The 119,320-nt window shown below is 37.9% G+C and overlaps 1 protein-coding gene across 3 annotated transcripts; it reads left to right on the plus strand.

Moving 5' to 3' along the window:
• The first annotated feature begins 13,176 nt into the window (after window positions 1–13,176).
• On the plus strand, window positions 13,177–113,922 carry Lmx1a (LIM homeobox transcription factor 1 alpha). Of its 3 annotated transcripts, none has more exons than XM_083144299.1 (7): window positions 13,177–13,672; window positions 85,597–85,789; window positions 93,219–93,439; window positions 95,090–95,226; window positions 99,806–100,001; window positions 100,702–100,915; window positions 107,503–107,638. In XM_083144299.1, the coding sequence occupies exons 1-6, from the start codon at window positions 13,603–13,605 to the stop codon at window positions 100,875–100,877; spliced, it is 993 nt and encodes a 330-aa protein (XP_083000425.1). In that variant the 5' UTR covers window positions 13,177–13,602; the 3' UTR covers window positions 100,878–100,915; window positions 107,503–107,638. The 3 variants fall into 3 exon arrangements, with proteins under 3 accessions (XP_083000425.1, XP_083000423.1, XP_083000424.1); XM_083144297.1 differs by having other exon boundaries at window positions 13,178–13,672; window positions 100,702–100,809; window positions 107,503–113,922; XM_083144298.1 differs by lacking the exon at window positions 13,177–13,672 and adding an exon at window positions 43,923–44,041 and having other exon boundaries at window positions 100,702–100,809; window positions 107,503–113,922.
• The last annotated feature ends 5,398 nt before the right edge of the window (window positions 113,923–119,320 follow it).

Genomic DNA, 119,320 nt, shown 5'->3' on the forward strand with positions numbered 1-119,320 from the left:
TCAAAACCAGTTTGGAAAAATTCCACAGAACACTCTCTGCCCCACTGTTCAAAGCTGTTTTAACCCATCGAATCTCATGCAACGAAGCACAGACTTAGCTCAGACTTTATGGTATCCCAAACTCTCAATCATTGCATGTTCTGACCCATAGGACATGTGGGCCTTCCCCGATGGCGCAGTGGTAGCGTCGTCGCCTTGTAATCAAGGGGTCCCGGGTTCGATTCCCGGTGGAGGCACATAGTGATTCGGAACCCTACTTTAAATTGTAGGTCCAGTCCTGATTAGCCTTACTGTGCATAAGATGGACTTAAAACACCAAATCAACCAACCAACCATAGGACATGTGCACTGCATCAGAAATTTCCTGGATGGTGATGCGTCTATCCTCTCGAATGAGCTCATCATGCCTGTGGTGGTTGTCGTCGGTCAACGCCGTTGATGGCCTTCCACTCCTTGTCATGTCCACACTTTCGGTTTCTCCCACTTTGAACTCAACTACTTACGTCTGAGCTAAGTCTGTGCTCCGTGACATGAGATTCGATGACCTACAGGAGGTTAAAACGGCTCTGAACAGTGGGGCAGGGATTGTTCTGTGGAATTTTTCCAAACTGGTTTTGAGGGCTGGTTAAAACGCTGGCACAAATGCATCGAACGTGTTGGCAACTGTGTGGAAGGGTAACTCTGAGTTGAGGACACTACAGGCAAACTATATGTATGTTCATTGTTTCAATCTTTCTATTATTAAACAAATTATACCTCAACAGGCTAAACTTTTTGATACTTCCTCGTATATACCCAATTGATGACAAAGTCTCTCTCATTATATATATATATATAATCTGCACGCGGGTCCCCTAAGGGTTGGATTTCGGAAATTCCTTTCTTAGTGGATGTTTGCTTAGGTCATAAGAGGTGGACACGTCAGAGGTTTGGACTATGCATTGATGAAAAAAGTGATTTTGATCCATTTTATTATATCAGTTAATTTTTTTTTATCAACAACATGAATTAACCTGGTTTGAAGCTGTTTGAAGGATTAAAAAAACTTGGGATAGCAACACTGGAAGTAATGGGCAAGAGGACCCCTTTCTCGACATCGGCAGCGCCTTGTTGACATGCCGGCTCGTCAGCCTGATTTAAAGCATGAAAACACGATCTATCTTTTGTCCTGCGTGACTGGCCATATTCTCTGCAACCCTCTCCCCTTGACTCGCTTTTTAAGTTCCCGATGTTTCATTTTTTGACTTCCTGACACGAACACCTCTTTGTGATATATATGGCTTCATTTTTTAATCATTTTTTAATAATCGTTTTTAGCTCCCTTACGTGTGATACAACTCGGGGGGTTTAAATCCGTGCAAATGCTTGCCTTTATGCCAGTCTGAATGGCTTTGGAATAAATTTCACTTTTAAAAATCATTCGGTGGAAAATTCACAGCGCGTCTTGGATGCACTACGCAAAAAGAAATGGTTGACCAACTCTAACTTTATATATGTCAGAACTTTCCTAGTTTAGTGGTTAATGTTGTCACCTTGTAGTAAAAAAATTACACGTTTGAAGCGGCCGCCGCCACAAAAAAGTGAGCATAATTCATTGCCGACTTCTGTGGCGGTGTGGTTAGCACAGCACGTTACGACGCCAAGCGTCCGGGTTCGAATCCCGATGAGGATTTTCTTTGTCCTTTCCTTCATAAACTTCATCATATCGTCACCCATCATCAAGGGCACCCGGAGGATTTTTCTCAGGGAGGGGGAGTCAAAGAAATTTTTAGTAGTAGTAGTATTAGTACTAGTTTAACTGCTATTATTATTATTATTATTACTTATTTTATATATATTTTTAAAAATTACATAGGCTACATTTATATTTTTTTATTCTGCATATCCATATATTTTTGCATAACTGTGTACTTAACATACCTATTAATTCATTTAGGACAAAAAGCTGATTTTTATAGTTAGATATTAGACTGAAAGTTTAAGTGTAACCCTACTTCAATAATAATAATAATAATAATAATAATAATAATAATTGTTGCTGTAACGTAAGGCTTGTAAGTCACAAAAAACAATATTTTTTGTTGTAAAATATCGCAAAAATTTCACCGTTCGAATTACATTAACTCTCTCCAGAAATCTCATGCTGGAGTGCCCCCCTGGTCCCTTCCTGCGGGCGCCCTTGCCCATCATCGTCGCGAGCCGAAAGTGCCAGAAAAGTGACGTAAAATAACCTAATTCAAATTCAATCAATCAAAGAAACTTTCAGCCGGTTCGGTGGCTGGACAGAGTTTGATCTCGCCACCCAAGTCCCCGGGTTAAAGTCCCCGTCGGGATGTTACATTCATCATCACCTTCATGTAATAGTCACCTCCCCCTTCCTCACCGTCGCGGTTACAGCAAGTGGAAGAAATATGACGAAAAGTAACAAAATCCTCTTCGCTCTTAAACGTTTAGAGTTAACATCAGTAGCGGCGATCATGGGGGTCGTGGGGGGGACGTTGCCCCCACACTATGCTAAACCTTATGTAACAAGGGAAAGTAAACTGTTCTCCCCCCAGTTTTGGCACCTTGATCCCCCCCCCCCAGTATTTGAACATAATCGCCGCCATTGGTTAACATTTACTTTCCTTAACGTTATTCCATTCTCTCTTAATCAGCACGTAAGCGATTCAATTGTCATTGAAGCAGAGCATTTATGAATTGAATTGAATTCAGGTTCTTTTAAGTCCACTTTATGCACAGATAGGCTAATCGGGACTGGATCTACATTTTAAAGTGGGTTCCGAACCACTGTGTAATATTTCTCCACCGGTATCGACGGCAGAGCATTCATGAAGCAATAGTGGTAATATCGTTGGCCTTGTAATCAAGGGTTTCTGGGTTCGATACCCGGTTGACACACATAGTGTCTCGGATCCCAGTATAAACTGTAGGTCCAGTAACGTATCTGTTCATAAAGTTGACCTAAAACAAAAAACTCAAAACTCAATTAGTGTTAATTGAGGAACCGGTTGCGTGCTTGCCTATAAAATCCCGTTTTGGGTGGTTCGTAGCGTTAAAACGAAGCGCCAAAGAAAAAAGTTATTGATAAAATTTGTTTTGCAGTTGTGCGGTGACCAGTTGTACATGTTGTTCTTACTTATTTTCGAGACTTGGTACGTGACCAAGATATGTCCTTGCACCACAAAAATAACACTGTTATGCATGCCTCCGGACGAAAAATTCTTGAAAAACCGCGGGATCAGTATCACCCAAAAGAGGACAATTGTCAATTGATCCAAAGAGGCAACATCCGTCTATACAAATCTGACAGACATTGAGAACGAAGAGGGCGAAATGAAAGTGGGGGAGGGGGGAGAGAAAGTAGCATAAAAGAAAAGCCGAGGAAAATTCCTGGAACTGTGTTTTCCCTTTCTCAAGTCAATATTATTAAATTTCAGTCTCCTTACGTTTCTCCTCCCCTCCCCTCCCCTCGCCTTCAGTCAATCAGCAAGAGATGAGAGAGATTTCTTGGATTACAGAATCGAAATTAAAACCAATGGGCAAAATCAAAATTTCAAATGAAAAATTAGAAAAACAGCAGAAGCTTGATATTAAAAATTCCAATTAAGAAGAGCGGAGATGCATCCCCGAAACATGCTTCTTTAATTTTTCCCCTTCATTTCGATTGGTTTTTGTTTTCTTACGGGGGAGGAATTATTCCAAAGCAATAGATCCTCAAGAAAACGAACGGTAGAGTAAAAAAATATTGCTCCTTTATTGCAGTCTGTGATGCTCACGTCTAAAGATTGTATTTAAAAGTAATGATGATGTGGTCAGAGGCAAAGAGCATACATATAAATAAATATATTTTGTGATTCGTTCACAATGCTCTGCTTGATATGTCAACCTAAAAGAGACAAAACATCATGGTAGTGTGGAAGTTTACATAATACTGAGTCTCATAATCTATTGATACCAGGCACGTAGCCAGGGGGAGGGCTGAGGTGGCTGATGCCCCCTGAAATCCTACAAATATCCAATTTAAATTGTGTATAGTGATAATTAATTTTACTTCCTTAGCAAGATTAAACATTAGATCGAAGAAGGTTTAGTGTATAATAGAGCAACCAGCTTATATTTTTATATTCTTCAATTTAATCGAAAGAATAAATGGATCCACAGCTCATAAAATTTGTAGTTTTCTCTGTGAGAGGTCTCACTATATAAACTTTGCCCCTAACTTTTAAAGCCTTTTTTTGAACGGAATGTGTAAAAGTTAATAAAGAAATACAATAACTATGAATTTTAGTACACTAACTGTACAACAATGTAATAAAAATTGGTTTGGTTTGAGTTGGTGTTTTAAGTCCACTTTATGCACAGTAAGGCTAATCGGGACTGGACCTACAGTTTAAAGTGGGATCCGAACCACTTGTGCCTCCACCGGGTATCGAACACGGGACCCCTTGATTACAAGGCAATGACGCTACCACTGCGCCATGGAGGAGGCCCTGATGTAATAAAAATAATGTCACCTATATATATAATATATAATATATTATATTATCTTATAATAAAGACAAAAATAAATTTGGATTAAAATTGGTTATTGTAAAACGACAATTATAACCGTGCTAATAATTTTTATTGTCATTATTTTTTCTACTAATCAAGTTTTATCAATGGCCTTCCCCCTCTATAAATATTTCTGGCGACGCCTCTGCTGATAAGGATGAGCCAACCCCCCCCCCCCCCCCCCCGAGATAAAATCCTCGCTACGGGCCTGATTGATACCCTGATAGTATTAGAATAATTAAATCAAGACGACACACAGAAAACTAAACGTACCAAGTCTATAGATATATCTGATGCGCCGCAAACACACCGACGTCAGCGCGACGATGCCAGGGGTCCCAAGCTCGAATCCCGCCTTGTGCGCGAGTGTTGTGAATGTTCCTTCATCGATTTCATATCATTACTCATTAACATCTTAGCAAATATCCAGAAGTGACAGAAAAGCAAAGTAAAATAAACTAAACCAATCTGTAATAATCCACAAATAATGAAAAAACTTCAAAATCCCAGCTATCATTTTCCAGACAGGAACTCGACAATAAGGAATGCAGTGTCAGATATTACCTAAGCTTTACGGGGTCACCAACGGTGTAAACATATAAACAGGTGTAACCCAGGAAGAAGCTACAGGTGACTGACTCGGCATTAGGCTACGCAGTAAAATCCATCTCAATAAATATCTGGAACAATGGGAGTCATGAGCTCTCAGTCAGAGGGTGCAGAATTACGATCAAGAAGTCAACCAGAAGGAGAGAGAATTCCAAGGCTCTGTCCGAAAGGTACGAAGTAGCATGGTTTTGGCGGGAGTGACGTCACCTAGTACAGTTCGAAAGCGCCAAGAACAGGAGTATGCAAGTGCATAGCTCGCAGTGCAGATAGAAGCTGACTCGGTCACGTGATTTCCACACACTTTGTTCGTTTGTTTTAAATCGCGGTGATAGAAAGCCAACAAGACAGGTTAAATATACGTTATGGGTCAGCAAGTTGTTGGTTAAAGTGCTTCTAATGTGTGGAAATGTATGTGTACGAACATTTGAAAATGCAAAGTGATTTCTATAGTGAAAACAAGTGTTTAAAACGTGGGGAAAACAACGAGTACTCAGTTTTATCTACTGATCGTATTTGGCGCTGCAGTCGAAGTGCAATTCGAAAGACTTTCACTTCCAGTCCACGACTTCAAGACCGCACTCCGATACCATACTCGGAGGATGCTCGCTTCAAGTACGGTCTTGCACCTTTCGGACACGGCCTGAGCATTCAGACCAGCATCACAAACGGACTCTTCATTTATTAACCAGTCCGTGGTTCGACACCTTGAGGAAGAATTTCCGTACAGTGAAAGACAGGTATTTTCATTTACCATGCTGGTCCAGTCTTTGAGGGTATAAAACTCAAGTGTTGTGTCCTGCCATTCCATGTGTATTTATCATCTATCGCACGGTACCATTAAGCTCTCCATGAATAACGAGTACGCCATTATTTGAAGATGAGTGATGAATGAGCTACACCACCCAGGTTCGATCCCAGTTCATTTAGGAACGTTACAAATCAATCAAAGTACCAGAAACCCTAAAGTGTGTTTTTTTGGCTTTTGCGAAGAATCAGGTTTACATTTATGCATTTTTGTATTTCACGCCCGAATGCATCACAGGATGCAAGGAAGTATTTCTCTCCTTGTCGATGAATACTTTGATAATGCTTTGCTCCGCCCTCTCGCTTTCTCCCTTTCTCTTCCGTTATGTGCGGCGCTGCTCTGCAGATTCCAGAGACAGAGTACAGTATAAAATCATTTTACACTCTCAAATGATTTTTATGACTAATGATTTATCTTTGAAATATCTCACCGGTAATAAAATATGTCAAATAAGTTACAAAAATTTAAGCCAACTTTGTTAATTCGACAATTTCTCATAGCTTTGTTCCGCTGGACTTTCTGGCAACCTCATTTCCACAAGATATGCTGAACCACTTCGTTTCCACATGAAACGTGACCACTTATTTACCACAAGGAATAAAAGCAATTGCTTCCACAAAAATTTGGATAACTTCGTTTCACAAATTCTCGCAAATAATGGTGGTAACTTCGTTTCCGCAAACATTCCTAGCAACTTCGTTCCCACAAGAATTCCTAGTAAATTCTTTCCCACAAGAATTCCTAAGCAACTTAGTTCCTACAAAAATTCCTAAGTAACTTCGTTCCAACAAGAATTCCTAAGTAACTTCGTTCCCACAAGAATTCCTAAGTAACTTCGTTCCTACAAGAATTCCTAAGTAACTTCGTTCCCACAAGAATTCCTAAGCAACTTCTTTCCTACAAGAATTCGTAAGTAACTTCGTTCCCACAAGAATTCCTAAGTAACTTCGTTCCCACAAGAATTCCTAAGTAACTTCGTTCCCAGAAGAATTCCTAAGCAATTTCGTTCCCACAAGAATACCTAGCAACTTCGTTCCCACAAGAATTCCTAAGCAACTTCGTTCCTACAAGAATTCATAAGTAACTTCGTTCTTACAAGAATTCGTAAGTAACTTCGTTCCCACAAGAATTCCTAAGCAACTTCGTTCCTACATAAATTCCTAAGCAACTTCGTTCCTACAAGAATTCCTAGCAACTTCGTTCCCACAAGAATTCCTAAGTAACTTCGTTCCCAGAAGAATTTCTAAGCAATTTCGTTCCCACAAGAATACCTAGCAACTTCGTTCCCACAAGAATTCCTAAGCAACTTCGTTCCTACAAGAATTCATAAGTAACTTCGTTCCTACAAGAATTCGTAAGTAACTTCGTTCCCACAAGAATTCCTAAGCAACTTCGTTCCTACAAGAATTCCTAAGCAACTTCGTTCCCACAAGAATTCCTAAGTAACTTCGTTCCCAGAAGAATTTCTAAGCAATTTCGTTCCCACAAGAATTCCTAAGTAACTTTGTTCCTACAAGAATTCGTAAGTAACTTCGTTCCCACAAGAATTCCTAAGCAACTTCGTTCCTACAAGAATTCCTAAGTAACTTCGTTCCCAGAAGAATTTCTAAGCAACTTCTTTCCTACAAGAATTCGTAAGTAACTTCGTTCCCACAAGAATTCCTAAGTAACTTCGTTCCCACAAGAATTCCTAAGTAACTTCGTTCCCAGAAGAATTCCTAAGCAATTTCGTTCCCACAAGAATACCTAGCAACTTCGTTCCCACAAGAATTCCTAAGCAACTTCGTTCCTACAAGAATTCATAAGTAACTTCGTTCCTACAAGAATTCGTAAGTAACTTCGTTCCCACAAGAATTCCTAAGCAACTTCGTTCCTACATAAATTCCTAAGCAACTTCGTTCCTACAAGAATTCCTAAGCAACTTCGTTCCCACAAGAATTCCTAAGTAACTTCGTTCCCAGAAGAATTCCTAAGCAATTTCGTTCCAACAAGAATTCCTAGCAACTTCGTTCCCACAAGAATTCCTAGTAACTTCTTTCCCACAAGAATTCCTAGGACCCACAAGAATTCCTGGCACCCATAAAAATTCCTGTCAAACTTCTCTTCCACAAGAGTTCCTAGCAACTTCGTTCCTACAAGAATTTCTAGCAACTTTTTTCCCACAAGAATTTCTAGCAACTTCGTTCGCACAAGAACTGCTAGCAACTTCATTCCAAGCCAACAAGTTTCCACAAATTATGATGACAACTTCATTTCCCCAAGTCCCCACCTTCCAGAAGTGTGTGTCCCTGCGCATCACATAGCTGGTTGATGGAGGAACCAGTCAGACCAACATGTTCTTGAAATTTGCTCGCAGTCTCTTCCTATTGCACGTCGGAAATAACTCCAGCTTTGCTTACTTTAAACGTAAGCATGATGGATATGCTCAGTATAAGAGTAAGAACTACTGGGAAACCCCGTCTACCTAAAAATCGTAAATACGTCATTGAGAAATCCTTTGTTCCACTGCCAACAATGACAAAGTTGTTCTTTCTTGGACTAGAACTTGCACTGCTTTCATTTTTTTCCCCCAGTCCGCCCTCCCTCTTATTATAGGGGGTAGCACGAGGCACGCGGCCTCCGTGGCTTAGATAAACGCCTTCTGTCAGCTGCTGCGGCAATAAATTTGTCATTTCTCCTCTCGCCTCCGAAGGGGGAGCCGGAGACCCTTCGGGACTTTTGCGGGCTAAGCAGATCAGGGCAACCACCCCCGCACGCACCACGGCGTCAGCGTTCTTGTGCGTGGAATAAAACTCCGAGGATCAACTTACGGCGGGAGCGGCACAGAGTTAAACCGGACTAAAACATCAGAAATGTTTCCATTTATATCTTATGGGTTGTAAACGCACACATATTAAACCTACCGTGGCATACGTGAAATGAGCAATTTTAAGGGTGTCGTCGCGCTTGAGAAATTTGCACAGTAACACGAGGAGATAAGTGGAGTGCGGTGACATTTAGCCAGAGATATTACCGTACACGGTAAAAAGTTGACTGAAGAAATTACGGTCTATGACCGTCAATTTTCGCTGCCATCTACTACCGTTAAAAAAACGATTGTGACCGTTTCTAATGTAAGTAACGGCCATGATATAGTCGATCTAATTAATATAATTTGAATTATTCAATTTTAAACAATATATTTATGGTGCAAGCAAGTGTAATTTACGAGTATAATCATTGCTTGTCTTTATTCATGATGAAATATTCAAATTCAAATAAAAACAGTTGTTTACCGTTTTTTTTAAATTAACAGGCAGGCTGTTAAATTTTTAACGGTATAATATTGTAATTTCTACGGTAACTTCTAACAATGTATAGGGTTGACAAATGTCCATGCTTTCTTGAATTTCTGGACAAACCCTACAACGGTTGACAGTGGCGGTGATTAGCGGGGGCAGTTGCCCCCAACTTTTTGACACTTTTGCTACTGCACTATGCTAAACCTTATCTGCCAATGCAAAGTAAACTGTCCTTGCCCCCAACAGTTTCTGCACCTTGCCCCCCTAGTTTTGGAACCAAATCGCCACCACTGGCGGTTAATGTCGCATCAGAAATTCTGCGCAGTTTCATTCACAAAGAAAGCTAGCATTTGGCATGGACACTTATGGAAATATTACTGATTTTAAGAGGTACTTAATATGACTGCACAAAGAATATGAACAGAAATAAGAACGGTTATGTGATACTTAATACGAGATGTGGGACCAAAAATTGCCAACACAGTTTTCTGTAGACGACGAGTGAAAATGAATTAGTGAGGAGTTCTCATTCTCCATGAGAGTATCAACACATTTTTTTAGACAATATTTATTAGTCTTCATCTTGCTTATCTCATTAGGGCGTCTGACTACCATGCGAGAGACCCGGGTTCGATCCCCGGCGGTGATCCACCTGTTCAAGCGGCTCCGGCCATAGATCTTAATACTGAAGAGCTGCTTGCGTAAATGCAGCATAAGAAGTAATACACACTGTCAGGCCCGTAGAAAGGATTTTATTTCGGGAGGGGCTCATCCTTCATCAGCAGCCGCCAAAGGAGAAAAGGTTTGGGGGTAGACGTAGAAGACCTGAATATGAATTTCTCAGTGAATTACGACTTATTATACAAAATGTTTCATCCTGATAAGGAAGTAAAATTAATTACCATTATAGCTACATTTAAATTAGAGGATTTCGGGGGAGGGCTTCAGCACCCCTAGCCCTTACCCTGGCTACGTGCCTGCACATTGTAGCATATATTGCAGGCATTTTTTCCATGTAAGAGAGCATTTCGCCACAACTGATAATAAAATCAATATAATTTTAATTGCATTAAATATGTAGTTCCTGTCTGCTATTTAATTCGGAGAGTGCTCCCAGGGGTTTACCCAGAATTCTTTATCGGGGGATGGAAAAGGGGGGGCTAAGGATAAATTTAGGACCAAAATGATCAAGATTTCGGACACTGTGCAAAATCGTTAAGGGATTTTGAGGAAATATCGGAAGGTGTTACGGGGATGCTGGGGTCTATACTTGCTGCACCAGAAACGCATCTATTGATGGACCAGTGTGTTTCTTGGCCTTTGCGAAGTAGGCTATCAGGTTTACAGTTCGATACATTTTTGTACATCATTTGTAAAGGGAACACCATAGTGCATCATATGATGCAAGTGAATATTATTTTCTATCACCGGTGTCGAGATGCATTTTCATGCATCAATTGATTCGTTCTTCGATGTACCTTGCTGCATATTTCTCGATGATGCATTTAAATATTTGGCCTGAGCTGTAGACTTTATGCATTTGATTTTATTTTTGTGATTTAGCATAGCTTTCTATTACTTTTGGCTTATGGTGAACATGAGGATGAGTGATGATATGATGCAACTGATGAAGAGTCATTCACAAAGAACATCCATGCCCAGGTTGGGATTCGAACCCGGGACTCCTGGCGTCGTAGCGCATTGGGATAACCACTCCTCCACGGAGATGGGCTGACTTTACGCATATTAGCTGATGCATTTACTGTGTGTGCTCTCTTCGGACTCCTATGATTATTAATACTTTATTAATGTTATTTAATGGCTTGGAATTGTTTGTATTAAATTATGCAATTGTTGCGTGAGGCTGTTCCTTCATAACAATGCAATTCGCTGCATACTCGCTTGTTTACCGCGTTGGTGATCAAGGGGGCGCAGAAGATGGTGTGTTCGGTCCGCAATCGCAATGCAAGAACTGCGAGACAGGCAAGAGTTACGCAGTAATCAATGCTAGGAGCGAGTCTGGGCGGCCCTTGAGAGGAGGAGAGGGGAGGGACATGCAGGATCGCTGACCGGCCGTCGCTGAAGACAGGGAACGAGGGACGTTCCATTGTCCACGCCGCAAAAACCTCCGAACTCCACGCGGAGATCGATTTGAGCGTCGACGCATCTCTTGGCCGCCGCCCCTTGGATCCAAATATGAATTTCTTCGCCCTTTTTTCTCTACACGGCGCTTTCTCTCCGTCCGTCGAGGACGATTACATGCAACTACACTCTATCCCGGGTATCTCTGGAGCAAGCGAACGAAAACAAGTATCTGCGCAAGTACACACAGAACCCAAAACGTGTCATTGACACGTATATTTTGATTGATTGGTTTGCGTTATTTTACTTCGCTTTTTGTGCCACTTTTGACTAATATACGAAGATTGATTGATTGATTTGCTGTTTTAAGTCCACTTTATGCACAGTAAGGCTAATCGGGACTGGACCTACAGTTTAAAGTGGAATACGAACCACTATGTGCCTCCACCGGGTATCGAACCCGGGACCCCTTGATTACAAGGCAACGACGCTACCACTGCTAAAATGCGAAGATGGGGATGAGTGATGATATGATGAAATTGATGGAATGGACACTCACAAACATTCATGCCCAGGCCAGGATTCGAACCCGGTACCCCTGGCGTTGTAGCGTAAACTGCAAATGATGAACATTTTTGTTTTCCAAAATGCACGCAGAAATGCATAAAAGGACACTTTTACCAGCTGATGTTTTGTGCGATTCACTAAAATGCATCATTTGGGAAGATCAGACAAAATCATTTCAAGGATTACAAAATTACACATTTATTTGTGTCGGTTGATGCATTGGAAGTGAAATTTTGTTATGTTTGAAATGATTTTGTCTGATCTTCCCAATTGATGCATTTTAGTGCATCACACGGAACAGAATCTGACAAAAGTATCCTTTTATGCATTTCTGTATGTATTTTGACACAGGAAAAATTAATGAGGTGCACATAGCACCGTGCCATGAAGACACATTTAGGTGAATGTGGGGATTCTAATCCTCGCCTTCCATTAAGTCCGGCGGCCTCGATTAAATACAACAAATGCTAAACAAGTATATTTTCATTATTTAATTTCAGTAATTGGTAAGTCTTTCTACGGGGGGTCCTGACCTCCTAGACCCCTCTAAATTCGTCGTTAATAGGCACAGCACAAGTTCATGAGCTAACTGCATGCAACTGCGGTTCGTAGATGAATTAACACAGCTTGGTGAACCAAGAAGAGACTATTCTTTTCTAGTTGGATGCTACGAAAGTGAAGTTCAGAAGAAATAATCTCTTTTGGAGAAAATACGAAAATGAAAAGATGTAATATTCTTTTGAGAATGGCCGGAGATGAAGCGTTTTCGGAGACCTGACGTTCTTTCCCCTTATCTTCTTTTGAGTTCTTTTTAAGTTCCCTTCCTTGTGATTATTTTAAAGATATGAAATGGGAGAGATAAAGAAAAACTGCTCTTTTATATCAAAGAGACTCTCAGCCATTTCCACCCTATTGCTCTGCGTGCACGAAGATGCCCGGAAACAGCCGAACCGCATCTCGCACGATCGTCAACTGACTCCGAGCGCTCGTCTCGGCTGAGATGAAGCAGGAGGCGTGGCCAGATCGTGACGTTGACCAATAGGAACGGCCCTGGAGAAAAAACTCCGTGGGACTACTTCGTCCCGAGGACGAATATCAGGTTAGGGTCGGAGTTGCGCGTTGGGCCACAGTCCTGGTTGGCCAAAAAGTGCCTAGCGTAAGATCCAAAGAGGAGGAGGGAGTGCATAGGGGTGGGGGAACCATGGAGCTAAGGTCGACCGAACTTCATGCGTGCATGTGTGAACGTGAGTGTGTGTGCGTGGCGGACGGAGTGGTATCAGAAAAGTAAAAGACAGCCAGCGCCATCCTAAGTTGTGGCGGTGAGGTCTGGAGGTTTTTGAGGGCGTTTAATTTTGCCCAAAGTGTCATGGGTGCAGGTATTGCGTTTGCAAGGGCGCCGGCCACGACAGCTGAGTGATAAGATGAGCCCTGTCGGTCCCGCGAGTAGTCTAACCGTGCAAGTGCACTCCGGAGAGAGGATACCGACATAAACAAAACAAGAAAAGTCGCCGCGGGAACACGTGGACGCTTCTGGTACCGCCAAAGTTGTCAAAACGTATCAGTGTTTTTCCCCCTCCCCTAGTTCTGGCACACTGAGAAGGCAGAAACCCCCGTAAAAGCAAGTTGAAGCACGTTGCTGACAACGGGATTCCCTTCCACAGAGCCTGCCAAACCGCCTCCACTGACAAGACAGCGTTCTCCATGCTAGAGCATCACAACATGGTTCAAGACACGGAGTGCATTCAAACTGGACAGGGGACTGGTCGATCAGGTAAGAACATGAATTTATATCTACATAGTGAACTTCTACATTCCTCTGTGGGTAGATACAGAACTTCAAATGCATGAAAGTAAGGTTGGTGCACTTTTGCTAATTCAATTTGCACCGTTAAAGTAGTTTAGGTTTCCTGAAAATGAAATGATTGATCATTTCAGATGCATTTTAGTGCATCAGCAGCTGATAAAAATTCTCTTAGATGCATTTTGATGCACCATCATTAGCAGTTGATGCACTGGAGGCAACATATTTGTGACAATTGACACATTTTTTGTTCTGTCATTATTCGTTATCTAGGGACCAGTGATATATAGCCAAAGTTAAATGTATTCGTTTCCATGGCAGAGCGGAGTGATTTGTTGACTCGCAATCTCGCCAACAAAGATTCCTAGTTCTAATAATAGCTTGGACATTGGTATTCTTTCACCAGTTTCATCTTATTCTTCATCCTCATCGCCGCAATTAGCCTGAATAGGCAGAAAAGCGACTTAACATGAGATCAATACATCTCTGGAAAAGCGATCATGTGGTTGTCAAAGGCGATACACAATATCTGCACAATAGGAACATATTGCTGCATATTCCTATACATTTCCTTGAACAAAAATCCATTCCTTGTTGTTGTGACTCTTTCAGCTACATTCTCAACATAAGATCTATTCCCTTTTTTATGTTACTTTCTCGATAAAAGTTATTTCAATATAGTGTTACATCACAATTGAGACGTAACATGTATGATATAAATTTCTTCCAGTTTTGCTTTGATAAGAATCCGTAACATATGTTACATGGAAATAATTCGAGGGACAAAATATGTAATCTCAGCACTACCGCCATCGAGAAATTTAGGCCTCATATTGTATGCCCTTGAAATTTACAATGATAGCGATAAGCATTCGAAATTTCTTTCGTATGATCCGTGCGCTTTACCGGACAGAGTAGGCTACTTATTTAAACAACTTTCGAAAAAAATAACCAAAGCAGGAATAACTTACGAGAAGAACCGCTTTTGATAATATTAATCATAATATTCGCAACATAAAACTATTAAAAAGTGCTTTAAAAATTCGTATAAAGTGTTCCGAGAGGATTCTAAATTATTTTCTTTACACTTGTTCATTTTAAGATGAATAAATAAGGAAAGATTCGAATAAGATGGAAAATATTTCTAACATTCCGTCACATTTTAACAACACTAATCCATACATTCGACTGTAATTCGTGTGTTATACAATATTATCCAAAATAATTCCTAATTAGTCTCCAACGTTGGGTGCGTCGAAACCAATCAAACCTATCATTTATATTGCAGGTCTATACACTCTATAAACTGATTCACAGATAATATTGAGATGTTTTCGTGGAAAACGAATCACGAAATCGCTTGAATAAATTAGCTTCTTTTTATCAAACCATTCGTTCAACCATTCGTTGAGATTTTGAACTTTTCTTCAATAGGTAAGAAGTCAATATCTATATTAATTAACTTGAAAACAAGTTTTATTAAAATCAAGATCTTATACATTTCTATTAAATATTATATCATATTAAGAACCTATAATCTTTGGTTTCTAATTTTTCATAATGCATGTATTTTGTTTTTTATTTATTTCATCTATAGGAAATTTATTTCTACATTTACATGGATGAGAGAGGCACGTGGGTTACTTATGTTGACAGTAATAGTATAAAAATAAATCTAATTAAACTAGCTTTGAACGAAAATACTATGAAAATTAAAAAAAACATGTATTTAATATAGAAAGTTTGACATCACTCATATATCGCACGGAACAATGAAACGGTATACAGAATTATTTGTCCACATTAGAGCATATTAGAAATATTCGGAATTATTTAACTCGTCCTTGTATGAGTGCCTGTGTTCAAACATTTCATATATGCTTAATAATCTCCGAAAATAATTGTAGTTACGAATTTGAAAACAGTTTTTATTCTCGGTACAATAACAATTCGAAATTTTAGAAAGACAAGATTAAGCATTTCTCGTGAACGTTCAGTCTCGTATTTGGAGATAAGTAATGGCAAATAAGTCTCGGTTTTCACGTGAATTTCGAAAAATGTGTTTATAAAATTCACAACTTGTGACGAAAAATCTATAATTTATGCATGCATTTGGCAACTTATGACAGCAGACAAAATCTAAAAAATGTCAATTGACACAATATTAACACATTAAAATGCGTAAACTGATAATGATGAACTTTTTGTGCATCAAAATACAAACAGAAATGCATAAAAGGTTACTCTATCGTTTACTGTTCATTGTGATGCATTACAAATGCATCAATTGTGAAGACCATACCCGATCATTTCAAAGAAGCAAAAAATACAGCTTTAACTTTCGCACTTTGGGTGCATTTCGAGTTCTTTGCGAAATAATTGAAATGATACTTCTTTTGTCTTGCAGATACCGTCTCGTTCTCGTATGAATCTCGATACGTTCTCGGCAACATTCAGCTTGACGCACACGTTCTAAAACTTATATACTAAGGTCGGCAATTTGGTAATAGTTACGCGATTGCCTCTTTCCATTACGGAGAGAAAGACGCAGCAGTGTCGCGAAATCGTCCCGCTATAGCGCGGTGGAAACGTGTAGCGTTATCCCGGTAATAGCCCGTTTCCCTTGTCGAACTCCGGTATAAAAGTGTGTCGATTTTGGGAGAGATCTTGTGGAAGTTTAGACAGTAACATTAGTGTATATAAGTATACCAAGTACAATGCTAGAATAGTGATTCTTAACTTTCATTTACTCTTCCTTTTTGTTTTTATATACGTATGTAGGCCTATATTGTTATTACAGACCCCCAGGACGTAATGTAAAGTCCAATAGCAAGGTGTGAAATCCCTGATGGGGGGAAGGAACAGACAGACAAACATCCCCCACAGACACTGAACATATATATTACCATTAAATATATGTCAATTATTAAATAATCAAATTATATTATAAAATGTAGCTACAATATATTATATCGACTGTCCTTCATTCAAAATTTGAATGCACATTGAAGACTAATATACTAGTAATACTACTAATGCTATGAACAATGATTTACGTGATTAAGGAGGAGGGGTAAATATTAAGATACATTAAGATAATACTTTTATATATAAAATTCACATCTAAATGCTACTACATGTTTTAGTAACACATTTATATACTTTGCGGTAGCTGACGAAATGCGATGAGAAATGGAGAAGAAATAACAAGTCGGACTAAGTTCTGTGTTCTGGGGATTGATGGGTTCAGTGTCCTGAGAGAAGACGCTCTTTGTTGTTAGTTCTTTGTGTGTTTTTTCGATATTATTCCAGTAATGTATATTTGACTCTCAAGTTAATTGTTTAGGTTTGTTGTTAGAACAAAAACTCACCCTCCCCGGAAAAGTTTGGTGCGGAGTGGAATTTCAGAAAGGGGGGAATTCCCCCTGTTCCCCCAGGGATTTCGCACCCTGTCAAATGTTTATTTAATTGCTCATCAATCGTCCTTTATTGCAACTATACAATGCAGTTTACACAATTCTTATATTTTTATCATCATAATAACAAGAACAATAGTAAATGATGGCATAATAGATTATAAGAAGTTTATCATTTGCTGAATTCAAAACACACAAACCATGGTTTCATCATGTAAGTGCTACAAGAAATGTAATTGTATTAATTAATAGACTGAGAACGGGGCATTTGTGTACTAGGCAACATTTATCCAAAATTGGAATAACGAACAATAAGAAATGTGAATGTGGCTGAGAAAGTGCAGATGCACAACATATAATACTGGAATGCTCAAAATATTATAGAGAGAAATATCTTGTATAAAACTTTACATAATTTAAAGGTTCAGTTTCGAACAAATTTGTTAAGTTTGGTTGTTAATCCAGATGTGCGGATTGGTTATAGTTTATCATTTTTAAGGAAGATGTAAAGGGGAACGTTTTGTTGTGGTTGTTTTTTAATCTAATATCTATGTAATAGAGAGGATAAGACGGATATTTTAAAATGTAAAGGAGTAATGAAGGTTTTATATGTATATTGTAATGGACAAAAAATAGCATAAAAGATGTAAAGTCCAAAATAAAGGAATAAATTAATATAAGAAGTTTCGTATTATAAATATTCGAACATTATTACTAGGATAAAATATTGTCACGTATTTAATTCTACCAAGCCTTTAAACATATTTAATTTTCAAATCGGTTTCTTTAATCATTCACAACACGTAGTATTTCTTAACAAATTATCAGTAGCGTAAGAATACTATCATTATTAGCTATTATCATTACTATACAGAGTATACAGTTAACTAATAAAATACATCGAATATTATCTTGATGTACGTAATGTTTGGTTTCTTTGAAATGATCGTTTCTTGATTCATGTACCCTTTGAATATTTTTATGCATCGTTAACGGTTTAAGCACGTCATTGCAGTACTGAAGAAAAAATAACACATATTTGTGTAAAATGGTCCATTTTGGGTTGTGGGTTCAATATCATAATACAGTTAAACTTTTATTTATTAATAATACGTATTAGAACTTACTTAAAATATGCCATTTTCGAAATTGTACCGGAACAATATTTCGACACGCAGCTTCATTTTTTGGAAAGTTGTTAGGATCGATACCTTTAAAAGCAGAGACTAATGGTGTAATTGAAATTGATGTCTTGGCGCAATCTGCATGGTTATTTATAACATCCCACTCCACGGATTTTTTAAATTTTATTTTAAAGAAAATGGTCGTTAAATTTTGCAATGCGTGTTACATCTTTGCTTCGTAAAATTTTTAATGCGGGTAGAAATAATGTATTAACAGGTAGATTTGTTCAACCATCTTTTGTAAGTCCGGAATACATATAGCTATCTGGAATACGTGGATTACATCATCCTGTGCGCGGGTGGAAACTACTATTTTTTCTATATTTTGTGAATGATGGAACCAAGAGAGTACTGCAAATGGACGTATTGTCAGTCTGTTTCGTCACTGGCGTAGTCAGGCATGGGCTTATATCGGGCCCGGGCTCCTCCAGAAATTTTGAAAAATTATACTGGTGTACAGTTACCGGCAATGAAAGTGGGGCACCTAGATTCTGAAATACCTACTTCCGTGCAAGGCGTTATGTGTGTTGCCTAACTCTGGGGCGATGAGTGAATTTTAATAGCAAATTTTCAAGGCAACTTCTACCACAGCCGTAGAGTTAGGCAACACACACAACGCCTTGCAGGGAAGCGAGCATTTCAGGATATACCTGTAGGTGTCATTTGTACTGCCGGTGACCGTACAATGCAATTTTTACAGATAAAAAAATTGATTTTGGGGCATTAAAGTTAGTGCTGCTAACTGACTTTTGCTTGTTTTCATGTTATGAAAGGGGGTGTAAGGGTTACTCTTTCTCCTTCCACGTAGCACCCTGGACTACATTTTGAAGACTAGCGAGGCTCTGGTGCCTGGACTCACGGCCAGTATAATCCTCCGTGGGGCTCGTGTAGTGTGTTGTTCATATGTGTTTGTGGTTGTCCCTTCACATAGCTTCATCTTATCATCATTCAGCCTCATCTTCGAGATTAGCCGAAAGTGGCAGAACTGCATAACTCTCGAACGCCTGGAGCAATTTCAACCAAACTTGGTACACATATCACTTGCAACCTGGAAAGAAATACTGTGGGGTAATACACCCTTGGCCCCCCTAGGGATGGGAGGGGGTGACGTGTAAAAATAATCGAAAACGACCGATATTAGTGTTGAATAAATAGTTTTCGGGGTCGCTAAGATGAATAGTGACACTCCCAATGCCGTTCAACTCCAAGACACCGCTGGCACCCTCGGAGAGGGGTGGGAAAGGGGTGACATGTAAAATTAATAAAAAACGACCGATATTAGTGTGGAATAAATAGTTTTCGGGGTCGCTAAACTGAATAGTGACACTACCAATGCCGTTCAACTCCAAGGCACCTCTGGCACCCTTTGGGGCGGGGGTGGGAAGGGCGTGACATGTAAAACGACCAACATTAGTGTAGAATCCATAATTTTCGGGGTCGCTAAGATGAATAGTGACACTACGAATGCCGTTCAAACCCCTGACACCCCTATGGGTGGGGTGGGAAGGGGGTGGCGTGTAAAAATAATCGAAAACGACCGATAATAGTGTGGAATCCATAGTTTTCGTGGTCGCTAAGATGAATAGTGACACTCCCAATGCCGTTCAATTCCAAGTTCATTTTACACTATAGTTAGAATTCATTATTTTAATATCTAATAGAAGATTGGGATAAATAAATACTCGGGCAACGCCAGCAATCAGCTAATCAATAAATAAAACAAAGGGCTGTAATTGAAACATCCTCAAATTGTGTATCGTGCCCAATATTTAAGAACCTTTTCCCATTCGCAATGACACCACAAACGTTGACCGAGATAAAAATGAGTGAAATAATACAATGTAGCATATTACGTGTTCTTTTTTTATAGTGTTTCTCACATTTTGAATTCACTCTGGGAAGAAAACTACGAAAACTTTAAATTTTCTACCATGTGGGTTTAATGTCTGGCAAAGTAGTATTTTTTGAATACAGCAATCATAATTGATGTAGGCTATGTAGTGACAGGCTGTTATTTCAATATAATTTTCACAGCTGTTATTTCAATATAATTTTCCCCTAATCATTTTCCTAACACATGTAGTAGAAGGTTGGGTACCATCAGAAAGAAAATCCTGTTATTATTATGTTATTATTTTAGTTGTTGTTTCAGTCATCTGGCATGACCTGCATTTGAATTTTGATCTTTAATATTTCAACTTTTTCATTTTTATATACATCTTAGATATTACTTGTAATTTGTGATGGTAGACAGTATTGGGCATATTATTGGACTCATTAGTTGAAGAAATGAAACACAGATTAACTCACTTTATGTAGAGAAATATGACAGGTTTAATGTTTTGTGATACACACTGCAAGTACTTCGTGTCACCATCCTTGGCTCTTTTTGAACCCATTTTAATCACTGCTTGTGTACAATTCTTTTTCACTCTTTTTTCTAAACTTCAAACCACGTGGTTTATGAAATTACGCGTTGCTCCGAAGATACAAATAAAGAACACTCTTCAACAACCAGAATTAATATTACTTCCTTTGTTATAACCAAAAAAATAGCATAAAAACATGGTAAACAATGCACGCATTGTTCCAGGCATTTTTGCGAATATGCAAAGAATCGTGCTGCCATCTATACTTGGGAAACAGTAACAGAAAGGATTGTGGGAAACAAGATTATATCGAAGCAGACAAACAGGATAATCCCATAAAAAGTTCTAACAATTTTCTAAGATATTTAGTTAGACCATTTTCAAAACAAGAAAATATGCTTCTTTTTACAATGAGTCCAATAATTTTGGCCAATACTGTAGTGTAATTTCAGACAGTTTTTAAATTTCGAGTTTCATCAGGGGTGATATCGAGACGAGACAAAACGAGATGAGACTTGAAAGTGTCTCGTTCTCGTCTAATCTCAATTTATAAACATCCGTCTCGAAGGGAATTTCTCGGTGCTGTCTTGAATTTCGAAATATGTATAGGTGAAGTATGAACAACACATTACGGCTCTACACAAAACTTCCGCAGCGTATATGTAGATCATTCAGAAAACAAATTCTTACTAACGTTTTGCGCTACCTTTTGGGAATCTTCAAATTTCAATTATGGTTTCTTTTTTAATATTGTATTGAATTTGAGTATTGTTATCTTTTAAGAGATTTATCTACGTTTCGGAGGCTGAATCTGCCTCCGTCTTCAGGGTAGCGTGTAGTCTGTTAGATCATATAAATGGTTGCCTTCGAGGATTATTCTTGGTGGCCTAGGCTCCACCGCGTTTATCTGCCACAAGGACTTCTATATACAAAAAGTTGCCAGGTAGGATCATCAGTGGCCCAGTGGTTAAAAGTGGTTAAAAGTCCAAAAACTAGAATGAATAAATCACCACTGATTAACTACAAAGAAGAATTGAGACAGTTGGTATGTCTCAATGCCGTGCTATGCGCATAAGCTCACACAAGAAATACAATACTGTCCCGTATTTGTAAATTTACAGGCAGATCATTAAATTTTCACGGCAGAACATTGTAAATCTTACATTAACTTCTAACACTCTACAACAAAACTCTCTGTCTTAGTAAAATTCTACTAAGGCGAAATTGTGTTGCGGCAAAAATAAAAGTTCGAAATTAGCATAATTCTTTTCCTCCGTAATTTGGAATAATATACAATGTGTTACAATGAAGTATACTATGCAGTAGAATTATTTAAGTATAAATGAATCCTTACTGCAATAGTATTTCTACATACAGAATCCCAAACGTTTTTAACTCGAGTAACAAATTAAAATGCCAACTGCTATTGGTGTATTGAAATACACAAATAAATTAATCAAATGGTACTTCGGTAGCTACCATTGTGTGCTCGGGTATGTTACAGTTAAATGATCCTGCCCCCCTCCCCCACACGCCCTCCCTTCCCTAATCACCACCACTGCTTCAAGAACAATAAGTCTTTGGGGTCCATGTGCAGTCACTTATGAGCCACTGCGAAGGCCTTTCCACCCATCTGCCTGCGAACTGAGGCCATTGTCGAACTTTTTCCTCCATTAGTAAACTTGCTGGTGTGGAAAGCATGCACAGAGATATTGAATTTTACAGAGGGCAAGAAACCACCCCTCTTCATTGAGACAAGTACTGGCGTACGCAGGATTTTATTTCGGAGGGGGTTGGGATTGTAAGGGCGGATATTACACAGCTGCGTTCTGAGGCGGGGGGGGGGGATGCACAATAAAATGTTTCCTAACTACCATTTTTACCTTCGTTTTAAAACGAAAATGGGATCGGAGCAGTGCCGGATTTACAAGCCGAAAAATGAGAGGGGGGACAACAAGTAAGCCTTGAGCGGGCCCTCAGTAATTGACATAGTATGGTTTGTATATGCGCATGTAAAAATAAACGTATTTACTCAGGGGTACAGAAACGAATACAATATATACAGGTAAAGGCAAACTTAAAGTTCCTGTGTATATAGCACCGTGCCATGAAGGCACATTTAGGGTATATGGGGGTAGGGCCCCACATTGGATGTCAATCATCTTAGAGGTGATGTGATCAGCACCACGCTGCGGCCGACTTAAACCCCCACTCCACCGGGTACAATTTCATTTAAGGCTGGGTGGGTCCTAGAGCTGCTTTATGCGGGGACAAAGCCGGAAAAAATCCGACCTTAAATCGCTTAGCCAGGTTTTCAAACGTGGCAGTCAAACTCGAATCAAATCAGCCTAGAATTTCACGAGAAATGCAGTGGTGAAGGTTTATTCAACCTATCTCTAATCAGAAAAAAGTTATGACTTCATGATTGTAACAAATGTATCATTTTCCAGGTGTGAGAAAACAGTGCCATATATATATATATATATATAATCACATCACCCCCTTCCCATTTTAAAAAAAAATTGAGTTGAATTCAATATGGCGGACGTCCGCTTGGAACACGCTAATGTGGTTCCCCATAAGCCTAACCTGTTTGTATAATGACCAATTGAACCCAGCCTAACCCCTTTACTTTTTATAGGGGGTGGTTAAGGGACTTTTGAATCACTCTCTAGGCCCTTATATGTGACTTTGTCAACATGAGATCAAGAATTACACACACACAGACACTTACATTGTATGTATATATATATGAGTGTGTGTGTGTGTGTAAAGGTAAGTAGGTAGAGGGGGCCTTTTGTAATATCGGAGGGTTATTTTAAGGTTATTTAACACTTTGTTCTTTCCCCGAGTTCTTTGCTGCTTTCATTTGAAAATTTTCATTTTCTCAAAATTTCGGTAAGGCCTGCAGCCCCATCAACCCCCTACTGCATACGCCAGTGCATAGACGTCGATGTTTTATGTCACATAAATTTGTTTCAGGGCGCGGAAACCACAAAAAACAGATATTTGATCCAAAAATATGGCCTGCGTAAGTGAAACACACTCCGACTATTTTGTACATTTCTTTTATTCGTAAAAGCCGATTGAATGCACATGCAAAAGGCGAGAAAATACGTGAAACTATACTAACGCCTCCAAATCTAGCCCCTTAACCTAACAAAACCGTCTAAGATTACTATCAGCATATAACATAAGAATCCTAACATAAACGTCAAAAGTGATATCAGCGCCAAACCCAACTCTCCTAACCTTACCGATCCTGTCTAAAAGAAAACCACCATCACGAAATATACACACACACACACCAGTGGCGGCAATTATATTCCAAAACTGGGGGGCAAGGACAATTTACTTCCCTTTGTAGATAAGGTTCCGCATAGTGCGGGGGCAAAAGTGAAAAGCAAACTGCCGCCCACGCCCGCCCCCCCAAATCGGCACCACTGACACACACCATGAGAGTATGAGTTTTTCGCCATGTGGTTGCAGGGCGCGAAATCTTTTAAGACTGGTGGGGGGAGAAAGATCTTAATCTACAATCCCCCTCCCACAAACATACATATAAATTATACGATATACATACGTATTTACAATGTTATTAAAAGTAAAAATAAATTACTTAATTAAAAATATATTATTATTATTATTCATTAGCCAAATATAAATAAATTTGTTACTTTTAAATATAATGTAGCAAATTATCCTTTACTATCTGGTTAAAGATGTTAATAAATTATGAAATAGTTGAAATTTTTTTAAAAAGAAAATCGAAGTGATTTTATTATTTGTAAGTTTTTATTAAGTTTTTGCTTTATATTAATATAAATTAATTAGATTTCATAGTTACAGTATTATTGTTTTGCATTCTTGTTTTACTTTTATTGTGCGTTTTGATATTTGTTAATGGTCTCTTGAGAGAGAAAAAGCATTGAACACTCATAACTACACTAATTTGTGTATGTATTCGATATTATTCTTAGTACAGTATAGTTGAAATTAAAAGTAATTGTTTATCTTTTGTTTGTTGTAACAAAACCTCCCCCCCCCCGAAAAATTTTGTTGGAGGGATTTTTGAGGCCAAGATTGTTGGTGGGGGAAATCTCCCCTCAGGATTTCGCACCCTGTAGTGGTTGTATTTGAAATGTGTCAAGTGGCACACGAATGATATGCCATTTTCACTGAAAAAGCGAAAGAAAAACACATGCAATATGTTTAATTGATAGATTTCCATGATTTATGTGACACAAAATTAGTTTCAGGTGCAGAAACTACAAATAACCGATATAATTGATCCCCCAGTACCACTTAAAATCACCACAATATAAAGCATCACTGAGAGCTCAAAACAGCAAAAAACGTTCATAACGCTCTTCATAAACCTTGCAAAATTTTCCGCTTCTCAGGGGGGTACAGAATGTACCCCATTCGACGTAGCAAAAAAGTTCGTCGAACTATGTAAATATAAGAGATCTCGCATATATTACGCTACAAATTATAACTCATGGTAGTTAACCAATACGCTGAAACTCCAAATCTCCCCCTGTGTCGAAGCAAGGTCGAGCACGTGGAAAGTTCTATACGCTCTGGTTCCAGTAAGCCAGCTTAGAAAACAAAACAGGTGTGGTATTTGAAAGTTCACAACCAGCACACGCGTAAAAAAAATATATTAATACACAGGAAACAGTACACTGCGATTTCAATCAGTCGCACTAAAGCTCGTACACGCACAATCACCTAATTTGTAACAGCACATCACGAAAAAACAAGCGTCACGAACACTACACTAGCAGCTACTACCAGTTTACCCTTTCCACCAGCAGGGTGAGACACGAGTGTTAGTTTGACTCGAATCCTTGGAATCGAAGCTTCCCTCTGAATATAGGTGGCTAACGAAGGTCACAGTAAGTTTACAATCAGATAGAAGAAAGCAGGGACTGCAGTTGAAACCTACTTTCAGTTTCAGTTTCAGTTCGGCTCGGAATGAAACATTGCGGTTCACTCTCAGTTCTCGAACTGAAACTGGAATGAAACCGGAGTATATATGTCCGAACCAGAACTGGAATGATCTGATGTTTTACATCCAGTTCGGCACAGAATGAAACCATTCGGTTCATTTTCAGTTCTCGAACTGAAACTGGAATGGAACCGGAATATATATGTCCGAACCGTAACTGGAATGATCTGAGGTTATAGTTTCAGTTCGGCCCGGAATGAAACCATTCGGTTCATTTTCAGTTCTCGAACTGAAACTGGAATGGAACCGGAATATATATGTCCGAACCGTAACTGGAATGATCTGAGGTTATAGTTTCAGTTCGGCCCGGAATAAAACCTTTCGGTTCACTTTCAGTTCTCGAACTCAAACTGGAATGAAACCAGAATATATCTATCCGAACCGTAACTGAAATGATCTGGGGTTTTAGTTTCAGTTCGGCCCAGAATGAAACCTTTCGGTTCACTTTCAGTTCTCGAACTCAAACTGGAATGAAACCGGAGTATATATGTCCGAACCACAACTGGAATGATCTGGGGTTTTAGTTTCAGTTCGGCCCGGAATAAAACCTTTCGGTTCACTTTCAGTTCTTGAACTGAAACTGGAATGAAACCAGAATATAACTATCCGAACCGTAACTGAAATGATCTGGGGTTTTAGTTTCAGTTCGGCCCAGAATGAAACCTTTCGGTTCACTTTCAGTTCTCGAACTGAAACTGGAATGAAACCGGAGCATATCTATCCGAACCGTAACTAGAATGATCTGAGGTTGGACTTCTAGTTCGGTCCGGAATGAAACCCTTCTGTTCATTTTTAGTTCTCGAACTAAAATTGGAACGAAACCGGAGTATATCTACCCGAACTGTAAATGGATGTTCTGAACTTTCACTTCCAGTTTGGCCCGGAATGAAAGTTTTCAGTTTTCAACATACTTGTTCACACATAAACACATGTGCAGATGTAACAAACAAGTTCTTATGGGTTGGCAACCATGGCAGGTTCCAGCTTTGTTGTTATTTGTTTTTTTACAATAGAGGATAAGAAAACTCTTGTTCTTTTTTAATTTCTGAAAGTAGTGTATGACATCACAGTACAGTAACCAAATTGTAGTTAAACAAATACATTTATGAAAGTAACGTATGTCATCACAGTACAGCAACCAAATTGTAGTTAATAAAACAGATACAATTCTATGTAGCTAGCTTCATAAGTGTGTCCATTTTCGCGCAAAACTACACCAATAAGATTAATACACATTAGATTTTCCTATGGCAGCAAATTTTCCAATTCATGGAAAATGGCATTTACTCTTTTGTATGTAATTACATAATTTTGTTTGGTTTTCTGAATTCCTGAAAATAGAAAATTAAAATAAAATAGTGTATGAACTGTTAATTTATGAAAAACGCAATAAGCATCTATCCTCGATGGATATTTTCACACCTACAAATAACCATGGATTAAAGAAAAATCACTTAAAAATATGTTTCACAAACTTTGGTCGATTGTAAATGATACATGTCATAATTTTGTAGTACGAGTTCCTCCTCCTCATATTTGCACTTTAACAGCTATTATTTAAATTTTGAATAAAAAAGGAAATTAGGTCATACATAAATCTTACAATGTTAATCTTTTAAATGTCTTTCCAAACGAGAATTATGAAAAACGACAGCAAACATGTGAGCATTAAAAACAATGACTATTGACCTTCCTCCTCGACGAACTCGTAAAGACTACTGTAGCTAATAGAGGATCTGAAAGAATTTTCATCTTGGTTTAAGGCTGGCAAGTGCTGATCAGAACGCTTTTGGAATTAAGCATGCGTCCGCAAGACCATGAGATCATCAAGTGTTGGAGAGGAAAGGTTGTACCTCAAATCTGACATTACAAACTTCACACTTGAGAACAACCGCTCCACGCTTACCTGGGTGGCTGGTGCAGCCAAAACCACCGGTGTCGGGAAAAATGCGTCCGGGAAAAGTGCGCTCTCGCAATAAAAGTTGGAAAAATGTGCCCTCTCAAGAGTAACAACAATGAAAAGTGGGGAAAATGCGCATTGCACTTGCCTTCCCCAGTTACCCATTGAAAGAAAATGTATTGTGGTTTAAGCCGACAGTGTGTCGATCAAACTTCTTTCGTGACCGCAGAACCAATGACCACCACTCTTGGACAATGCCGATATGAGAATTGTTTCTTGAATTGCGCTGCAGCTGTGGTGAAAAACACGATTCCAATGTGGATTTGATTAATATCTTGTATGAACAGGGTTATTTATAGTACCTGGATTTAAACAGTTTGATGGCATGGCAGTCGGGTAGGAGGCCACGTGATTGGTTGGGAACGGGAATGCAATGCGATGTAAGGCACTGTTGGAAAATACATACTTCCTGTTCCCTTCCTACAGGTGGTGACGCAATAGAAACTGGACCGGACGGACGTAGTGACTAGTGAGTCACCTACTGACTATTTGAATCAACAATGTTATTTTTTTATGTTGTAACAATATTACATTTATTTTGTTATAATTGAAATCTGGGCTATAAAATATGAAAAATGACACCAAACACGACCAAGATATACGAATTAGAAACATATTGCCACTCAGAAGTAATAACTACGTATCCATATTATTATGTAGCGTATTGGAAGCAATGAGTTCGTGTTTGGTGTCATTTTTCACACTTATTTCATACAATTTTTAGGTATATAAAATATTGAGAATTCAGGGGTACACAGAAATATTCAATTATGTCAAGGGGGACTCTCAGGCAAATAAATTGAGAAACACTGCCTTAATGGCATTTCAGATCTTATCTATTTCCAAATATTCGGATCTGGCAGCCCCCAAAATACCAAATTGTTCACTACGAAGTTTTATTCCGAAACAAATCTTAAACTGAAAGTACACGGAGGGTTATGGTGCACCAGAATGTAGCGAAACATTTCAGTTCAGGTTCGAGTGCGAACTATAAGTCGAACTGGAGCATGTTTCAGTTCGAGTTCAAATTCGGTTCGCAGTCCCTGGAAGAAAGTAGCAAGGAATACCATGAGCAATGGTGCTCAAGGTTGGAGTGTTAATTCGTGTTTGTATTTCTCTTACATTAAGTTGCTTTACATTTGACTAATTGTGAAGAAGAGGAATGTAACAAAACAAAACAAACGCAATGAAGAAATCGCCTATCAGAAGGACGCGTGAAATGATAACTGTATCTCTGAAAAGGTACCACAGTATGATATTTTCCAATATCGATCGAAGCTTTGAAAAAAAGAACATACTGTGCAAGTATAAATGTTATACAGGAATATTTATATGTTTTTATTACTCAATGATGATGATGTAGACTTACTGGAGGATGATGTGAATACAATTAAGAATAATGCTAAAATATTTTTCAAAACTGCTAAAGAGATAGGTTTGGAAGTTAACAAAGAGAAAACTAAATATATGCTTACAGGCCGAAACCAAGTGTTAGGTAATAATCAAAATCTAATTATTGATAACAACTCGTTTGAACCAGTTTCCAAATTCAAATACTTAGGAATAATATTAACAAATGAAAATTATATTAAAGAGGAAATAAAAAGTAGGCTTAATTCAGGAAATGCATGTTACTTCTCTCTTCATAAACTTTTGTCTTCTCCTTTAATATCTAAGAAACTAAAAGTTAAAATATACAAAACAGTAATTTTGCCTGTAGTATTATATGGATGTGAAACTTGGTCCCTTACATTGAAAGAGGAACATAAACTGAGAGTATTTGAAAATAAGATCCTTAGGAAAATCTTTGGACCTAAAAGGGATGAGGAGACAGGTGAGTGGAGAAGGTTACATAATATAGAACTACATAATTTGTATTCATGTCCAGATATTATTAGAATGATTAAATCAAGAAGACTTAGGTGGGCATGCCATGTGGCACGAATGGGAGAAGAAAGAGGAGTTTACAGGATTCTTGTTGGGAAACCTGATGGTAAGAGACCTGTAGGAAGGCCAAGACGAAGATGGAGGGACAACGTTGAGATGGACCTAAGGGAAATCGGTAGGGATGGAAAAGAGTATATAGATCTTGCTCAAGATAGGGACAGATGGAAGGCCTGTGTTGCTGCAGCCATGAACCTTCGGGTTTAAGAAGGCTAGGGAGTTAGTTAGTTTAGTTAGTTAGTTTTATTACTCTAGCTCAGTGGTATTCAAACTGTGAGGCGCGCCTCCCCGGGGAGGCGCCAAAGTTTCGCAGGGAAGCTGTGAGAACTTACGAAAAACATTCGTTTTTTCTGAAAGTTTAAAATGTGTTAATAAAAAAATATCAACGTCTTCTGTATTTGCTACTCTTCAATGTCATATCCCATGTTTTTGAACGGAGACAAGAAATACACTCGCACTTTGTAGAAGAAGACTATCCAATGCTGAAAATTTCATTGATAGTGCCTTTGTACAGAACTGGACATACCGTTCTGAAATTTTCCACAAACTGAATGTTCAGACAAGGTGTCAACAGTGGCGGCGACGGGGTTCGAAAACCGGGGTGAGGGGCAAGGCGCTAAAACTAAGGGGGGTGGGGCAAAGACAGTATATTTCCCTTTGCAGATAAGGTTTAGCATAGTGCAGGGGCAAAAGTGGCGAAAAGTCGGGGGGTAACTGCCTCCCCTCGCGCCCCTAATCGCCGCCACTGGATGTCAACCTTCAAAATGAAGTGGCTTCTTTGTAAGACAAAGATTAAAGATAAAAGCATTGGTGATTGCTTCCGTACACTCAGCACGTTCTTAGAAGAAACAGAACTATAATTAAATAATAAAATTCAAACATTGTTATATGCCTGTTTATAAGATCTATTATCCAGTTTTCTTACTCTGTAATTATCCTTTTTATATCATGAATATCGTATTGCTGAATGAATTGATACAAGCTTAAAAACATTAAGAAATTGTACACCGCCTGTATGTATTACACACATTATATTTTCATTACTTGTATGTGCGCCAACAGTAAATAAACACAGCAAGATATTTTGTGTTAATCATTCATGGCCACATCACATATATTTATCTACGTGCATTATTGTTGACGGGAGGCGTGTGCAGATTTTGGCTATGAACGCATTGAACATGGATTTCCATTCGCAAAACTTATGCCAATGTAGACAGTGACAGTAGCAGTGAATCAATATTTTGCCTGTTGGCGTCAGTTTTTTTTCATTATACGTAGTTTATCCTACTTCCGTATTTGTTTGACTTTGTTTTCAACTCTTCTTTATGCACAGACAGACTAATAGATACTGGACCTACAGTTTAGAGTGGGATCAGAACCACCGACGGGAATCGAACCTGGGACCCCTTGATTACAAAGTGACGACGTTACCACTATGCACTGGCTTACGCAGGATTTTTTTTTTTTTTGTTGTTGTTGGGGCTGGAATTGTAAAGGTGGATAGTGCATAAATGCTTTCTATCGGGGGGGGGGGGGCATACAAAATAAGACATTTCGTTCATTAAAAACTTCACGCTCTCCAAAATGACAATCGGTGGGGGTCATTTAAAAGGGGATTTGATTTGATTTGATTTGTTGTTTTAAGTCCACTTTATGCACAGTAAGGCTAATTGGGACTGGACCTACAGTTTAAAGTGGGATCCGAACCACTTGTGCCTCCACCGGGTATCGAACTCGGGACCCCTTGATTACAAGGCGGCGACGCTACCACTGCGCCATCGGGGAGGCTCAAAAGGGGATTTGCAATTAGCACTCTGGTCTATCCTGAATTCTTCACCGCCTTATTTAAAAATATTGATTCTTTTCAATTTTTCGGAGGGACTGTAGCCGCTTCAGTCCCTCTCGGTCTCTCGGTGTACGCCAGTGCGTGTACGTGTGTATAGGAGACGCCATCTTTAAAATGACAAAAATGGCGTTTTGAAGCTCACTTGATCAGTGTTGCAGCCATGAGATGGTCTTATAAATAACAGTTGATACCTCGTATAAATGTCAGCTGTATACAGTCTGTCCTGTAATTTTTGTCGGAGGTTTTCATTTGATTCATGTGATACTACGCGTACCTGATTAGAAAAACGAGCAAATGAAAAAGTAAATATAGTGCAACCCGTTCGCACTGAAAGCCTAAACCCTATCTCTCCAGGTTTAATGCAAAGACAAAGAAAAGTCTTCGGAGCGTGAACGTGGAAAATTGTCAAGCTTCTATAGCACCAGAACAAGTTAATAATAATCCCTTTTTTTTTACGCCTTTTTCGCCCGTCTTCTCACTTTCCCTCGCGCTTTCGAGGAAAATGAAAAATTACTATCATACCTTTACAGCTCTCATTTCGGCAAGGGAGGTCGAGCTCGTTCATGAAGCCAAAAACCTCCTCTCGCCCTTTAAGAGTGAGCCGTCCTTTTGTTCGTATAATAAGCAAACGGTGTCAAAATTGCATTCTCCTCTCTCGCGAGGCCGTGAGTAACGTGGTGCAGTTGTGAAGAGATTAAGTGCGTAATAAGCAGGCATTTGAACCGCAATCAAAGAACGGGGCTCGGTAGCAAATTAACCTAAGCTAGGTACAATTTGTCTCTCGCTCTGTTTTCCATTGCTTCGTCCTTTAACAGGTGTGAAATCCTACCCTCCACAGGCCTTTTGCCTAACAGGTGGGTGCACACCAGTGTGTTATATATACGGCTCGGAAGTTGAAGTCCTACAAATTGCCAAAAAAATACCTATAAAAAAAAAAGGCCCTAAAAACGGAGAAAAGGACCTACAAATGTGATCCTAATTAATTATAAACTTCAGTTTTAATTACATATTTAATGAATATGTGCGGCACCTCCTTATCTGACTTGATCTTTGCAGGCGCGTGCTTTCTGTTCGTATACACCGTGCTGAAAGCTTCAAAACAAGAGAAAGTTGCCACTTACAGCGCGATGTTTAAAAGGTGAACTGATGATGATTCGAATTGAGAATGGGCAGTAAAAACGTAGTCGAAAGAAGGTGAAGTTGCAAGAAAAAGCAGTTAAGACCTAAACAAACGCTAAAAAAGGACCAATACGACAAAAAACGCCGAAAAAGGCAGAAAAGGACAAATAAAACCCACCTTTTTCTGGCCTACAACGACCCAAAATTAATATATATTATGTTGGGCCTCGTCTCCGGACACTAGGAAAAAAAAAGGATTTTTCCTCAACTTTTGAGCCCTAAGTATATACAATATAATGAGTGAGTTTCAACTTACTGCAGACTAAAGATTGTATAGTTCAATTGTTAATATTAGGGCTGATACTCTTACTGATTCCCACCGATACCGATAATTGAAAATTGCAATACAGTAAAACCTCGTTAATCCGAACTTCGCATAATCCGGACAGGCAAAAGGAAAAAAAAAGAAGAAAAAGCAGAATGCAAGGTTTTAAATGTGGCTAGAAGTCAAGAAAAGAACTTCCCAAAGAAAAGGCAATCAACCACTGATGATATTCTGTTTCTCGCAGAGTTTGTACTGTACTGTATATTGTATTTAGGCTAGGCCTATGCCCTTTAAATACACCATAATAAACGTGTTTTGTTGCTATAAACGGAGTTTTAATGAACTTTCAGTTAATCTGGACTTTCGTTAAACCGGTCAACTTATAGTCCGGATAAACGAGGCTTTACTGTACTTATAAATTGTTAAAAATATTGATTAGTGCGTGAGTATTCTACTCCAATTATTATATGCATCAATTTACCAAGAATTTTGTTTAAAATATTCGAAAATTACATCAGAATGTTAAAATAGATGCTACGAAATAACGGCATCCAGTTTTTCGCGGAAAATTGGTGCAAAATGTAAAGAAAGTTTGAACTTTTCATAATTTCCAGACTGCGTAAGTGTCGCGCATCATTCTTGCTGACCACGTGATACGTTAAAGACTAAAATGCCGGATAAGTATTGGCTGGTATCCATGGATGTCCGCAGGATTTTTTCCAGGTAGGGGCAAGCAAGGTATTTTTCTCCAGGGGGAGAACGAGGCACATTTCCCCCCATTATACTAATGTCTCCTGAAAACACAATTCTTCAGTTTGAAGTAATCATGTTCCTGCAAACGCCCTTGCAATAATTAACATACATTACTGTGACTGAAATGAAATTTAGTGTGTGAAATATGTACCTTTTCGTTGACTTCCATTTTCCATGGTGAGGGAGGGGGCCCTCTTCTGGACGTCCATGCTGATATCGATAAATAAATTCAAACCGATACTTTCCGATACATCGGCATTTATATAAATACATGTGAGTTTTGTTTTGTGTCCACTTTTATGCACCGATAGGCTAATTGGGACTACCTTACAGTTTAAAGTGGGGTCGGAATCGCTATGTGCCTCCACCGGGTATCCAACCCGGGACCCCTTGATTACAATGCGACGACTTTATCTCTACACCTTCGGGGAGGTCCCTGAAAATGATATTGGTTAATATTTAAACTTGCTTATTTAATAAACCAATCATTAAAATTTTCACTCCAAACGATTTGGATATAGGGCAAATGTAAGCTAATGTAAATGTAATGTATACACCGTCCCGGGAAAGGCTGGAGGAAGCGAAGGAAAGAGTAATGCGCAATAAATAATGTAATGTAGGTCTAATATTAATATATAAGACCTACATTACATCAACCATAACAATATTGTTTTTTTTTTTTTTTTACATTTAATTTAATTAGAGCCAGGCTTTTATCTTTAAAACCTGTTTGTGTGTGATATTATACTGATCGCAGGACCAACTGGTGGATGATCTACTTTTTGCTACATAGCTCTATCAGTACACCAATCGTCTTCGGGTGTGTGTGCCTCGATGAGTGTCAACGACCTCAGTTGCTAGTAAAAGTTGTAGGGGTAACATCGCTTACAGATGGGACCGTCTGAAGATATTCAACCTAGGCAAAAAGTTTAGTTTAAGCCTACTACAATGCTCAAGGCTAACTGAAAAAAAATAATCAAATTTAACTTATGCACTTTAAGTTCATTAATTGGTTTGTGGTGGATCGAAACTTCTGACCCGATGCATTTTTAATAAAAAGTGACACTGTTAAACTTGTAATTTTAGTTTGAAATCATCATGTCTCTTCTCATGGTAAAAATGTCCTTTGATGCATCCCTGCCTATTTTCATGCACCAAAAGTGTATTATTAGCAGTTTATGCATAGAGTCAGTTTATATATTTTTGGATGTATGTGTCGGCCTCGGTTCTCAAATGATTGTTACGCCACTGAGTTAAATTTAATTTGATTATTAAGTCCAGTTTATGCGCAGATTGGGACAGGACCTACAGTTTAAATTGGGGTCCGAATCACTATGAGCCTTCACCGGGAATCGAACCTGGGAGTTCTTGATTTCGGGCTACGACGTTCCACAACTCCATCTGGGTGACACACTGAGTTTAGCTCATTGTTTGCCGCACTCGTAAGCACTGGCACACGCAAGGGGGAGCTGATGGAAGTACAGCCCCTCCCGAAATGTTCAAAAAATCATTTTTTTAAAGATGAAAGCAGCAAAGAACTCGGGTAAAATCAGAGTGGTAAAATGGAGCCCGATAACCATGTTTATCTTCGAACAACTTTTAGAACGAAGGTTAATTTGGTAATTACGAATCCTTTTTAATGTATCCGACCTCCTCCCTCCGCTGTTGCTCGTAAGCATTGGGACACGTGTGTGGCAAATCAATACCTCGTCTCGAAGTTGCTTTCAGCAACCCCTCTCCTTTTCTCAGAAAAGGGTTTCAGTTCCAAACAGTCAATATAGCACCCTTAGCATCTCATATATCTCTCTATGTCTCACTTCTTATCATTCCTCCCTTAGCACCTCTTTTCATTCCACCCCTTCCTCCCCTCCCGGCCACAATACGCCACCTTTTTCAGACCAGCGGCTCCCAATATCGGCAACATTGTAACGGATTTTCAATTGAATTCGAATCGCTCGCCTTTCCCTTGCCGTTCGATTGGCGTTTCTCCACGCTTGGTCTCGCGCTCCTTGGCTATCGCGATGGAGTGTGAAAAAGCAGAATCATCTGCGTATGCCAACCGCTCCGCTGTCAGCCGAGCATTATCAAGCTGGAAGCTCTGCATATTTTCCTTCTCCTCCGAAGAAAGAAATTTACGGGAACGCAGACGAGGGATGTGTATTTCTACGTTTGAGAAGGCACTTTGGCGCAATCATCTGTCAGGTGAGAGACCGAGCAAGAAACGTTGGATGCGACGACTCGGCTTGAAACGAAAGAAATACACCATCGCATTCTCTTCTCACTTATTTATAAAGAAGTAAATTTGAAAACATGTAGTGAACCAAACTAAGGTACCTGAACGCAATATGGCCTACCTAAGGTTGGCGATTGTTTCTAAAGGTGTGCAAAGGTAAAACTAATAGCAAGATTCAAAAGAAAACATTTCTGAACGTTTACTGAAAATTGGAGCCAATTCCAATGGGTGCAGGGAAGATTTTATTAAAAAGTAACGTCTAAGCCATATTGGGTACACATGTACCCAATATGGCCTAGTGATATTGTTGTGATTGAACATAATGTTATGTAGAATCATATAGCTCCGAAGAAGAAGAACAAAATGTTCAACACTCTGTTGCTGATCAGTTAGATTGAGTTTCAGATTCCTCGCGCGCCATGTTGTACACACGTTGAAAGTTTATTAAACCTCATTTGTGTTTTTATGTACAGGATGTATTTTATTTCGTCTATACGTGTTTTCACGTGTACCTAAGCACTCCACAAGCACTGGGGAACGTTTCAGATATATATTTGGTTTTCACATCAAAAATGCAAGAGAATGAGTAAATAAAGTACCACAATGTTGCATTACAGGTAGATAAGTATATTGATGTACTTACATTTTATTTACATAATGACATATGAGATTAACACAAAGAAATAACATTGCTTACAAATCAATAAATCAGGAAGTGACGTGTCACAATTTGTTACCAGAAGACCGTGGATGACAGACACATCATAGTCTGGACAAATAGAAGGTCCTTGTTCATCCTTAGTGACTCCCACACAGTCTACGTGAACATAAGAGTAACAAATGTCACATTTGTGTATATTCTTCACTATATATTCCTATGTAGTCCATATTGAGTCTAGCTTACATAGTGCTCTTTTATCCTTCGTTATAAACAGTATTAAATTAAAGTCTAAACTAAGTACCTATCACTTGGAAGATGCAGTAAGTAATAACTTGACTATGCAATATTTGATCGAGTAGAACACAGTTACGAGGTTCAGTTATTTCGCTAGGTACTGCCAACAAGTTCAATCACGTCAAACTAAATGGCATACTATTGTCGAATTATCCATGTAGCCACTTGGAAACAGCAAATAGGCCATATTGGGTACTAGGCCATATTGGGTACTAGGCCATATTGGGTACTAGGCCATATTGGGTACTAGGCCATATTGGGTACTAGGCCATATTGGGTACTAGGCCATATTGGGTTAAGGTACCTTACATTATGGAAAGCAGTGACTTGCGCAGAACTTTGGAAAGGGTTTATGTGCATTATCGTCTACGTGCCACTACAGAAATTTTGCCGATGCAAAAATTGATCAATGCATTGACAATACTGTGCCACATACTGATCTCGAAACGTTTGCCTTCATTGTTTAGGCTCAAATGTTATTCCTGAAGCAACCAACAAGGGGGGCCTGCTAATATGATGCTTGATTGATTTAGTATATTTAACGTCGCATTTCTGGTCACGTTTGGCTAATCGCGACAATGGAGATGAATGGTGACAAGAATAAATGGATGGAGAGACAATCACAAACAAGAGTTTCACTTCCAGTCCACGACTTCAAGACCGAACTGCGAAACCATTCTTGGAAGATGCTCGCTTCAGGTGCGGTCTTGCAACTTTCGGACCACGCCTCACAAATTCCGACAGCAGCCGAACTGTTTCGGTTGAAAGCATGGACGGTCTCTAGTATTGACGGAACGTAACACGGTGTCTTCTGTGGATCTTAATTCTTCATCGACTTCTGGTCGGGCATTGATTGGACCGCCAGAGTCCAACGCCGCTAATGGCTGCCATAAGGATCGGTGGAGGGAAGGGGGAAGGGGCTCCCCAACACTAATCACATGGGTCAACTGATTATGCAAAACCGCGAAACGCTTTCGTTGTTCTCTCTCCTCGCTTTTGTTCCGCTCCGTCTGTTCTCGTCGTTAGAACCTCTTCAGCTCAATCTTCCGTGTCGTATTCTTAATGTTATTTGGCTTCATTTCTCCTCCCCCCTTTCATTTATCCTGCTCCTCCCTCCCACTCTCCTAATGCTAAGCGGTCTCTTTCCCGTTCTCCGTCCAATTGCGGGCGAGACGTGTGAATTAGTGTCGAGTCTACGCTAGAGAATCGATCAGCGCAGCCAAAGGAGATCAAGGGGGTTCAGCCCCTCTTTCACTTCCCGGAAAGAGAATAAAATGGGGAGTTGTGCCAAACTTCTTTTATGTGCAGGAATCGTGGCAACACATGGATAAAATAACAGTGAAAATACTAATAAGTTTAATCCACTTACGACACATGATACTTGGATACCTATAGCAACCTGGGCTGTAACTCCGCACTGGTCTAATCATGATATTTCTAAATTCGAGCAGCTTCGTGTTGGATAAAAGTTAAAATTTTCTCAACGTCGTTCTATTTCCTGATCGCACCCGAATCGAAAACAACATTCTGCACAGTTCTGCACGATTTTCAAAGTTACCGATATATTTCACAACTGGAAACACAGATGTCACCAGGAATTTTTGTAGAGATAGATCACGTCTTTGAAAAAAAAATGCTTGAAAATATTATCGAAAATAATATAATCATTAATAACCTTATTGTTATTATTATTATTAGATATTATTATATCGTTGTGAAACTATTTTACACGAAACAACAGATGAATGAATATCTGGCACAACTGTGTTCCTTATTTTTTTGCAGATTTCAAACTGAAATACATAATCATTCCCATATTTTTTTTCACAACATTTACTAACCTGTAACAAGAAAAAACTGCAAAAGTTAGAAATTTTAATCACTTAGTTTGTCTTATATGACCGCACATAAAAAAATCAAATCAGTTATTTTTCTGGAATATTATAATTACCCTAAATGATATCTTTTATCTACTATGATAAACAAACTATTTTGTTTTTTTCCTACAATCAATTGAATTGTTCATGGCTAGAAATAAATTAATCGTATGAGTAATAACACAACCAACACAAGAGCCTCACACAAAACTTGGTAATTTATTTTTCGTTTTGATTTTATATAAATAAATCAGTAAATAAAACAAATGCAGTTACGTAAACTTCGCTAAAACTGAAGATATGCATGTGAACAGTGGCGTCGCTAGGCCCTTTTTGGGGGGGCTTCAGCCCCCCCCCAATCCCTCGATAAGCCCCCCCCCCCCAATTTTTAGCTATTATTACATACAGTATTTCGAGAAAATATATTTGAACAATTGTTAATGCAGGAACATACCTCTAGGTACATATTCTGGGAAAGAATCGTTTCGTTGTGACATAGTTTTTTTTTAAACCACGATCTTACATCTGACACTTCATGTCTTTAGCTGGCAACAGTGCAAACGATAGACGTCATTTGTTCTACAGGGAGGTTATTTCAGTCGTTTACCGCCAGAATGTCGGCCGTTCGGCTGCTTCTTCATGCAACGGGTCACGGCAAATTGCGTTCAGGAAGTCCGTGACAGAAACAGCTTGTTTTGTAATGTTTCCACTTTTCACAATTACAGTTACAATTACAATTGAAATAAGCACGTACCTTTTCGCAAGGATGCTGGAAAAGGTGTCCTCCCAAATACAAATATTTCTGGCACCTTATTTCTGACATCTAATCTTAGATTAGACATCGCTACTTTATCCTCAGTTGACAGAAAGGGAAGACAGCATCCTGGCGCATAAAGCAAACCGAAAGCGTAAAATGATATTTAAAAGTAATAATAATGATGATCACTAACCTCCTGTGTTATAAGAGATGTTGAAAATGACCTCCTTCGACAGCAATACAACACGTTTATTAGGTTCAAGAGATCCTGTCTCTCGTATTTGCCTGACCACTTTTCTGCAAGAATTCGTTTTCACGTAATTATCGTACATAAAAACTCTTTGTTCAAGACTATATTTGTTTAGCGGCATAACTAATGAATGAATAACAATTAACACACAATAAAGCACTAGCACTGAATAGCACACACAATACAACACAGTATAAACAACACGCGTACTGATAAACGCAAACAGAAGTGAACATGAGCGTAGACTCACAGTCACTACGTCTGGTAGCCGACAGTGTTGCTAACCATTTTCCGGAATTTTCTTTACTTACAACAAATTTTGACTTGTTTTTGAACCCTCAATTCTTGAGTGGTTTTTGTGACTATTAAATTACAAGTGCCGATCTCTGAAATCATGGTTGCAAAAAATTACCTAAAGAACTTGACATACACCATCACATCCATAGTACATTTAATGAACGCCATTCCAAAAGACATGTTTCCGAACTTATGCAGAATGTTGCAAATTGCAGTGACAATTCCTGTGACATCAGCATCGTGTGAGAGGAGTTTTAGCTGTTTGAATCAAGACATTTTTGCGTAATAGTATGGGCCAAGATAGACTTTCCTCACTTGCAATACTGGCCATAGAAAAGGAAGAGTGTCATGAATTGTGTGTGGATTGTGTTATTGATAATTTTGCAAGAAATTCGAACCGCAGAGTACAGCTGATACATAAAGACATAGTTCACCAGCATTAGAAAAACAGGACAAGAATATCCATCTGTTTTCATAAAAATTAATGCAGTAAGTCTATGTTAGTTTTAATTCCTTATGCTTGTTATATATTATTGTCTTATTAATCACTTTGCTATTTTCAAACATTAAAAATATTTACAATAGTAATAAGTCATGTATCTCGTTGCAGCCCCCCCCCCAAAGCAGATGGCCTAGCGACGCCACTGCATGTGAATATTTAAACTTGGAAAAAAAATGTAGCGACTTCACTGTAGATGTTACACACTTGCTCGATGGTGGAACTGAATTCTGGAACAAAGATAAACAAAACTACTTTCGCCTTTCTGGACGACGATTCATGCGCCCTCTCCTGGCACAATTCTGTTGCTCTAATCGCGACAAGGATGACGGCTCTAAAGACCTCAGTTTCTGAACAATATCTGAAATGGTGCTCAGACCTTTAATCCAAACAGTAAATGTTCCTACAATTTTCAAAATTCCAGAAATTATAGTTTTACAGTACAGGGAAGAATGAAAACGGAAAAGAATTCTAATCGTATACCATCTATCGTATCAATCAATATTGTGTCTCATGCTTTTCAGCCGGTCTTCGTGGCGTAGTGGTTAGCATATAGCACGCTACTACTGTTCTTTGCGAGTGTTCCTTCATCACATCATAACTTACGCACAGAAAATAAAATAAATGCATCATCAGGAAGCATAGAAGTGCATAACGTCTGTAGCGCAGACCAAATGTTTAACCCAGGCGTGCGGGTGTAAATTTGACCCCCAGGTCGGTATTTTTTAATGCCCAGACACTTGTTAGTTGACCACGCTGTTAGCTTATTTAGTACCTTCCTAAAACAGTCTGATTCAACTGTCAAGATTGCTTCCTTCATTGTGTGTGTTACTACAAGGCGAAGATATTTCAAAGTTGCTGTGGGTCAAATGTACCCCCACGCGCCTAGTAACGTATGTGATGTTTTTGTTGTTCATTTTTTAGAACTTTTGCTTCCTGTGCTTCTTCAGCGAACAAGTTTTTACTTGTTCTGTGTTGTGAGACCGGGTTTTAAAGTGTATGATTTTATTCCTAAGAATCGTTCAAAAGCTTGGGGTATGTAAAACAGCAGGGGCGTATACGGCGGCTGTTGGAGGAAGTTTAAAGCCTAGTTCACCTGAAGTGAGAATTTGTAAGGGAAAAGGATGCCAAATTGACCGATGAAGTTAAAAAAAAAGTTTATGTGACAATGTGATGTAGAAAAATAATACAGTTATCTCATTTAGTTACTTGTTTATAACAAAAGAGATTGTGAAAATTGATATGTATTGGAACTTCAATTTTTTCAAGGAAAAATGTTCTAAAAAACCGTATTTTTCTAAACAATGGATATCTTTAAATTTACACAAATATTGGATGTTTACACCGCAACGTCCCCTGGTTGTACACCAGTCGTCAGAAAGTTAGTCCGCTACTCCTTTAGTCGGGAACATGAGAATCTTTGCAAATCATCAGGGCTTGCTGGGTAGAAAAGAAACACAACACTGTTTTCAAAGTTAAACGCAGTTTTATAATCGCGTATATTTCATAATCACTTACCAATAAAACACTAGAACATTCAATACTAACGTTGGGCAATTCACTCACATATAGCGAAAGTAAAATTACATAATTAATTGTTTACTTTCAACTTATCGGCAAGAAGAAAACTCGAAAACCCAAAATCTCTCCGCTTCCAAGTTCTTATTGATCCTTCACCTTCACCTGTTTTCCAAACTCAGTCTGTCGTCAGGTGAGAAACATTCAGGTGGGTTCACTTCCTCTGCTGAGATGAGAAAGTGACGTCAACACGAACAGATTATGACATATTTATAAACATCTATACAAGTTCCAAACACAACTGTATCAATCTAACTATAGTTGTCTGTGACAACTTGCACATTATTTGAAGTAACAAACAATTTAAAATCTTAACTTCTTACAAATATAAAACCTTAAACTCTCAGGTTCGTTACAACACTCAACAAAAAAAAATAATGTTTGTATTTCTTATTAGGCACTTTTTTTATTATCATCATTTGATTTAACTAGTGCAAGGAAAGGTTATGTAATTTAAAAAAAAATATATTTGGGGGTCAAATTTACCCCTACGTGCCTACTTAAGGTGATGAAAGAAGCGCGCCTGGTTAAGGGTTAAGTGCATCATCGACAAAGATGCATCATTTGATGCACTTCGGTGTTACCTTTACGATATACAAATACATCAAACTGTATACCTTGTTCTTCACAGAGGCCACGTAACACATTTTAATGCATCATTTGTATTGATGCATTTAACTTTCTGTGTGATATATTCATCTTCGCAATTAGCCAAAAGTAGCAGAAAAGCGAAGTGAAATAAAACAAATCAATCAATCAATTATGTTTTTCAGAAGTTCTTAAAACTTTAAATGAACTGATGAAATGCCGCAAATTAACCCTCCCTTCTTCTTGTTGGCGGCCATGGATTCAAGACACCACTGGAACGTATATGTACGCTGATACATATACCTGTAGGGTCGCCTAAACAAAACTATACCCAAGATTGATTGATTGAGTTGGTGTTTTAAGTCCATTTTATGCACGGGACTGGACCTACAGTTTAAAGGGGGATCCGAACCACTGTGTGCCTCCATCGGGAAGCGAACCCGGGACCCCTTGATTACAAGCCGACGACGCTACCACTGCGCCATCGGGGAGGCCCTACACCCAAGAGAAACGATGAATGTTAGTTGATCTGGGCAAGTATACACGCAACAGAGTCCCAAAATTCATTCATACCCTGCTTTAACCGCGTCCAACATTCAAGATGTAATTTCTTCCTGTAACAAGCGATAGTATTGCAAACATATGGTTTAATCCGTAGGTTTCAACCCATGCAGCACAGACAAATCAAGTTTGATTACTCGCTGGCACGAGGAACGTTAATGTCCTGTTTAATAGCTCAACTATAAAGACCCTTCCCCCCGCCATTTCACGCAACAAGTCTCTCATAATAACAATAACAACAACAGAAACATTACGATAAAAAAACTGCATCTTAAGTTTTGGTACAGTTTTATTTGGGTCACCCTGTACATTATTACTGCTTGGAGCGCCTGAATGAAAATTTTCATTTTAGTGCTTCGACTATACAACATGCACTTTGCGGACCGAAAACACTTGCGAAGAACTGAAGGACAATTATTCACCATTACATAACGCTCATGAACTCAGCTGCACAAGTGACGGAAGCTTCAGACAAGAACGTTTTGTGCAAGAGGTCGGGCGTTGTTTGTGCTCGGCGAGAATGTCAGTCACTCCATGGAATCGTGTATCGGGATTGACCCAGACCTCTGACCTGCCATCCGAGAAGAAGAGTCTGTCTCCTGCGAGCATCCTCCTCTGCCTCCAGTCCAAGGGTCAATGTCAGGCAGCGATACTGTCAATCAAGTGGTGCGGGCAGGACTCATAGTTCGGCTAACGACTTCAGCATTCGCGAACTTGATAAGGTTTTTTTCCCCCCGCTTCTCAAGGCACTGGTCAACTGAAAATTGGTGCTACGTTTGCGGCGGTTCCAGACGCTGGATGTCATAGCCAGGTTTGTTATAAGACCATGAACCATGTCTGTCAACCTGTAGTAGCACCATTTTGAATTCGAAAAATTCCTATGCCAGGATGATCTATGGGTTTTGTATAGTTTTGAACAACCTTTAAAAAGTTTTGAATCCGATTCAGTTTTTCGTAATAACGAATTCAAAAATGCTACTACAGGTTGACGCCTCAGTAGCACTTTCACCAAATTCAACGGAAACGATGCCATTTCGTAGTCTAGGTTATGTATCGTTTTGAACAACCTTCAGAAAGTTTTGAATCCGAAGGACAACTTCAAAAATTCAAATTCAAATATGCTACTATAGCAGCACTTGTTTTGAATTCGAAAAATTCCTATGCCAGGACGATCTATGGGTTTTGTATAGTTTTGAACAACCTTTAAAAAGTTTTGAATCCGATTCAGTTTTTCGTAATAACGAATTCAAAAATGCTACTACAGGTTGACGCCTCAGTAGCACTTTCACCAAATTCAACGGAAACGATGCCATTTCGTAGTCTAGGTTATGTATCGTTTTGAACAACCTTCAGAAAGTTTTGAATCCGAAGGACAACTTCAAAAATTCAAATTCAAAAATGCTACTATAGCAGCACTTGTTTTGAATTCGAAAAATTCCTATGCCAGGATGATCTATGGGTTTTGTATAGTTTTGAACAACCTTTAAAAAGTTTTGAATCCGATTCAGTTTTTCGTAATAACGAATTCAAAAATGCTACTACAGGTTGACGCCTCAGTAGCACTTTCACCAAATTCAACGGAAACGATGCCATTTCGTAGTCTAGGTTATGTATCGTTTTGAACAACCTTCAGAAAGTTTTGAATCCGAAGGACAACTTCAAAAATTCAAATTCAAAAATGCTACTATAGCAGCACTTGTTTCGAATTCGAAAAATTCCTATGCCAGGACGATCTATGGGTTTTGTATAGTTTTGAACAACCTTTAAAAAGTTTTGAATCCGATTCAGTTTTTCGTAATAACGAATTCAAAAATGCTACTACAGGTTGACGCCTCAGTAGCACTTTCACCAAATTCAACGGAAACGATGCCATTTCGTAGTCTAGGTTATGTATCGTTTTGAACAACCTTCAGAAAGTTTTGAATCCGAAGGACAACTTCAAAAATTCAAATTCAAAAATGCTACTATAGCAGCACTTGTTTTGAATTCGAAAAATTCCTATGCCAGGACGATCTATGGGTTTTGTATAGTTTTGAACAACCTTTAAAAAGTTTTGAATCCGATTCAGTTTTTCGTAATAACGAATTCAAAAATGCTACTACAGGTTGACGCCTCAGTAGCACTTTCACCAAATTCAACGGAAACGATGCCATTTCGTAGTCTAGGTTATGTATCGTTTTGAACAACCTTCAGAAAGTTTTGAATCCGAAGGACAACTTCAAAAATTCAAATTCAAAAATGCTACTATAGCAGCACTTGTTTTGAATTCGAAAAATTCCTATGCCAGGATGATCTATGGGTTTTGTATAGTTTTGAACAACCTTTAAAAAGCTTTGAATCCGATTCAGTTTTTCGTAATAACGAATTCAAAAATGCTACTACAGGTTGACGCCTCAGTAGCACTTTCACCAAATTCAACGGAAACGATGCCATTTCGTAGTCTAGGTTATGTATCGTTTTGAACAACCTTCAGAAAGTTTTGAATCCGAAGGACAACTTCAAAAATTCAAATTCAAAAATGCTACTATAGCAGCACTTGTTTTGAATTCGAAAAATTCCTATGCCAGGATGATCTATGGGTTTTGTATAGTTTTGAACAACCTTTAAAAAGTTTTGAATCCGATTCAGTTTTTCGTAATAACGAATTCAAAAATGCTACTACAGGTTGACGCCTCAGTAGCACTTTCACCAAATTCAACGGAAACGATGCCATTTCGTAGTCTAGGTTATGTATCGTTTTGAACAACCTTCAGAAAGTTTTGAATCCGAAGGACAACTTCAAAAATTCAAATTCAAAAATGCTACTATAGCAGCACTTGTTTTGAATTCGAAAAATTCCTATGCCAGGATGATCTATGGGTTTTGTATAGTTTTGAACAACCTTTAAAAAGTTTTGAATCTGATTCAGTTTTTCATAATAACGAATTCAAAAATGCTACTACAGGTTGACGCCTCAGTAGCACTTTCACCAAATTCAACGGAAACGATGCCATTTCGTAGTCTAGGTTATGTATCGTTTTGAACAACCTTTAGAAAGTTTTGAATCCGAAGGACAACTTCAAAAATTCAAATTCAAAAATGCTACTATAGCAGCACTTGTTTTGAATTCGAAAAATTCCTATGCCAGGATGATCTATGGGTTTTGTATAGTTTTGAACAACCTTTAAAAAGCTTTGAATCCGATTCAGTTTTTCGTAATAACGAATTCAAAAATGCTACTACAGGTTGACGCCTCAGTAGCACTTTCACCAAATTCAACGGAAACGATGCCATTTCGTAGTCTAGGATATGTATCGTTTTGAAAAACCTTCAGAAAGTTTTGAATCCGAAGGACAACTTCAAAAATTCAAATTCAAAAATGCTACTATAGCAGCACTTGTTTCGAATTCGAAAAATTCCTATGCCAGGATGATCTATGGGTTTTGTATAGTTTTGAACAACCTTTAAAAAGTTTTGAATCCGATTCAGTTTTTCGTAATAACGAATTCAAAAATGCTACTACAGGTTGACGCCTCAGTAGCACTTTCACCAAATTCAACGGAAACGATGCCATTTCGTAGTCTAGGTTATGTATCGTTTTGAACAACCTTCAGAAAGTTTTGAATCCGAAGGACAACTTCAAAAATTCAAATTCAAAAATGCTACTATAGCAGCACTTGTTTTGAATTCGAAAAATTCCTATGCCAGGATGATCTATTGGTTTTGTATAGTTTTGAACAACCTTTAAAAAGTTTTGAATCCGATTCAGTTTTTCGTAATAACGAATTCAAAAATGCTACTACAGGTTGACGCCTCAGTAGCACTTTCACCAAATTCAACGGAAACGATGCCATTTCGTAGTCTAGGTTATGTATCGTTTTGAACAACCTTCAGAAAGTTTTGAATCCGAAGGACAACTTCAAAAATTCAAATTCAAAAATGCTACTATAGCAGCACTTGTTTTGAATTCGAAAAATTCCTATGCCAGGATGATCTATGGGTTTTGTATAGTTTTGAACAACCTTTAAAAAGTTTTGAATCCGATTCAGTTTTTCGTAATAACGAATTCAAAAATGCTACTACAGGTTGACGCCTCAGTAGCACTTTCACCAAATTCAACGGAAACGATGCCATTTCGTAGTCTAGGTTATGTATCGTTTTGAACAACCTTCAGAAAGTTTTGAATCCGAAGGACAACTTCAAAAATTCAAATTCAAAAATGCTACTATAGCAGCACTTGTTTTGAATTCGAAAAATTCCTATGCCAGGATGATCTATGGGTTTTGTATAGTTTTGAACAACCTTTAAAAAGTTTTGAATCCGATTCAGTTTTTCGTAATAACGAATTCAAAAATGCTACTACAGGTTGACGCCTCAGTAGCACTTTCACCAAATTCAACGTAAACGATGCCATTTCGTAGTCTAGGTTATGTATCGTTTTGAACAACCTTCAGAAAGTTTTGAATCCGAAGGACAACTTCAAAAATTCAAATTCAAAAATGCTACTATAGCAGCACTTGTTTTGAATTCGAAAAATTCCTATGCCAGGATGATCTATGGGTTTTGTATAGTTTTGAACAACCTTTAAAAAGTTTTGAATCCGATTCAGTTTCTCGTAATAACGAATTCAAAAATGCTACTACAGGTTGACGCCTCAGTAGCACTTTCACCAAATTCAACGGAAACGATGCCATTTCGTAGTCTAGGTTATGTATCGTTTTGAACAACCTTCAGAAAGTTTTGAATCCGAAGGACAACTTCAAAAATTCAAATTCAAAAATGCTACTATAGCAGCACTTGTTTTGAATTCGAAAAATTCCTATGCCAGGATGATCTATGGGTTTTGTATAGTTTTGAACAACCTTTAAAAAGTTTTGAATCCGATTCAGTTTTTCGTAATAACGAATTCAAAAATGCTACTACAGGTTGACGCCTCAGTAGCACTTTCACCAAATTCAACGGAAACGATGCCATTTCGTAGTCTAGGATATGTATCGTTTTGAACAACCTTCAGAAAGTTTTGAATCCGAAGGACAACTTCAAAAATTCAAATTCAAAAATGCTACTATAGCAGCACTTGTTTCGAATTCGAAAAATTCCTATGCCAGGATGATCTATGGGTTTTGTATAGTTTTGAACAACCTTTAAAAAGTTTTGAATCCGATTCAGTTTTTCGTAATAACGAATTCAAAAATGCTACTACAGGTTGACGCCTCAGTAGCACTTTCACCAAATTCAACGGAAACGATGCCATTTCGTAGTCTAGGTTATGTATCGTTTTGAACAACCTTCAGAAAGTTTTGAATCCGAAGGACAACTTCAAAAATTCAAATTCAAAAATGCTACTATAGCAGCACTTGTTTTGAATTCGAAAAATTCCTATGCCAGGATGATCTATTGGTTTTGTATAGTTTTGAACAACCTTTAAAAAGTTTTGAATCCGATTCAGTTTTTCGTAATAACGAATTCAAAAATGCTACTACAGGTTGACGCCTCAGTAGCACTTTCACCAAATTCAACGGAAACGATGCCATTTCGTAGTCTAGGTTATGTATCGTTTTGAACAACCTTCAGAAAGTTTTGAATCCGAAGGACAACTTCAAAAATTCAAATTCAAAAATGCTACTATAGCAGCACTTGTTTTGAATTCGAAAAATTCCTATGCCAGGATGATCTATGGGTTTTGTATAGTTTTGAACAACCTTTAAAAAGTTTTGAATCCGATTCAGTTTTTCGTAATAACGAATTCAAAAATGCTACTACAGGTTGACGCCTCAGTAGCACTTTCACCAAATTCAACGGAAACGATGCCATTTCGTAGTCTAGGTTATGTATCGTTTTGAACAACCTTCAGAAAGTTTTGAATCCGAAGGACAACTTCAAAAATTCAAATTCAAAAATGCTACTATAGCAGCACTTGTTTTGAATTCGAAAAATTCCTATGCCAGGATGATCTATGGGTTTTGTATAGTTTTGAACAACCTTTAAAAAGTTTTGAATCCGATTCAGTTTTTCGTAATAACGAATTCAAAAATGCTACTACAGGTTGACGCCTCAGTAGCACTTTCACCAAATTCAACGTAAACGATGCCATTTCGTAGTCTAGGTTATGTATCGTTTTGAACAACCTTCAGAAAGTTTTGAATCCGAAGGACAACTTCAAAAATTCAAATTCAAAAATGCTACTATAGCAGCACTTGTTTTGAATTCGAAAAATTCCTATGCCAGGATGATCTATGGGTTTTGTATAGTTTTGAACAACCTTTAAAAAGTTTTGAATCCGATTCAGTTTCTCGTAATAACGAATTCAAAAATGCTACTACAGGTTGACGCCTCAGTAGCACTTTCACCAAATTCAACGGAAACGATGCCATTTCGTAGTCTAGGTTATGTATCGTTTTGAACAACCTTCAGAAAGTTTTGAATCCGAAGGACAACTTCAAAAATTCAAATTCAAAAATGCTACTATAGCAGCACTTGTTTTGAATTCGAAAAATTCCTATGCAAGGATGATCTATGGGTTTTGTATAGTTTTGAACAACCTTTAAAAAGTTTTGAATCCGATTCAGTTTTTCGTAATAACGAATTCAAAAATGCTACTACAGGTTGACGCCTCAGTAGCACTTTCACCAAATTCAACGGAAACGATGCCATTTCGTAGTCTAGGATATGTATCGTTTTGAACAACCTTCAGAAAGGTTTGAATCCGAAGGACAACTTCAAAAATTCAAATTCAAAAATGCTACTATAGCAGCACTTGTTTTGAATTCGAAAAATTTCTATGCCAGGACGATCTATGTTTTTTGTATAGTTTTGAACAACCTTTAAAAAGTTTTGAATCCGATTCAGTTTTTCGTAATAACGAATTCAAAAATGCTACTACAGGTTGACGCCTCAGTAGCACTTTCACCAAATTCAACGGAAACGATGCCATTTCGTAGTCTAGGTTATGTATCGTTTTGAACAACCTTCAGAAAGTTTTGAATCCGAAGGACAACTTCAAAAATTCAAATTCAAAAATGCTACTATAGCAGCACTTGTTTTGAATTCGAAAAATTCCTATGCCAGGATGATCTATGGGTTTTGTATAGTTTTGAACAACCTTTAAAAAGTTTTGAATCCGATTCAGTTTTTCGTAATAACGAATTCAAAAATGCTACTACAGGTTGACGCCTCAGTAGCACTTTCACCAAATTCAACGGAAACGATGCCATTTCGTAGTCTAGGTTATGTATCGTTTTGAACAACCTTCAGAAAGTTTTGAATCCGAAGGACAACTTCAAAAATTCAAATTCAAAAATGCTACTATAGCAGCACTTGTTTTGAATTCGAAAAATTCCTATGCCAGGATGATCTATGGGTTTTGTATAGTTTTGAACAACCTTTAAAAAGTTTTGAATCCGATTCAGTTTTTCGTAATAACGAATTCAAAAATGCTACTACAGGTTGACGCCTCAGTAGCACTTTCACCAAATTCAACGGAAACGATGCCATTTCGTAGTCTAGGATATGTATCGTTTTGAAAAACCTTCAGAAAGTTTTGAATCCGAAGGACAACTTCAAAAATTCAAATTCAAAAATGCTACTATAGCAGCACTTGTTTCGAATTCGAAAAATTCCTATGCCAGGATGATCTATGGGTTTTGTATAGTTTTGAACAACCTTTAAAAAGTTTTGAATCCGATTCAGTTTTTCGTAATAACGAATTCAAAAATGCTACTACAGGTTGACGCCTCAGTAGCACTTTCACCAAATTCAACGGAAACGATGCCATTTCGTAGTCTAGGTTATGTATCGTTTTGAACAACCTTCAGAAAGTTTTGAATCCGAAGGACAACTTCAAAAATTCAAATTCAAAAAGCTACTATAGCAGCACTTGTTTTGAATTCGAAAAATTCCTATGCCAGGATGATCTATGGGTTTTGTATAGTTTTGAACAACCTTTAAAAAGTTTTGAATCCGATTCAGTTTTTCGTAATAACGAATTCAAAAATGCTACTACATGTTGACGCCTTAGTAGCACTTTCACCAAATTCAACGGAAAATTGAAAAATATGGAAAATTTTCTTTACAAGTGCAAGTGACACCTAAGTTATTCTATAGCCGTCCGTAGGAGAGGAGCAAGGTTTCACACTTCATGGATGGAAGCAAACGAGCAGCAAAACATTTTGAAATGTAATTTTAGCGTTTAGAATCTATTTTGTATGTATGCAACCCACCACAGGAAACGACCGCTCTGACTTAACTTCCAGGGGAGCGCGGCAGGGTTGCCACTAGCGTCACTTGGCAGTCTTACTTGAGTTAAATACAAAAGAGTAATGATATTTGCGATGTTGTAAGAATTACATATTTACAGTACTTATTAGAATCAACACTCTTGACAGTGGTAGCGTCATTGCCTTGTAATCGAGGGGTTTCGGATTCGATACCCGGTGGAGGCTCAAGTGGTTCGGATCCCACTTTAAACTGTAGGTCCAGTCCCGATTAGCCTTACTGTGCATAAAGTGGACTTAAAACACCAACTCAACCCAACTCAACACTCTTGAATTTCAGTCCTCATTTATTTCAAATCCTTTGCATTGGTAAGTTTGTAAGTACTGTAAATACTACTTACAACATCACAAATAACATTATTCTTTTGAATTTAGCTCAGGGAAGACTGACAAGTGACACTAGTGGCAACCCTGCCGCGTTCCCCTGGAAGTTATGTCAGGGCGGTCATTTCCTGTATTGGGTTGCATACATACAGGATAGATTTTAAGCGCTTGTAGCGCAGAAACTAAGCGCTTTCGAGGAAAAGTATATTAGGAAAGGTTACTTTTTTTATGATATCTACCAGCACCCAAGCATTGTTGAAGTTGTTTTGCGACACCCTGTAAATTAAATATAAAATTGATTTAACTTCTGATTTTCCTGTGTTCAGTACTGTCCTTCACTTCTCAAAGTTCTCTCGATCCATCCACATAGGAGTAGCTACGTCTGTCCATCTTGAAGTGCTTCCGAGTTCTAATTTGAAGAAATCCTGCTTTCAAGAAGAATTACAAAACAACCCTTTTCCTAGCTCCACCTTTTAGTCTACAAGGAACGGACATGTTTCCATTTTCATACTGGTGCTAATGAAGGCCCAGAATGGCCCACCGGGACACCCGCCAAAATCCTGGTAAGCCCTCTCAATGCCTTTCCGAAAACACATTTTTGTCCCCACGTTTTTGTCAACACCTGGCAATCGGCGCCCTGTTGAGAAAAATTGCCAGGAGCAATTGGCAGCCCCAGTCCGGTGCAGTGCTAATGCACGTGTTTCTGGAGAACAATTAACAACACCTTGCAGTCACGGTAGCACGTAACACATTAACAGAATAACGACTTACCTTCTTCCGTTTGGAAACTGTTTTTGCGGAAATGTTTACTGGAATGTTTTCGATTCTGTATGATTGTATTGTCTGTCTCAAAACTATAAGTAACTATCGATCTAACAATACATAGCTGTTAACAATTGGGTCGTAATTTGAGACGGAGTGGTGGACTATTGAGGTAGTGGTTTAGATTTGTCATCATTGGATATACTATATGAGTCAATAAGTTGAATTGTTCTACAACTCACACCTAGTATCAAAAAATAAAAGAGAAGTTTAACGCGGCAGAGTTGAAACCTTTCAACGCCTTTACATAAATGGCAATCACACTGTATTTTTGTCTCCAGGTCTGAAACTTCTATTTTATGGATTTCTTTGTATTGGTATGTGCGCCCGCTCGTGTTCGTATTTTACCGTATATCTTCCTGCACTCTATGGAAATACAAAAATATCGTTATGTTAATATTTACTACAATTGGTCCACTTTGCATGTCAAATGTACGCCTAAGAAGTATATCTGACTGTACTAAAGGAACGTGGAAAAATTCTATAGGCTGAATTGAATTAAGTAAATGTATCGAACAGAAAGCAGTGGTCATTATTCAGCTGATTAGAAAGTACTTTCGTTTCTTGTTTTTCAAATTGCCTCGATACACTTATCGCCTTTAAAGAATGGTATCGAAGGTGTCGTTATTGAGATTGAACCCAAGTCTTAGGAATGTTAGGAATGTTTCTGTTAAGTTTTCTTTAAAACGTATTGTTGAATTCAAAGAACATCCTCTGTGGGATTTTAAAAACATTATTTTAGAAATTTCAGATTCTCGCCCGCAATAGCAGAATAAAAAGTTCGGTAGGGGAGACTGTTGTCCTATGGAACACTTCTAATTTACATTTAAAGTGTATATTGTTTACAAACATTACCTTCTTCTTTAAAATAATTCAAAGCACTGTGAACATATTCTACAATATTGTGGTAGTTAGTTCACTTTATCTGCGCTCTTGTAAACATTTTTTAAAGAGATGAAAATTGTTTAAAATGGGTGTGTAATGGTGTAATATGAAGAAGTGTAGTTACAGGATGTTACGTCGATTCAGTGCCGCATCTACAAGCCGCAAAACCCCGCAGTGCAAAGGGGGGGGGGGCGGAGACAAGCAAGCCTTTAGGGGGACCTCAGCCATTGTCATAGTGGAGGGTTAATATATGCATAGGCTATGGAAAAAATACAAACTTAGTTACTCAGGGGTACAGAAACGAATACAATATATACAGGTAAAAGAAAAATTATATTCCCTGTGCATATAAACCGTGCTATGAAGGCACATTTAGGGAATGTGGCCTCACAGATTTTCGATGTCAGCCATCTTGGAGATGATGTGATCAGCACCACGCTGCGGTTGCCTTTACTCCCCGGCCAGATTCCATTTGATTTGAGGTTGGGTGGGCCCTAGAGTCGCTTTATACGGGCACAAAGCCGGAAAAATTACGACCTTAGATCACCCACCCTGGGTCTCCCGCGTGGCAGTCAGACTAGAATCAAATCAGGCTAGAATTTTACGAGAAATGCAGAGGTGAAGGTTTCTTCAACCTATCTTTAATCAGGAAAAAAATATGACTGCATGATTGTAACAAATGCATCATTTTCCAGGTGTGAGAAAATAACCCCCTTGCCATTTTTAAAAAAAATTGAGTTGGGTGGGTGTGTGTAGGTGAGTGGAGGTAGGGGGGTAACCTTTGGTAATATTTTGCGGGGGGGGCCAAGACTTGTAGATACCGCACTGCGTCTATTGCTTGATAAGATGTAAATTTGTTTCAGAAGACTATGCTGCAGGCCTTCTTTCCCTCAGATTTTTTTAAAAATAATTTTCCGAAAGTAAATACCGTACTTACACAATTCACACAAAAGATATTGTAGGAATTTTTACTACCTATGAAATTATATATATTGTAACTTTTTGTATTCCATCACTAAGAAGAATTGATATTTTCCTCATTGTATGCATATATAAATGAATTAAAAAGGTCACATACTTTTATCAGATAAATTATTTGCAGATAGGTATTTCTATTTCAATTTAATCGCCTGGTTCAGTCCCGATTAGATTGTTTTAACAAACTTCTGAGTATAGACTCAGATGAGAACAAACACAAACAAGGAGAAGGGCCTCACCATACACAAGACGAAACGAGATTGTGACAAGTTTCGGCTCGTCTCATCTCGGTAATATTTCGAATAGGTTGTGAGTTTACTATCTGAGTAAGCTTGTAGGTGTGTGCCAGTAGTTTCCAAGACACACAGGTTTCTATTAATTGAAACCTCGCATGCACTATCTCTTTTATCTATAAATTAGGTGTGCTATTAATTCCATGTTAATTGCTTAAAATCTAGTTTTGTTATCACATGGAACACAAATTAACATAATTTATAGTTAAATTCTAAAATCAAACTATAAACATTCAAAGTTAAATTCTAAAATCAAACTATAGGAAAAATCATATAAATCTGCTGATTAGACAAATGAATGGGACTGTTCCTGCAGGTCTGATGGTTAACCAGTTGCTGTGTGAAGGGCACTGAGATCCTTGGACTTGATAAAAAGAAACGGTTCTATTGATTTCTCTCATCTGATAAAGCTAGATTCATAGCATTGACCCCGCTTTCACATTCAGCTGTAGATATTGTTACAATTTCGATTGGATTCACAAAGTCTTTGAGTGTGTTGGCAGTGTGATTTATATTTTATTTGTAAATGCGATAATATATAACATGCTTTCGCTTACATTAAACTTCACATTTTCACATAAACGAGGTACTAACATGTCGCTATAAAACACACGCTGACGCTCATCTGAATGTTATGTATCTGCATTCAACACAAATATATCCAGAATATTATATATATATTTATTTTGTTCAGTGTCTTCAGGACATATATTACATAGTTTGTTACATATTTGCTGTTATTTATGTCACAAACCAACTTTTACTGTAGTCGGGCCCCTTGGGGGAGTAGTTAGCAAATTGCACTACGACGTCAGAGGTCCAGGGGTCCCGGATTCGAATCCTGGACTGGGCATGGATGTTTATGAATGTCCATTCATCAGTTTCATCATAACATCTTTCATCTTCGCAATTAGTCAAAAACTGGCACAAAATGAAGTAAAATAAATCAAATAAAGAAATCAACTTTTACTCTAATTAACAAATTAAAGTAAATAATTGGAGCTTTCTAATTCAATTAAGATATAAGATAACTTTATCAAACAAAAACCATAAGTTATCAAATGGTCTGCTCTTTAATTTTGGTTATCTTCAGTTTTAGTGCACAATTCACCGTTTTCGAGATATTCTTTTTTTAAATTTTCAACGTTAAATCTTGGCGCCCTTTTTCAAGATGTCGTCGAAGTTACAGATTAGAGAGTTGTAAACTCTTCAAAATCGGATTCGTCACATTTTTTTTACTATGGAGGCAGTTAGTTTCATTTCTGTTGCAATTAGTTGCCCAGACGACATTACTAGACTACGTTCTAAGGTGTTTCACTCAATGTAGCATATACTACTGTCAGATTTGTTTTATACCTGTTCTCAAATCAATCCCTAAATGAAACGTACACCAAACAGACATTACACTTAACTGTATAACATACCTTATTCCCACCAAAATTGAAGATCCGCTTTGCTAGGTATTCGAAGTCAAAGGTCACATCATGAAGTGTGAAACCTTGCTCCTCTCCTACGGACGGCTATAGAATAACTTGGGTGTCACTTGCACTTGTAAAGAAAATTTTCCATATTTTTCAAAATTGTCGCATGAATTAAACAATATACTCTAATCTGTTCCCTAAATGCTAACTTAGTACACCCTAGACTGCATTTTGCGGACTAACAAACCTTTGACATCTGAACTCAAAGCCAGTATAATAATCTAAATGATACAAATCATTCATATCAATTAATGTAATTTGCTTGGTTCACCTAATATACTAGTATAACTTAAGGAGAAAAGTCCACTGCGAGCAACTGAAATACATGGACAGGGATACAATGAAGGTTAGGAAAATTTCATTTGATTTATTTTATTTTGTTTCGGTTTTCTGCCACTTATGGCTAATCGCGAAGATGAAGATGAGTGATGCTAAGATGAAATTGATTGAAGGGACACCTATTCCCAGGCCGGGATTCAAAACCGAGAAACGAGCTGTGCATTCCGCCACCGAGACCGGAGCTAGGGAAACTCAAGAGGGAGAGAAATAGGGAGATTATGTGAAGATTGAAACAGGAGAGATAGGAATGGTAGACAAGCTGCTTTACAACAGGTGACAACATCGAGTCCCTTCCCTACTTCTTTCTAGATTGGAATGGATAGAGATACTAAAAATGAGACAGATAACAAGAACATTAGAAAAACGGCGAAAGCGGAAGAGAGGGCTGTAATACAATTGATTGATTTATTGATTTGCTTTATTTTGCTTCGCTATTTGTGCCACTTTTGGCTAACTTGCGAAGATGGGGATGAGTGATGAAATTGATGAATGGACACTCCAAACATCCATGCCCAGGCCAGGATTCGAACCTGGGAAACCTGGCGTCTTAGCGCGATGTGGTTGGATTACAAGCAGAGGACAATGGTGGAAAAGGGTAAATAAGAAGTGATGCAGCAGCAAAGAGAAAAGGCGAAAGAAAAACAAAAAAATAGGAGAGAGAATGAGAGTAAGAGGGCCAGAGAATACGTGCTTGTAAAACTCATAAACATTATATCTGTCCACATTATTTTATCAGTATTTCGCTCCTGCAATCCGGACAAAATTATAAGGCGTGGCCCCTTTTCTAAGGTACTATCAACTTCAATATTACGTGTTAAGATGAAACAATTTCTAGAGTAATATGCACAGTCCTGAGTGTATTAAGAAATGGAAAATTCAACGGTAGAATTTGTTGAAACTTATCCTGAGTTGCAAATTTGAAGAAACGTTTTTGAATTCGTCATTTTGAAACACCGATTTGGATTCAAAACCTTTCAAAGGTTGCTCGAAACAATACAAAATCCACAGATCATATTCGTTTAGGAATTTATCGAATTTAAAACAAGTGCTGCTATAGTAGCATTTTTGAATTTTGCTACGTCTGGTTCGTGGGTAAGTTAAGGTAAGGCAAGGCTCCACGTTATGGGCGCCACCAAATGCTACGCCCTTTGGGGGTACGTACTTGAATGATCTTTACCACGGCTACAGATATCTTTATCTCAGGGGGATAGGTTCTTTATTCGAGAATTCCAAATAAGAAAGCGTTTTATAGCCAAGAGGATATAGTTAAATGCGGATCTATATTCTGAAAACTATACACAATACAGAGAAAATATATAGCGAAGCTTGTATATACATATATATGTGTAATCGAAAGGAAATCCTCTTCTTCTTTTCTTCTCACAATTTTGGGGTAAAGGCTTCTTCTTCTATTCTTCCTTCTAATTTGGGAAAAGGCTTCTTCTTCTTTTCTTCCTTCTATTTTTGGTAAAAGGCTTCTTCTTCTTTTATCAATCTCCTCTGTGGTAATAGGAAGGCTTCTTCTTCTTTCATCAATTTCTTCTATGATAAAATATGGAAAGGCTCGTTCTTCTTTCATCAATTTCTTCTATAGGAAATAAAAGCTTCTTCTTCTTTCGTCAATTTCTTCTATGACAAAATATATGAATTGCTTCTTCATTCTTCAATTTCCACTTCTTTTCTTTGGTAAAAGGATAATCTTATTTTTCTTTCTTCTACCTTTTATGACAATCTCTTTCTTCTATTTACAAAAGATAGTCATCCCCTTTTATTCATCGCTGTTTCTTATTTCCTCTATTCATATCAATTCTTATTTCTTCTTTCAGCAGCAATTCTTATTATCTTTTATATTCCGATGAGATATTCTTATATTCTCGATAAATTCTACTATTTGTATCTTTCCACAGCAAGTTCTTATTTCTTCTATTCTTCTTTGCCACTTGAAAAAGCCTTATTTCTCTCATTTATCGCAAATATTTCTCTTTACCATCTCTTCTCAGTAATATAGACAAATCATTATGCTGCATTCCTTGTAGAGAATTGAACCAAAGCTATAGAGGATTTTTAGGGGCGTCTAATCTGACAATAGCGCCTCCTCCTAAAACAACAACCAAGGGAAATAACCAGGATCGCTAATAACAAGCGCTGCCGATGGCCCAGTGCGACTAATAAAGAGCGCAACCGTAAAGTGCTTCGGGGCGTCTAATTTGACAACAGCGCCACCGGGGACAAGCAACCAAAACATGGCGACGTTCTCCTCGCCAGAGATTCAAAAAGAGATAAATTTCTGAATTAATTTGCTCACTTAATAACTTTCCTAATTGTTTCATATATGAGCATGTTCTTAATTATCTTAATTTGCTATATATAACATTTTATTCACTCATTCTATAATTTTTATAATCTAACTACTAACTAACTCCCTAGCCTTCTTAAACCCGAAGGTTCATGGCTGCAGCCACACAGGCCTTCCATCTTTCCCTATCTTGAGCAAGTTCTAAATACTCTTTTCCATCCCTACCGATTTCCCTTAGGTCCATCTCAACGTTGTCCCTCCATCTTTTTCTTGGCCTTCCTACAGGTCTCTTACCATCAGGTTTCCCAACAAGAATCCTGTAAACTCCTCTTTCCTCTCGCATTCGTGCCACATGGCCGGCCCACCTAAGTCTTCTTGATTTAATTATTCTAATAATATCTGGACATGAATACAAATTATGTAGTTCTAAATTATGTACCCTTCTCCACTCACCTGTCTCCTCATCCCTTTTAGGTCCAAAGATTTTCCTAAGGATCTTATTTTCAAATACTCTCAATTTATGTTCTTCTTTCAATGTAAGGGACCAAGTTTCACACCCATATAATACTACAGGCAAAATTACTGTTTTGTATATTTTAACTTTTAGTTTCTTAGATATTAAACGAGAAGACAAAAGTTTATGAAGAGAGAAGTAACATGCATTTCCTGAATTAAGCCTACTTTTTATTTCCTCTTTAATATAATTTTCACTTGTTAATATTACTCCTAAGTATTTGAATTTGGAAACTGGTTCAAACAAGTTGTTATCAATAATTAGATTTTGATTATTACCTAACACTTGGTTTCGGCCTGTAAGCATATATTTAGTTTTCTCTTTGTTAACTTCCAAACCTATCTCTTTAGCAGTTTTGAAAAATATTTTAGCATTATTCTTAATTGTATTCACATCATCCCCCAGTAAGTCTACATCATCTGCATATGCTAACAACTGAGTCACACCATTTAATTTTAGTCCTTCTTTAGTTTCTTTTACCTTCCTAACAGCATATTTTAAGACAAAATTAAAGAGCAAAGGAGATAATGCATCTCCTTGTTTTAACCCATCATGAATTGTAAATTTGTCACATATATTAATACCCACTCGCATTTTACTTTCTGTTTCACTGGTGCATATTTTTATCATACTAACAAGCTTCTTAGGTATTCCAAACTCTACTAATATATTATATAATTTCTCTATTTTGACCGAATCATATGCTTTTTTGAAATCAATGAATATCTGATGGACATTTTGATTATATTCCCACTTTTTTTCCAAGTGTCTGTCTGATGTGAAAAATTTGATCTGTAGTTGATCTGTTACGTTTAAATCCACATTGATAATCACCTATAATTTCATTAGCATATGGGGTTAGTCTTGTTAAAAGAATGTTAGATAATATTTTATATGTTGTTGAGAGTAGAGAAATTCCACGGTAATTATTGCAGTTCATTTTATCACCTTTTTTAAACAAAGGAACAATTATGGATTCTTTCCACTGTTGAGGGATTTCTTCTTTATTCCATATTAAACAAATTAATTTATGAATTTGACATATTAATGAATTTCCACCATATTTAATTAACTCAGCTGGTATTAAATCAATGCCTGGTGCTTTGTTATTCTTTAGCCTTTTAATAGCATCTTTAACTTCAGTCAAGTTAGGTTCTGGAACTAAAGGTTCTGCTGTGTGGACTTCATTTACTTCTGATTTATCTCCTACATGGACATTTAAAAGGTCATTAAAGTAGTTCTTCCATCTATTTAGAATATCGCTTGGGTCAGCTAGAAAATCACCGTGTTTATCTTTTATCAAGTTTACTTTAGGTTGCCACCCCTTTCTAAACTCATTTACACCTTTATATAAATCTCTGATATTTTTATTTTTGCTGTTTGTTTCAATTTCGTTAATTTTGCTTTTCAAGTAATCTCTTTTTTTACTTCTAAACGTGCGGTTAACTTCTCGCTTTATTCTATTATAATTGTTTAGATTTGTATCATCAGAGTTATTTAACCACCTAAGTCAGGCCTGATTTCTTATTTCTATTAGATTATGACATTCATTATCAAACCATGCCTTACTTTTTCTCGGTTTATTTTATCCTATACTTTCCTTAGATGCTGATTCTATTGCATTACGTATGTGCTCCCAATTCTTATTTACGTCTGTTTCATTTACATTTTCATCATCATTTAAATCCTGCAAAACATCAAATCTATTTGACAGTTTAATTTGGTAATTTTTCTTAATTCTTTCATCAGTAAACTTTCCTGTATCAAATTTTAGAACTTTTAGATTTTGTTGCTTATGATTTATCACTGAGAGTCTTTCTCTTAATTTAACAATTACTAAATAATGGTCACTGGCACAGTCAGCACCTCTTTGTGTACGAATGTCAGTTATAGTAGTATGCCTTCTCTTATCAATGAGAATATGATCTATCTGATTATGAGTTTTACCATGTGGAGAAGACCAGGTATATTTATGGATATCTTTATGTTTAAAGTGGTACTTTTCACAATTAAATTCTTTGAGGTTGCAAAAGTAATCAATCTTATACCATTATCATTACTTAATTCATGAAGACTTTCTTTACCAATCGTGGGTTTAAATGTCTCTTCTTTGCCAATCTGTGCATTACAGTCACCTAACAGAATTTTCATATCATACTGAGAAAATTTATCAAAGACCTGTTCTAACTCTGTATAAAAATCATCTTTAGTATTATCATCTTTATCTTCCGTTGGTGCATGTATGTTTATTAAAATAATTTTACACCACCTACCCTGTAAAACTGCATATGATATCCTATCATTAATAAATTCTACTGTTTTAAGAGCCGAGATAATTCTATTATTTATGAAAAAGCCTGTTCCAAAATTATGATTTTCAGTACCACCACAGAAAAAAGTATAATTTTTAGTTTTACAATTCCCTTCTCCTGGCCACCTAACTTCCTGGACAGCTACTACATCTAATTTATACTTAACTATCTCATTAACTGTACACTGAAATGCCCCAAGCCGGTAAAGGCTCAGAACATTCCAGGTGCCTAATTTCATATCCTTATTCCTAATGTAGATCTTATCCTTAGTCCAGGGACCTCCCAAAGTAGTCCCACCCGGAGATTCGAACGGGGGACTATTTTACCTCCGGAATATTTTACCTTGGGAACATCCATGGCCTTATATTGCAGTTTCTTGACATTTTTTTTCAGTGCAGAGTTGTCAGCTCTAGGCCTAACCCCCAATATGAATGGAGGAACTACTACAAAAGACAAACACAAACACATTAGACAACACAACTACTACACAAGACACACACTAACACATCACAACTATAACACAATATAAACACAAACACACCACAACTACTATACAAGACAAACACAAACAAATTAGACAGCACAAATTTATTAATCAGGAAAAAAAACATTGACATAAGGACTGAAGTGAAATCGCAAACATTGGTTGTTGACACAATAATATGTAATTTGATACTTACAGAAACATCGAAGGCTACTTATAGAGCAGATCAATCCGACAACTTTTCTTTGAAAATAGTTATATGATGCTGGGGTCCCGGGTTCGAATCCTGACTTGGGCATGGACGTTTGTGATGCCTATTCATCAATTTCATTATATCATCACTCACCCCATCATCGCAAATTAGCCAAAAGTGGAACAAGCAAAGCAAAATCAATCAAATCAAATCAAAAAAGTTCTATGATGCTGTCATAAAGGGAAGTTTTTCATTTGAATTTGAATTTTTGGGTGCGTCATGGTCATGGTCCATATTATCCACATCTGAATTCAACACGTTTTTTTCACCCGAAAATAGAGTGAAATATAATAATATATTATATTCCTTTATATATATTTAATTTACTATAATATATATAATCGCTCTTCTCCGCTAGTAGTTTGTACAATGAGCTCTGCTCTTCTTTATATGGCGTGCTGCCATCTATCATCGCTTCCGAGAAACCATTCCTCCTTGCAACTTTCATTGTGTCATCGAAACTGGCACGTGACAATTTCAATTTTTGAAGTTGTCCTTCGGATTCAAAACTTTATGAAGGTTGCTCAAGACGATACATAACCTAGACTACGAAATGGCATCGTTTCCGTTGAATTTGGTGAAAGTGCTACTAAGGCGTCAACATGTAGTAGCATTTTTGAATTCGTTATTACGAAAAACTGAATCGGATTCAAAACTTTTTAAAGGTTGTTCAAAACTATACAAAACCCATAGATCATCCTGGCATAGGAATTTTTCGAATTCAAAACAAGTGCTGCTATAGTAGCATTTTTGAATTTGAATTTTTGAAGTTGTCCTTCGGATTCAAAACTTTCTGAAGGTTGTTCAAAACGATACATAACCTAGACTACGAAATGGCATCGTTTCCGTTGAATTTGGTGAAAGTGCTACTGAGGCGTCAACCTGTAGTAGCATTTTTGAATTCGTTATTACGAAAAACTGAATCGGATTCAAAACTTTTTAAAGGTTGTTCAAAACTATACAAAACCCATAGATCATCCTGGCATAGGAATTTTTCGAATTCAAAACAAGTGCTGCTATAGTAGCATTTTTGAATTTGAATTTTTGAAGTTGTCCTTCGGATTCAAAACTTTCTGAAGGTTGTTCAAAACGATACATAACCTAGACTACGAAATGGCATCGTTTCCGTTGAATTTGGTGAAAGTGCTACTGAGGCGTCAACCTGTAGTAGCATTTTTGAATTCGTTATTACGAAAAACTGAATCGGATTCAAAACTTTTTAAAGGTTGTTCAAAACTATACAAAACCCATAGATCATCCTGGCATAGGAATTTCTCGAATTCAAAACAAGTGCTGCTATAGTAGCATTTTTGAATTTGAATTTTTGAAGTTGTCCTTCGGATTCAAAACTTTCTGAAGGTTGTTCAAAACGATACATAACCTAGACTACGAAATGGCATCGTTTCCGTTGAATTTGGTGAAAGTGCTACTGAGGTGTCAACCTGTAGTAGCATTTTTGAATTCGTTATTACGAAAAACTGAATCGGATTCAAAACTTTTTAAAGGTTGTTCAAAACTATACAAAACCCATAGATCATCCTGGCATAGGAATTTTTCGAATTCGAAACAAGTGCTGCTATAGTAGCATTTTTGAATTTGAATTTTTGAAGTTGTCCTTCGGATTCAAAACTTTCTGAAGGTTGTTCAAAACGATACATAACCTAGACTACGAAATGGCATCGTTTCCGTTGAATTTGGTGAAAGTGCTACTGAGGCGTCAACCTGTAGTAGCATTTTTGAATTCGTTATTACGAAAAACTGAATCGGATTCAAAACTTTTTAAAGGTTGTTCAAAACTATACAAAACCCATAGATCGTCCTGGCATAGGAATTTTTCGAATTCGAAACAAGTGCTGCTATAGTAGCATTTTTGAATTTGAATTTTTGAAGTTGTCCTTCGGATTCAAAACTTTCTGAAGGTTGTTCAAAACGATACATAACCTAGACTACGAAATGGCATCGTTTCCGTTGAATTTGGTGAAAGTGCTACTGAGGCGTCAACCTGTAGTAGCATTTTTGAATTCGTTATTACGAAAAACTGAATCGGATTCAAAACTTTTTAAAGGTTGTTCAAAACTATACAAAACCCATAGATCATCCTGGCATAGGAATTTTTCGAATTCGAAACAAGTGCTGCTATAGTAGCATTTTTGAATTTGAATTTTTGAAGTTGTCCTTCGGATTCAAAACTTTCTGAAGGTTGTTCAAAACGATACATAACCTAGACTACGAAATGGCATCGTTTCCGTTGAATTTGGTGAAAGTGCTACTGAGGCGTCAACCTGTAGTAGCATTTTTGAATTCGTTATTACGAAAAACTGAATCGGATTCAAAACTTTTTAAAGGTTGTTCAAAACTATACAAAACCCATAGATCGTCCTGGCATAGGAATTTTTCGAATTCAAAACAAGTGCTGCTATAGTAGCATTTTTGAATTTGAATTTTTGAAGTTGTCCTTCGGATTCAAAACTTTCTGAAGGTTGTTCAAAACGATATATAACCTACACTACGAAATGGCATCGTTTCCGTTGAATTTGGTGAAAGTGCTACTGAGGCGTCAACCTGTAGTAGCATTTTTGAATTCGTTATTACGAAAAACTGAATCGGATTCAAAACTTTTTAAAGGTTGTTCAAAACTATACAAAACCCATAGATCATCCTGGCATAGGAATTTTTCGAATTCAAAACAAGTGCTGCTATAGTAGCATTTTTGAATTTGAATTTTTGAAGTTGTCCTTCGGATTCAAAACTTTCTGAAGGTTGTTCAAAACGATACATAACCTAGACTACGAAATGGCATCGTTTCCGTTGAATTTGGTGAAAGTGCTACTGAGGCGTCAACCTGTAGTAGCATTTTTGAATTCGTTATTACGAAAAACTGAATCGGATTCAAAGCTTTTTAAAGGTTGTTCAAAACTATACAAAACCCATAGATCATCCTGGCATAGGAATTTTTCGAATTCAAAACAAGTGCTGCTATAGTAGCATTTTTGAATTTGAATTTTTGAAGTTGTCCTTCGGATTCAAAACTTTCTGAAGGTTGTTCAAAACGATACATAACCTAGACTACGAAATGGCATCGTTTCCGTTGAATTTGGTGAAAGTGCTACTGAGGCGTCAACCTGTAGTAGCATTTTTGAATTCGTTATTACGAAAAACTGAATCGGATTCAAAACTTTTTAAAGGTTGTTCAAAACTATACAAAACCCATAGATCGTCCTGGCATAGGAATTTTTCGAATTCGAAACAAGTGCTGCTATAGTAGCATTTTTGAATTTGAATTTTTGAAGTTGTCCTTCGGATTCAAAACTTTCTGAAGGTTGTTCAAAACGATACATAACCTAGACTACGAAATGGCATCGTTTCCGTTGAATTTGGTGAAAGTGCTACTGAGGCGTCAACCTGTAGTAGCATTTTTGAATTCGTTATTACGAAAAACTGAATCGGATTCAAAACTTTTTAAAGGTTGTTCAAAACTATACAAAACCCATAGATCATCCTGGCATAGGAATTTTTCGAATTCAAAACAAGTGCTGCTATAGTAGCATTTTTGAATTTGAATTTTTGAAGTTGTCCTTCGGATTCAAAACTTTCTGAAGGTTGTTCAAAACGATACATAACCTAGACTACGAAATGGCATCGTTTCCGTTGAATTTGGTGAAAGTGCTACTGAGGCGTCAACCTGTAGTAGCATTTTTGAATTCGTTATTACGAAAAACTGAATCGGATTCAAAGCTTTTTAAAGGTTGTTCAAAACTATACAAAACCCATAGATCATCCTGGCATAGGAATTTTTCGAATTCAAAACAAGTGCTGCTATAGTAGCATTTTTGAATTTGAATTTTTGAAGTTGTCCTTCGGATTCAAAACTTTCTGAAGGTTGTTCAAAACGATACATAACCTAGACTACGAAATGGCATCGTTTCCGTTGAATTTGGTGAAAGTGCTACTGAGGCGTCAACCTGTAGTAGCATTTTTGAATTCGTTATTACGAAAAACTGAATCGGATTCAAAACTTTTTAAAGGTTGTTCAAAACTATACAAAACCCATAGATCGTCCTGGCATAGGAATTTTTCGAATTCGAAACAAGTGCTGCTATAGTAGCATTTTTGAATTTGAATTTTTGAAGTTGTCCTTCGGATTCAAAACTTTCTGAAGGTTGTTCAAAACGATACATAACCTAGACTACGAAATGGCATCGTTTCCGTTGAATTTGGTGAAAGTGCTACTGAGGCGTCAACCTGTAGTAGCATTTTTGAATTCGTTATTACGAAAAACTGAATCGGATTCAAAACTTTTTAAAGGTTGTTCAAAACTATACAAAACCCATAGATCATCCTGGCATAGGAATTTTTCGAATTCAAAACAAGTGCTGCTATAGTAGCATTTTTGAATTTGAATTTTTGAAGTTGTCCTTCGGATTCAAAACTTTCTGAAGGTTGTTCAAAACGATACATAACCTAGACTACGAAATGGCATCGTTTCCGTTGAATTTGGTGAAAGTGCTACTGAGGCGTCAACCTGTAGTAGCATTTTTGAATTCGTTATTACGAAAAACTGAATCGGATTCAAAACTTTTTAAAGGTTGTTCAAAACTATACAAAACCCATAGATCATCCTGGCATAGGAATTTTTCGAATTCAAAACAAGTGCTGCTATAGTAGCATTTTTGAATTTGAATTTTTGAAGTTGTCCTTCGGATTCAAAACTTTCTGAAGGTTGTTCAAAACGATACATAACCTAGACTACGAAATGGCATCGTTTCCGTTGAATTTGGTGAAAGTGCTACTGAGGCGTCAACCTGTAGTAGCATTTTTGAATTCGTTATTACGAAAAACTGAATCGGATTCAAAACTTTTTAAAGGTTGTTCAAAACTATACAAAACCCATAGATCGTCCTGGCATAGGAATTTTTCGAATTCAAAACAAGTGCTGCTATAGTAGCATTTTTGAATTTGAATTTTTGAAGTTGTCCTTCGGATTCAAAACTTTCTGAAGGTTGTTCAAAACGATACATAACCTAGACTACGAAATGGCATCGTTTCCGTTGAATTTGGTGAAAGTGCTACTGAGGCGTCAACCTGTAGTAGCATTTTTGAATTCGTTATTACGAAAAACTGAATCGGATTCAAAACTTTTTAAAGGTTGTTCAAAACTATACAAAACCCATAGATCATCCTGGCATAGGAATTTTTCGAATTCAAAATGGTGCTACTACAGGTTGACAGACATCCAGGAACCCATACATTCTAATGGACCGGATTCTGTAGGACCGGAACCTTTTTTCTCGCGCAATTTAAATTCGGTACAAGTTCCGTATTGTTTCATTAAAAAAATTGATGAAATTGATGCACAACTATCACGAGCATGGAAAATATTTGACCTAGAATGTTTTCGCTTTCGTGTCCATCACTCTTAATGTTATTGTCTTGAAATCAGTAAGTCCAGGATTCTATTTCCGGTGTAGCCTTATTTAAGTATCTACTAAATTTAGTCCCGATTAATAAATTTTTGCTAGACTTTGTTTTATTCTTTTACCACCTGGGAAATGACTGCTCATATTTTGCTATTAATACTTTCTATAGTGCACATTCATTCCTCTTGGGAGGGGTACGTTTGCATCTTAGAACTTTAGATTCAGTCAGCCTGCCTCAGCATAACGTAGCCTTGAGAAATTTCAAAATAATAAAAAAAGTATATATTTCGACTTACATTAGTCTGAAAGAAAAGTCAATCAAAAGTTCGACTAATATTAGTCAAACAACTAATGCGACTATTGGTCAAATGACAAATTCGACTAATATTAGTTGTTTCCGACAATTTCGACTGATATTAGTCGAACGACTAATTCGACTAATTTTAGTCGAACGACTAATTCGACTAATTTTAGTCGAACGACAAATTCGACTAATTTTAGTCGAAAAAGTAGTCGACTAATTTTTTCGACTAATTAGTCTATATTTTGTTTCGACTAACGACTAATTAGTCGATTGTGCCCATCACTAGTACACCCAACGGCAAAATAAACAATAGGCGAATTGTCCATCACAATTTTAATTCAGTCTGTATTGCACAATATGATAATAATGAATTGAAATAGAGACGTCAATAAGCAGAGGGCACATGTTTCGCACCAACATAATTATATTCCCTAAAACAACACAGGATGTAGAATAAAAAGTAATGAAAATAACGATGGACAATTTGCCTACCATTATCTTTGGCGTTGACTGTGCGTGGCTCCTTGCCCCTCCCACTAAAACCGTCAATGAACAGTGGTCCCAGGAGGTCCACACCACATCTTGGTCGTCGTTGAACCTCAGTGGTTTTCAAATGGTGTTGGCTGTAACCTCTGGACCACTGTCTACATGTATGTAGCTTTTTGTTTTTACAATGTATACCATTGTCTTGAAATTCTAGACGAGACTAAGATCGGGATGGCCTCCGTGAGAATGGAGGCCAGAACGAGACCAGCCTCTTGTATACTTATGTGTCCGAGGCCCGCGGTCTTATTCGAGACATTAGCATGATAGGTGTTTCAAACATTTACCTGAAATACACTTACATTACTATAAGACTTCTTCAAACATATATCAAATTTGGTAATTTAGTCAAAATAATCAAATTTGGCCAATCACATAAACCAAGATGCATGGCAAAATTGGCCAAGTTTGGTAACTTGGCTGCATTCTTTGGTCTGTCTATACTCCGTCTCATTTATCTCTGGAGCAAAGACGCGCATAGCGTCAGAGAAGTGGAGGAAATCGAGTGGGCAGAGCGAAGCAGTACGCGCTGCTCCGAAGGCTGGTAACTGCACTCGCTTTATGCAATCCCGTTCCCTCTCACGTGTTCATTGGTGAAGTCGTCTCGCATCACTACTTGTTTTCGTTCGCTCCAGAGATTCCTGAGACAGAGTATAAAAAATTGGTGTACCTACTGGTTACCAAAAAATATATTCATTGGATACAAATAGGCTAAAGTTAACTAAATAGGCCCTACTAGTCCTGTTTTATAAAAAACCCTAAACATATTTTTCCTTATTTACTTTAATATTTCACATTATTTATACAATAGCAGGATGGCGAGGAACCAGATTGATATGATCCTCCCGAGCCATATCAAAGATTCGGTCATATTTAATATTATTCTTAATTATTTTGTTTTTTATATTCACTGTAAAACGTTATGAAAGATAGGATATTTAATAGTTGACCTAATAACATAATTTTGTCATTCGAGAAGTTCCGTGTTTGTTATTTGCAAGCTTCTTGAAAGCAAAATCTTTCATTGTTTACAATTAGCCAAAAATATGTGTTCTCAGTTTAGAATCAAACTATTATGAAAGCCATAAGAGCTAAATTTCAGTTGAAGTTATTAGTAATAGGCTATAAGTCTTATGGACATTGGAAAGAAGTTTCTTTAAGAATGTGACAACTTTGTAGTAGAGAATATTATAGAAACTTCAAGGATCATAATTGTTGTTTTAGACATAGAAAAATGAACCTTACGGAACATACTGTTTCATCTTTAGAATATTGCCATTATACACAAATTAGTTCTGCATATCACAGCTGTAGCTATGTTTATCTTTTGTGTCACGGGAGGCGCTCTGCTTGACATGAGGGGGTGTGTATATATACAGCTTCGGAACCTAATTCGGGGACATTTTCATCACCGACTCCGGTGGATTAAAGTCTTAAATACTCAGCTCCCTTTATGGGAGGGTTCAAGAACTCAGTCTTCGCTCTCAAATTAACTTAGAGACATACGTAGTTATTCTGTTGTATGGGTAGGTTCGCCCTGTGGACATGCTAACATGTCACCATACGAAAGAATAAGTTCATTTAAACTATATTTTAAAGCTTTCTGAAATCTTAAATTATATCTTCAAAAAATAATGTTAAATTTCGACTCAGAACTTATTGTTATTCTGACACATGGTTAGGTTCGGCCTGTGAACATGCTAACATGTCACCTTGCGTGAGAATAAGTTAATTTACGATTGCTTACAACTTTGTGATAATTCAGTTTGATTTCTTCGAAACTTATACGTAATATATTTTCAATTTTTGCATAAAGCACAGGACTTAATGTTATTCTGCCGTATGAGTTTGTTCGCCCTGTGGGCATGCTAACATGCCATCATACGGAAGAATAAGTTCAGATTATTTCTTCTCCATGATTATTATTTATTGATCAGGTTATTCATTATTGATATCTGGCATGGTTAGGTTTCGCCCTGTGAACATGCTAACATGTTGCCATACCCGATATCAAGTCGATGTCTCTAATATTTTACGAATTATAGCAGTTTGTATTTCTGCACATATCTTGAAGCCAGACTATAACGTCCAATTTATATTAAATCGGAGTCAATACTCAAAACCTTCGCCAGTCATGTCAAAATTATACTTCATTATGTCAGGTAGCGTTCATAATGTTCCAAGCAAGCGCCTTATCGTCTTCATACAACGGATATGACATCTTGATCCATGTTCAGTAAATGTAATGTAAATTGCAAGAGTTGCATCGATTTGATTATAAGAAGGAAATCTGCTCAGTCCTATGTTTATTGAAATCTGTAACTAAGATGTAAATTTATAAAAGTATGTTAAAATAAACCATCTCCAAGAAAAGAATTGCCCATAAAGAAGCCTACTGAAGACGCAGATTTTCTTCAGAAACAGATGGTCGAAGCCTCATACCCCATGCACGTCTAATACCATTTCCGTACCTGAGAGGGGTTAGAGTATCCCATTAGCCCACTGAGTTTTAGCCGAGGTGAAGAAACAGATGAAATTGGATATTGAAAGGTGATTGAAGGAAATAGGAAGGTAAAGATGAGGATGGACGTTTTGTCTTCGTGATTTTTTTGTTATAGCTGCGCTTTTATGATTTTTTTCGAGGGCGATTGGTGCTCGAGGACGCTGACGACAGAGGGTGGCTTAAGGTTCTAGAGAGGAACCGCCACGAAGCCTAGTTCAGTATGAGAGCAGCCTAAAGTGTCGCGATGGTTGTTTCCGCTCACTTTTCTTCGTCTCCTTCGAAGTTCAGAGCTGGTGATCGAGCGCAGTTATGCAGCTAAGCTGTGATTTTAAAAGGGTGGGATTTGGTTTTATTTTATTTTGAGCGTTTTCCCTGAACATTAACCCTGCAAGTTTTGTTAAGTATCCTTCCTAATTTTGCGTAACGCTATGCGTCCCTCTTCCTAGTTGTTCACCTGTTGACATATGCTGATAGGAATATTAGCAGCCCTGAAAGGCCTCCCCTGGAATTGGAGGAAAGGAAATGAAGGGAGAGAGGAACTTTACAAGGTTAATTCTTAAGATGCAGAAAGTAAAAGAAAAAAAAATAGTTGCTGCTTTTACACTCCCCATGTTTAACTCACACTACACAGTCAGTGGCGTGCCCAAGGGGGGGGGGGTTGGTGGGGTTTTAACCCCCCTTTGGTCCAGCGTTCCTAAAACAAGAACGTAAAAGGTAGGAAAAGATGAAAAAATGAGGGCTGACTACCATAAAAAGTGGATGCAATCCCTCCCTTTGGAAAATTCCGGGCACGCCACTGCACATAGTCCATCCCCCAAAAGCCTTTATTGACGAAAAAAAAGAACTTGTCGGATACAGTTCTTATCTTCAACAACTCATGTTCATATTCTTTCCCCTTTAATAAAAATGAATGGGGCGAGTTCCTATCACTGACAGCTGGCTCACTTATAAGATGGAATGGCAAGAAGGTTAAATGTCAGGATCAATTACGGAAAATATTAAATTATCAATCTTTTATCATTGAAAAAACCGAAGAGTTCCGAATGCTTTTTTGTTCATAAGAAAACTAACCTATTGTCTAAGTTGTGTATTTCTGGAGTTGGATTTAACAAAACAATAGGGGGTGGCGGAGTCAGCCCTGGACAACAAAACATCTAAATGAAAAAGTTATAAAAGAGATAATGCCATGGCGACCCGTGAAATTTTTTGCTGCCTATTCGATACCTTTTTTATTTGCAAAACTTCTATCGCTTCGCTCGCAATACTATCCTTTTCTGTAATGCATTGTAAATTGCCAGAGAGAGAAATAAGACCAAACATATACTTCAGACTGTTGCTACTAAATAGTTTTGTCTTAAATGCACGAACAATTGTTTTGAGGAATAGGAGCGCGCTCATCTAAGGTACAATTTATATCATTTTTTCTCTTGGTTTGATATGAGATGAATGAATTGATTATGTAATGTATTTAAATAATATATGTTATACATATGTATTAAAGAAGCTTTGAATACGTACACAATTTACTGCTAACATCTTCATATATGTATTTTCTTATTTTACGTTGCCCCATGTTGCATATGTGTAAACAGAATGTCATGTGTACAAAAATAATTATATTTGGAATGCATTTATCATGTGTTTTCTGTCTTTAAAAAATTCAGTTTGTGTGTTTGTATTCCTTTATTAGCTAATGTGAAATTGAACGTGTTGAAAAAATATTTCAAATTCTTTTTTCCAACACAAATGTTTAGCACCGACTTCTACCCCATTCTTGCGTGATATACGAAGATAATAACGTATTTGATACTACTACTATCACTACTACTAAATAATAATAATAACAGCAATGATATTATTAAAAGCTATTGTTATTATTATTAGCACGTCTATCCTGGTACTTGCCCCCCTCCCAGACAAAAAATCGTGGTTGCGCCTCTGCTGTCACATACACACACGTGATCAATTGGTGTCTCGTATTGGAGTACCTTTAAACTTAACATTCTTCTGTCTCTCATCAAATATTTCAACTGTTGTTAAATAGATCCTCGCGTCTTTTGTGTGTACAGTCACGGAAACTTCTGGGTTGTAACACCCCTAAGGACTTCTAATGGGGACGTTACAATACAGAAGTGTCCTTGAGTGTACAAGTTTGTAGATAGTGGCAAGCCACATACCTTTACACAGAAACTAATATCTCTTGACTCGTACTCCTAACGTTGCTGGGAATACAATCGCTTCTGACTCTACAACTGATCATCATCATCATCCTTGGCCGTTTCCTGCCTCTGGCTGGGTCGGCATAGAAGTCAAGCCTCGCCATTTTTTCTTGGTCTTCCACCGCTCCTCTCTTTCCACGGTGATCCAATCTTGTTCTCTTCTCCTAACACTCTCTGCTATCTGCTCTTTCCACCGACATCTTGGCCTCCCCCTTGGCCTTATTCCCGCTCCTTGTGCATTGTAAGCTCTTACTGGTAGTCTTTCTGCATCCATCCTCTTCATGTGTCCGAACCATCTCATCTGTGCCTGATCTATTCTGTCTCGAAGCTTCACCACACCCACTGTCTGTCGGATCTCCTCATTCCTTATTCTATCCCTTCTAGTCTTCCCCAAATATACTCCTTAAAAATTTCATCTCCACTGCCTGCATCTTTCTTCTGTCTCTGTCTGTCATTGTCCAAGTCTCTGCTCCGTACGTAAATTTTAGCACATAGTTTGTGTTGTATATTACTTTCTTGCATTTCATAGGTAGGCTACATCCCTATTCCATATTAATCTTCGAACTCTTTGATATAGTCCACCACCCATTTGACCTCTTCTGTTTACCACCTCATCTATTCTTTCACTTCTCTCAATTATGCTTCCTAGATAATTGAAACTCTCCACTACCCTCAACTATTCCGTGTTCACCTTTTTTCTTGATTCATTTCTGGCTCTGTTTCTTGCTGTTATTAGCAGCTCACTCTTTTCTACACTGAATTTCATCCCTGCTCCTCTGATTTCCTCATTCCAACTATCAAGCTGTCTCTGTACATCTGAGCATGATCATGTAAAATATTTGAAAATGAGATGGATGAAGCCCTGATGAATGTATCTAAATTTTGGGGTGAAAGCATTGTAAACCATACTGTTAAGTGCATACTTGAATGAAAGTTTGCACCAGCGTGTGATGACTATATATATATATATATATATATATATATATATATTCAAATTTCCACGTCTGCTAGTTTCCTTGATATCGACAGGCTACTTGAGATCGATTGTTGTATTTCACCGCAAGATGGAGGGGTCATCGAGTTAATTTATTTTGTTGATTGTGAATTCCATCAACCTTCGTTGCGGAGTTGTTATCACATCTCGCTACGACACCAGAGATCCCGGGTTCGAATCCCGGCCTGGGCATGGGTGTTCTCTGCCAGTGTAATTTCATCAATTTAATTATATCATCATTCATCCCCATCTTCGCGATTGTCCAAGAGTGGCAAGCGAAGTTAAATAAACCAAATCAGTCAGTCAGATTTTGATTTATGTTCGTCGATTTTGCTACTATTGACTAATCGCGACGATGAGAATGAGTAATGATATGATGAAATTGATGAAATGGCACTTGCCGCCTCCCGTGGCAAAGTGGTTAGCACATCGCGCTTCGACGTCAGGGGTCCCGCGTTCGAATCCTGGTCTGGGCATGGACGTTTATGAGTGTCAATTCATCATATCATCACTCATCCTCATCTTCGCAAATTAGCCAAAGGTAGCACAAGAATCGAAGTAAAATAAAGCAGTTCAATATATCAATAAATAATGAAATGACATTCACAAAGAAGACCCATGCCCAGTTCGGGATTCGAACTCGGAAACCCTGGAGTTGCAGCGCGCTGTGCTAACCACTTCGCCACGGAGGTCGACTCGAGTTAATTTACGTAGCGTTGAGCTGTTACTTGGTACGTCTATCAGTTCATCGTAGCTCTCGTAGTTTCTGAGGTACTGATACTTGACACGGACGGATGGACGGACTCGAATTTTTAGAGTACATTTTTTCTAGTTTTGCCGCTTAGTACCCTCAAAACTCAAGAGAAAGTATCTGTGCCAGAAGAAACAGGAAAGTACTATAACTTTCCTATAAAATCTTTAAAATCTGTTTATGTTTTTTGTTTTTTAATATTTTGTGTAATTTTTCAACATCGATCCGGATGACATATTCTTACAAAAGACTCCGGAAACTTTTTTTCTCCCTCAGCCAAGCTAGTGATATCTGAACCGTCGCCTCACATGCTGCTGTGCGCTGTTGGGAGGGTCGGGCGCCTACAAGGTCAGCTGGGTCAGCTTCCGCGATAGCGAGACAGTGCGATGCCTCTACACCCACAAAATTTCCATCTGCGCCAGAGTTGCTACATGCAGTCATAAGTAACCACATATGGCTGTTTCCACGATCCTTCTTGCGTCTGTTTCACGAAAGACTTTCAGTGTTAGCAACGCTAAAGATAACAATATCCGTTCAATCACTTGTTCTATCGCTACTTAAAAAATCAGAATCCGATCAGATGCAATGAGAGAGAGTGACTCGATTGCTCAGTGTTCACCCCGCTCCAAAGGGAGCTGTAGCGTAGTCATCATACAAGTGTATCTCTTTCGTTGGAATCAATAAGTGTTTCCCCATTCGACATCCCTTTGTTGCTGTTGCTATTGTTATTTGTGGTTCCACATTACTGTAGGAAATAGCTCTTTTCTTTACTAGGCCTACCAGGACCGCATCCAGGATTTTTTGAGGGATCCAAAACTTGATATTGGATTAGGATATTTTAAGTCGATTAAAATTCTGCCACTTTTGGCTCATTGCTATGATGACTGAGTGATGATATGATGAAATAGGGGGAAGCGAGGGAGAGAAATTGAGAACTGGGCAGAAGAAATGAAGGGGGAATCAGAACAGTGGTTGAGATTGAGAGAAAACATAAACAGAGGAAGAGAGAGAGGAGATTGAGAGAAAGCCACATCAAGAATAAGTTAGAGATAACAAATGAGATGAATATAGAAAGTGGGAAAGATCAAGAATTAGAAAAAGACAGAAATAAAGAGAGAACTAGGTACGAGATAAGTGAAGACATAAAGGGGAAAACAGAGATTGAGAGAGAAGATAGATGAAAAGGAAAGAAAAAGAGGAAGATGTAAAGAAAGGGAACAACAGGAGAGAGAGAGAGAGGGAGCAAGAATTAGAAAGAAACAAAGAGAGAAAGTAAAAACAGAAAACAAGGTAGGGTGAAGATATGAAGGGGGCAAAACAGAGCAAGGGGAGTGATTGAGAGAGAAGATAGTGGAAGAGAGGGAGAGAGAGAGAAGAAAAGGGAACAAACTGAAAGACACTGGAATTAAGAGTAAGTTAGAAAGAGAGCAAATGGGAGAATGATAGAAAAGGGAGAGAGCAAGAATTATAGACGTAAAGAGAGTGAGAGAGAGAGAGAGAGAAAGAGATTAAACAAAGTAGGAGGAAGGAGATGAATTTGAGTGAAGAAATGAAGAGGAAAACAGAGGAAAGGAAAGATTGAGAGAGAAGATATACAGAGGAAGAGAGGCAAAAAAGAAAGCTGAAACGGAAAGAAAGAAGAAGAGAATAGAGGGGAAATGAATGGGCGAAAGAGGAAGAATTAGAAAGAGAGAAGGAGAGAGAGTAAAAACAGAGTACGAGAAAGGGGATGAATTCGAGTGAAGAAATGAAGGGGAAAACAGAGCCAGGAAAGAGATTTAGAGAGAAGATGGAGCACAAGGCGTACAAGAACTGACGCAAATTTCCTCTCCCGATCCACCCTCACGCTTTAGCAATATTCTGTTACCTTCGCGAGAATTCCCCATCCATCCCCTTCCCCTGCTCATTGGAGCCCCGTCCCCAGGTGGGGCGTCATCTGTTCCCGCGACAGATATTGGCTCAGACGACCACAATCACACGACCTCGCTTCTCCCGGCGTCGTAGTTATGAACAGGGAAGCAATAACCCCCGACGGTGTTTTTTTAAAGGGATGCCTTCGAGTAGACCTTTCCCTTTTTCTATATAAAAACTTATTTTTCATAGAGTAAGGTTTCTTGTACGCTGGAAATCTGAAACTACTACATATAAAACACACTGCTGTTGGATAAAGAGTGCAGTGATGTGGATTGTCTGTACCAGTGGCGTATGCTGGGTTCAAAGTCTAGGCTTTCGTAAACGCTGTATTTTGTAGTTAGACACATCAATTTTGCTCTTTCTCGGCGTATTCAATGAAGTTACGTTGCTATGACAAGGTTGCAAACTTCTAAGAAATCAGGTTGCCAACTCCAGAAAGAACATCACCTTATCGAAATGAACAGTTTTATCACAATTTGTAAACGATTATTCTTCTGTATTTTAGTGTTTGGGCTTCAGGCATCGCAGGTAAACTAGCTAGCCTAAAATATCTTGTCTGTGCCTAGGTTCATATCTGTTCTATCGGGGAAGAAAGTCCATATCTAGGGATGGACGATACGATATTTCGTAACATACCCTTCGGTATGTGGGATCAAACTGGGTTGATGTAGCTCACTGATCATTCAACCTTGATTATGGAGCAACATGCTATTTATGGCATGCTTGATGGTAAGGTACATATCAGGAGCGTATATTCCAGGCTAGCTAGGCTATCTGCGAAGCCTGAAGCCTAGAAAGTAAAATACTGAATAGAAATATCTTAGAAACTGTGTGAATTAAGCTGATTTGAAAAAGAAGATTATGACGATTCTGAAGTTGGCCACCTGAATTCTTAGGAGTTGGCAACCTGAATTCTTATGAGTTGGCAACCTAAATTCTTATGAGTTGGCAACCTGAATTCTTAGGAGTTGGCAACCTGAATTCGTAGGGGTTGGCAACCTGAATGTTTATAATTACCGTTGGGATGGCAACGTGGTTTTCTTGATGAGTCAAGTCTTCTCCCTTCCTCCATAACCTAGCCCAGGTCTTAGACTCAGCATACGCCACTGGTACATATGTATGGCAAAACGCAACACTTGAATTTTAAACCCCTACAGACTGGATCAACATGGCTAGTGGAAAATGGTATACCTGTATCTGTATATTAGCTGAAGTTCTGCGATGAAAGGTTATGGTCGTGACTGTACAAAGAGTCTGACTCGCGACTCGCTCTAACACGTTCACGCCAAGATCGTTCTCCTGCCCCTCTCTCCGTCATGCTTGTAATTGACTGACCACTGACCCCGTCCTCCCAGACATTTATTCCAATTGAATTTACTCAATAATGCTGACTCAGTTACCTGTAGCCTCTTCCTTGATTGCAATTGTTTACACCTGTTTACAACGATGGCGATCAAGGAAGCTCGGCAATGTCTGACAAGACATTCCTTAGATGTTTCTACAGAACATTCCCTGACATTCGCTACGAGACTCGGCGGCAAGCTGCCCGGCATCAGCGCTTGTCTTTCCCGGTGAACGGGTCAGCGACAGTCGCTAGAGTCGGCTATTAAAATTATAGTTTTCATATTGTGTACTAACCTTGACTGCAGAAGGTGTTGAAAATGGTGTCCCTCTGCTGCAACACATTCCTGGCATCTCCGAAGGAAATTGGCATTTACACGTCTACTGTTTTTCGTACAATACTCTCTTTTAACTCACGGATGGTGTGTGCGGATTGTCTTTGTATACTTTATTTCCCCATTTTTCTTTCCACTTTTATTCAGAACTGACCCTGTTACTCTAACGAGGTTTAATATAAGCGACTGTCGCGGGCCCGTTCACCGGGAAAGACAAGCGCTGATGCCGGCCGCTTGCCGCCGAGTCTCGTAGCGAATGTCAGGGAATGCTCTGTAGCTATTTCCTATCTGGATAGGTGATGGCTAAATGTTTGGGATTGGGAGTTCTTTGTACTTTACATTTTCAAAGATTCTACAGATCGTTGGGATTTTTTCCGTATCGTGATATCGGTGATATATGAAATTCTTTATGAATTTGTGACCCTTGCATCATTCATCTTGCTATGATGTCTCCTCTGTTTATTTTTAAACAGATTTTGTCGTTATGGATCACCATGTCTAGTCTGGCCACTGACGTACCCAACGGCTAAATGTCAAGAGAGTCACAGAGAACATTCGGTCAGGGTTGGATCTAGAGGTCATGAGCGGATTCTGGATGTTGTGAATAAATTCAGTGGAGGCTAGAGATTGCAATTATCGCTGTTTCGCAACGAATTAACACATTCTTTTATTATTTCCCCGGTTTACAGGCTTCTGATAAACTGCTCCTGTTGACATGTTACATTATCAGTAAGAGAAATGAGTTTTTTTGCATCGAATCTTGCCATATCTAAATGCACTTTACATGCACCGTAATACAGATGCGTATCTTAAAATATATTTCGCGGGGTCCTAAGCAGGCGTCTAAGAAATATTAATGGTGTGTTTCACCTACGTCACGAGCTGTTGCATTGTGCCTTCGAGCAGCCACGATTGAAGCCAGTTCTTGTAAGTATACAGCATCAAAGCGGGAGGGCCGGAGATAGTAGCACAGACATTCGTGATTTAAAACAAACGTGCATGTGATGAGAATGTAACGAACGCTAAGTGGTAGATATTTCCTTGTAAACGACAGATAAAATAGACCGCAAACATGGCGGCTGTGCGCATCCTGACGTCACATGAAACCGACCTAGTCGCTAATAATATAATAATATGTTTAAATTTAAATAATCATATAATTGTATTACACTAATTAAATTCATAATATTAATTAACTATGTAAATAATTGGGGCCTCTCCTATGGTGCAGTGGTAGTAGCGTCGTCGCCTTGTAATCAAGGGGTCCAGGGTTCGATACCCGGTGGAGGCTCACTTTTAACTGTAGGTCCAGTCCCGATTAGCCTTACCGTGCATAAAATGGACTTAAAACACCAAATCAACCAACCAACTATGTAAATAATTAATTTTGTATTATTGTTACATGAATAGTTAAAAATACGGTATAAGAATCGAGATATAACTAATAGCACTTATTCATTATCTAGCTTATCAGGTTGCCAACTCATAGGAAATCAGGTTGCCAACTCATAGGAAATCAGGTTGCCTACTCATAGGAAATCAGGTTGCCTACTCATAGGAAATCAGGTTGCCAACTCATAGGAAATCAGGTTGCCAACTCATAGGAAATGAGGTTGCCAATTCATAGGATATCAGGTTGCCAACTCATAAGAAATCAGGTTGCCAACTCATAAGAAATCAGGTTGCCAACTCAAAAGAAATCAGGTTACCAACTCATAAGAAATCAGGTTGCCAATCAGCAACATCATCTCACTGATATGAATAATATTATTTACAATTTCCGATCGATTCTTCTTCTGTAGTTTATTCTCTAGACTTCAGGCTTCGCAGATAGCCTAGCTAGCCTAGAATATACGCTCCTGGTGGAAAAAGACAATGTAATTCGAATGGTACGCCTATAGGCCTTCATGGCATGGTGCAAAGCACAGGGGAGCACTATACCTTTTTAAACTTTTTAATTCGATATTTTATTATAAATAATAGGCTACTACATTCTGTGACTTACAGGCTGTAAGTGACAGCAATTACTGGCATGTCTACCAAAATAACATTTTCACCACAGGCAATAGAAGCATATTGACTGCCGTACTAGGGGTGTTGGGGCGGGATTGGGAACATATTATTTTTTTTCGGTCAAGACATTTTTAGCGCAAAAATTACCAAGAATTAACAATTTTCAAATATGATCCTCTCGAATTTCTCGACTGTTCGGAATCCTGAAAACTCGAAAATCATTTCTGGAAGTCAGCGTCTAACATTGTCAATACACGCGTCGTCATTTTGAATTTCTTTTTATACAGGACCCTTTGACGCGTAGAAACATGGATCAGAGGTTCCGTGAAGGGGAGCAGATTAAGTGGGCCTATTTGATATCTGTGAATCGTTAAAAAAATATACTACGCATAAAGAATTGATCATCAAAAAAGTGACATATGTTTATAGAAAGGAATCAAGGCGAATCCAGTTTCTATTTAAATAGTGGGCTCAAGTCGGAATTTGTCAACAGAGCCAAGGTATTTTCACACAATTTCAATTTTATGATTTTTAAAATAATAATAATAATAAATATAATATATAATAATAATAATAATAAAGGAATAAATGTAAAATATAAGTTCTATGGCTGAGGGGCAAGATATGAATTCTTACTCTGCCCCATGGGCGTCCGGAAGGGGGGGCCGTGCCCCACCTGGAAAAAAATGAAAGTCAACCAAAAATTATATATTTTTGACATATAATTTCATTTCAGCCACAACAATATTTATTAATTATTGTATGAATATGATAAATTCAAATTTAAGCAATGTTTTTTCAGGGACCAATACTATTATTGGGGGAAATGTGCCTTGTTTGCCCCCCTGGAAAAAAATACCTTCCTTGCCCCTCCCTGGAAAAAATCCTGCGGACGTCCATGCTCTGCCCCTGAGAAAAAATCCTGCGAGTACCCAGGAATGTTTAGCAGGCTAACGAAGTTCTCTGGCGTCTGGATTCATAGCAATATTATGCTCTACTGGTACAGTCAACGGCAAAGATAATGGTAAGCAAATTGTCCACCGCTATTTCCATTGCTTTTTATTCTACACCCTGTGTTGTTTTAAGGAATGAAACTATGTTGGTTCGAAGCAGGCATTGTTCTCTGCTTATTGACGTCATTATTTCAATTCATTGTCATCACATTGTGTAATACAGACCGAATGAAAATGGTGGTGGACAATTCGCCTACTGTTTCTTTTGCCGTTGGGCGTACTTTTGTTCTTGTGTGTTTGTGATTATCCTTCTTTTCATTTCATCTTATCACCATTCATCCTCATCTTCGTAATTAGACAAAAGTAGCAGAAAAGTGAAGCGAAATAAATCAATAATGTTCGAATAGTAACTATACCGTCTCGGTTATTTTTGGAGCAAGCGAACGAAAATGAGTCTCTGCGCAACTAGTAACGCCAGACGACTTCATCAATGAATACGTCATAGAGAAGGGAAGGGGACGACTGCAGTTACCAGTTAACTGAAGTCCCCCCCCCCGTTATTAACAATAAAAATAACAAGCTAACTTTTTGTAACTCGATGTCAAGTTCCAAGGGGTCGACGAACCGATTCAACCCCTCCCCCAATGCCCACGCCCACATTAAAAGAGAGGTGCATAATCTATAATACATCGCAGGGGTTTTTGTTCAATATTCGAGCGCATTTCGGCAGAATTGAAATAAACATGGCTGGCAACACTGATGGAGCATTTAACACGTCACGTCAAACGGAACGATTTGCACCCAAGTGCCTGTGGAAAGGAAGACTCGAAGAAGTGAATGTTCGTCTTTCAGCGATAAGTCCTACTCTGTAAACACACGGAAGTGATGCACGTCTCCACCGCTGAACTTCCCATCATACCTCACAAGCGCAAAAGTTATGTCAGGCAGGGAAGACACAAACCAGGACCCCCTTTGAAGGGTTGGAAAACAAACAAGCACAGGCTCTCTTTTTCCCGAAGTGCCTATCGAACACGGAACCTGTTTGAGAATTTATTTCATCTGCTCCGAATCGCAAAAGCGAGTCTCCAACTTTCCAAACAAACTACAACAACAAAGGAAAGGTCTGTCGAAATGTGCCTCGCATCAGTTTGCAGTCCTCAAAACAAAAAGTGCGTCCATATATAGTATAAGTCCTGATTCGAACGCCAGTTTCCTTCAAAGAAAGTTCCGAAAGATCAGTTTCTCTCTGACAACCATATGTTAAGTTCACGTTGGAGCCCAGTATATCCTCCCCTCAAAACGTTTCCACCAATAGCGTCCGTTCTAGGAACTGACAACTCTTGCCAAGTCCACGTGGAGTAAATGCGATGTTGCCAACTCAGTTTCTTAACGTGAGGTTTTGGTTAACTTTGCTAGGTTGTGTTATTATATTTCTTTTATGTATACAATGTGGAAAGATTTTAACGTCGCCGCAGTTCGTGTTGAATGTCTAAACACTGGAGGTAAAAGTGGCAACAGCGCTTCTCAGAAAAACAGGCGCTGGCTCGAAACCAGATACACACGTCCGGTCAGCTTCCTCTGGAGCTATGGCAAAAATACCGAACCATCGTTCGAATCAGAACTTGAACTTTACACAGAACCCCAAATGTTTGATTGATTTAGTTTATTTTATATCGTTTCTCTGCCACTATTGGCTAATCGCGAAGATTAGGATGAGTGATGAAACTGATGAAGGGACACTCACAAAAAACACCCAGGCCGGGATTCGAACCTGGGCCACCTGGCGTTGTAGAGCGCTGTGTTAACCACGGAGATGGCTACAGTCGGCAATTCTTGCTTTAATAACAGACTTCAGATGAGTCAGTGGCGTATGCTGAGTCCAAAACATAGACTAGTTCACTCTTTCACTTGGTCCTAGGCTATGGAGGAAGAGAGAAGACTAGCTCACACAAATCCCCGGTATAAGTGGTCAGACACACCCATTTTGCTTGCTCTTGACTTCTTCAAGGAAGCCACGTTGCCATCACAACGGCATCCATGTTGCAAACTTCTAAGAATTCAGGTTTGCCAACTCCTAAGAATTCAGGTTTGCCAACTTCTAAGAATTCAGGTTTGCCAACTCCTAATAATTCAGGTTTGCCAACTCCTAAGATCTCACGTTTGCCAAATCCTAAGAATTCAGGTTTGCCAACTTCTAAGAATTCAGGTTTGCCAACTTCTAACAATTCGGTTGCCAACTCCTAAGAATTCAGGTTTGCCAACTACTAAGAATTCAGGTTGGCCAACTCCTAAGGATTCAGGTTTGCCAACTTCTAACAATTTGGTTGCCAACTCCTAAGAATTCAGGTTTGCCAACTCCTAATAATTCAGGTTTGCCAACTCCTAAGAATTCAGGTTTGCCAACTTCTAACAATTCGGTTGCCAACTCCTAAGAATTCAGGTTTGCCAACTCCTAAGAATTCAGGTTGGCCAACTCCTAAGGATTCAGGTTTACCAACTCCTAAGAATTCAGGTTTACCAACTTCTAAGAATTTAGGTTTGCCAACTCCTAAGAATTCAGGTTTGCCAACTCCTAAGAATTCAGGTTTACCAACTCCTAAGAATTTAGGTTTGCCAACTTCTAAGAATTTAGGTTTGCCAACTCCTAAGAATTCAGGTTTACCAACTCCTAAGAATTCAGGTTTGCCAACTTCTAAGAATTCAGGTTTCCCAACTCCTAATAATTCAGGTTTGCCAACTCCTAAGAAATCACGTTTGCCAAATCCTAAGAATTTAGGTTTGCCAACTTCTAAGAATTCAGGTTTGCCAACTTCTAACAATTCGGTTGCCAACTCCTAAGAATTCAGGTTTGCCAACTACTAAGAATTCAGGTTGGCCAACTCCTAAGGATTCAGGTTTACCAACTCCTAAGAATTCAGGTTTGCCAACTTCTAAGAATTTAGGTTTGCCAACTCCTAAGAATTCAGGTTTGCCAACTCCTAAGAATTCAGGTTTACCAACTCCTAAGAATTTAGGTTTGCCAACTTCTAAGAATTCAGGTTTACCAACTTCTAAGAATTTAGGTTTGCCAACTCCTAAGAATTTAGGTTTGCCAACTCCTAAGAATTCAGGTTTACCAACTCCTAAGAATTTAGGTTTGCCAACTTCTAAGAATTCGGGTTTGCCAACATCTAACAATTCGGTTGCCAACTCCTAAGAATTCAGTTTTGCCAACTACTAAGAATCCAGGTTGACCAACTCCTAAGAATTCGGGTTGCCAATTCCTACGAATTCAGGTTTGCCAACTCCTACGAATTTAGGTTTGCCAACTTCTAACAATTCAGGTTTGCCAACTTCTAACAATTCGGTTGCCAACTCCTAAGAATTCAGGTTTGCCAACTTCTATGAATTTAGGTTTGCCAACTCCTAAGAATTCAGGTTTGCCAACTCCTAAGAATTCAGGTTTACCAACTCCTAAGAATTTAGGTTTGCCAACTTCTAAGAATTCAGGTTTGCCAACATCTAACAATACGGTTGCCAACTCCTAAGAATTCAGTTTTGCCAACTCCTAAGAATTCAGGTTGACCAACTCCTAAGAATTCAGGTTGCCAATTCCTACGAATTCAGGTTTGCCAACTTCTAACAATTCGTTTGCCAACTCCTAAGAATTCAGGTTGCCAACTTCAGAATCGCCATTAGTTTTCTTATTGAAATGAGTAGATTTGTTCAGTTTCTATTCGATTTTTCTTCTCTATTTTACTCTCTAGCCTTCAAGCTTCGCAGATAACCTAGCTAGGCTAGAATATACGCACCTGGTCAAAATACACTTTACACTTTGTTTTTATCGTGTATCGTTTCCCGTTTCAGAGCCTGTGAAGTGCGAGAAACACTTCGAAGTGTGCGAAGGTTGTGGACAGAAGATCTACGACAAGTGGCTGATGAGCATGGCTGGGACCAGCTGGCACGAGGACTGCCTCACGTGCTGCATATGCAGAGCGCCCCTCACGAGGTCCTGCTACTGCAGGGACGCCAAAATCTACTGCAAGGAGGACTACGATAGGTAAGGTTAAGGTACCATATTTTCAGAGAGAGAGAGGATTTTATTTTTAACTCATCAACTGTAATTTTGATAATTGCCTTCATTCTAACGTCGCTGGTTTCACAGTTGATAAATTGTTTACAGCAATCGGGGTTGTTAAATGAACCCATAAATTATAATGGGTTCTATTGGGTTCCGTACCAGGACCGGAACCTGTTCTTCTTTTCCATATCTGTCTTGTTGCTTAAGAACATATTTTTCTTAATTCTAGCTTTAAACACTTGAAAACACTGAGTAGGCCTATTCATCTGTCGTGTTCCGAATAAGTTCTCAAGCGAAAATCAAATTAAACGAGTAATTTAATATAACAACACCACGTTCCCCGTGTATTCAAATCAGATAATAATTGCCTGTCGAAATCACAAGGAGACAACTATCGAGCTGCCATCTACAATTAGCTTTGCTTGAACAGCTGCTTTACAGCAGAATTCACTGCAAACTGTTCAATGCTGGCTACCCCTTTTCTTACGAATTGCTTAAAAAACAGGTTGATATTAAATTTGTCTTTCTATGCCTTTTGTAGCTATTTCATTTCCTGTTTTGTTGCCTCGATCCATTTCTGAGATATTTTTCTCCTTGTGCTTTTTCCCAGCTACTTGCCAGCGTTTAATAAAAATCCTACTCGTAGATGGAGCAGTGACGCTACAGTGAATCACAATAATGTTTCTTCCTCTTTCTTCGCCGATGAAAACTCGAGTGTAAAAGAAAAGGCGCAATGCTTGGAACGGAAGCGGGGGAGTAGCAGTGTGTTGCTTTCCAAAGAAAAGAGAAAAAGGGTAAATGGACTGCTATTGAAAAGAAACGTGGCTGTAATGATACAAAAGAGAATCGAGCATTTTTTAGTTCATTTTATTCTGCAGCGTTGCTATTAACTGAGACAGAGACAGAGAAATAATCGAAGCTTTCTTTGAGTTTACCAGCATTGATAAGAATATGCACAGGAGTGAGTTAAAGGCTTCGAAAAACAGAAATTTAATTTGGAGAGAATTGTTGCTTTTTCAGATTGCATTCTTAGAAAAGCAATGGAAGAGAGGGGTGTATACGTATATGTGTTACCTTCGTGGCCGAGCGGTTAGCGTAGAGCGCGCCGCGAAGCCACAGGTGCTGGGTCGAATATGAATATTCGCTCGTCTTTCATCAATGTACCATTCATCATCATCGTTACGACTGACCTACACACAGCACCTCGGCTAACAATATTAGTACAAAACCACCTCGTGTAAGGGCAGGTTATGTAAAATGAAACTGAATAAAAATATTGACGGTCAATGTACACCCAAGTATGTTTGAACTTGACTGTACCATTGCAAGTTTTGGTCTCGTTTCTACTTCGAGGCGAGACTGGGAATAAAAGAACGCTTAGAATGTTGACACGGCGTGTGGTTGGTGGCTGCGAATTAGATGAAGAGCTATGTAGTAGAGAAAAAAATGGGGTAATAGAGAAAATTACATCAATAGTTACAAATACGTATTATAAAATGGGGCGTGTTTTGTAGTTGAGCCACCAACCGCCGCTGTAAGGTTTTTGTATCAATCAGACTTAGATGTTGTTTGATTTTAAATTCTTTCGAAACCCTTCAGCGCTGTGAATCGAATTTTCTGGTATTAAAAATGTCGGTAATGTTTACATCATAATGTTACTTATGCGTACTTATGGAATTATTTTATTAATTTAATGGAAGAATGTATAGTAAGTACTCTTCGTTTTGAGCCTAGAGCAAAGGTATTCCAAATGTAATATGCATTCACTTACCAGAAACAATAATTAAAAAGTGTCTAAACGAATGTTAATACCTGCAGATATTCTGTTGAGTGACTGTGAGCAGGGAAAGTTCTGACGTGCTGCCATCTTTGTTGCTTCTTGTAATTAACGTCATACTAAATGGATTCATACAGATCAGGCAGCAATCACTCACGAAGTTGACAGTGTTTGCAGTCGTCTCGAAACACAGCTGTTCTTCGTAAGTGCTGTCGAAGTTGAAGTGGGCTCTTGGTCGAGTGATCGATGGGGGAATACATCCCTACCGGAGCATAATGCTTGACGCGGCGTGAATGTTGTACATTTAGCCGGTAGGAAACAAAGAAAAAAGGAGGGTAAGAATCGCAAGTAAAGACTAGCGAGTTACATTGGTGGCTACTTTATTTCCGAGATTACCTGTAATTTCTTGAACGTTCACATAATCGGACTCGTACACCCTGCGTACCCCAACGGCGAAAGAAAGAGTAGGCGAATTGTCCACCACCATTTTAATTCGGTTTGTATTACACATTGTGATGACAATGAATTGAAATAATGACGTCAATAAGCAGAGAACAATGCTTGCTTCGAACCAACATAGTTTCATTCCTTAAAACAACACAGGATGTAGAATAAAAAAAGTAATTTAAATAACGGTGGACAATTTGCCTACCATTATCTTTGCCGATGACTGTACCTGACGTAGGAAGAGGCGGGAAGGGCAGGGAAACGAGTCTACTACAAATAGACGTAAATAAAACATGTATATATATTTTTTATATTCCCTCCACAAAAAGATAACAATGTATTTCCTGATAACTTGTATACAAGACACAAACGATTTTTCACTAGTGCCCAGGCGCGGTGTCAAGGGTGGGTCGGTGGACAATTACCAGTGATGTAGTTGAGTCGAATCCACCCCCTCTCATCTCTGAAGTAATATCCTCGACCATTTGTTACATACATAGGCTACTTTTAAAAAATATATAGGGTCTATCCAATGTCATCATTTCGCACACAAACGGAGCAACCTATACTCTGTCTCGGGTATCTCTGGAGCAAGGAAACGAAAACAAGTCTCTGAGGAAATAGTGACGCCAGTCGGCTCTATCAATGAAAACGTGAGAGTCAACGAGATTGCGTGGAGGGGGAACATGTGACAGCAGTTTAGCCTCGGCAGCAGCATGTACTGCTTCCCTCTGCCCACTAGATTTCCTCCCCTTCTCGGCCGCTTTGCTCGGCCTTGCTTCGCAGATACCGGAGATAGAGTATAGCTTGCTTTCATACTGATACAGTATAATAGGGGCAAAACATTTTATAAAACACCAATGCCAGCCTTGGGAGGGGGGTGGAAGGGGTGTGACATTGATTGTCTTTCTTGTCATACTTGAATCTGGTTCTGTGAAACACAAATCACGGAAGTCGCCTTGGATATAATGAATTGTCTAGGAGGGCGTTACATTACGAATATTTCGTAATGAGTTAATGTTAAAATAAGCTGTTGAAAATGATAAATAAATTCCTCAAGAAAAGTTCCAGGCTCAGGGGGGAAGAAAGTCAGGAAAGAGGCATTTTGTCTATTATCTCTCAGTGGTCTTTACGTTGCTGTCAAAGTTATAGGCCCCAGGCACATATCTGAATCTATATTTCGGGGGGGGGCGGTTCCGTACCAATTGTCTTACATGTATTAATAATAATAATCAATAGGTGAAAAAGATGAAAATGATAATATTAAAAATAGCTAAAATAATAAATAATAATTATTATTGTTATTATTTCATGAACAGTTAAAAATGTACATTTACTCACTACCTGATTTATGATCACTAACATTTGTATGAAACAGCTGTCCTACCAAAGAAGTTTCTCGAATATTTTGTTAATGGTTTATAATCCCATAATTATTTATTGAATAAGAAAAAGATTGTTAGTTATAGCTGACGAAAGAAAATTAGTTTTTTACATCTGCGTAAAAACTGTTTTTCTACGCGAAGTAAATTACTAGTAAATTACGCGTAATTTACGTAAAAAAGTAATGAGTAAATTACCATTCCAACCCTGCTCTCTCTCTCTCTCTCTCTCTCTCTCTCTCTCTCTCTCTCTCTCTCTCTCTCTCTCTTTTAATCCATAGATTTCAATGTTTTACGTAATATAAAAGTGGTTCATTCGTTAGGAAAGCATAAATAACGGAGATATTTGATTCCGAAGTATCGCCCGCGTAAGTAAAACAAACTCCTATTCCAGGACTACTTTCACGCCTTTTTCCTGCAAAAATTCCCAAACAGTAGCAAAAGTAAAACTCCTGGCGTAACATAACAACGTCAAATTATGTACTATCGGGACCAATCCTGGCCCTCCTAACAACCATTTCCAATATGAACGAAAATATATAATCTTTTCAAAGTACTAACCTTAAAAAAAAACACTGGTTATGAGGAGACGTGTGAAATGGCAGGCGAATCATACTCTACAAAAACAAACCACGCACAGGATATCTTTCACACTAAAGACGCACGCCCACCTTCCAAACAAAAACCAAGTACCACGTGACATGAACCGAAACATTGTCTGCAGTAAATCTCGCGCTCCCTGACATAACAACAGGATTGACAACCTTCAATCTCCGATATTTTCAAAACGGCTCCAAGTTACAAAATACAAACAGCGTAACAACATGTCAAATTCCGTCCACACCCATTTCCCCCGGAAAGTCTAACTTTCAAAATCACTACCTTTCTGTACAAACAATACAAAGCAATGCATAACACATAATGCCACAGATTTAGTTCATACTACAGGGAGTTGGCGACGATAAATACGAGGGTCACTATTTATATTTTGAGCCTAACAAAGAAAAAACAGGAATTTGGCATTGAAAACTGCTTTATTGTTTTTCGAAGTATTCTCCTTTATGGTCAATACACTTTTGCATTCGTTCGAACCATTTGTCAAAGCAGTTTTTCCAATCTTCTTGAGACACCTCCATAATATGGTTTTTGAACGCATCAACGGCGTCTTCCGCCGACGAAAATCGTTGTCCACGCAATTTATTCTTGACATTCGGGAACAAGAAGAAGTCATTGGGTGCCAAATCAGGACTGTACGACGGATGACCCATCAATTCGATTTTTTGACTGTTCATAAAGTCGGTTGTTAGACGAGATGTGTGACAGCTGGCATTGTCTTGATGAAGAATGATCCGACGGCGTTTGTTTGTTTTCCGTATTTGACCGAAGACCTCTGGCAAACAAATTGTTGTGTACCATTCAGAGTTGACCGTTCTACGTTCCTCTAAAGGCACAGTTGCTACATGACCAGTTTTCCCGAAAAAACAGGCGACCATTTGTTTCGATGTGCTTCGAGCGCGAACAACTTTTGTTGGATTGGATTGGGTTCATCTTGAAACACCCATACAGTCGACTGCTGTTTACGTTCCGGCTCATATGCATATATCCATGATTCGTCACCTGTTACAATCTTATATACGTCTTTTGAAGCACCACGATTGTATTTATTGAGCATTTGTTTGCACCAATTGACGCGACCGTCTTTTTGAGTTTTTGTCAAATTGTGTGGGATCCAACGAGAACATACTTTTCTCACAGCTAAATGATCATGTAATATTTTATATATGCTGGTGGAACTAATGCCTATGGTTGCCTCAATCTCACAGTATGTCACATGACGATCTTGCAGTATTAGGTTTTGCAGAGCATCAATGTTTTCTTGAACAACAACTGATTTTGGACGACCTTCGTGAATCTCGTCGGTGAGCGAATGGCGGCCACGATTAAATTCGTTATACCAGCGTTTCACAGTGGCAAAGGATGGGGCTTCATCGCCAAATGTGGAAGTAAGTTGATCGATGCACTCTTGTCTTGATAATCCACGTCGAAAATCGTAAAAAATCATCGCACGAAAATGTTCACGAGTTAATTCCATTTTATTGTTGTCGCGCAATCTCCAAGGCAACATAAACAACACAAATGAAGCTATTGACAAAACATTTGAAGTACGTTATGGTCAATAATGCCAGACGATTCCGTGCAAACGTCAAATTGCGCCTAACTTCAATCAGTGTTGCCAAGGCTCAAAATATAAATAGTGACCCTCGTAGTATCATCAAAAAACTTTCATTTCTCCACTATAATACATCTCCGTGAGCTAAAAACAACGATAAGCAGCATGTATGGTCTATCTACAAATGATGAGGTAGCCGCATAGTAAAGTAAGTTTGTGTTTTGGTCTCGTCTTGAATTTACACATCTCTGTTTCGTCTCGATCACGGTACGATCTCTACTTCCATAGAAGATGAACTTTGGTGCAGACCGTATCCATAAGGAATTGGCAAGAAATTCTTGGGATGTGGAACCAGCGAGGGGTAGGCTAAGGGAGTTTGAAGCCTTGGGCGCCATGCTAATAATGGACGCTATTCAAATAATTTTCAATAATTTTAAATTACAATTTTTTCTACTGAGACCACACTGCACACTGTATTATTATGCTCCTTTGGGGCAAAGCCTCCTCCCAGCTAGGAATTTCCACTTTTAGCACTGGAGGGCGGAGTAGATTTCATATCTTGCCCTTCAGTCATCTAAATTAATATTTTGCCTTTTATTATTATTATTTATTATAAATCATTAATTTGACAATGAAACTTTATTCGACTTGCTTCCTTTCCATAAACATCTATCACTTCGTTGATGAACTGTTCTGTTAACTCCTTGTACTTTTTCACGATGCATAAGTACCAAACAGAGACCACTTAATCTGCTGTCTTTCAGGCACCCCACATCTGTGTTTTCACCATTCAAATTATATCAAGTTTTCTCTGGTATCTCAGGGGGAGCAAATGCCCTGCCTGATCCCCCTCTACAAATACCCTTGACTTTATGTGAATATACAACTAATATTAAACTAAACATTTATTGTCATTCCTAGTACAGAATAGAACTACCTATGGAAAATCGTATACTGTATCTGCCACCAAAGAATGGAGTTCCCTTCCAACCTCTCTAACATCCATCCAATGTCATGAGCAATTTAAAAAGAAACTAGAAAATCATATTCATATTCTTTATTTCCGTGCATAAACATGAGCAACTTTTCTGTTAAAAATATATATCCACTGTAATAATTAGCAACTAGAAGCAATACTAAATTAGTATAAAATTGAACTTACTTACGTGAGTGAGTATGAAGATTTGAAAACAACGTTTCAGGGTACAACTGGCCCTTGCATCGGGTTCATATTTTCTCTAGGCACTAATCATAATGCCGCGTCACTAAGTGTTAAAAAAGGATTAGGTTAGAGGTTTGGTTAAGAAACACTTGAAACAATCCCTGACAACATTCCTGTCTTAATATACATGTAATACTTTTTTTCCTTTCTTCATAATTTTATTCATTTTATATTTTTATATTCAGTGTCCATCAAGCTTAGATGTAATCAGGGTATATTCATGTATTCCATTTTTATAATAATCATCCAGACAAGGGTCTGTTGGAAGAGCAGCCCTTGAGGCCGAAACATGCCCGCCATTTAATTATTATTATTATGAGGTTGATTAAGATTAAGTGAATCGATTATTTAGAAGTACCTTTGACAAATAATTTCCACATGAGTAGTAAATGTTTTAATGTATCTTGCAGGATATTTGCTGCAAAGTGTGCACGTTGCGGGGAACGTCTTCTACCTCATGAACTGGTGATGAGAGCAGAACCCCACATCTACCACCTCCACTGTTTTGTGTGTGTCGTGTGCTGCCACCAGCTTAGGAAAGGAGACGAGTTCGTGATCAGGGGTGGACAATTGTTCTGCAGGGCAGATTTCGAAAAGGAACTCTTCATGCTGCAACAGGCGAGTCCCAGAGGTAATAATACACCTATTCCATTCACAAAGACAACGAGTCAGAATTTCTCATGTGAAAAATTGTGCATTTTAGTTTGCATGCATTGCATCCTGGGGATGCTGAACTGGTCAGTCGACACCCTTTCCCTTGAAATTACCACTGTTCGTTTCTAATTAGGAGGAAAGCAAGACACTTATTATCTTTATGGTTCATAACAAAAACGAAGTTCAGTTAATGTTGTTCAAATTCAGGAGCACCAAGCATTCAGCTATTCAAGGACACCTGGTGATGCAACACCTACAACAGTCAGCTGCTGTCATCATTATCGTTGTTAGGAATTGTTTCTTCTTTTCTAATACACAATATAGCTAAGAGTATGTCATTGGCCTGCCTTAACAAGTTTTGTTCATGTCTTTCCGATGGCATAGTGGTAACGTCACATCATTGCCTTATAATCAAGGGGCCCAGGTTCGAAACCCGGTGGAAGCATATAGTGGGTCGGATCCCACTTTAAACTGTAGGTACAGTCCCAATTCGACTATCTGTGCATAAAAGTGAACTCAAAACAAAACTCAAACAATCTTTGTTCGTTTCAAATTACCAAAGACATGTTGTTGTTGTTGTCGAAAGCAAAAATGAAGCGTCCCTAGTAGTGTTCTGTTCAGTTTCATTGGCATATTTTCATAGATGCTTACTAAAAGTTGATTGGTACTTGATGAAATATTTAAAGCTTGCATGCATGTTTCTTGTTTTCTTTGTTTTCAACATTGCACCCCCTAAATTTCATTCCACACCCCTAGATGATTAATCCTGATGCAGCCACTGTCTATTGAGCAACATCCCTTTGAGAACCAAGACTTGCCAAGGAACTTTTTGGTAGTTCAAATGTGGTCAGCACATTGAGTAGTATCACCACTGTTCTGGTTTTCGAGACAAGAGTCTGCTAGTATGACAATTGTCCTCACAATGCTGGATAAATACTGGAATGTTGGGAATCAAACAAGAGTTAATCGATTATAATTGGATTTATATGGAGTAATGCTGGAAATTTCTACTGTTTACAGGAGAAAAAGTCTAATGTTATAAATTGTACCCTATTGTATTCTCAGAAATCTGTTGGTTTTCTTCTGAACACCTTCAGGTCCAATGTACATTTCCAGTACATATACATAGAGGATTTAATTTGTTATTTAGCATAGCTTTTCTACAATGTTTGGCTAATCGTGATGATGAGAATGAATGATGATATGATGAAGCTAATAAAGGGATAGTCACAAAGAACACACATGGTTAGGCCAGTATTCGAACCCAAGACCCTTGATGTTGTAAGTTGCTGTGGTAACCACAGTAGAGGAATTAAAAGTGAAAATATGGTATATAGTGCATTTAGCTTAACACGGTGGCTAAATATGACTTTTCATTTCTCCCGCTTAACATTTTTTTATATCTATTTGAAAATATGAACACAGTGGATGTTTCAAAATGTCTAATGACTACTGAAAACAGTAGACTTTGCAAGGACTGTCAGCTTTCTAACTGAAAGGATGGCATGTCTGTAATATTTTGTATTGATCAGGGTTTTTGTGAGAAGAATATTGTGGCTTAGTCTTTTGAGTGTTTCAATAAGTTGTTTCCAGTGGTAATTATTACAATGAAGTTTCTGCACAATAGATGACCTCATTTTGGACGAGAACAGTCGGCCTCGAGATGGAAGAAGAGGCCCAAAAAGGCCAAGAACAATCCTGACGTCTGGGCAGAGACGACAATTCAAGGCTTCTTTTGAGATTAGTCCAAAGCCCTGTCGAAAGGTATGTAAAAATAAATAATGTAAAAATATTACTTTTTCCTACCTTTCTCACGAAATATTGACAAGAGTTCCACCCTACCTATATGGCAGGCCCGTACCCTCGGGCCATGATTTTTTTTAAATGTGAACATATAAAAAGCTACAAAAATAACCGACGATTTTTCAAACTTGTAAAAATTTGAATTTTGTCTTTGCATAAATTAATGTATTTGTTGTGTAGAGAGGCAGTCTCCAGAAGTCTGCAGTCTGTGATATTGGGTACTTTTAGGTTTATAACCATTGATGCAAGGCTACCATCAGTGGCAGCGATTGGAGGGTCATGAGGGGGGGGGGGTACCCTTCACTATTTCCACATTTGATCCTGCACTACCCAGACCAGGTGGAGGCTCATAGTGATTCGGATCCCACATTAAACTCTAGGTGCAGTCCAAATTAGTCTATCTGTGCATAAAAGTGGACCAAAAACAAAAACTCAAACTTGTCTACTAAGAGAAAGTAAATTGTCCTTGCAACCCAGTTTTGGAACCCAATCACCGCTACTGGCTACCAGGTGAAAATGTCTCTCGTTTTCTTTATTTTTTTGGGGTTAATCATAGCCCTCTACGATCCTTCATAGCAGGCTATGGGTTAACTCATATTTAACTAACTAACTAACTAACTCTCTAGCCTTCTTAAACCCTAAGGTTCATGGCTGCAGCAACACAGGCCTTCCATCTGTCCCTATCTTGAGCAAGATCTATATACTCTTTTCCATCTCTACCGATTTCCTGTAGGTCCATCTCAACGTTGTCCCTCCATCTTCGTCTTGGCCTTCCTATAGGTCTCTTACCATCAGGTTTCCCAACAAGAATCCTGTGAACTCCTCTTTCCTCTCCCATTCGTGCCACATGGCCTGCCCACCTAAGTCTTCTTGATTTAATTATTCTAATAATATCTGGACATGAATACAAATTATGTAGTTCTAAATTATGTAACCTTCTCCACTCACCTGTCTCCTCATCCCTTTTAGGTCCAAAGATTTTCCTAAGGATCTTATTTTCAAATACACTCAATTTGTGTTCCTCTTTCAATGTAAGGGACCAAGTTTCACAACCATATAATACTACAGGCAAAATTACTGTTTTGTATATTTTAACTTTTAGTTTCTTAGATATTAAACGAGAAGACAAAAGTTTATGAAGATAGAAGTAACATGCATTTCCTGAATTAAGCCTACTTTTTATTTCCTCTTTAATATAATTTTCATTTCTTAATATTACTCCTAAGTATTTAAATTTGGAAACTGCTTCAAACGAGTTGTTATGAATAATTAGATTTTGATTATTACCTAACACTTGGTTTCGGCCTGTAAGCATATATTTAGTTTTCTCTTTGTTAACTTCCAAACCTATCTCTTTAGCAGTTTTGAAAAATATTTTAGCATTATTCTTAATTGTATTTATATCATCCCCTAATAAGTCTACATCATCTGCATATGCTAACAACTGAGTCATACCATTTAATTTTAGTCCTTCGTTAGTTTCTATTACCTTCCTAACAGCATATTCTAAGGCAAAATTAAAGAGCAATGGAGATAATGCATCTCTTTGTTTTAACCCATCATGAATTGTAAATTTGTCAGACACATTAATTAATACTCACACGAATCTTCCTTTCTCTTTCACTGGTGCATACTTTTACCATATTAACAAGCTTCTTAGGTATTCCAAACTCGACTAACATATAATTTATCTGTTTTTAACCCAATCATATGCTTTTTTAAATTCAATGAATAGCTGATGGACATTTTGATTATATTCCCACTTTTTATCAAGTGTCTGTCAGATGTGAAAAAATTGATCTACAGTTGATCTGTTACGTTTAAATCCACATTGATAATCACCTATAATTTCATTAGCATATGGGGTTAGTCTTGTTAAAATAATGTTAGATAATATTTTATATGTTGCTAGGAGTAGAGAAATTCCAAGGTAATTATTGCAGTTCATTTTATCACCTTTTTTAAACACAGGAACAATTATGGATTCTTTCCACTGTTGAGGGATTTCTTCTTTATTCCATATTAAACAAATTAATTTATGAATTTGACATATTAACGAATTTCCACCATATTTAATTAACTCAGCTGGTATTAAATCAATGCCAGGTGCTTTGTTATTCTTTAGCCTTTTAATAGCATCTTTAACTTCAGTCAAGTTAGGTTCTGGAACTAAAGGTTCTGCTGTGTGCACTTCATTTACTTCTGGTTTACCTAATACATGAACATTTAAAAGTCATTAAAGTAGTTCTTCCATCTATTTAGAATATCGCTTGGGTCAGCTAGAAAATCACCGTCTTTATCTTTTATCAAGTTTACTTTAGGTTGCCACACCTTTATATAAATCTCTGATATTTTTGTTTTTGCTGTTTGTTTCAATTTCGTTAATTTTGCTTTTCAAGTAATCTCTTTTTTTACTTCTAAACGTGCGGTTAACTTCTCGCTTTATTCTATTATAATTGCTTAGATTTGTATCATCAGAGTTATTTAACAACCTCAGTCTAGCCTGATTCCTTATTTCTATTAGATTATGACATTCATTATCAAACCATGGTTTACTTTTTCTTGGTTTATGGTATCCTATACTTTCTTTAGCTGCTGATTCTTTTGCATTACGTATGTGCTCCCAATTCTTATTTACATCTGTTTCATTTATTTATATTTTCATCATCATTTAAATCCTGCAAAACATCAAATCTATTTGACAGTTTAATTTGGTAATCTTTCTTAATTCTTTCATCAGCAAATGTTCCTGTATTAAATTTTAGAACTTTTAGATTTTGTTGCTTATGATTTATCACTGCGAGTCTTTCTCTTAAGTTAGCAATTACTAAATAATGGTCACTGGCACAGTCAGCACCTCTATGTGTACGAACGTCAATTATACTAGTATGCCTTCTCTTATCAATGAGAATATGATCTATCTGATTATGAGTTTTACCATCTGGAGAAGACCAGGTATATTTATGGATATCTTTATGTTTAAAAGTGGTACTTTTCACAATTAAATTCTTTGAGGTTGCAAAAGTAATCAATCTTATACCATTATCATTACTTAATTCATGAAGACTTTCTTTACCAATCGTGGGTTTAAATGTCTCTTCTTTGCCAATCTGTGCATTACTGCACTTAGTCAACCAACAGAGTGAAATGATCAACATTTTGCTCTGTTGGGATTTACAGAGCTGTCCTGTCATATTTATTGTAATAATAATTGCTAATGCGTATAATTTAATTTGAAAATATACCAATGGTTCTGGTATGAGCAAATAGAAGAAATTTGAAAACATTTTTAATTTGCGAAACTCAAAACTATCCGAATACTTCTGACCAGCATCGGCGATTGGGTGCCACAACTGGAGCAAAAATGTATAAGTAATCTCTTTTTTTACTTCTAAATGTGCGGTTAACTTCTCGCTTTATTCTATTATAATTGCTTAGATTTAATATGGGCCTGCTATATGGTAAATGGGAAGTAGACATACAGATAGAACTGTATAACCCCAACAATTATTTGTATTTTTGTCTTGCATTTTTTTCTTTTCTTATTGTATTTTTAGCATTGTATGACGTCTTCCATAGTCATGGACATGGTTCAATGGTAATAAAAAAATGTATTATTATTATTATTATTTTGAGTAGGAGTAAGATAATTTCTTGCAAGTACAACAGTAAAGACAAATAAATATTAGGTGCATTTTTCAAGAGTTGAAGGGCTAAGCAAAACAGAGGTAACTTACACTTTTGTCAAAAATGTATAGTAGTAGATCTACCATTCTCCAAGAAATGGCCCTAGAGACGCTAAAATTTACAGCACAATAACAAAAACTTGTTGTTCCAATGCCCTCAAATGGTAGGCTAAAATATTAGATGAAAGAAGGTACCAATCCACAGAAGTATGGGAGACTGTGAGAATGAAGCACAGGACACTATAAAGCAAAGTGAATGGTATTTCTTTTGTAAGTCATAATAATATATACAAGGTGTCTGGGCTGGAGGTATACAAAAATAACTACTTCATATATTGTCTTGCAGTGAAGCTCAGTCGATAGACCATTGATCCCAGATTTCAGTAGTCCATTTGTATGATCATTCATGCTGTTGAGTCACACATCTTCAAGTTCCTTGAAACGTTTCCTGGCCACCGAGATCCCCAGATTTGACACCATTAGACTTTTTTCCATGGGGCTTCATTAAAGTTCACGATTTGGGTAAGTTGAGACAGCGCATCATTGAAGCGGTTGCGCTAATAACACCTCAAATGCTGGTCAACATTTGGCATGAGCGTGAGTATCGTTTGGATATCTGTCGAGCTACAAATGGTGCCCACATTGAGGTGTACAAGTGTACATAAAAATTTTCTCAGTTACTTTTTACAAAACCGAGACGATAAAGTTTAAAGAACTTTACAGATGCTAAAATATATTTGTGTATTTTTGTATACCTCTAGCCCAGACACCCTGTATAACACCTGCACTGAAATCATATATTTATTTTCAGCTAAATATTAACCATTATACAGGATTTGCAATTTTACTTGCAGGTTCGTGAGGCATTGGCCAAAGAGACGGGTCTCAGTGTACGTGTTGTGCAAGTTTGGTTTCAGAACCAACGTGCAAAGATGAAAAAACTGCAGAGAAAAGCAAAGCAAGAGGCTGATCAGAAAAATTGTGATAAAGATGGCAAGGAAGGGAAAGAAGAGAAGCCTATCAAGCAAGAGCCACAATCAACAGAACAAAGTAGGTTAATATTTATTATTATAATGATTCAGACAATAAACATTACGATCACAATATTTTTTTGAACATGAAAAACTGATCAAAACTAAGAGAAAAATCTTACACACCGCATTACAATGAACACTTGTCATTCATGGATTTCCAGTGTTTATTGTTATTATTGTCATAATTGTCTTGCTAAAATTCTACCCTATTAATGTGTTACTATACTCATCAGCAGATGGCATCAGTAACCAGTAGATACAATCTGATGATTTGATGCATTAAACTAGCATGATATTAACCTCCTGCCAGTCTTGAGAGATAGGTAATAGAGCAGCATTAGAACTCTATTCACTGAAAATTGAAATTGTGTCCATTAATGGAAAATGTGACCTAAGTAATCATCTGTACCATAAAACAAATGTTTTATTAGCAAGTTCCTTATTGTCATTTTAAATTTAGTTGGATTGTGATTCTTGAATTCTTCTGGCAACTTGTTATATAGTTGTACATCTTGAAATCCTAGACCACTTTGTGTTTTAGACATGTGGACAGTTGAAAGGTGGAGGGAGTTATGCATACGAGTGCTGTGCTTGGGTACCTCCATATATTTTTAGAACATTTGAGAATTGCTATAAGATATATGTAGGCTATATAAATAAGTAGTAAAAAATTGTTTTAAAAACACGTAATTAATTTACTTCTTTGTTTCAAACAGATCACTATCTGGGTCTAAATTCACTTAATTCAAGAGAATTAAATGATTCAGCCTATACGCCATCAAGCAGTCAGCCTCTGAATCCAAACATTCCCTTCTCTCCTGATGGTAAGTCTCCCCAACAATTGGAAGCACACTTATTGCAGTTTTATGTTGGTATATCAGTTTATACTTAACACAGTCAACAATAGTTAGAGATCCAATACCTTTATTGGTAAGTAAATTATTGAAATTTAATTGTTTGCTATTTTGAATTTTGTGTAAAATGAAAAATTATCTTTTCATTGAGAAGTGAATTCAAAGAATGAATAAATATATAAACACACACCCTTATAGTAATTATCCTTCATTATATACTAGATAATGCAATAAATGTAACCATGTAAATATCACATATATTTCCATTATACTGTTTGATTCATAGCTGCAGATTTAGGCATGTGATTTTGCTCCTAGCTTCTAACATTATAATAATACAAACAATGAGAAAGATTATTTCTCTATTTGTTCCACCAAACTTAAAATAAATGCTAGTTGTACAGAAATAACACCTACAGTACTAACATGCATAATGTTCAGGCACATATACAGTGGGGGAGGGGGACTGTTCAATATATTTCAGATATTTAATGTTCTTATGCACAACACTTCATTTACAGAATAACAGTTCATAAACCTATAACAAGTATATGCAAGCAGTCATTCAAAATTCATAGCAACGTAGTAGTAAAATACACTAAAAACTTTGGTTAAATTTTATTTTTATTATTATTCCTTTCATTTTACTGATATCGGGCAGGGCCCCTAAGATATTGCCCCCACTCCCCTACTGTGGGGCCATCAGGACTATCCATTATACCACTGGTATCCATTATTACTGATGCATTTCTTTTATCTGGTGGAAGTATCTTCATAGACTGGTCCTTCTTCAGAGTTATAAATGCTACTGTTCCTGGTTTGATTACATAAAAACACTTTAAACTGACACAATGTGTTAAAATAACTTTAAATTTACAAATGAATTTTGAGATTTTTCATCCCAAAAAAATGAATTTTGAGATTTTTCACCCCAACAAAATGAATTTTGAGATTTTTCACCCGAACAAAATGAATTTTGAGATTTTTCACCACAATACCAAAATGTAATTTTCAATACTAAATTTGATCCCAAAATTCAGTCCATTCTTGTAGTCAGATTTCATTTTTTTATTTATTACATACATGTTACAGAAATAGAAATACAATCATTTTAGTTTTGTGAACAGTATATCCTGTATACAACATGGGAAAAACATTTGAGACAATAAAAGGTAAGAGTGTACAATTAAACTATACAGTATAATATAAACCACAAGTTAATTTGGCATAAGTTAATATTTGCAATATCACACGCAGAGACAAAAAGAGAGATTTAATTACTTAAAATACATTAAATAACGTACAATATTTTTTTAATTAAACATATTACACTACTCACAAAAAGTTTGGAATATTGTTATATTAGACAATAGGTGATAGACATGGCCTTGGAATGCAACAACACACGGTCTCTGTTTAGTGGCCGTTCTCGTCTTTTCGCCGACATATCCCACCATGCCTGCCTATCACCTATTGCCTAATATAAAAATATTCCAAACATTTTGTGAGGAGTGTATAATTATAATATTGAACCAACTTACTGTCTAGAGATGAGAAATGTCTTATTAGAGCTTTTAGTGATAGAAGTTTCATTTCCAATAATATATTTTTAAATTTTAAATTACCTCCATGTAAAATAAAATTGTATTGTTATCATATGAACCCATTAGAATCTTCTTTATAAAATTAGAATATATTTCTCTTAATTGTTATAGTTTTTTTAAAAAAAATTTAAACCGTTGTATAGTTTATCATAATCATAAAAGACTTGAAACAGTTGAAGAGGGTAACATAAAAATCTGAAACAAGTTCCTTGCACACTTCCTAATATGCAGTAATTTTCTGGCATGGAGAGTGAGAACCAACTTTGGCAAGCATATTGTAGAGATAGTCAATAAGTATTATAAAATGAAAGATAAATGCCTCCCCAATGGCGTAGTGGTAACATCGTTGCCTTGTAATCAAGGAGTCCCAGGTTCAATACACGGTGGAGGCATGGTGCATGGTGGTTCGGATCAAACCTTAAGCTGTAGGTCCAGTCCCGATTAGCCTATCTGTGCATAAAATGGAATTAACAATATATATATTGTTACAGAAAAGTTATATATATATATATATATATATATATATATATATATATATATATATATATATATATATATATATATATATATATATATATATATATATATATATATATATATATATATATATATATATATACAGGGTGTTGCAAAATACCTGTTACAACGCTTGGGAGGTGGTTCGACAAGTAAAAACGAGGAAAAAATGTCATGTGAAAAAATGTCGAAATCGGCACCGTTTGCGAGTGACAGGCGTGCGAAAATCGCCTCACACCATGCGTAAAGTACAATAACTCAAGAAGGAAGAAAGATATCAATGTCGGAATAAAAGAATACAAACAAAATCGTGCCTGACGAATACAATGGTGCAGCAATTGAGGCCCAGTGTAAATTGCGCAAGGTGACTCTCAAAGAAAGTGGGGAATCCCGATGGAAAATATAGGAAATTTACTACTATTTTCTACATAATGTTGAGATCGGAATGTAGGCAGTAAAAAATGACGACGTATGTCCACATGTCCCACTACTGCTGGTACACCGTCCCACACTCGGGAAATAGGAAATTCACTCGAAAATGACGCTATGCCGTCAAATTACGCTCAGATTGATTTCAGCTAATTGGTACAGAAAGCTCCACTAGAGGCGCTGTGAGTGTAGGTCACCTGTTACGTATTAGTGTTGGTGGATACTACGTAGAGACTGTAGTCGACCGTTGTTTTTCCTGTCTTGTTCTGCGTCTCGCAGCGTGGAGTTTAGTCTGGCGTGTGTGTATGGTTGAATTGCGCTAAGGAATACTGTACGTAGAGTACGTATTCCCGTGTTCTTTCTCGGTTTGCAACAACTGCGTGGACACCTGTGTGACATTACGTGGGTGCTAATCACGGTAGTTGTGATCCGTCACTCGGAGGGAAAGTGCCCCTGTTTCTGGGCAGTTCTCGAACAAGACAATGGTGGAGTACTCTACCCACGAGCTTGCTGATATGCATCTCGTTTATGGAGAGGCAAACCGAAACAGCCGTGAAGCACGTCGTTTGTATCACGAACGTTTTCCCAATAGGCGATTACCAGCACATGCACTCTTTCAAAGATTTGATGCTCGACTGCGTGAAAACTGGATCTCTACTACCCCGTAGGTGGGATTGTGGAAGACCCCGCACTGTGCGCACTGTGCAATTTGAAGAGGACGTGTTGGACGCGATACGAGACCGTCCTGACACCAGCACACGTGTCATTGCTCGTACTCAACAAACCCACCATAGCAATGTGTTCGCGTTCTTCGAGAGGAGGGATTGCACCCATACAAATTGCATAAGGTGCACCACATACTGCCCACGGACTTTCCCCTACGCATGGATTTCTGCCAATGGTACGTGCAACAAACTCTTTCCATTCCAGAGTTCCCAACAATAGTTTTGTGGACCGATGAGGCAATGTTCACCAGGGACGGCATGTTCAATAGCCACTACAGCCACGTCTGGGATATGGACAATCCCATGCAATCATTGTGCGCCATCATCAACATAGGTTCGCAGTGAATGTGTGGTGTGGCGTAGTAGGTGACCACTTGATAGGCCCGTACATTTTGCCATCTACTTTGTGTGGTGGAATTATCGGGTGTTTCTACATGACGTATTACCTGAACTTTTGGAAAACGTGCCACTGGCAGGTAGACAACGTATCTGGTTTCAACACGACGGCGCCCCCGCACATTTCGACCGGGGAGCCAGAGCCTTACTCAACGATATTTTCGGCGATCGTTGGATTGGCAGGGGTGGACCTTTACCGTGGCCACCTCGTTCCCCCGACCTCACACCACTGGATTTCTTTGTGTGGGAGAAATGAAAAGGCTCGTGTATGAAACCCCTGTGGAAAGTGCTGAGGATCTCGTTGCTCGTGTTAGTGCCGCTGCTGGGACAATTGGTGACATGCCAGAGGTATTTGCACGTACCAGACAATCAGTGCTTCGCCGATGCCATCTTTGTCTTGAAGTCAATGGCGGACATTTTCAACAACGTCTCTGAGTATACCGGTGTTTGTGTGAGCCCCTATCAGCACCACATAGTGTCCTTTAGTGAAAGGTACGAGTGAAGATGCTGGATATCGCTGTACTTCATACCGTCGATCTGCATGTGCGGAGGTTGTGCGCTTCTCAGTGGAATCCCTTCCAGATGTGCTGTGCCTGGAAATGTTACATGCCATTGTGTGCATTTTCTCGCCATTCTCCGTCTTCATTCCTTCGAGGATTACCCACTTTCTTTGGGGAGCTCTCTTGTAGTATATGTACAGCCTAACGACATGTGGCCAATGTTTAACTTTTGTTTTTCGTACTGCAAAGTAGTGTGTCAACATTAAGGGATTGAAAACTTTTTTTTATGATTTTCCAGTATTTTTTTCCATTTGGGATGGTGTCCCAGCAGTAGTGAGACATGCGACAAATTGGTTTCTTTTCTTCGAACCGCAATGTGAACCGTGTACAACAGGAGATTTGCAGTTATTTTCCTATTTCCCGGGTGTGGGACGGTGTCCCAGCAGTAGTGGGACATGTGGACATACGTCGCCATTTTTTACTGGCTACATTCCGATCTCAACATTATGTAGAAGATAGTAGTAAATTTCTTGTATTTTCCATCAGGGGATTCCCCACTTTCTTTGAGAGTCCCCTTGCGCAATTTACACTGGGCCTCAATTGATGCACCATTGTATTCACCAGGTACGATTTTGTTTGTATTATTTTATTCCGACATTGATATATTTCTTCCTTCTTGAGTTATTGTACTTTACACATGGTGTGAGGCGATTTTCGCACGCCTGTCACTCGAAAACGGTGCCGATTTCGACATTTTTTCACATGACATTTTTTCCTTGTTTTTACTTGTAGAATCACCTCCCAAGCGTTGTAACAGGTATTTTGCAACACCCTGTATATATATATATATATATATATATATATATATATATATATATATATATATATATATATATATATAAACAAACATGTTCAAGTTACCTGTAGGTTTTGTGGTGATTTCATGTGTATTTATATATGATTGTTAAAGTTCAGTTCATAATTCAAGGTAATCTCAAGGTCCTTAACCACGTCTACTTAACTGGCAAGTGTGTTCTTTCATACACGCATGCACAATATGTGTATGCGTATGTTGTAACACTAAAGTGTAAATCACCAACCCTGAGACCTTCTGTAATCAAACCTTCTCACCAATTCGATGTATCACTGAACACGGAGACCTTCCCGCATGCATAGAACTCACCATGTTGAAAGTAGCACTAGTTCCTTGTTGTTCACATGATTATTTTTAGAAAATAACCAATGTTATAAAATATCATTATGTACACAAATCTCTAAGCTCATTGAAAGTTACAATGCATATTCCTACAAAATGTCCACACTTATCTTGCCTTGCCATGTATCCAAGTTATTTTACAAAGTGCACTATATTTGGCAGAACAAAAATCGTTATTAGGGTGCTTGTCAAAGTTTCCAACCGCAATAAATTTACGATCTTTCTTTGTCTTGTTTTGATCATCATCATCAATATATTTATTGGACTTACAGCATTGCATATGGCTGTTTATGTCCATTATATATTTTATTTACATAAGATACAATTTACATAAAATCTACAAACAAATTTCAAATACACTGCTATCTATATCAAACCTTAGAAATATACATTACCATGTTATATCATTTTGTCTAAAAAAATGGAAGTAAAATATATTCAATTCACATGCAAGAAAGAAGCCAAATTTATGGGAAATGATTACTGGTGCAAAGAGTTAACCATAAAGGTGAAACAATAAGTACAAATGAAAGAGCATTGGGTTTAATAAAGTGAGACGACATTTGCGGCAGCGTATCCCATACTACAAATTGGCTGTTGTTTTATCTTACGTAATGAATCCTGTAACAACGCTGGATTTTCGTGTGGATTATTTTACTTCTATGAGTTTGCAATGCTTTCTGCATGCACATGGTTTTGTTTACAGAAGGTCTCAGGGTTGGTGATTTGAACTTTAGTTACATATGCATAGTTACATTATGCTATGGTGTTTAGAAATTGTAAATCTTGTATGTAATGATACTGCATGTAACTATATTGTAGTCAACGGCGAAGAAAATAGTAGGCAAATTGTCCACCACTATTTTCATTACTTTTTTATTCAACGTTCTGTGTTGTTTTAAAGGAATGAAACTATGTTGGTTCGAAGCAGGCATTGTTCTCTGCTTATTGACGTCATTATTTCAATTCATTGTCATCACATTGTGTAATACAGACCGAATGAAAATGGTGGACAACTCGTCTACCGTTTCTTTTGCCGTTGGGTATACCTTTAACACAGTCTAGGTATTAAGTATACGACTACAAGGTTTGTCCTTCATGGCTAGAAGAAGAGAAACTGTAAGCATATATATTCTGTGTGTAGCTTCTCTATATCGTGCTTCATTGTACATAATATTTCGGACATAACGTCCAGTTTACAATTAAATATGTTGTTTGTTCGCAGTCTGCCGTGTCCCTCAGTCGAACCTATCAATTTTGTTATTGTAACTTTTCAGATACTTATCCAACCCATTCAGGAGAAAGCTTCTGCAGTTCAGAATTATCTTTAGACGGTAGCACCAACTTCGAGCAGTTGGACGAGAGTGGGCAGGATAGCATGACTCAGCAGAGTATGGATCGATTACAGCAACCAACGGACACTTACTCGTCATCTGCCATCGAGCAAGTGAATCATATAGACAAGCTATACTTGATGTCAAATACTTATTTGCTATGAATGCAACCGTAACGACTATATTCTGTACCGTACAACACATCCGTCACAAAATACTTTTTTAGAGAAAGGAAAGTGCATCTTTCATCCCATATTGTTACATGGCTGTGTATGAATTTATTGTTAATACTTTTTCAGCAGTCCAAGAAACTCACAGGAATTAATATTACACGTGCATAAATAGATATCAAAACATTATTTTTGTCTGTTGCTGTGCAAGTGTGTTCCTTTCAAGTACACTTTGTTGTGGAAACAAAATTTATCTCAAGATGGAAGAGCTTCTATGTGCACTAGTCTACTTTCGTTGAATTACTTCATGTTCATTTGAGTGATTGTATATCTGCATTACAGAAAACTAGTGCAATGGTTATTTTATATTTTAAAATGGTATGGTGTACTATTTATAGATACAAAACAAAACACCATATGTGCTGTGTATGTGTTACCAAGTTGCAGGTATCTTGAGCCATGTCACCAAGTGCTTAGTGAAGGAAGCAAGCAGTCGCACACTGTTGTTCATATTCTGTAAGAGAAAAGGTGTGTGTTTCTTGTAAGTTCACTAGTGGTTTACTTTTGAAACCCATTTTGTTTCTCTGTCATTTTAAATTTTGTTGTACATTACTGCAAACTAAGCTTATTTCGAAGCTAAACACAGATCAAAAATTAGTAAAAACCATAAATTTTCTCAACACAAATCTACATTCTTGTACAAAGAGCAATTTGATAACAGAATTTAGTACTTTTCAGATTTATACTAAACAATCTACAACATTTTTATGTAGGTAAATTATTTCTCTCTGTACAAAATATACAAAAACTACTACTATTTCTTTTTCCAAAAGAACTATGCTTCAAAGTGTATATAATAGATCAACCAAATTAAGAGTAAACATTCATATCAGTTTGGAAACAAAGCAAGGTATTTGGTAAAAAAAAAAAAAAAACTATGGATTTGTCCAGTAGCACAACCACGATTTCACAAAGATAGGGAGGAATCTGATTTCTTTTCTTAGTTAATGCTATGTTGTACCATCCTTACATGTTATTATATTTATTTTGAAACAAAAAGTAGGGCATATCTCAATCTCCTTATTCTTTTTATAACACAGCAGATACACAAACTTAAAATGCACTGAAGTAATAATTTACTTCAGCCATTGAACAATCACCAGTAAAACATTCCAGAGGTCTCCTAGTCAAAAAATAGCCTTGTAAGAAACTGTCTATAAAATTGAATGTAGTATTCCATATACAGGGTGATTCAGAAGTTATGGTACAAACTATAAGGGTGAAAAGTACACCCTAGAAGCAAAAAAAGAAAATTCTAAGTCAAGATAAGTCCACAAATAAACCCATTTGTGAGAAAATGGTGGATGGATTGTCAAAATCTCCCAGTTTCCTATTTGCTGATACTCATGCTTGTCCAATAGGTGTTACCTTGTTTACAATGTAACATTGGGGAGATGTGGTGGAGTACACCTGACCTACCATTACTTTGTACATTTTGGTTTTGTTACTTGGCTCTCCACTAGTACTAGTTATGCAGCACCTGGTGGACAATAGCACATACTGAGGATGGGTATAAGGAAACATGACAGTGGCAGATTATTAATATTACACTCATACATTCAACATATTCTAACTTACGTTGACTGCAATGTTTTGACTTTTCTAATGTACACTACAGTTTGTACTATCACTTCTGAATGAATCTGTGTATATTTATATTTTTGGCCAATTTAGCATTAATTTTCTGCCACTTTCGGTCATGACAATGAGAATAATGATGTTAGATCAAATTGAAGAAGGGACACTAACACACTCCCATGACAGGACTTCAATGCAGAACTTATGGTGGCAAGATCATGACCTATGTGAACGTGTTTCATCACAGGAACCAGCTTTTTGGAAGTTTCATGTTTTATTCCTCACCAGATTTGATTTCTTATGCAGGGTGTCTACCAAAATGACAAATCCAAAATTCTTGACTTTCTCGTGGCCTTTTCTTGACCTTATTTTTTTCCTTCATCTTAACATTTATTTAATCACCCCCTACTTAGGTATAGTTGGAAATTAAGAAAACAGATATTTTTATTCAATGAAAAAGCTAGTAAAAATTAATGTTTCAGACTTCAACCTGGAAGGGGAATGACCACATTACTTTATTTAATATTTCTACAAAACTTCATGCGTACAAGAACGTAATTATTAAGAGAACAAATCTTAACCACAACTCAATACAACTTTGGATTTCCAAATATTCAATTTTATGAAATCCCAGTACAGGTATGTAACAAAGTATATTCACTATACTGTAAAAATAGCAAAAAATCTTGACCACAAGCATAATTTCCTGTTTTTTCTTCAATTTCTTGACTGGTAGACACCCAGTTATGGTATAGTCAATTAATAATTAAATTAGTTTCATAGACAAAAAAACAACATGCGGCATGTCCAGGAAGTACCTAGTCATATCATAAAATCTGTTACAAAGTTAATAATGAACTACAGGCACAGTTCTCAAGCAAATGTATTAATATTTGGATGTTACAAAGGTACAGGTCTTGCCAACAAGAGCACCAATTACTGTTGAAAATGGCCACCTCTGGCCTTCGCAGAAGACAAAGTCTCTGAGGCCAGTCATCAATCGCAGCACGCACGGTCTCGAGGGGAAAGCCCGCCACTGCCTTCACAAGAGAATGCTTGAGACTCACGTTTGGATGCCTCTTCCTACAGACCATACCCTCGAAAACAGACCACAACCTGTAGTCCAATGGGCTGAGGTTGGAGCTGCTGGAGGGCCAATCAGCCGAAGCAATGAAATCAAGCAGATTCCTTTGCCTTGTGGGCTGGTGCTGATTCTTGCTGCTGGAAGCTCCACGGCTCATTGTTCACAAGTGGCTCCAACACTGTCGCTTGGTACACTTTTGCAGGTGTTTTGCAGATGTTTTCACACCATGTTCACAGCAGTGGAGGTCAGTTGTGCCATCGTACGAAACCCCCCACCAAACCATCACTGAGGTGGGATGATGGCTCCTGAGGATCCGTGGCATGTTTTCACGAGCTTCGTGGGATGTCGAGGCATAAACACGATCGTTTTGACGATTGTAAGACTCTTCAATCGTGAAGATCTTTTCGTCCGTGAAAATGATCCTCCTGTGGCCACCATTTGCGTAACGCTGAAGAAGTCTTTTTGATTTCTGCTCCCTCTGGACCTTAAGCTGTGGAGTGAGGAAGTGACCAGTACTTTGCCGATAAGCGCGGAGTCCTAGGTCACTTCGGAGCACATGCGACATCGACATCAGAATTTATGATATGACTGGGTATTACAAGCACCCCTTTTAGGCCAACTTCCCAAAAATAAAGCCACACACATGAAGAGACAAAGCAGTGCCATATACTATAAGAACACATCCCCTGTCCCATATGAAATTTCTGGATACATCAGTGGAAATAAATGTTGCATCTTTTTGTGTAAGTTGACTCAACTTAGTAACATCACATTTCTTCCAAGTGGAAGGAAAATGTTCTTTTCTTTTGGCAAGAATCCAACAAGTAGCAATTTATCCATAAACTCCTACACTGTATTTCTTAATGCCACTATATAAATAATGAAAATTTCCCTTGACAAATCAGTGGAAGTGTGGACACAATGATGATTAGGAATGTTTGAAGACCGAAACGAATGGTTTGACTCAAAACAAATGCATGTTGTTCCACATGCTACATAGCAGATAATATTCACCTTGGTAGTCAATTTTCAGATGCAGATTCCTGCAGGTGTATTACACATCATCTAAGTTAAGAACCAAAGCTAAAAATCTGAAAAAATGAATAAAAACAAGCTACATCATTATTGTAATGAATACCTCCCTTCAAATAGCTGGTTCAAAATTTCCTGACTTTTTCGTAGGTTGATTTCCTGTACATTTCCAGGATTCCTTTGTCAGTAGGAACTGTCTGAATATGATTATTTGACTTCTCTTTTGCTATCAATCTGTTTTCAGAAGATTAAAGAAAAAGCTAAAAATTCCAACAGGCTCTATGAATACAATTATATTAGTGAAGTAAAACAACTCTCTCTTATCAGGATGCAAAAGAATATATCATTCCCATTTTTTCATTTTGTGTACATTGATGTGGTATTGTACAATGGGATGCATAAGTATTACCAAGCAAATTGTCCACCACCATGTATATTTACTTTGTATTACACAATCAGAGCTTGAGAAATAGAAACAAAACAACTACTTAAAAACACGTAGGATGAAAGAGAAAATTAGTAAAAGTAGAGTGGTCGCAGTGGCTCAGTCGGTAACACGTCTGACTACCATGCTAAAGGTCCCGGGTTTGATCCCCGGTCGGTTCAAATCCGGGAACTTTTCTAAGGTTGGAAGCGGCCCCGGCGCCCACCCAGCGTCGAATAACATGGGTACCTGGGGGAAACCCTGGGGGGTAAAGGTGGTCAGGGGCGTGATGCTGATCACATCACCCCCACTCACGACCGGATCAAGAAAGTGTGGGGCATTACCCCCACACCCCCTATACGCCTTCATGGCATGTTGCTATGCACAGGGGAACACTTTACCTTTTTTTTACCTTTTAGTTGTGGACAATTTTTCCGAGCAATACTTGTGAATCCCACTGTACAGGTTTGACCATGTCACTTGCACTTGTGGAGACCAGCGAATTCTCTGTGTGGTATAAGCAAGATTCCTCCCTGCACACTGCATCTCCAAAGCCAGTAGTTCATGGTCTTCCCAATGGCGTAGTGGTAACGTCGTCACCTTGTAATCAAGGGGTTCCAGGTTTCATACCCGGTGGAGCACATGGCCCAGTGGTTCTGGTTCCACTTTAAATTGTGGGTCCAGTCCCAATTAGCCTATACATGCATAAAGTGGACTTAAAACAACAAATCAAAGAAATTAAATGCAAGGCCAGTAACCAGTTGTGTTGAGATAAAAAAAAAAGCTGTGTGAAAAAGCATTTACCTTATCACAGAACCACGTCCTGTCCCTTCTGCCATTATTACAATGCTGCACTGCATCGTTCCTCACAAATCACATGGCGAGAGGTTTGCCACTGCAAGACTGAAGCCTCCTGGCTCATTCACATCCTCCTTACAATGCTGCTCACTCTGCAGTCAATACGTGCATACAAGAGGTCCCTTTCACAAATACAGCAGGTTGGCCAAGCTTGGTTTTCTATTTAGGATGCCCCTCTACAAGGGACAGTCATTAGAAAACAGGCCACCTTGTGTAGCTCACCATGAAGATGCCACAGAGGCTCCAGAAAACTCCTGCCACTCGAAAGGTGTTCCGTTGTCGCCCGGTAGATGGCAGTTGCATTGCAGGCTTGAGTGAAGCAGTGCGAGTGTGAGCCGTGTGAAGTGCACAAGTGCAGGGCGGCAAGTCACAGAGGCCAGTAAGGAAGAGCAGTGAGCAGTTATGAGTTTCCTGGTGGCGGAAGGTGCTAGTATGCAAGACATTCATCGCTGAATGACGGCAATGGTAAACATTGTTTATCTCATGTCGCGGGTGAAGGAGTGGAGTTGGAGGTTTTGCAAAGAAAGAACGTCGTCACTGCAGGATGATAAATAATGTTTTCCACACACTGCCATCATTCGACGGTGAATGCCTTTCGCACTATCGCCTTCTGTCACCAGAAAACGCAAGGCTGCTCACTGCTCTCCCTTACTGGCCTCCATATGCTGGATGGCAAATCTCTGCACATCTGCACTTTACACGGCTCACACTCAAGCCTGCAAGTCGACTGTCATCTACCGGGCAGTCACATCACATCCAGTGGCAGGAGTTTCGTGGAGCAGCAGCATCTACACATCGAGATATACCTGGTGGTCCGTTTTCCACCAACTAACAATTACATAATTTACAATTGAATCCTTAGATCTTGTAAAAAAAAGTATGCAACACAAAATACATCTATTATTGTATGAACATAGTGCAGGTTTTGTGCAATGAAATGACAATTTTCTTTCCTTTTTTAAGCAGCTGTTCACAATTGTTCCCGACAATCCTCAATATATGACCCTTAATTTGTGAAATCCCATTACCATTTTTTCATTTTATGAATGAAATGTATATTTATTCATGGACACGAATTATCAATGTATTTTTCCTTCTTAGTGATATACCTGTGAGTTGTAACAGTCCATTTTTGTACAGAAATCTAATTGTCTTATGCTGTCTTATTGTAAAAACAAAAAATATTTAAATATATATTTCAGAAGAAAAAGTGTGCAATCAATTGTAATATCCTTTAAATCCAACACCTAGGGCTCTAACACTGAAAAAAAAATCTTGCAAAAGACATATTTGTACGAGAGGGGTTCAAAAAGTTTCCATATCCATATAGAAATAATTCACATAGGAACACAAACTTGTGTAGGTACAACCTTGTGTTATGTTATGTGCCAAATATGACTGCAGTTGAATAATTACTGTTTCCGTGCCAGGTGTTTCAATGAATGTAGGTGCGACAATGCACAAATTGCAATACAGAGCAGTGATCTGATTCCTCTTTCTGAAAAGGCAAAGCTCCCAAACAAATCCATGAGGAAATGTTTGCTGTATATGGTGACGTGTGTCCATCCGATAGTGTTGTTGCTGAAAGCAAAGAAAATTCAAAACAGTGGAAGCATTGTGATTCCCCTTTCTAAAAATGCAAAGGTCAAAGTGTCTGCCAAGAAGGTGATGTTATCCGTTTTCTTGGGATGAAAGTGGTGTTATCCTCACAGATTACCTTCCAAAAGGCCACACAATTACTGGGGACTATTACGCAGACTTTCTGGCCAAATTGCGTGAGAAAAATTAAAATTTGTAGGCAAGGAATGCTGTCTAAAGGTGTGCTCATCCTGAATGACAATGAACCTGGCCATGCATCTCATAGTGTTTTCGTCAGTGTGGCTATGTCATTTTGATATATCCTTAACTCTTTCACTGCGGTTGTCGCTTTTATGCACAGCACGCCAGGTGCCTTGCTCCGCGGAAGTCGCATTTTGCGAGTTCATACTTCCACTCGCTGCGGGTGTCGCATTTCCGAAGTATGTCGCTTTTAGTAGCCTTCTGACATCTGTTGATAGTATTTTGAACTATTTGAACTTGTAGTTTTGTTTTTATCCATATGATGTCGCTAATTACGCCTCCGTTTTGAATTCTTTGACATATGAGCGTTGAGTGCTCTGACATGTCAGTTTCAAATGCATGTTCGAATGTAAACAACATGGCTTCGTCAAGTCGTCGCCGACTCGGAATCAGAAGGTGAATTAAGTTGTGACGACAATAGCGACAGTTTTTATGAGACTTCAAGTGGTGACAGTGATTGTGTAGTGTCTGATGAAAAATTTGTACCGCCGTCTGTAACATCATGGAGCAGAGTGCAAAACAGCATTGATATAGGTGCAGGAATTTCAAAATTTTTCTAAATATCATACCAGCTGGGACTACCGAATAGTTTACCAGTGCAAGGAATGACTTTTGTAAGTTCTCTATAACATATTTTGCAATGTAATTTTGTAAAATTATTCTTTCTAAAAAAATGTTTTTTTTCAAAATTTCAAAATATCATACCACCAGGGACTACAGAATGGTTTTCCAGTGCAAGGAATGACTTTTGTAAGTTCTCTATAATATATTTTGCAATGTAATTGTGTAAAATTATTGTTTCTAAAAAAATGTTTGTAAAATTATTGTTTCTAAAAAAATTTTTTTTTTTCAAAATTTCAAAATATCATACCACCAGAGATTACAGAATGGTTTTCCAGTGCAAGGAATGACTTTTGTAAGTTCTTTCTTGCATATATAATGCAATGTAATTGTGAAAACTATTTTTTTATAAAAAAAATATATTTTCAAATTTAATTACGCAGCCAAGGGATATTGTGTGCCAGAGAATTCCGCAGCGAAAGACTTAATATTTCCTGGATATTGCACCTTCGGATTTCTTCCTCTTCCCTAATATGAAGGAGTTTTTGCGGGGCAAGCATTTTCAAGATACTAATAAAGTCATATCCGCAACAGACACATGGCTAAACGCCCAATCTCCAGCATTTTACAAAGATGCTATATGCAAGTGTTTGCAACGGTGGGAAAAATGTGTAACATTGGGTGGCTATGTAGAAAAGACAATCTTTCTGCCGAATTTCAACTTTCTCCGACATATTGAACTAGGTGAATATGGAAACTTTTTGAACTACCCTCTTATGTGTGTAATGGTAAATCCTAATCCAATTTCAAGCACACAGACTATACAATAGTACAAATTTGGGTAATAAGCAATTTATTTAATGGTATACAAATCTATATAGGATTTTTAGGTAAATAAAAAAAAATATATAAATATCTTGCCTATATGAGCTTTAAATGAGGTTGTAGAAAGCAGTATGCATTTCGTTATTACATTAGCTTTTTACTGCTGGCCATCTTCCATCTGCTTTGTACTGTACTGGCTGCTTTTGAACTGGAAAGCAATTAATCGGTGACGGGTTCAGCTGTATTAGTCTAGGAACTAGCTCCACTTTCATGTGAATTGAAATGCACCCCCCCCCCCCCCATTTGACTTTACAGATTTTAAATGTGTAGTCCTAGTATGAAGAAAAAATTGGTCACATGACTCACTCTTTGTTCATTTAGCTGCCATATTGGATTCAAAATTGCAGAATTCATATTTTTAAATCACTTGTTTCTCGGCTATTTCTCAATTGACTTCAGATAAATAATTTTTGTCCTATTTCATGCTGTAGGTAGGCCGTTTATAGTGCAGGGTGTCCTGAAAGTAGCATGTTCTGATTCTGGATTTCTAGCACCGATGACAAAAACAAAGCACAATTAGACCACCTAGCACACATTATTGTATACACACACATTCTTAATTGGTTGCTAAGTGATCAAAAAGGAGTTGTGTGGCCAATTTTTTCAGCATACTAGGACCACCTATTAAAAGTCTGTGAAATCAAACACGGTACATTTCGGTGCACTGCTAGCTCCATGACTAGTACATTTTGTTGGTTTACATAGCCCTTCAGACACTTCTTGATAATCGCAACAATGAAGATGGGTGACAAATAGATGAAATAAGTGAAAGGACATTCACAAAGGACACCGAAGCCCAGGCTGGGATTTAAACCTGGAAACTTTGGTTTCTACATTCGCCATTATACTAATTTACCTGATATTTTTATAGTATGAATCACATGCGAGGGGGTACCCCCCAAAAAAATGGAATAATGCTGCGCTGGGCGGAGCTTCCGTATTACGAATTTTTCCCACCAGGCAAGCGTCAAGCAACTCGTTGAGTTAAGTGCACCCAGTGGCTTCGCCGGAGAAGATTGTCTCCGGTCAAGGTGATTTTTTTCGTAAAAGCAGTTTCGCTCGCACCTCGTTTTTTCTGATGTAAGAGAACAGCATACGGCTGTGAAACTGTGTTTCCTGCTCGGGAAAAAAAAACGGTTGTGATGTTTAACACAGCTTACAAGGACAGCGCTATGGGGAAAACTCAAATGTACGAGTGGTTTTCTCGCTTCAAGAAAGGTGACATGTCACTTGATGGCAAACCCCGTTCTGGACGTCCGTCAACTTCCACAACGGACAAAAATGTCGATAAAATTTGTGAACTTGTGCTCGGTTCAGCAAATTTTAACGGAAGATTTGGGAATGAGAAGGGTTGATGCGAAATTTGTGCCTCAGAATCTGAGTGACCAGCAAAAAGAGTGTCAAGTGGAAACATGCTGTATTTTGAAAGAAGAGCTCCGAGCGCAAGTTTTTGGCAAAAAAAACATCATGACTCTCTTGCCCCATGCCCCTTACTCACCTGACCTCGCTCCGTTCCAATTTATTTCGTTTCCCCGAATGAAGATGGACATGAAGGGACAGCGATTTGACGACGTAGAAGAGGTGAAGAAAAACACGAGGAAGGAGCTGTCAGCCATCAGAACAGATGAGTTTAAAAAATGTTTCTAAGAATGGAATCACAGATTGGACAAATGTATTAAGTGTCATGGAGAGTACTTTGAAGGTGATAAGGATGTCTTGTAAAAAAAAAACATGGCTTTAAAAAAAAAATTTCGGTTTCTTTTGGGTACACCCTTGTATCTTCGAATTTTGATGCAGAAACTCTAAATGTTTGTAAAAAGTCTGTAATATGTTAGGCACTAACTAAATCCTGTCAGTTTTAGAAACAGCCATTTCAAACATTGAACTTTAGTTTTCATGCATGTGATCCTTGGTTTCTTACTATTCTTTTCCAGATAAACTTCTGTCTTCGTTACTGCAATTATTAGTTCCAAAAATTTTCCTTCGTATACCCTGACTGTTTTAAGCAGACTTACTATTGAAATTTCTCAGCCATATTTTCATGTCATTTCCTCATAGTATTGTTTACACTGTCCTTTTTAGAGTTGCTTGTGCCTTTGTGGGTGAGGGGTAGCAGAGGATGCGATCTTACTAGGTGTTTCAGATCCTTGGCGAAGAATGGATTTTTCCTTCTGTTTGTTACTTCATCTTTCATAAATTCACCATTTTAATATATACACGAAATGTGCTTATGTATCTGCATACCTATTCATTTAACTCTATTAATTTTAGTGACCACTTTTTTTTTCTTTTTTTTTTTTTTTTGGGAAAAGATACCATAATTTCCCTTCTCACAAGAGCACTATACTTTGAGGAAAAAAAATCAACATTAACTATGGTTAATAGTTTTTCTTCCCTTTTATTTTCAACACTGCATATTTGAAAAGTGTTCGCTTGGAAATCTCCCATTCAGACTGGCTTAGAGGCGATTACGTTCATAAAGGATAAAGAGTGTGAACAGGTTTTGTGTTTGAGGCTTGATAGCTGGTGTTAATTATGAAAGCATTTATGGATGTTATTTTAATGCTAAGAGCCTTAACCATTTGCCTCATTAACCAGAGTTAACTTGGAATTTGTTTTTGCTTTACATATTATTTACCAGTTATCTCGTTAAAATCGTACAACTGCAGTGCACCTTTCTGCCTACCCGGACAGTCTCGTTTGAGCTTTAATAGGTGTTAATTCCCATTTTGGCCACTAGGTGGAAGGTCTAGATCGCTTATCGAGGTACTGCTGCCATCTACCAGATTCCCGTGTCACTACGTAGTTGTCGCCTTTCCAGTGATGCGAGAGGAAAGAAGATTCGTCACGAGTCAAGATACTATTTTATTGCCCACATTGTGATGTTGCACTCTGTGTTAGCCCATGCTTTCGGGTTTATCACACTGTGGGTAACATTTGATGTGAGACAGTATGTGTGATAGACTGTAAACTTGAACAGCATTAAAATGTGAAGACATTTTATTTTCGACAGTTTATATGCTATTTTCAAACATTTGTAGTACTTTCCTTATATGTACGAGTTAACTCAGGTTAATAATTATGGAGGATTTTTGAATAGTTTTGTGACCTTATGTGACCCCAAAAATAGAATTTCTTTACTGTTCCTTAATTGCCAATATTGGTACATTACAAACACACAATAAAAAAAAATGTGTAAAATATGGACCATTTTTGGGAAAATAATGTGTCAGGCAAGTGGTTAATCCTAACTACACAAACATTTAGGGA

Source organism: Lepisma saccharinum, chromosome 23 (assembly GCF_977018435.1).
Source record: "Lepisma saccharinum chromosome 23, izLepSacc3.1, whole genome shotgun sequence".
Classification (NCBI taxonomy): domain Eukaryota; kingdom Metazoa; phylum Arthropoda; class Insecta; order Zygentoma; family Lepismatidae; genus Lepisma; species Lepisma saccharinum.

What these genes read in the sequence shown, in the direction of transcription:
- Lmx1a (XM_083144297.1), top strand. Translation starts at nt 13,603, where the DNA reads ATGCTAGAGCATCACAACATGGTTCAAGACACGGAGTGCATTCAAACT. An exon ending in GTCCAAAGCCCTGTCGAAAG is followed by an intron (nt 95,227 to 99,805) that starts GTATGTAAAAAT and finishes TTTTACTTGCAG; the next exon opens with GTTCGTGAGGCATTGGCCAA. An exon ending in CATTCCCTTCTCTCCTGATG is followed by an intron (nt 100,810 to 107,502) that starts GTAAGTCTCCCC and finishes GTAACTTTTCAG; the next exon opens with ATACTTATCCAACCCATTCA.